General features: G+C 34.2%; 4 protein-coding genes across 8 annotated transcripts; 2 read left to right on the top strand and 2 right to left on the bottom strand.

Annotated features, from left to right (window-relative positions):
* The first annotated feature begins 30620 nt into the window (after positions 1-30620).
* Positions 30621-74710, top strand: LOC105153876 (uncharacterized). The gene is made up of 3 exons (XM_011068995.2): positions 30621-35329; positions 66289-66458; positions 70610-74710. The coding sequence occupies exons 1-3, from the start codon at positions 34366-34368 to the stop codon at positions 70943-70945; spliced, it is 1470 nt and encodes a 489-aa protein (XP_011067297.1). The 5' UTR covers positions 30621-34365; the 3' UTR covers positions 70946-74710.
* Positions 72078-133871, bottom strand: LOC147910629 (uncharacterized). Of its 5 annotated transcripts, XM_087402968.1 has the most exons (4): positions 127152-127212; positions 126798-126890; positions 82250-82312; positions 72078-78759 (listed from the first exon to the last, which is right to left on the bottom strand). In XM_087402968.1, the coding sequence occupies exons 1-4, from the start codon at positions 127173-127175 to the stop codon at positions 78715-78717; spliced, it is 225 nt and encodes a 74-aa protein (XP_087259094.1). In that variant the 5' UTR covers positions 127176-127212; the 3' UTR covers positions 72078-78714. The 5 variants fall into 5 exon arrangements, 3 of the variants coding, with proteins under 3 accessions (XP_087259094.1, XP_087259093.1, XP_087259092.1); XR_015544126.1 differs by lacking the exons at positions 126798-126890; positions 127152-127212 and adding exons at positions 133277-133322; positions 133737-133871 and having other exon boundaries at positions 72078-82312; XM_087402967.1 differs by having other exon boundaries at positions 126798-127210.
* Positions 97963-98618, bottom strand: LOC105153875 (uncharacterized). Its single transcript, XM_011068993.2, has 2 exons — positions 98503-98618; positions 97963-98427 (listed from the first exon to the last, which is right to left on the bottom strand). The coding sequence occupies exons 1-2, from the start codon at positions 98563-98565 to the stop codon at positions 98182-98184; spliced, it is 309 nt and encodes a 102-aa protein (XP_011067295.1). The 5' UTR covers positions 98566-98618; the 3' UTR covers positions 97963-98181.
* Positions 100633-101397, top strand: LOC147910630 (uncharacterized). The gene is made up of 2 exons (XM_087402797.1): positions 100633-100749; positions 100831-101397. The coding sequence occupies exons 1-2, from the start codon at positions 100687-100689 to the stop codon at positions 101074-101076; spliced, it is 309 nt and encodes a 102-aa protein (XP_087258923.1). The 5' UTR covers positions 100633-100686; the 3' UTR covers positions 101077-101397.
* Positions 133872-144179: the final 10308 nt, after the last annotated feature.

The raw sequence follows: 144179 nt of genomic DNA, 5'->3' as shown, positions 1-144179 counted from the left end.
TGCTGATATGGTTGTCGGACTTTCAACGCAATCAATTTGAAATATTAATAATCCCTCCAAATTTAAATCTTAAAAAACTGTAGTATTATTTTTTTCATGTAGAATTATCTCTTTTCAAGTTTTCCATTAGTTCACGAATATCTTATACATTTCAAGTCTTTGAAGAATCAGGTTTCGTTTAGTAATCATTACATATTTAACACTTGTATTTCATGTGTAGAACCCCTGCTCTATCCCTAGAATCGTTGGAATGAAGTAGAAAGGATTCTGTGAGACTCCCTAAGAGGACCCCCTATCACGCCTTTTATCCGTTACCAAAGAAATAACGGAGGTAGCACCCGACATCAGGCAACGAATGACCGGACGCAAAGAGTATGTGAGACATCATGTTTTCCCCGTATGTCGTCCAATATACTTCCTGTGCAATATACATCCTGTGCGTTCCTGTGCCCTTTCGCTTATTTCTAAAACGTCTTTGCGAGCCAACGAGTCTATAGTAATGTGTTGCCTTGTCGGACACCATTGATACGCGATTATCTCTTCAATCACACATTAAAATAGTAGAAAAAAATTAAACTAAAGGAAGATCATTAATTTAAGACTATCATTCTAATTTCATTTTAAAAGTTCTCGCAATAGAATTTTCATTAAAAATGTTTTATTTTACGAAAATAATGTGTCTCTTTGATAATTAACTAACAGATGTAAAAAAATATTAGAAACAAAAAAAAGAGAGTTGCAACGTTTTATGCAAATTCGTTTTGTATGAGAAGACTAAATACGAACGGCCTTTTCGAATTGAGATATTAAAAAGAAATGGAATACGAGGATCATGGTGTTGAAAGATAGTCATTGTTTGACCGCACGCGGCGCAAATGCGGCGCGTTCGTAATCCCAAACAAATTTGCGGATTACACTCCCAGCATGAATTATTTAATCCCAGCACGGTCTCATTGGTTTAGTTAGTGACCCGTGGGGTTTTACACAGGAGATCGCACACGCCCGCTCACCATGATCCCTACGTCTCTCTCCTCGCTCGCCCTTTTCGCCTTCTTGCATACGATTCTCCTTTATTTCCTTCCTTTTCGAAACCGGACACGCGTTCATCTATTTGACACTTCTTACAGTGGAAGAAAGTCTTTCCCACGAATAAATAACTCAGCGTGACAATTTTTAATTAACTTCGGAGTCATCAATAATGACTGAATGATTTGAATGCTCGATAGATAAATCAATTCCGATTTTCTGAATACGAGGAAAATTTAAAGCCGAAAAACCTTTCGAAGGATGTTAAATATATTACCTTGCAACGTATTTCGAAATTCAAATGCGTGAAATGAGGCTTCGTGAAACATCCGCCATTTCTGTAAATATTCGACCATTATTTTCGTTGGACGCAACGCCCTGCCTAGCCATTAAATTTTCGCTCCACATAATATGGCCGGCCGCCGATAAAATTCCGTGAGGAAGAAAGGCAGGGACATTATTTATGGCGCTAACGCTCGCGAATCAAGATGTAAGCGTGGGCAGTGCGATGGGATACCGTCGGTCGAAAGGTTGCGAGAAATGTCTTGCACAAAAGTGAATGTAAAATCTTTGTGAGAATAATCGACAAGAGTGATAAGAATTATTTCTGTATGATACAGTAATAATACATTCGCGCAAAGGAGACCTTACGTATTCTCGAACGACGTTAACGACGTTAATATTCAAGCTTCTAATATTCAAAGATATTTATTAATGAAATAAATAACTGCAATCATAGTCATGTAATTTAATAATTTAATAAAAATTTAATTCGCGCGATTAAAACGAAAAGGCCATTGATGTCATAATAATGTACAATATTTTATATAACTCAGGTAGTGAACACCATAATTCGTGCCATGATGGAGTTTTGTGATCGACTGTACAGCAATTCATAATTTCCGCGTCCCACGCCCTTATCTTGCGAAATTATCACGCGTATCTCGCGGCGCGTGCATAAATTATCTCGCGTGAGGTATAACGTCCCGGGGAGAATGCCTATCGAGTCGATGTCATAAAGGAGATGCCAATAACTTGCCCTCGTCGTCGCAACAGCGCGTGCGAAGGAGCGACGAATCGTGACATGGAAAAACGAAGAGTACAAGGAACCGTGACAGCGCGCTTGAAAAAGCAGAAACGAGCGAATCGTAGCGGTTAATTTCCAAAACAACACATGAACTTCAGATTGAGTCTTTTTTGCAAAGACTCGTAAAATGTGTATTCATGTGTATCTTCAGCGGGTCATTCTTCGTTTTATGATTCCCAATCAACGTGCAATAATCTTGAAAGGAAAATTAGGCGATATCGTCTAATTTTCTCTCACTTTTCTATTTTATCAAATATTTTATTCTTCAATTATTACTTTAAAGCACAATTTTTTAATTAAATATTTTATTTAAGTATTATTTTAATTATATATTTTATCATCTTTTTTAAATATTAATTGAAAGCAAAATATATCTTTTTTTTTTTAGGAGAAAAAGTTCCTTTTTCTATAACAGTTAATATACATTAAAGTCTATATTTTTTATAAGCATTTAATAATTAAAATTAAAGAAAAAGTCCAAAGTTTTTTTCTGTTAATTAAAAAATATTTTTTCTTACTAACATTATGAGATGAAATATTATTCTTTTAAATAATTATGAATTCCAATTTCTCTCTCAATTTCATTTTTAATACAGCTTTATTTTGGGATCAAATATATTACCGGAAATGTAAAACATTCAGATAAGATTTCGAGCTATCGCTAGATGAGATAAGTATGGATGATGAGTCTCTCTCGGCGACACAACATCTCGATGAATCCGAAGGTACCTCCTTCGTATAGCGGTCCGGTTCCTCATCGCACGCCGTCTAGACAGTCTAAATTTGAATATTTTTATGAATGAGTGGATGCGCCATAAATCCTTGCGTGAATACCGCGGGATCGGTCGTGTACACGTGGACACGTGAAAACACGAACGCAGCACGCACGATACGCGCGTGAGATACTAACGGAGTGATACATACACCTGAGAGAAAGATGGGGCAAAGAAAGAGAAAGAAAAATATAGGGAGAAAGAATTGGAGAAGAGAAAGAGAGAAAGTTGGTTCTCTAATCCTAGCCCGGGTTAAGCGGTGCGAAGGTGGATCTCTCCCCGTAAATTTCTCCCCGTGTGACTAATAGGCTTATTATTTTATATCGCCTCGCATTTGTTACAGATGCATGTTACAATGACACGACGCGAATACGTTTGATATTTTCCTACCTAATGCAATGTTTGCTTAATAGTGCGGAGAAGGGGATTACGCGTGTCGCGATAAATGTTATACGCGCGGTGTGGATCTGGATGCACGTTGTGCGTCGAACGGTTAGCGGCGTGAGTCCATGTCATTTCAGTCACGTGAGTATCCATTAGAGAATAATGTAAGATATCATACCGTAAATATCACTGATTAACATTATGCACGTAGCCTTTAATAAAAATCGCAATAATGCAACATTACATTATTCATAGACACCCGCAATTTTAAAGGAACTTTAAATGAACACAATTTTAAAGGAATTTTAAATTAGGAATAGGCTGAACCTCATCATTCATGACAGAGTGAAGGATTGGTCTAAATTATCAATTTTGTACGATCAAATTTTCTTTTGAAAATATTTTTACTGTGAGTGTAAAACACTTACGTGTGCTGTAACTCGTAGGTGGGCTCGCCTACAAACGTAAGTGTGTCACAAAAGAGGTGAGAAGAAGACAAATCGGCCAAACTGGATTTCCCATATCCCACAAGATTGCATCTTCCCACTGATCTCATTGTTCTCTGACAACCATGAAAAACACCGTGCTGCTCTACTCTCGTGCCAGCCAAATGTTCCTTCAATTTCCTCCTTTCTCAAACCGTGCAGTATATCGCAGCATCGTCATTTAAAAGATTTTACACATACAAGCTATTTTCCGTCGCGAAACAGCAATCATCTTTGTCACGAGAAATATAGTTTAGCTTCAATCTTATAAGCGTTTCACCGATCAACGGATGATTTAGAGACAAACAGCTTTTGGATTAGAAAACTAGTTTTATCGAAAGAATACACGTTACTGCATCGCATCGCAAAGTGTTGATCGTGTTCACAATGAGCAATCACCTTCAGTACTCAACGCTGCATTCTATTTTCCAAACGGTGTTCAAAAAATAAGAAAGACTGGGCTTGACCAAGAAGTGAAGCACGACAGAAATGTGCAGGACGGGACGAAGGAAGAAAGACGATTCGGATGGAGAGGATAGAAGAGCTCGAGAGTAGAGAAACACATGTCGTTCGCTGTACCCCGCGGTGCTGTGAGGTTCGATGCGTGAGATTCATATATTAAGCAGCGCGTACTGGCCGAAACTCTCCGAACCTGGAACGAGAATAGAGGAGGAACAGTCAGAGGAAAGACAAGACATGATAACAGAGACAAGGAGGAGGCAACGTGGCATAAGTGCTGGTGAAGAAGAAGCAACGCATCGAAGAAGAAGAAGAAGAAGAAGAAGAAGAAGAAGAAGAAGAAGAGAGCCCGAGATATGACGAACGGGACAAGAGAAAATGATGAAACGGGACAAAGAAGAACAGAGTGATGCGAAAGAAGGAAGTAGGAGAGAGTAGGGCAAGGGGATGCTGTAAAAAGAAGGTTGGTGCGCAAGAGGAAGAAGGAAGATCAGAAAAAAGAGAGAAAAACAGGACGCGGCTTCAGGCTTCATCGGGAAGGAGAACGGCTGCGGAGCGAACCAGAGACAGATGAACTAATGCTCGAAACCACGGGGGGCCCATGCTTTCGAGCGTCTAATGATTTAGCCGGTGCAACACGACGTGCCGGTGGTACTGACGCTGATGATGGTTGTGGTGAAGGTACCGGTGCTTATCCCGGTACCGTGCCGTCCGGAGTGTTTCTCGCGGACTCGATTTTTGGCCGAGCCGACATAAATTTTAGCTAGGCCGTACTTTATGTCGCTTTACTCATTATTGTGATTTCCGATGAAAGAACTGATCATCGTGTTACCATGTTATCATTTTCTCTGAATGAAAACTTCGTTCAGTCCTAGTTGTAATGACTAACGAAATTTCTGAATGCCGGAGATTTTCTGTTCTTAAGACGCAGCCGGTAAATAACGATTCGACATCGACTCTCAAGGTTCGGCAAAGGCGTGGTTAGGAAAAATCAATTCGTGGTGTTATAATGGCAGGATGACGCAGGCAAATCGATTTGATTATCATTTTCTTTTTTAATCGTAACAAACAATTCATAAGGAAATTTGCTACTCTCTTTCTCGTGCTGCTGCTATTTTTCTCGTGCAAGATTTTATTTTCAAAATGTTCATATTATGGAAAAACAGTTTAAAAATGAACGAGTGCTATCTGCATAATTAAGCTCATTAATGTCGCATTTTAAGCTTTATTCAAGCTTCTTTCGAAATTTTTTGTCTATAAATATGGAAATTTATCTGTTGCAAAAAAGGAGCATATTTGCGTACTGTATCATCTAATTAAAAAATTTCCAAAAAAAGAGCTATAAATCATTGTTTTCGTTTAAGAGTGTACAAAAAACACCAATATAATCCCTAAAAAAAAAATTTAAAATATTTAATATTTACACTTTACATATAAAAATGAATACTAAAAGTGTATATATATATATGTGTGTGTGTGTGTGTGTGTGTGTGTGTGTGTGTGTGTAACATTTGTGTGAATAATATCACATAATTATTTAACTTATTTTTATAATTTATTTGCTTTTATTATTACTTTTTATTGTTACAATATATCGTTTTACCATAAAAATATAATAACAAATATAGTAGGTAAATAAATTATACAAATGTGTTGTTAAATAAATATATAATATTTATTAACATAATTGTTTCATATGCATATAGAGTCTTGTTCATTTCTTTTATTTTTATATGGAAAGTATAAATATTTTTTTTGTAATTCCAAGAGGACTAGAAAATAAATCATACTAAATATAACCATAAATATAACACATTTTGAAGTTCCATTTCAATTTTTTATACAAATTTTTTACACTACTCTCTCTATTTTTATCTTAAGAGATCATATTTTTTTGTATTTTCGTATTATTGCTCGTACGTTTCTCGAGCACCAACGGACAATACTGTACTATCGATATTATTGAAAGCAGAGAAAGCCTTCCGATGTCATCCCTTAACTATTTATGATTTGCGTTTGATCTTCTTTCGTCTTCTGTTCGCAAAAAGAGCAGAGAGTAGAGTGAAGTTTCACTTCCACCATATTCTTACCATCTTCTTAGTCATAGTTAGTGGCCGTAGGGTCAACCATAAAATTTTACTACTAATAGTTTTTTTTGCGATTTCCGCCACTATGATTTACGTTCTCGCACATATCGCCGCTTGGGATAAAAAATGCGTAAGTAATTTTTCAATTTTTTTTCTTTTCTTCTTGATGATCTTCATGTTTAAATTCTTCGCACAGCTGTTTTTTTTTCATATAGTTATTTCTAAGAATTTCAACATTATTTTCTATTAGATATTTTACAATTTTGAATTCGTGGTTTTTTTCAATATTAAAAAGTTAATCAACCATGCATACAGCAATTATTTAAATTTCTTTTTTAACATTTAAGAAAATGTTAACGTATGAAAATACTACTTCGTCAACATTTCAAAAACGTCAACAAATTTTAATTTTTTCTAACAGTAATCTTTTATAGTAGGTACAATGTTAAAATAAACGAAACTTAAGAGTATCAATTTTAATTATCACATCGCATCAAGATATAACTTTAAAGAAATCGTGATATCTCAAAAGTTATATAGGAAAAATAAAAAATTTTTTGGAAATCTTTGTTTTTACATATTCATGTTCGGGCATAAAAATGCTATTTAAGAAAATGATCTTATTCAATATGAGGTATTATTCTCAGAGAAATTATATTGACACAATTTTAGTGAAATTTTCTGTCATGGAAATTTTTTATTTCCACGATATAAGTGACGATTTCACAATGATAGATTATTCCAACATGCTTGCTTTCTTTAACCAGCTGCTCATAATTGCACGCTGCGTTATATTTTTCTTCGATTTACCTCATGTCGAGTAGAATCATTCGCAAGAAAGTTGCGGGTATTCTTGTTGGTCACGCTTCCTTTAAAGTATTTATTGGAGTCATAAACGCCTGCAGTTTCGAGATAATTCGAATGGCACAGCTGTGCACATCATTGGTATATTTCTTAAGTAGCTAAGCAAAATAATCTTCAATAATCACTTCGTTTGTCTCACTTTTTTCACAACTATTTATTTATTGTATTTATAAAGAATGGAAATGTTATAAATAGGTTTTGTAAAAATTGCAGATAAACTAAATGATTATCAATCTTTTTCTTCTAAAGAATATATAAAAAAATCCACAATCTGATTATAAATATTAATTTGCATCATGGAATTTTGTTCCATCCGGGAAGTAATATTTTTCAAGAGAGATAAACTGGTTTATGGGACGTCTATAGTGTTCGAAAACTCATAGCAGGTATGCAACAATAAATGACGAAAGTCGTTTTCCATCGCTGGACGGACCATTAAAGATCATTTTTCAGCAATAGCCAATAATTTCGTGCAGATGATTTTTGACCAGCATCCTGGGTGGTATCGTTCTACCAACTCGAAGGACTGGTCTACATTTTCATCCTCCTTCCTCCTCTTCCCGATCGACAATGACAATTTCCGACGTTAGCAAATTCATTGTCCGTAGTCGTACCCTCTGCACTTCTTTTTACGAAAGGACACACGATGATGCTTCTCGACTCAGGTATCTGAGCGGTCCTTCTATATTCTTGACTTTTCTTCTCGTTACAGATGACTTCGCCGTCTTCGCTCGTGGATGTGGTTCAATCGAAAGGGCAACATCCAAAGGCCCACCTACTCGACATGGGCTCCCTCTTTTCCACGAGTTTGTCTCCTCATGTTTAGACCACACTAGGGGTTCCAGAAAATTACACCAAAAGCTGCTCAATTTCTCGTTTTAACAGCCGCATAATGGATTCTCGCGCGTCGCGTTCAGTGATCCGTGATCCCATCAATGGGATCGATACAGCCGGTCTCCCCTGATTTAGATATTTTCGATGCAAAAGGAAGATTTTGCTTATAGCGAGATCAATGAGTGTGACGGGAAAATATGACTCCGCTGTCAGCAACGCTAATGATGTAAGGATCGTTTAGCTTTCGACTAGAAAGCTATGAATGAAATATTATCGTATTGTTGTATGATTTGGCTTATGACACGATAATAGATCTATATAGCTTATAGCCTTTATATCATAAATATACATCAGTAATTTTACATATAAATCTAATTATTGCAAAATTATTGCGAATTGTCTATGTCTTTTTTGTGACGAAATAATGAATTTTTAGAATAAATAATTTTAACTTAACACGTTAAACGACCTAATTCGCTTGTTTCTTAAATGATATTTCTCCAATGATGCAAAACATTATTATGCATAGTTTATTACTTCAGACTATTACTTAAATATCGATTATATTTACAAAATTATAAATATTATTTTTTTATTAATTTAATGCATTACTTGAATTTGATAACGGCCTGGTCAGCATTGATCATTGATGACTGGCGCGGTTCCAGTGAAAGTTATCAATGGTGTGATGCGAATCGCATATTTCCGCGTCAGCTCTTTCGTTCAGGTAATACAAATTTAATTTATTAACACAGAAAAAATTTATATAATACAAAAAAATTTTACTGGTGTTCCTATTTTTACAATAAAAATTATTATTATTATTATTATATATATATCTTTTCTATATTTACGATAAACAATCAAATTGCATCTTGCAATTGTTTTAAATATTATTTTTACAAGAAAATGCAGCAATATTTTTTTCTTTGCAGAATTTGCAAAGAAAAAGAAGATAATAATAGAAAAACGTTAAGTCTTACTTATTTTCCTTCCGGGAACGACGGGATGACGCGGAATAGAGAGGGTGGCTTGTAATGGGAAGCTTGATTATAATAGAGGTATCATTCCCGCAGATGATACGCTCTTCCTCTTCTCTTGGATAATTGCAAATGGCGTCCTTTTATACCGCTAGGGCGGCTGATCAAAGCCGCGGATAAATAAAAGATAATCATCTAATTATTCCATTCAAATGGCCGGCTGCCGTATCGGAGGTACGATTGGCTCGACGATCATTAAGATCGCGGCGCGATCATATTTTCATTCTTCTCTCTTCCCTCGATTCGTACGAATCATTGTGATCGAATTCGTAGCGAACGTGACCCGTATTACGAACGTTGTAACAACTCTTCAATCGAATTCCTCATTTAATATCGTTTCGGCATCTTGTTTAATATGCGAGCTAATTTATGCTTCGTGCGAGAAAGACTCGATCATTAACATGAATTACAAATGTAAAAATATCTCACTATCTTGGATATTGTTTGTGCGATATTCTCTATATTTTCTAAATTCTTTAAAGTGAAATCTTATTCTAAAGAATGAAAATTAAAGCCAGTCTTTAAAAGAGGTTCAATTTTCTTAAGAGTGAGATTTTACTTTTCAGAATGAGCTTTCATTTTAAAAGTTTTAGAGAATAGAAAATATAATAGAAAGTAATAAATATTCTTAAGTACCATCTTCTCTTTTATAAGTATATAAAACAGAAGAAATAAACATAAATAAGAGAGAGAGAAAGAGAGAGAGAGAGAGAGAGAGAGAGAGAGAGAGAGAGAGAGAGAGAAAATATTAATAATGTCAAATAATCAATTTGAAAAAATTTGTAAGCTTTCTCGCATTTATTTCTTCTAAATACAAGTTGATTTTATACTTTCTTTTATATTGCTCTGTATAGTGATTCGATATCTATGATACCGAATAATATTAAAGCTAGACTATATTTTGTCGCGCGACAATACACGATGTTTCGCATCCAAAGTGACAGATGGATGACATTAGATCGTCGAGATATCTCGTTCGAAGCGCCAGAAGAATGACGTTGGTTCGCGAGGTAACTTGTCCATTGAATGCAAAAGGATTAGCAACACCCAAGGGATGGAGACGACGCTATGGGATGTTTTTTTGGGCAGCAAGTATTAACGTGTAGTGACAGACTTGTCAAAAAGAAGGCCGATACAAGCTTCATTAGCTTACAAGATGCTCCCATCGGTTCTCGATGGATGCGCGAATGTGATGCCTCGTGGTGTCCTTGAGACATCTTCGATCCCAAGATTTCCCCAGTGAATGCAAAACGACTGACATTTAAAATGTTGCAGTCGCAAGGCTCGTTCACAATAAAAACCACGGCGTGCAGACGCAACGATCACGGTCCCGTTGGCTACCTGCCAAAAAGGATCTTCCTGCCGTTCGCATTAGTTACGAATGAACCGAAGCAAGAAGGAGAACATGCAATCGAATGAAGGATCTTGGCGCGGCCAATCTTGCGGTAGTAACGCGATCTATAGATCCCGAACAGAGGTGTGACCGAGAAACTGGCACGGGTGAGACGGCGTGTCTCCTCGGTCCTAGATAAGAATCTGTCACCCCGGTGACTGGCTGGTATACTAATATCGGACGACAAGATATTTACTACCAGATAAAATGCCAGGAAGTTTGCCCAGTCATTCCCGATGCTGCGACACAATGGTGGTACCATCTCGTTCGCTGACATTCGCCGACTGAAGGAAACCGAAACATTTCGCACCGACAGTACTTGAATAATGACGCGATAGTTTAAGGAGGAACGCACGTCCGAGGCTCCGCTTCCTGTATACTCCTCAAGAGATTTGCAATTTAATGACTCACTGTGCGATTGTATCTTTTTGTGTAATGGTTAGGTGATGTCAGAGAGAAATCATCTATCTACTTCTCCCGAAACAAATTGCGCGCCACCAATGTAAGAATGAGCGATGCTAAGTTGAAACGATTATGAAATCTGAGAGCGCAATTTCCAAACGCAAAGATAAAAAAACAATTAGAAATTTAATTAAAGCTTTGTACGTGGATGATAGGTCATGCTGGAATGGTAACATCACAAGTGGCGAAAATATATTCGTTATAAAAAAAAAAAAACAATACATCAGATCTCGTAACATCGATCATCGAGAAAGATGGAAAGAATCTCGCGTAACCAGAAGTTTCTTTTTTATTCTTTTCAACTAACGATTAGCTATTAAAAACTAACGGCAGATCGCGTGTCGAAAGAGATGAAATAAGTGGTATACTAGATCTGGGACAAGACTGAGAAAAAAAAAGATTTACCGCGCACCTTCCTCGACGGAGGTCGTGAAACTATCTAAAAAAAAAAAAAAAAAAACTAAACGTCAATCCGATCTTCTCTTCCTGGAGCAGATTTCGTCGTCCGCGTCTATATCGAGATGGGTTCGACCAGGTGAGTGGGTGAGTGACTCCGGCATTGTCGTTCGGTAAGATATACGACTCCCGGTTCCCAGAAACAGTTTATATTCCGGGCGGTAGAATGGGAGAAGGATCGGAGAGATCGTTATAGGCTTACCTGGCCCCGGACCATCCTCGTCGTTTTCATCTCGGAAGCGTTCGTTTTCGGGATTCTACGTCGAAGGCACTCGGTCAGGGCCGCCGTCGGCCCACGAATACCTCAGATACCTCAGTAATCATTTTCGAAGACATACCGGCTCGCGGGCATACGGGTATATATTTCGCTTTGGGAATAATTCAATAGATAACCGCGATATAACTCGCGCGGGGAACCGGTTTCCTTCGAAACGCGTGAATAACTCTTCAACGATCGATTATAATTATACAGAGACAATTTCTTTCATTTTCGAGTGTAATATCGAATGTTGTGAACGTAGGCGAACCTATGTTATGCTGTTATGTTATCGAGATAATCGGTTTTTATCTCTTCGAGCGTAATAACCGGATCGATCTGATGTTTGTCGTTGGAGCAATTATCGTCGCTTGTTGTCTCGTCAGTACTTATTTCGTTTGTCTTTATGATACAGTTCGCTTTACGTCTCGTCTCATCTGAAACTCTATAGAGCGATATACTATCTCCCTTAAAAAGCGTTCTGTCCGATGTAATCGCACACAATATTCATATACAAAGATATATAAATTTATAAATACTATTATATTAAAACAATTTTTTTCAATTTAAATTGTATTATAAATTTTTATGGAGAATGAAAGATAAGAAATTATATTGCATATTATTAATTTAATAAGCATCAAGTCATTTTTTATCTGAGATTTAATTCGCGTTGATATCTTTGGTAATATATTCTTCCCAATTTTCGAAGATACATTTGTCTTTCCTACAATATTTCTTATATCTTTGTAGGTTTAGAGTGAAAGTTGGGAAACAATTTACTGCATACACACACACACACAGACGTACACTTATTTAACTTTTCAATTTATAACACTGCAGTACATGGCGATTAAAAATAGAGGCTCCTATTGTAAAAAATTTTTCTGTTGGAGACTAAATTCTTTATATCATTTTGTAAAAAAACTTTGACTTTTTCTTTTTACAACAGACTCACATAAAGAATCTTTCGTTTCGTCTCATTTTATATATAAAATAAAAAAAACTTGCATTTCAAGGTCATTTTATATACAAAAAAAATTTAATTTTAATTTGTTGTAAAACATATATTGTTTCACAAACTTCTTTATATGAGAACCATCGCTTTCAAAAAATTCGTCACATGTCGTTTTCTTTGAGCTTCTTGAGATATTAGAGGTACATCGTGAGTCTAACAAAGCTTGAGATGGAGCGATGAGAGCGAGAAAGATGGAGATGCAATTCTTTTGGGGGGGGATATTTTCAGGCCCTTTTTAAGGTGGGGATGTTCAGCTATAAATAACGATAAACAGGGACCTCTGTAAGTCAGGTAAACTTGATTCCCGCACGGATATTATCCGTATAAGTCTATACAGTCAGTAGATTGTGTATAAGAGATCTTCTCCTCCCTGTCCCTCTATTCGACAGGGATGAGACTGTTTGGATGCTGGTGGTTTTTCAGAGTCACGCCCTGGAAGAGGAAGAGGCCGCGGGTCGCGAGGGTGTTTAGGAAAATGGATCGCTTACAGGTGCGACATATTTAATCCGGAGACATCTTCATAATCTGTTAACCCCGACGGAAAATAACACACAGTAAATCCGTTGAAAGAAAATACTGCCACAGCTGCCGATCCAATTCGTCTTTCCATGCGTATAGAGCACATTCGTATAAAACGAATGCATTGTTGGCGGAGAAATAATCATTGAGAGTTTCGTTTATCGTTTCTCTCTGCGGAGCAAAGAATGACTCTGCATTACATTGAAGAATCTATTTTCTAAAATTTTTAGAATGAATTGTCACTCCAAAAAGAAATTTCATTCTTAAAGATTAAAAATTGAACCATTTTTTTCAAAGCTGGCTCAATTTTCACTCTTTAAAATGAGATTTCGTTCTAAATAATTTAGAATAAAATTTTTTTTAATCATTTCTCTACACATGTAAAGATATACATATGTAAAGATAATCAGCAAACACATAATAATTCTTCGTTATGACGAGAAATCGTCTCGTGAGATTCGATTTTGTGTCTAAAAGGGGAAGCTGGAATTTCGTAATAAAACTACTCCATCTCATGGTGAAAAACTCCGAGACTGCTCTTACCCGATAACAGTGCGAATGTATGAAACACATGCGCGTGGATTTTATCTGGAACGAGTGTATATCCGATACGGAGATGCTGAAATAGTTTTCATGTATCCACAGTAGGGCGCACTCGGGACCGCGCTTTGTCGAAGGTACGGTCTGTCGTTCAAGCAAAAGTGATTTTCTATAGCGCGCCATATCGATAACATCACGTTAATGCCATTCACTTGTTTGCCTCGAGAACCGATGCTGATCTTTCTAGGGGTTATTATTACGAAGCGACTCGCAACATTCGCGCTAAAGTTCGCATCAGAGTTTCGGTGAGAAGAAAAAAAGATTAGACGACGCAATTTAATATGACTAATGCTTTTGCCGCGAATAAATTCCTGCGGATACTGTTGATTCATAATTGGAGAATTGGAAATTCAATGGGTTGATCCTTGATGTATTCGATGAAACGATCGAGATATACACGATTATATGAGAATAAATAAAAAGCAAAGAACAATTATTTCTTTATTCAAAAAATATAAAAGCTAGCAATCATATTATTACATTACTTTTTAACTCACTTTCTTTGTCTTTCTCTATCAATATGTTTTTTACAACGTTCTATAAAAATTTTCTTCTATCTTGAAAGAAAATAATTTTGGAAAATTATGCAATTAGAAATGTACCACTAATTCTTTTACTTCATTAGCAGGAAATTGCGAACACCTAAAGGAAAAATTAAATGAAGCAGACGATTATTTATCAATTAATTTATTCAAGAGATACTTTAATTATTTAGCTTTTAATTACAAGAATTAACATTTATATATTATAAATTATAATAAACTGTAATTTTAAACAAAATTCTTGACATTTGACATTATCAATTTCAGACGCTATGTGGAGCGAAAACTGAATTGGTTTTGCTTTTTGTCTAAAATTATAATTCAGTTTATATTAATGTATATAAATATTAATTATTGTAGTTTAAAGCCAATATCCTTTGCAAATAAAAATTTCTATAATTGATAAATACTTTCAAATCAGCTTTATTTAATTTTTCTTTTATTGTAAAAAAATTCCTTATTTTCTTCTATATCAAAATCTATATCAAATAGAAACTATGTAATTAATAATATTTACCTTAAATGATGTGCATTATACGGTCAACTGTTATTGTGCAACACCATCGTGAGAAACGAGAGGTTACTTTGATAAAAATAAAGATTGAAGCATTGAATCAAATGTATAAGAGGAGAGTGATAGAAGCGTAAACGAAGCTTCTATAGAAGGCGAAAATTGAGACAATGAAACATAAAAAACAAGTGAACGTTTCTTTTCATAATTTTAATTGTCACTTTTTAGGAGTTTCGTTTACGCTTCTGTCACTCCTCACATTTGACCCCGATTTTTATTTTCACTAGGATATCACTACTCTATTATATTGCAACATCGTTCGCATTTCCTCTATTTAATCAAACTATTCTGCCTACTAGTACATTTTTTTATGTCTCACACACACACTTACACAGTTATCCTTATTTTTTTATAATTTTACTTATATTTTATCCTTTCTGTTTATATAGAAATTTTATTATAATGTGCTCAACATTGTTCAACACACAACAAATGATTGCTCAACACACAACAAATGATGAGTTCATGCTCGTTGATTGCAAACAGAAGACTGCAGGCCTGCTATTGTAGGTGTAAAGCACAAGGCTCTCCTAGGCCTCCTAGATTTGCATTGTTTGAAATGTCCCAAAATTTTTGTACTTATATGCATTCAAAAGAAAGAAAGCAAAGATTCTAAGTGCAAAAGATGCAAGTTACGAGAATAGATCTTCGCTTATATCAAACGTTTTAAATAAAAAAAAGAATTACTCTTAATTTTTTATTTATATTTAAATATGAAGATAGATAACTTGTTAACGCAAAGTTAATTAATAAATATATATTACTAAAAGAAATATTATACAAGTAGTATATATATATATATATATATATATATATATATATATAAAATGAAGAAGAAATAAGATTTAATAAATATCATTCAAGTAAAAGAAAAATGAAAAAATAAATAGCGAATTAAACACATTTCTTTTATCTTGTTACTTCATACAACTTATTAAACAATATAATATATTATAGGACCGTACATATGTGTGACAACACAAACTACATAAATCAATGCCTTAAACGGTCTAGTTGGATCTTAAATGCTTGTATGATTCTGTGTGAATTTATATACTACGTATGCAGTCCTTTGAAACATGCGCCGAAATGACAACTTATTAATTATTTTACACATTTGATTTCATAATTCCAAAGACAAGATAAATAACTATTAAAAATGCTGTGGAAAAATTTGCTATGCCTACAGTAAAAAAGAAGCCTGGCATTTCAAGGAATATTCGATAGAAATATTTCTTTCAGGCGAAAATTTCTTTTATAAATGTCACGGTTCTATAGTTGATATTTATTTGTCATTTCCAAAGCCATTTATAATAAAGCGTCGGTGGTCTTTTTTGTTCTCTATAAAAGTTTCAAAGAAGACATAATTTCGTTTGAATTTCGCTTCGTTTGTTCGATTCAGCCGACGTCAGTTTAATGTTTGGGGCACCCGGTATTACAGGCAGTCGACTTTTCCTAAGTGTGATTTTTCTGGAATTGATGGCGATACATTTATTCAGCTCGCAACATTGGTTATAACGAGCTACCTGTAGCCTTGACAAATTTGTTTGGGTCGTGTTTGTTACGCCTTTTCGTACGGATTTCCAATATAAAAGTATCTTTTGTACATGGGTATAATGTACAAAAGACTGGTCATTAGGAAAATTATTATTTTATTTATTTTATTTTGATTTCATTAAAAAAGATCGATAACAAATATACTCGATTACTTGATTCATATGCGACAAAATTATTGAAAATGTAAAGAAAGTAATATCTATGCCCAAGAATATTTGTTATCTAAACGCAACTCGCCGGTTCGCGTAAAGGAGATACGTCCGTCATGCTTAGCGCCGAGACATTACCAATGTTTCCAGATATTTCATTAGATCTGTCATTTCTCGGAAATTTTTTGGTAAAGTTATTTTTATTCGTAGAATGTTGGAAAATCGATATATTTTATTATAAGATATTTATAGTAATATTTAGAATAGTTTTTAGAATATCGAGATTATATAAAATATTTTAAGTGTGTGTGCGTGTGTGTGTGTAAAATATATTTGATATTATCTCTATTAAATCTTTAAATTTAAAATTAATAAACAAAGTAACAAAAACTGATATAGACTTGGAAGAAGAATCAATAAAATTTACATATAAATTAGATTAGATATATATTTATGGTAGAACGTGCGAAAATAAAACCAAATTTTTCATGTATGTTTAAATATCTGCATATGTTTGTATTGTTTCATAGCACGGAAAAATAACTTGCAAACAGAATTATGCACATAAACGCAATCGATGCTTGCGGTTAAATAATATTACAATATATTGGCAATTTCGATAATTAACATGAAGTTACTCCAACGTAAAGACCATGCTGTCCGCACTCTTCTCTCAATTAGCGAATACTTTTACGACGCGTGTATGTATTTCCAAGAACCCTCTGCCCCGTATGTATGATCTTTCCTTTTTCTTTTGGTCTTCTTTCCTTACAAGACGGCGAAGCTCATCGAAGTGACCATTTCGTGGACCACGAAGAGGACTGCAGTAAAACGCATTTTTTTCGAGAGATTTCACCTTCTCGCGCTTTTCTTCAGTTTTATTTTACGCTCATAAACATCTCGGTCTGATTTACTATTAGATCTCGCCAGACTACGTAATCGCCAATAAAAAATTTATTTAATGCCCCTTCGTTTCTTTTCAACAGTGTCTATTTATCTAAACGTCCATTTCAGACTGAACGCTGAGAATTGAAATGATACTGCATTATAACAGCTAGAAGACAGAATTTTATATATACGTATATATTTACACATATTTTATGACTATTCTGGTTAACATTTTTCATGTATCTATTAAGATGTAAAAATGTAAGGTGTATAATTACACATAATAGTGGCAGAATAAGAAAAACAATCAATCAAATTTTTGCTACAAGATAATTATGTTGTTATTTGGGGCAAAGTTTTGATTCATTCAAAAATTTGATCAACATGCTAAATGATCTGCGCATCTTCGAAAATGATGCGTCTTATATTTTCACATCAGTGTCTATTAACAAACAATAAGTCTATTTTTCAATTTCGAAAATCTGAGAGAGGGTTCTCTTATAGAGTTTTTTAATGGCACATACACAAAAATGAATAATGCCACGATCATGTTTCCGCCATGTGCTCAACATACGTTAGAAATAGAAGAACTGCAATAGAAGAACGATTTTTCTATAATGCAAATAATATTGTACCCGATGCTTAGCGAATGGTTTCTACAGGAAGTTATTTATATTTTCAGATGAAGTTTTGAGATTTTTTCATGCATAGCATAATGGTTTCTATCGGAAGTTATTTATTCTCAGTATTTTTTAGAATGATACGTTTTCTCGGATCATACTGCTCGAAATTATATTATTTCTTATTTTGAGTCACTAGTGGGAGATATAATATTATAAAAAAGATATTTAATATATAAAAGGCTCACATGAAGGTGGTTATCATATTGAACAAATTAGCAAATTATTAGAAAAATTGAAGAAACTACTGTAAGAAAAAGATCATGTCTAGTAATCTAATAGTTAATATTGAAATTTGCCAGTTTTATTGAATTTCTTTAGATAATTAATTCTTTATTTTTTAAAACTAAAACTAAAATAAATTAATTTAATATTATGTCATATTCATATAAATCAACATTATACTCCTATTTCTCTAAAATTTCTCCTATAAAATCATTCTCTAAAGATTTTATAGTATCTTTCACTATTATACTTTTTTTTCTAATAATTTGTTTTAATAATATATCTTAAATAAATACATTCGACACACACATCAAATAAAATCTTTTTCTGACGTTTAAAAATTCGTCCTTCAACAAGTTAAAATCATCATACAAAAATTGACGTAAAAATATATTTAATATAAATATAAAAACGGATTAAATCATGAAATTCTCAATACATTTTATTGTGCTCTTAAGTAAAAATCTATATTTTATTATTAGAAATATTTGCATTTTACGTTCATGAATTAAATCAGTGTACAACGGTTTTAATATGCATTAGTGCGTTTGAAGTGCAATTGAATTCGCTATAAGAACGAGCTCACGTCTAGTGATGCTAACAATTGGGGCCCTATCAAATAATATAGATGGAAGGGATATTCACATAGAAAAAAACTATGTCGCGTGTCGTCCGCGTGCGATTAGCGTCGCGCTAAATGGTTAGTGTGAGCATCTCTTTTATTTCTTTTTCAATGGAGACGCGTTTTAATTCTGATACCACTGATCCAAACATCTTATCAGTATATCCTTTCCAATCCCCAATGCTATTAGCATATTGTTCCGTCTGCAGTATTGCTCTGTACTCTCTATTCCTATTTCTTTTATTGTATATATTTCATCTTTTTAAATAACTAATCACTATTAGCTATGATTTTCAAATATGTTAATCTCTTAGAAAAATATTTTTTTTCTTATTGTCATCTTAACTATAGGTTTTTTTTGCTGAACTTTTGACACGGTTCATCTGTCTTCCTTTTTTCTCTACGAAGAAAAACAGAGAAAAGGGGTGTACTATGCAAGAAGTTCAACTAAATAGAATAGACCTTACAAAATATTAGATTACTATCTAATAAACATATATAATTGCAATTTAATATAAATGTAAAAACGCGCGTGCGCGTGTATATTTACGTATTACAGATATATTCGTTACTGGATAGTGCGTTAAATATTTGGTCTTTTGCAGTAAATACTTAACCAAATAAATCTCTGTCAAGAGTGTTATATAATTCTGTGAATTATAGTGCATTGGAAGAAAAAACATTAATAAATCAAGACTGATTTATTAACAAGATTGATTAATTGTAAAGTATTATATTTATATTTTGAATAGTATATTTTGAAAAATTGAGAAACGACCTTTTGTTTAGAAATTGTGCTTTCGCATTTCTATGCTTGCAATTCTTTTTATGCTCTAGTATAAATGATACTCCTACTCTTCTTTCAAATTTTTCCTAAAAGGACATTGTATGTTTACAGAACAAAATAAAATGATGCACGAAAGGGTCTCTAAGCATACCATACAGCATTTGTGCATGCGTGCGTGCGTATGTGCGTGCGTGCGTGTGTGCGTGTGCGTGTGTGCATGCGTGCGTGCGTGCGTGCGTGCGTATGTATGTGTGTGTGTGTGTGTGTGTGTGTGTGTGTGTATAATTCACATTTCTTATTATTAAACTTAGTTCATAAAAAATAGTTACAATGTAATTATAGCTTATTAACAACAATAAACATAAAAATTTTAAATTGAAATAAACTAAGATGATAAACAAAGTGAAATATAATTCCTTTTTTAGTATTATATTTGTATTTTAAATATAAATATATGCCCAGATTATACATAAATTCCAAGAAGCACTCTGCAAGAAAACCCTAAATAGGGAACATATCTATATTTTTTTTCTATATTTTTTTAAAATAAAATCCTGAATATATAATAATTGAAATTAATCCACATTACAGTAAATTATACAAATAAATTATAAAAATTAATTCTAGATGCCCTAAGCGGCACATTATTACCTGTTTTACTGTTCTTCACGTAGAGCTATGCAAAAATATCCCGTAACCCATAACGAATACTACCCATCGCTACCGGTCTTACGAAAGAGTGTGAAACTCACGCAGCAATAAAAGTGACAAAACACTTTTATTGGAAAATATTTACAACCCGTTATATTTTACAGTAAACGAGATAAAAAGAGCTTATAAATCATTTGTATCCATGCTTTTCATAAGAAAATTTTTTTATTCTGTCGGTCACATCAAAATCGGCCACACACATCGATACTTCCAGATTTATAAATTTGCGAATATCGAAATCTGTATCTTTTTTTTATCTTAATTACTATTATTAATTCAACTTCATTTTCAAAAAAGGTAATCATACAGACATTAACCATATTATTACTGTAAGGAATTTGCACACGAGAATATATTTATACAGAAATCTATCTTCATTCGCGCAACTTTTTTGTTGATTTAATCATTGCCCAGAAGACGATTTATAAGATTAAATCACATATTTCTATTTATAATATTACATTAGATACTTCTTTTTAATATATAAATGATTTCTTTATAAGACAATTTATTCAAAAACTATCAATATATTATATATATTGGTGAGTTTTCTCTAACATCGATGAAGAGTTAGAAAGTTTCAGAATACCAGCCAGGTGATCTCAAAAGTCTTTTTCTGACGGTTTCGACCCACTGCAATATAAAACTGCTATTATTCGATATGTCGCCGCCGGAAAATCCCTTGCAGCAGTCACGTTGAACTGCGATTGTTGTTGCTTTGGCGACAAGCTATGGAGACATCTACGACATTATGCGCAAGGCGAAACCATAAAGGGACGATTTTACGAATGTTGGGGATCTTCCTTGCGTCTCCTAGCCGTCGGTATCCACTTATTCTCACTGTTTTAAGACACGTCCGAGCGAAAGTAACATAGCACATAAAAAAGAACGCAAAAATACAACCTGTACGTGTTTATTTGTTGATCAGTAGAACAAACTGTTTCATTATGTTCATTTCCTGCAATTTTATTTCTATGGAAAAGAATTTTAGATATTTAATTCGATAATGTAACACAACTTATATGTTAATAAAATTATTAAAAAATTTAATTTTATTACAACATGAATATATAAATATCTTTTCTAATTATAAATAAATAATAAGACGGAAAATATAGTAACTTCTTTAGAAAAACTGTAAGAGTTCGAGTAAGAGTTAACTTTCGAAAATTTATATGTATATATTTATTCTTATGTTATTGTCTATAAAAACTTATTTTTATCAGAACATTTTTTTATTTTAATAAGTCTTATTCCAAATAACTAACAGATAAATTCCATGATTCTACTATTCAAGAAACTCAAATTTTCCGCATCTTACGAAGGCGTGTTGGCCTTCGCGATAAAGATTGCGGTAGAGAACGGTTTGCCTTGAACCGGGTCGGTCGATCGCAGAATCCAGGATTAAAGAGAAATACTCACGAACACGAGACACGACGTAATTCTTTAATTGCTCCTGCTAATTGGCCCCGAGTGGCGCCACGACGCCACGAAATATCGTCGATGACAATTATTCTGGAATCGGACAGTCCGTAAAAAAATATATTACTGATGTTTTTATTCCTCTTTTAATTGCGCGCGACTTTACTCTTCGCTTCTTCCGTCCAATCTTCTTCTCTCTTTTCTTGCGAGAATCGTCAATTCAAATTCGAATGGGACTTTCATGTTAATGGTGATGACAAAGAGAAACTTTTAATGACGCTGTGTAAATTTAAGTGCTTACCTAATTGTAAGCGTATTGGCATAGGCTGAATAATGCATGGAGATAGTTGTATATCTCGCAAATACTTTGCATTCTTAACAAAAAAAAGCATGTTATGCACAAAAAGTTTTATACCATATAGTATACGATAGATATACAAGAAATGTAAAGCATGCACATATGTGTATTTTGAAGAGCTCCACGGGATAGTAATATAAATACCTAGAAAAACGCATGTCTTACACATGCATGTCTTATACATGCATGTCTTACACATTTTAATGTTCCTTAGAACGTATAAGGAATCTGTGGTATTAATGAAATTACATAACTCACATTAATTATTACAAGCCATGTGAAATGTACGAAGATGCCCGTCGGCTGCGGAATTACGCATGTGTATTTATCGTTATGTATCATAAATTTTATAAAGCTTTACAATACTTCGTAATATTTACTTCTAAAAATTTGTGCTCTCATACGCTATAATTTTATAATTTCTATTGAAAGATTTTATCAAACATTTGTAAGTTTTGCAACTATTCTAATAAAATCTTTAAATAATTGCAAAACATATCTTGATTATTTTAAACTTTCGCAAAACATTTTATTCAAAATTTTATATTCATATAATGTCTTCCTTTCGAAAGATCCCATAATTATGCTTATTTTACCAAGGAAACATTCGCGATTTGTATTTTTCATAAAACACAGAACAAATATGTATTAAATATGTAAAATATTTGGATTATATATATATATATATATATATATATATATATATATATTTATTAAATATGCACGGAAAGAACAATTTTGCTAAAATATTAAAAAATTTAGTTAGATACAAATTTGAAAATAATTTTGCTGGACCATTAAAATAATTATATAGGAAACTTAACATGAGCAATGCTGTAAAAAAATGTTAACATTCTATCAATTAACTTAAATGTTTTATATATTAGGTGTTGGAATTAATTCGTAGCGTTTTTTAATGAAAGAATGTTATTTATTTCACATGAGCATTAAAAAATACATTAATGAAAGTACTTCCCATCACTTGTAAAACGCTACGAATTAATTCCAACACCTAATAATTACTTTGATAATTGAACAAAATTATTTTTAGATTTGTATTTAGCTGAATGTTTAGATATTTTGATAAACCAGTTTTTCCGTATATACTTGAAAAATTTGCTTTCTAAATCTGAATTATATAAATGCCACGTATGAAATTTTCGCGAAGTAAAACTTCTTCGAAGCGTATTTTGAAAGTAGGTACGTACGTTGCCGCTTGCAATGCGCGTAAGATTCTGTAATTAGCTTACGTATTATATTAAACCGTAGACTTGTAGGCGTCGAGTCTTACTTCGAGTCTTACTTCTCGGCGCGCAAATGATTTATGCACAAGAGATACGAACGACATATACGATTCCGCTGCGGCTGAGGGAGAGTACATCGACGACGAGGTCTCTCTAGCTCGTCTCTGACAGTTCAACGAGCAAGGAACATCTATAATGACAAACCGCTTGGTCTCTCGCGAGCGGACGGACACTGGGCGGTTCAGGGCCGTGGCCAATGTTATAAATGCACCGTCGAAAAAAAGCGGCACGAACCGCTTAGGGATCTATCGATAGATACGATATTCTCGACGCGCGCACGAACGTGACCGCGGCAAGATCGATTTGTATCGAGGGGGCTCGAGAGAGGGCGAGATGGATGGGCTGGGCCTCGAAATCTATTAGTCATCACCCACACGATACCGAGACTCTCTCTTTCTCTCTTTCTCTCTTGTCGGTGCGGACAGGTAACTCGAATCGATGGCATTGTACCTCGCCAATCGTGATGCATTTTTTCCGAATGGAACGTTGATAGGTTCATGGAGGATTGCGATCCATTGGGATTCAGAATGATAAACAAAATGAGAGAGCGCACGTATATCACGCGTGTAACAGATTCAATTATTCTAATCGCAATGAATTCCGATTGATAGCGTAATCGTAAAGATTGCTAATATAAGACTGGCCTAAATCTGTAATGAGTGATCCAATTTTTATGTTATCAGCGCGAGGACAAACACAAGATGACTAACATAATTTATATCACGATAGATTCTTCAGGATTAATAATAAAAGTTATATATTTTCTGTAAAAAAAATCAAAATGAGACATCAGAATGCGAAGCGCAAATGATACATATGATATGTTAATTATATCTCGTACAGAATTATTTTGTACAACTATAGTATATGGCAGTAATTAGAAAAGAATGACTACGCAGACATGGATCAGTTGCTGACTGACCTGCTGTATATACGCACACATGCGTACACATTAGCTTGATTACGTTATTTCGAAACGTAGGACGAACGCGATAGAGGGGCCTAAGCCGCTCTCGTGGAAGTTGCTCACTTCCCGCCACTCGGGAGCACTCCGAAGTCCATTCACTCAATTCATTTTCATCTCCGATTCATCTACCCTTGCTCCACTGTTCTCTCATTAGTGTTCTTTCCGGTGGCCCCGAGAATCAGAACGAGATTCTTCCTAAGAAAATTAGCGCTCGTTTCCGTCCGTAGGACTCAATTGCTCCTCGATGTAAAACGAATGTGAAGGCGGATAGTTTCCATGTTGTTGTCCTAATTCGTTTTCTGTCTGATTGAATACCTTTTGATGTATCGCACAGATAAGTGTATCACATAGATTTGCGTTTATTCAAAATATTACGATATCTTATTTTTATTCAAAGGAAAAAATCAAAGAAATAAAATTAAAAAATTAATTTACTTGTAGAAAGAGCTAATCGATTATTCGGATATAATTCCAGATTCACATAATGCCATCAAGTATTATATGAGCATAGTTGACTTTTGACGAATAAGATGTTAAATAATTAGAATTATAAAGGTTTCTAAATTTATATTTACTTCTATCATCTATCATCATTTATCTACATGTATACAAAATTTCATTAAAATTAGAATTTTCGGATTGACGAGTTTCCTTCGTAAATATCATTACTTTCAAACTTTTGATAATACAAATATCTTACATATTATTTAAAGAAAAATAATAAAAAAGCGTATATAAAGTAAAAAACGTATTAATTTCTTTTATAAAAGGCAGAATTTTTCAATATATCAATTGACTATTAAATGGATCGATAAAGCTATTATTGTTCGTACAAAACGGACGGTAATAAAGTGCTATCGATTTACCTATCGAAACGGAGAGTAATGAAGTATCATTGATCTTCATTAAACGTCATTCAAATTAGAACGTTCTCTGCATTGAGGACGCAGACTTAAGGAAGTGCACTTGCGCGCCTTTGTTGCGTAATCTTGTATGACGTTCACAATATCAACGATACAGTTCACTGTGTTTGAACAATGCTTCAATGAAACATCAACTGAAATTGAAATTAACAGACTGATACAATCGGTAAAAGTAACATTCGTATTCGCACACTAAAATAAACCGGCAAAAAGTGAAGATAAAAGGAAAAGGTTATTAGTGTTTCCAAACTTTTCGTAACAAATATTCGTTTAGAAGGTTTTGCCTTTTCGTTACGAAGTAGAAAGAATCTCCGATAAAAGAGTCCCATTGACGACAGGGGCGTGCACAGGATGAACCTGCGTGACCAATATGTCGAAAATGAGTTTAGGGCGTGGCACGATTCACCCTCTGCTTATGCTTAGAAACTCGTAATATTTCTCTCACAACACTCCCACAATTTTCCCGAAACGAGATGTCAATAATAATATTTATTATCAAAATATATATCTGTAATTGTTTTGCGGAACGATTAAATTGCGATTTAAGGAAAATCGGATAATTGAAAACAATCGCGAGAAAATAGCCTCGGAAGTTGATGACGCAACTGTAATTGATATTAACGGATGCACAAAATTGCTATCGGCAATAACATCTTGCGACGAGACATCACGCAGTTGAGAGACATTTGTTCAATACGGCAAATGTCGATACAACAGACGCCTTTCAATAATGTCTAATGATATAATATTTTCCAAAAAGGATCTCGGGAGGGTTCCTCGAGTATATACACATATTCACACCCGCACACTTTGCCGTCGTGTACTCGTAAGTATGTGGGGATACACAGGGAAGTTGCATTCGCTGCACAACGGGGGGTGTGCGGTCATTTTTTAGGGGTAAGCCCGTATTCATGGGGGTAAGTCGGCTAACGAATCGTTTTTCTTCGAGGGTCGAAGAGAGACATCGATGTATTAAGATAAAAAAGCACGTTCACGCGCGCGTCGAGACACTTATTGTGGATGATGCTATTACAACGCACTATCGTACGTAACCATAATGGTTAATTTTAATGCGTTTTCGAGCCGTCATCCGGGAAATTTATTACAATTTATTTCTGTCGGTTCGTACAGTCGCATTAGTAGATCCCAGATGAATTTTCGACTAATCGTCTGCCGGGTTGTCGTTAATGGAATGTATAATTTGATATAATTAATACGGCTTAAAAAATTAAATTACTTAAATGGCTGCTTTTCTTTTAGGAGAGCCATTCTGTCACAAGTGTCATTCTTTAGAGATATTCTTTGTTCTGCATTGTATGAAAAAGGATTCGTGTCGACTGTAACTCCTAAAAAGAAAGCAGCCTGTAGTTGATGACTACAGTTGTGCTGATTATTTTTGCTGTACGATATTTCAGCAGTTTCCATTTTCTCTGGGTCTACACGAATCTTCCATAGATTTTCTGAAAGGATGTTCATCGGAAGGATATTCGAGACGGTTCCGGAACGTCGTATATTACACGAAGATTTGATCAGAAGCTTCGTATGGTAAGATACCACCGTCCAACAATTTATCGAGAAATTGAGTGTATCGTTCGTCCTCGTTTCGATTATCTTCCTTTTTCTTTCGCAAATTTCATGTACCGCGAATCGTGATTTTTAACTTTGACGCATATTCGAGAAGAGCAATCGTACTTGCTATGACAAAACGGCGGTGATTTAATTTTCGGCTGACTAATATGTCGTAAAGCGCCGTGCAGTGACAACGGACGGAGCTGTAAATCCCATCGTAAAATTATGCTGGTCGCGACGTACGTGTGCAAAACTATAAATATTAATGCTTCCCAAAAATAGTTCTTCTCTTTGGCTCCGTTCCTCCTTTTTTTTATTTCTCTCCTTCTCGCTTCCTCGCAACGGCGCCGTAAATCAAGCCGCTAGAAGGAGGTTGTCAGCGAAAAATACGGCGGATAAAGGCGACTGGGGGTAAGAGTTTGTTTTAGATGCCAGAACCCCTTTCGCTCGGCGAGAAACATTGCTTTCAGTGGTCGCGATTTCCTTCGAGTACCGAGGATTCATATGATCTCCATCAGTCGTTTTCTATTACGCTTTCCCGTAAAATTCGCGTATAGATCAAGAAATATTTCTCGCGTGAAAAACATTCAATTCAATATGCAATAACCCTAAAAAAAAATCCTAAAAAAATTTCTAATATTATAAAATGTATCATTTCTAATAAAATATTTCATCATTTTATTAGAGCAATGATAATAAGAACTAGGCTTTAACTCTTACTTGTTGGATAATAAGAACATTTTTTTATTTTTCTGTAATCACAAATATTTTCAGAAAAGTATCGATTAATATTTAAAATTCAAAAAGAAGAAAGATAATGCATAAATATAATATAATATAACTAGCTTGTATAGCTTTAATATTTCGAATTTCGAAATGACCGGTGTCCAATGTTCGAGCGAAACAAATAAAATTTTTAATTTCATTATCATATTTCGAGGATTTTTCATATTTTACGTAGAACCTTTTCTCGTGACTTTTAGAAGGGATACGGACAGCCTGCAATATTTTTGTCGGCGATCGCTCTTAAAGATACCTATCGACCCTTATCTGCTCGTGCATCGCTCGTAGAAATCTTATCTCAGAGCCACTTCAGCCGCTCATCGCTCCGTCATCTCACGATGCCGGATTTTGCTTTGATCCCTTGCTTCGAACCACAGGACAATCAGGACAGGGGCCTGACACAAGCACGTGGAACTTAACTTCGAGAGAAATTAGCCGTGTAAATTATATATGCACACGTATCAAACTAGACATGAATGGTAAAACACAATCATTTTTAAGGCATCAATGTGTACATATATGTGAAATATGATAGAATAATTTTGAATTATAAAGCAACTATATATCAATTATCATAAAACTATTCAAAATTTATATAAAAAATTCATGTATAAATAGAAGAGTATAAACAAGTCGGCTTTCTTAATTAAACATTAATAAAAAAAAAAAAAAATTAAAATATTATATTAAAACAATTTCCCACTGCACGATCTTTAAACTTCAAGTTCTCATTTGTAAAAATAAAATTATCATTAATGATATAGTGACATTTAATAAATAGCAACGCCTTCCTACATGTGCAACTTTACACGCGCATGGAATGTGCTCATTCAGTACATAACGATTTATTAAATTTCTCATCAACCTGCGTGTGTGTCGGCAGGGGCAACCAGAGGTAAGATCCCACCGGTGCGGTTCACTGGCACAGAGTTTGTCATTTCACTAATGACTCTGAGACAAGATCTCGGATCCAGATCGCCGCTTCCCTTCTCTTTCCTCGCCTTCGGTAACGGCATAATCTATTTCTACCGTCCAATCTCGCCGCGGAATCTACAAACTTTTGCGTGTCGGATCGCATTCGTGGCGGCTGCTTTCAGTGCCTTTACAAGTGGCGTTTCAGAGAAGAAACATGCACTTTTAGTGAATCGTAACGGAATTTTAGTGGACCGTAAATCCCGCCGACATTCCTAATTATGTTGGTTTTCGCGCAGGATTTTCATACGACTACTAATCTATCTACCATATTTTGTTTTCACATATTGAGGAAGCTTTTATTAAGCTTCATCTAACAATTCGCGAAAACTTGATCGCGAAAAAAATCAAAATAAAGTTAAAATGATAAAGACGGTATATTAATTAACATTTTGTGTTAATTTTAACATTTTTGAATGTCTCAAAAAATCCACTATACATCTTTAAGTTAAAATTAATATTTTATTTTTAACAGTGTATAGTATATATTAAGACATAAAATTTATTCTCAAGTCGTTAGACAGAAATTTGTATTAGCTTTTAAACAAATTTGTTCTTATATCTGCATTGTTTTGATATCGATTTCGCGCCACCCATACTTATATTTATGTTCAAATGCAAGTGAGAAAAACGAAGAAAATGAAAAGACCAGTCAGAAAGCTAGGCGGGCAATATCCGCCTTCTCAAACCCTTTCGTACCATTGGCCATGACCATGCAATAAATCGAGCCATTCAGCTTAATGATTAATTAAATATAATGACTGCACCCCTCATCTCCTCCCGTCTCCGCCCCCGGTCATGACTGATGAACTGGCTAAGACAATATCTGTCTTGTGAGCCTTAAACCGAATGCAGACATAGATACATGACCACGCTCGGAACATTGTGATCACACGAGAAACCCTACGTATATGTATATGTCACACTGGATTATTCGTCGTTAATTTTTTTTAGAATGTAATGAAGCAATCAGTTTATGCAAACTGAAAATCGAAAGAAATTATGAAGCTCAGTAATGCATATGCTGTAAAATTTACAGCATATGTATTTACTGTGTAAATAATATGTCATGCTACACATAATGTTATTATATTTTTAATAAAGTTCTTTTAATAATTCTTCTTTAAAATAAAATATTTTTATTTTTATTTAATGAAATATGTATGAATAATGCAAATTAATATTTTTACATACGGGATACAAATATACATACAATGTACAAGTGTATACAAATTTAATTGTGCGTAAAAAATTCTTGTTGCATCAATTAATACATATATAAGTAGCAAGACAATGGACCGCTGTAGGTGTTTTTAAAATTTCTGTAAGATCGTATATGTATTGCACGAGAAAAGAAGACCTTCGGAGCACCTGGTGAGTTTATAAACTCGCTCACGCGTTATATACGCATAGATTTGTCTTCGCTCGATGTCTCGCGCTGTTAGTAAGCAACAGAAGGTGGATGGAAAGCATCATTCAGTCCGTGCCTCCTAAGTACACGAAAGAGCTGCGAGTCCACCTTTATGGTAGTTATTAATATCAAATAGTCAGCCACCGTGCCCATTACGGGCATAATGGGACACCATTTTTTGCCGCGACAATGAGGCACCCCGTTAAAATGCTCGATGTATTTGCATTATTTATGCGGATGATTAAGCTGCGTTAATATATTCAACGGCACGGCGTAGAACAGAATGATGTTAGACAAAGATCACGTATAAATAGCATATATATATATATATATATATATATATATATATAAACCGAAATGTAAAGGCTCGTGGAAGATTAGATCCGCATAAGTATATACGCTAATATAAAGCAAAATTGAACCCTGATCTGAAGTTGGAACTGTTGATCATTTTTCCTTTTCTGTGAGAGAGCATAAATCATCTCAGTTGCATATATCGAAGTTGCCATAGTGCTTTGAAGGATATGCATATGTTCTACTTCCTTATTTGATTAATTACTATTCCATGTGATGTAAAATATCATTAATCATTCGTTCGACACGATTCTTATTTACTAAAATGCAAAGGAGGTATTTGAATAAAAATGAAAACTATGCTTTTACTTCGTCTTCTTGGGTATTGATTTCCATATTGTTAAATATGTTTCGTAAATTTTACACAAATATAAGTGTAATGTTACGAAGAGATTAGAGAGCGTAAATATTTTAATAAAAGTAATGTGTTTAATTAGATGTGAGTGAATAGTGAGGGAATATTATCTCTTTTTATATATGCTATCTCAATCTCTGACTCATACTATCTTTTTCATTCTAAGATATTTTCATTCTAAGAGGTTGGTAAAAACGAATCAACCAAAAGTTTGACTGGACTTTTGTTATAATTTCTATAGTTATGATACGTGACTGACATGACTTTCTTTGTCATAGTTTTGTACCTGAATTTTTCCAATAGAATTTTTGTATTAAGTTGATAAATGCGATTTCAAAAGTATAAATATTCATGTTTTGAAACTATTTTCCTCCAGAAAAATTCTACAACATGTTCTACAATAAAGTTTACCTGCGATACATAAGAAAGAATTAAAAATAAAACAGTTTCCTACGGAATAAATCCTGAACAGATTTGCCTAACAAAATGAAAACTTACAAAAGAAATAATTTACGAAACCGCATTTATTTTTTAGACATTCAGTATACATAAAAAGATGTTAAAAAAGTCAATCTTTATTATGTTTATTATTTGTTTAAAATTATTATTTAAAATTATTATATCAGTTTCTTCTTCATATTTTTTTTATTTATAGACGAAGAGAGACTCTACTTATAGACTGAACATTTTTGTATTTATCATGTTGAACATGTGCAATATTGTAAAATTTTTTGTTAGTATAGAATTAATAATACTTAAAATGGGACAAGTTAAAAAAAATCTTATTTGAAATTATGTGTGATTCTGTTTTATGCAATCATCTAAAATAAAAGAATTACGCTTTTCATCCTGTATGAATGATTAATGTTCATATTGAAATGGCTATTAAAACAACTTAAATTATAATAACTTAATTAAAATAAAATAATATAAAACAAAAGTAGTAGTATTTTAAGAAAAATATAAATATTTCTATTTTCTTTTTCTGCAAGAAAAACAAGTTTTAAAAAAACTTTTAAATTAAATATATTGTAAAAAGAAATATCAATATAAAATTATCTATTTTATATTTTTTTTACAATATGTGAAATTAATCAAACAATCTGATTTTAGATGTCATGAACATCAGTTTAGAAAATAGTAAGAAAATTCTAAGAAAAATGCAATAATCTGGTTTCCACTGAATAACTTTATTTTTTATTCATTAATCATCTTAAAAATATTCGTAGCAAAACAGCTAAATTTTCAAAATAATACAGCGCCATATTTATTACCGACTGCGATAACTAACAATTTGCTAATTCATAAAACTGTTATAAATTTTGTCTAGAAATAAGTTATAATTAGCTTTATTTCTAATTAAAAAATTTTATTTAATTTTAGCAAATGAAATATCTTTATATCAGTCTAGCATAATTAGTATAAATTAACGATGGCGGTTTTTAAATTTCATTTTGTATTCAACTAATTGCATTTCACTATTAGTTTAAAAAAAAAAAGAATTAAACGAGTTAAAAACATTTATTTTGTTCTTATTTAACATTGCTGGCTAAATTATCAGCAAAAAGGGCTAAATAGTAGCAATCTACTACATAATCTTCGCATGATTAAATGTAAATTAGATTCAATTTCTGTCGAGATTTTTTTTCTTGCTCAATTCCTTTTGCGTTCGCATGGAACATTTATATTTGATTAGATTCGATAGCCGCTTTATACGAAAAACATATTCAAATATAAAAATATTCAACGATATTTAATGATACAATAATTATTAGAGTAAGAGTGAATTTCAGTGTAATAATTGTCAGTTTGACGAAAATGAAAAAAAAATGTGATGGATGATATCACTGAAAACGCGATGATTAAATTACATGTGCTCACGTGAAAATAAAATACAATACATACGTATTTAAAGTGAACAATAATATAATGACTAGAGAGAGAACAAATATATGTTGTTTCTGTCTACGTCTTGTGTGAACTTTCTTTGATAAATAAAAAAAATGGCGAATAGATCCATCCAGAACTACAGCTTTATGAATTTTAGCAGGTTCATGTATATAATTCTAATATTTAAAAGTTTAAAGAATATTTTTAAACTCTCTCAATATCATTATAAAATTTTTATACAATATTATTTTTTACAACAATGATAAACCATTATTATTGCAAATATAATTGTCGTCTTATCTTAATCAGATTTCATTCGTTCGTATATGTGGCATTTATTCTGAAGCCTCGATTGCGTCGTGAATTATTACGTATCTATCATCGACTATTGCACGATAATCTAACGTTTTAACAGATAAAAAAAAAAAAAAAATCTCGGAAATTGATGCATAAAGTCTCTATATAGTTAAATATTTCACATGATATTTATATATCAAAAGACAAGAGAGTAGTTCTTCGTACAACGTGCATAAAATCGCAGAATGTCACTGCGCGACGTTTTCAAACTACAGGGCGTGAACCGCGTGCAGAATCTCGACATGCGCCTTGGTAGGCGCAACGCCTATCCGCCCGTGGTAAATTAATGGGCTCCTCCTTATTCGGTGGCCTCCAATGAGTAGCGATGCCCTCAGCGCCAATGGTACGCTGGTACCGCCAGGATAAGTTCACCAGTAGTAGGGACCATGGTTTATACTCGCGCTGTCAAAACGGTTCAGTAGGGGTAGAAGGCGGTCTTAACCACGGTGGGGCGGCGAAACACCAGGTTGGACAATGCACGGTGGTTAGGCTACGGTAGGACGAGGAGGGAACGAGAAACGCGCGCGGCTCTCAGAGAAAGAAGGGGAATCTACCGGACTCCGAAATCAGACGCGCGTTGCCTCGGTGGGAGTCCTTTACTTTCAGTCCCGCTGTGAACGCAGCAAGGAGCACTACGTGTGTTTCACCCTCACCGCACCCGGGACGCCGTCGATTGTCATCGCGTTGTTGTTATCGCCACGTTGTCACTGGAAGATATTGTGTTTATTTCCCAAAAACGCGTAACACAGTTGCGCGCAAGTGACGGAAAATAGATGATTGATCGTTGACAATCGTCGCGTGTATTCCGCGAGTCATCTAAAAGTGTTGTAATTCACACGTGACAAATGTATCTTTACGCGGGTTCGTGATGTTATACGTGAAACGTGAGATCGCTCGTTAATCGGAACAGAATGGGTTTGACATGGAAATATGAATATGACGAGATATGGATTTTACGAAAGTTTAGAATAGGCAGCTTGGTAACACAAGTGATTCTAGAATGAAGTATACTACTGTGGCCTATATACTTTCTATGTCAAATACACGTTTTTGCACTCAATTATAGTTCAAAAATATCCTGGTCCATAGTTCTTAAAATAGGGATTCAAATCCAACGACGTCGAAGATGTATCATACATCTCCCTTGCCTGACGACACGACCTGGGTCATATCGTCGTAAACAAAGTTCTTGGTGCTATTTTTAAAGTCAACGCCAGTCACGATAATGAGTTTCCTGGAGGGTATGCCATCTCACCCGCATCATATCGTCAATCTGGGCATCAAGCTATCACCCGGAGGTGGCGGAACAACCGGTGGATTAACAGATCCCGGTGCGAACGTTCAGCCACCTCCGGGGGTCGAAGCACCGTCCCAGCAACATCATCACTTTCATCCTCAAAGTTACCCGCCGCATCATCCTCATACGGCTCCTCATATGGCTCCTCATATGGGCCATCATATGGGTCATCATCCTAGTTACGCGCGCGAGTTTATCCTTCGACGAGAACATGAAATAGCAACGGCGAGTCCTACCACTCCCGAAAGCGGTGGACTAGGCCTCTTTACGCCGCTGCATCATGATGGTACAGCTGCGACGATGCAGCAATTTCCTCATCATCCCAGTCAACATCCACTAGCCGCTACTCACTATCCTGGGCATTATCCTCAGGATACCAGACCGCTACCTTCTCATCATCAGTTTATCGGCTCGCCGCACATGACGCCGACCGCTATCCACCACCAGCAACATCCGGCTATGAACCATCCAAGTCATCACAGCGCCTTCTACAAATTTATTCCGAGGCCTAACGGCGCCGGCGGCGTCGGCGGCAGCCACGCGGGTACCATCGGCAGCGGCGGCCAACTCCGCGAAACTACTTGTATGTGGATAGACCAAGACCCAGCGTTACCAGAAAACGGAAGAAAATTCTGTGGCAAAATCTTTAATAACCTTACCGACATTGTGTCACATCTGACAGTGGACCACGTGGGCGGACCAGAGTGCACAACGCACGCGTGTTTCTGGCAGGGTTGCGCGCGTAACGGTAAGGCCTTCAAGGCCAAGTACAAACTCGTGAATCATATACGAGTGCATACCGGGGAAAAACCGTTCTCGTGTCCGTTTCAAAACTGCGGCAAAGTCTTCGCCAGGTCAGAGAATCTCAAGATACACAAGAGAACACACACTGGTAGGTACTGTTATTATCCTTTACTACTTTTTTCGCCTCTCGCATAAACTACAGTCCCTTTTTTCCTCAGCAGATTTTATTGACCTCGTTAACTCAGTTTTATTATCATATAGCTTTATGGCGCATACGACTTTTGTACAGTAGAAACTGACTGACGTCCGCAATGTTGATGTCGAATGTTGAGATATAATTAGTTTTACAGATTTTATCTGCACGAGACATAAAAAAAAACGCAGCATAAAACAGTTTTCGTTTTCGTTCTCTCGGATTCCGACCTCAAGAATTTTTCGGATCCCATCAGCGTGACGCGTTCACGATCTAGATGCGTAGGTTACTCTCACAGATTTGAATCGGAATCTCGGATGACCTTTCCACGAACCGATTCTTCTTGCCGTCTAGAGAGCTCCGTATTAGCTCCGTTTTCGAGATCTGCCACAAACCGCCAAATCGCATAAATTATATCCATGTAAGCTAGCTTCTTCTTCGTGGCATGAGTCACTTTCAAATCTCGCCAGAACTCGGCCGAGCGTGAGAATGATTAATACGGGAACCGACCGTTTATTACGTCGAAGAAGACTACACAGACAAAGAAGGGAGATTTTCTATGTCATTAGCTTAGTTTCGATTTCCGTCAAGCGAGATTGTGCGCGGAGCTTACTGTTAGAGTCGCATAAATAATCGTGTGAGGAAAATTAGTATCGCCATGTTTTCTACTCTTTATCCTGTGATCTTTTTATTCTTTTTTTCCGTTCGCTTGTCTCATCCACGAGATGCCCTCGGCGCCTTGAGTCGTTTCAATATAATCAACCGGCTGTTTATGATGACAAGAATTTTTCGGAGTGCAATTAAGAAATTACCAGGCCATATATCGTGTCGTTTTATGCCTACGGCGCGGTGGACATTGTATTTACATATTTATTCATCAGACGAGCGTCCCATTGGCCGATGCGACGGCTAAACGCTAGGCGTTAGCCGTGTTGTTGGACCTGCTGCTGTTAACGAATTCCTTTCTAAAGTTATTAATTCCGTTGTGTAGTTTATTTTCCAGTTTGTCTTTCTTTTATTATAATTATTTTACAGTGATTTAAGTAGGAAATAGACAAGAAATATCCAGTTGCTAATATCCATTTCAAGTTATATTCTTATTTTTTTTTATTCAAAAGATTGTAATACCGTCATAGAGAATATTTAAATTATTAAAATGCATAAATAAATCACAGAGGTTTATACTATTATTACTCATTTTTGTAGGATAAATGAGGAAAAAATTACATTGTCTTTGTTAATAGCCAATATATATAAAACATTTCATTATAATTACTAATTCTATATATGATAGTAATCTTATCTAAGATAACCTATTAAAAAATAAGAAATTATATATATCTATATGTTTTTTAATTGGTGTAAACAATTTTAATAATTACAGGCTGTAAACCGAAATAATATAATCTTTAAACGTGAATTTGTGTATTATTACTAAAAAATAGTGAATATTCGCTGATGATTACATCAGTTATAAGTGTAACACTGAAGTTACTGATTAAGAGTAACTACAGATATTATTCTGTTTTATATTCTAACCACTTTTTATCTATTTTTTGTGTATATATTAAATAAGACATAAATTCACAAATTAAACACAGGTATCTGTACAAATATCATAATATACAATAAAAAAATATATTTTAATAATATAATATAATAATAATTCAATAGTATTTTTTTTGTTGGTTACTTCTTTGATGTTTATTTAGATATAATTTATATATAAAACTTTAATTCAATCTATCTAACTTAATTTGTGCTCTTAATTAAAATTTAAAAAAATTATAAATAAAATAAATAAAATGTAATCATAAAATATCAGATACTGTCAGTCATAACTCTTGGCTAACTCAGAGAAATCTATCAACCCCTTCGCGTAATTTAGAAACACGTGCGGTAATATGTCGGATATGTATATTATTTTGCGCGCACCCACCCGCTCTTAATGACTTTTAATAATGAAATCGCACAGGGGGTATACGCATCCGGGATCCCACTAACAGTCGCAGGTGCCCGTATTTTCGTTCACACGATGCGAATTCATGCGCTCATCGTCATACCTACCCCGTATACTGGGAGCAGTATATCACGTGTGATTAAATTTCGTTTTCATTTATAACAAACGCCACCCTTCCGACGCCATTGTAGAATGTGAACTCTCTCTCCCGTGGCCCCTTCTCTCAACGGTACAGTTGACACTTTGGGACGCCCAGATCGACATTGTGCCACCCTCTGTCGCAGATTGGGATATATATATATATATATTGTTATAACAACTATTGTACTCTACTTGAAAGCTTAGGAGTTTATGCCAGAGTAAACATTCGATAAAATCAAGTTTTATTTGTATTTTTCTAAAGATTTATGTCTTGAAATAGTATCTTAAAATTTTAGATCTATATCTGTGAAATATTTCCGGAGCAGGAAGAAAACAATACTAAATGCCGAAAATTTTATACATGTATATACGTTTCATTTATTTTATATATTTTTTATTATATTTAAAAAATTATAAGTCAACGATTTCCATTTTTCATAAAGGTCTACTAAGAACTCTACGCCATATTTTTAATCTGATTGATTTCTAATTGTACTTTCTAGTGTAATAATAAAAAGAAATAAAAAATAAAATCACTAAAATAAAATAATCTCTAGAAATGACCATTGACAAATCAGCAAATTAATAAAAAAGATCTTATGAATAAAAAGAGATGCATAAGGATCTCTTATGATTGAATTAATAAAGTGTATTAATTCAAAAAAAATCGATTACGTATGCAATCCGTCATATATACAAAGTTTTTTTCTTAAAATAATAATAAAATAAATTCAAAACGAAATGCATTTATTTTGAAATTGTTTTGGAAATAACATCAAATAAATTATATTGCTGCAAAATGCAATATGTTTTATTGTGTATTTTTATAGACAGTAATAATATTTTTTTTTTTAATACAAATCAAACACAAAACTAACATCAATAACAAAAAATTATAAAATTTTACATATATGATTTTCAATGCAAACTATATAATCAAGTTTTTCTCGAAACTATACTTTTCAGAAACAATGACTGATAAATAAGATACATTTTACAATCAAATTATTACGAATTTAATTGCATATTCTTAAATACTCTGTCTATTTAATTATACAAAAGTTTTTTTGCATAAAATATTTAGTTTTATCTTATCGATGAAATAATAGCTTGCATCCATTTCGTAAAATTTTAATTCTTTAATTTTCAAAAACATGCCATGCTTGTTATTTCAATAAATTACATATTTTCTCTATGTAAAGATTTAATTATAAATGTAAACTAAAAAGAGTATTCGTGTTTTAGTAAAATACGAATACGAGATATTTGTTCAAACGTGATGGCACCAAGACATAAACGTGTATAAATCTTTATTCGAAACGATTAAAAACGTGAGAATGAATTCATTTCTATGTGCGTACACGACAACGACAACCCTCATGCGACTCCCTCGTCGAGATAAATTAGCTTTTTCAAGAAATGATCCTCGATCCATGCACGGCTTCACGCATTGTTTTCGCACATTGCTTGTGAATGCGCGTGTATACACGCATCACGCCTCTTTATTACGCCTCCTTTTTTCCCTGCTCTTCTCGCTTTTTCTATTTGAAATACATAAATGCGATTTGGCAGCACCATTCTGTCATTCTCATAAACGGTACCGTAAATATTTTTCTCTTGTGTATATTCCACACATATTCCTCTATTGTTTTGTTCGAACAAAGTGAAACGAATTTAAATGCACATAATTCGGAATTATCTGGAAAATTATTGACATTATGAAAAATAAAATGTAAATTGCATCCATGCATAAACAGCATATGACATATGTATTATGTAACAATAAATGTATGTAAACAACATATAAACAAAATTTTTTTTAAAAAGCTAAGATTTTTCTATTTCTTTTTTTTTCATTTACTTAATATAAATAGCTAACAAATAATTATATATTAATTATTGTTCGAATTGAGCGGAAATATGCATACGTGTCTTCTTCTTATAATAAAAAATAAATATTAATTGTCACGATTCAGTATTACAGAGGAATATACAATAGAGAAAAATAATTCAACATAACTTGAAACGAAAAGATGGATTCAATGCAGTACTAAAAATAATAAGAAAAGAGAAGCGTTTATTATAGATAAATAAATGAAAAAGCTGTATTCATACGAGAAAGACGCGAACGATTCAAAATAAGTAATGGTACATCACATACAATAAAATAATTAAATAAGTAATATAAGTTGCGAAAGTTTAGTATTCAATTGTTATCAATAACTAATATTTATTACATATATACTTGCAAAAAGGATATTAGGTACAAATAATTATATTTTTTCATTTATATCTGTTTCAATTATTATATTAATGGAGCATTAATTCGTAATTCATAATATTCTTCTTATAATTTCCCTTTCAATATTAATAATTATCAATTTTTGCTCCAAAAGAGAAAATATTTTAAACTATCTCATAATCAGCTTCAATTTATTCTCTACATATACATAAATATATTACTCTTGTATAACATTCAAAAATAATCATTTTAGCATATATAGAGAGCATTATATTATAATTATATTATCATAATGTGTCAATATCGTGTTTTAGCATCATAAAGATCCCAAGCGCAAATAGCTTACAAGTACAGGACTTGGTGACGTTGCATTTAACAATGATCGATGGAACGCAGCATCCATTAGCATAGAAATGATTTCGAGTCGCGGCATCAGAACGTCAATCTATCGTAACTGTACGACAATACGGCGAATTGAGGAAGACTGAAATATTGCCGTTTATTGTGGACACACATGAACGTGAAGAACGAATATAGAAAAAGTAAGCAACTGCAGTAACCGGTCACAATCTGTTCGCCGCGCGATTGGAAAATAAAGCGTGCGCTGTCAAATCATTCTCTTCCGTGGACTATCTGTTCTATTAATCCGCAGATGCGACCTGGTGGAACGGCGTCGGTCATTAGGATAAATCGATATGCATTTTAAAGCAGCTTATAGCTCTTCTCCCTTCTTTCCTGCGGCAGAGAATATGGCAAACAGGCGGAAGGGGAGAAGGTGGAAAAAAGTGCAAAGAATAGTGTGTTACGCGTGAAACTGATTTTGCGTGTGCGTGGAACGGGCAGCAACGATTGGTCAAATCAACAATGGATCCTATGGCTTGTATGCCATTGGTCAGGATTTTCGGAGGGTTAGATGGCAAAGAATAGGGGGATGATACGGGATGAGTCGTCCACGAAGGGACGTGGGGAATAAGCGTTAAGTAGGGGGCGAACCACCGTGTCGAGAAAGGGCCATACGTGCAGGCAAGTAAATGGCTACTTATTCAGGCTGCGACACAACTCGCTTATGAAAGAAAATACGCGAACCGGTTTCGCTAATCCCTTAATTGTCGCCAGTGATAAACAGAGCGACGAAAAGCTCGCTGGTCCTAATCGCCGATTTTTTTGGGGTGAACTTTTCGAATGTTTCGACTTTTTTTTTTAGTGCAAATGCGACGAGCCATTCTGCCATGAGCGCTCCTTTGAAATATTTTATTATCGACAAAATGTCGATGTATCTTACACAGTAAAAAATGTTTTATATTTATATCGTAAATGATTCACTCAAATTCTTGTTAAAATTTTGTGTTGAATTTTTAATATATTTGAGAGTTTAATTTAACATAATTCATGAGCAAGTGGATAAATGAGATAAAAATATTTTAAAACGTAAAACGTATTTAAAATAAATTAATAAAGTCTGTATTAATTTAACATATCATAAATGTTAATTTTACTGAGATAAAAAAATATTAAAATATGCTTCCACAATTTGCTTACAAATTGTATCATTATTACTTTTTTATATTCTTTTAATTCTTTTACATAATATTTATGTTATTTCCTAATATATTCATCTTGTGTTAAATTAACATAAAAATTTAAGTTGACCGTTTAGGATACATGAAATATTCAATTTAATTAAAATTAATTAATACAAATTTTCCAACTGTGTATAATTCTGTCTGCAATCTGTCTTTTTCAGCAGAAGCAAAATTTCATTCTCACATTTTTTTCTTAGTTTTGTTCAATTCAATTTGAAGGTATTAACATTTGAGTTATAAAAAATTGGTAATGTAATAGAGATATTGTAATAGATATTGTAATAGATAATCCTGAATTTTTTCATATCTTTTAAAAGTCTAAAACAGTAAAAAAAAACTTTCATTTTTTTTACAAACAAACAAAAAAAAAGATTCCAGACAGAGAAAATAAAAATATTGCAAATAGAACATCTCTTAATTTTTCTCGCTGTCTCAGAATCCTTGAATTCATGTGTACTGCTGACATGTAGACTTGAATGATGTTGTTATATCATTAATCATTGTGTGTGTTTTGCTCAAATATTTGTGAAAACATCAGGATTGTGCTTTTATTCCATACGCACGCGTATACCTTAGTGCGACGTATGATATCGTCGAGAACCGCTACTATTTTGCCGGAAGTCACGTCGTCTCTGAAATGGCTCCAGTGGAGTTACCAATCCCGAGAAGTTGCCGATCGTTGCTACGCCGTGAGTCTGTACCAGTGTACAGGCAATTACTTTCAGACGCGGAGAGGCCAGTATACTTCCATATTTTTGCGTCGTCGGGGCACGACATGGAGAGGGTGTAAAGCCTGGAAGACGCGACGTTGGAAGAGTGGAAGCTGGTGGATTCGCCTCACGGAATGCGAGAGTACGAAGGATGCGTCTCTCGACGAAGACGGTGGAAGGACGGAGAAGAGACGACGGGACAGTAAAACGAGAAGAGCCGGATCGGATAAAGAGACCACGAGAAATTATGAGAAGAGAAGTACGGGGCCACACGAGGAGCGTTGCCCGAAGCGCGAGACGATATTTGCTCAAGCAGAGGGCTGGAAATCGACGGCGATCGACAATGCTGATGTATGCCGAGTGTATTTGTACGTGTGATAACCAACGACGGTTCGGAAGTTTTCGACGAATGATGAATATAAGGTCGAACAAATTCGAATCGAAGCGGGGAACAGTGGAAATTTGTCGAGACGAACGCAAGCATCCATTCATCGCATCACACAAGTCAGTATTACATCTTGATAAAATCTAATAAATCTTAATAAATTCTAATATCTAAACTTCGAGATCGAATAAAGAACAGTAGAAATAGAAAATTGTCAATCCAATATCGAAATGTCTACAAAAGTCAAAGTGCGAAAAAGCAATATATATACAGAACTTTTTCTTATTGTACATTTATAACTGATAGCAAAAAGATTGAGAAATTTGAAAGAAGAGAACTTAAGCTAAAAAACACTTAATCTTAGAATACTTAATGTAACTTCACTAAGTTTTTAGGAAGAATTCTTTATACTGAAAGAAATATTTGTTACAAATAACTTACTAGTATAAATAATTTGCTGTTGTTGATATGTGACTTACAAACACTTCCTTATTTTTCAATTAAGAAATTGTTCTAATCAGAATTTTTAACATATCAATAAAATAAATAGTTATTCATATTAATCAATTCTCTCAGTGTAGAAAGTTTATTAAATTCTTAGGAAAAGACCTTAAGCTAAAGAAACTTAGCTTAAATTAAGTCTTTAATTAAGGTTTTTTAGCTTAAATTTTCCTTCTTAAGAACTTAATTAAGTTACCTTAAGAATTAAATCAAGGGAGCTTAATGACGGGTTAAGCGATGCTAGTATATCACTGCGTCTGACTTTGGATTTACTACAAAACCATCAAACTACAACCCCATCCTGCAAAACCAAGTTTGGAGGCATCTCTCTACACATAGATCTTAGTTCTATTCCGCCTTGAAACGACAATGTGATCAGTGCCGAAAAAACGGATTATACAATGGATTAAGCGTGAATTTCGCTTTGACCTCAATGAGATGTTATGGGATACCAACGAAAGCATGAATCAATTCATAACGCTGTGCTACGTGCACAAAATCAATAGACTGTAAACCTTTTTAAATGTGATTTCGCGAAGGAATCCATTCGGAATTTATGCATTTTGCGTAACAATACCAAGACAGATACTTCTAGGAACGATGACAGCGGCATTGCGCCGAGGTCAGACAGAGAAACGATGCGGGCGCGAGATTATCGTATCGACGACTTATCGGAATCTTTCTGTCGGGAAGATCGATCGGAACGACCAGCCAACGCACACCTCGATCAAATCGAGAAATTCGATTTAGAGATAACGCGCATCGTGAAATCGGACCACAATCCTCCAGACGGCTGCGGTTGACAGATATATACAATTCTGCGATATTTCGAGAATGCCCGACGAAGATCGATAGATCGTCCCATATCTCCAACGCCATCGCCAACGAAAGCTCAAAATAAAAAAAACGTCGGAAATTCGGTAAGATGTATCGATTTGAACTAAAAATCGTGCCATCCTTGTATCGGATTTCTCCACTATATAAAAAAATCTATAATATTAATGAACTCTTTGAATTAAAATCTAGGTTAATTTTTTGAGAAATTTCATTTACAATAGCAAAAGCTTTTTTCTTAAAAAACAGATGTTAATACTGCCAAAGTATTATTTTATGCTCAATCGTAGAAATATGTTTTTTCACGCATTGCACAGATGAATCACAAAGTATCGCCAGTACGGCAAATAACGCGGAAAAGTCCATGGACAAGTTCGTGGGTCGATAAGGGCGAGACAGTCCTTCGCGCCTGCACCTCGAAAAGCAGCCGCCAATAAAAAACCACCCCACGTTCCTGTTTATACCACGCGCTTTGTTACTTGACCGCCCACACCTTCATCGATCGCTCGACACGACGCGCTCGCTCATCTTTTGACAGCGTGAAATATAAGGCGAGAGGCGCGAAGACGAAACTCGGAATATTCCCGTTATTTTTATATCGAGGAACGAATCGCCATTGGAGATAGTAATTGAGTGGATCACGATAAATCGACGTTATCCGCCACGCGAGCACAATACGGAGGATTAATCGGTGAAAATTGAAACTATCTCTCATTTCTCACGTCAAGATAGTTGTATTATTAGAACAGCGGTTTACGTGGTATATAATAAGAATAGATTACACGATAACGTAGAATATTAAATATATTTGGGTAATACGAGACTATGCTGAAATATCATAAATGTTAAAAATATTATAAACTTGTTTTGCATATTAATATTTCATATATTTATAAATTTTAATTTATTATAATTATATAAGATCTGTAGATCTGATGACTTTCTTTTGCTGAAAGATCTTATTTATTCGTTCGCAAATTTTGATGTTCCTATAGAATACATTCTTCGAGACGAATCTTATATTTATTATGATATATACATATATATATATATATATATATATATATTGACAAACTTTTCTCAAATTCGCGACGAATTCAATATCTCATGAAACATTCATTGTTTTCAAATAAATCTAATCAAGTTAGGGGACAAACAGACCAAACAAAGTCCAGAACAAAGACATAAGAATGGACATGCACAAAGTGTTATTTATAAATATTGGAGATTGTCAACTAATCTTATATCAGGAATCACATCTATGTGAGTTTAATTCTTATTTCTCGTAAATATCCTTTATTAAAATCTAATACTTGCCAACACTGAAAGACAGTAATTAATTATTATACTTATTTTAAGTTTTATTAAAAGCACTATTGTTTTATCAAATAAGTAATTAATTACTGCCTTACAATATTAAATTTTTTGTAAGGGATGTAAATTGTGTAATGATTGTACATTATAGTGTTCTTATTGTCTCTTAATAAAAGTCTGAAGTCATTCCGATATGAATCTCTAATAATAAAATATCTGTATATTCTGCATCTTAAATATATCCTATTAAATAATAACTCTCTGAATTTAGACATCTCTGTGGTCATATCCTTTTATCAAAAGTAATTCAGCGTATTGAATCAGTAAGCCTGATTTACGAGCATTTTCTCTCTCACCTCAAGTTACAAGGGTTCGATGCCGAAACACTTATCTCACTCGCGAAACTGATTTAGACAGAAAGATTTGTTGCAAAAGTGGCGCGCGCCCGGTCGTCAGGCCGTCTTTTAGTCGTAGCCTCCGGCATTCTCTCACCTACGAAAGCTCTAACGATCTCGGCTATATGATCCAGCGAGGGTGCTGAAAGCGCGCCCTTAACCCGTCAATTTAGTTCGCAACGGTCTATAAAAATTGTATAACTCATTTCCTATGCGCGCGGTGAAGCTCAAAAAAATAAAAAGAGTAATCAAATAACGTGAGTATGCCAGCGGTTTGCATATATTACTGATAAAATTCGAACTGTTTTCAAAAGCAATGAAGATTCTAACTTAAGAATCTTGTATATAGATTCTTAAAATAATTGTAATAAATACAATAATTTTTATCTATTTATTTGTTATTACTACTATTATTATTATTAAGAACGAATAATTATGCAAAAAGTTTCTAAAGTAAAATAACGTGCATTAAATTGTCTTGTTTTAAAGCTGCCATAATTTATTAAACAATTTTTCAAAAATTAATTTTATATATTAATATTTCGTATATTAAAACAATTATTTGAAATATCAGTTTCTTCAATTTATTTATCTGTTAAATAACTTCTGTCTTTCTAAGTGTGTATAGACATATCAATTATTTGAAATAAACATGGGTTTATGCATTCTAACAGAGTATTAAACGTTGAGAGTTGAGAAGCGACGTGTTTACGCAGACAAAGTCTGTCTCTAGTTTGTCGAAAACGAGTGTTGATACGATTAATAGTGCACCTCGACTTTGACAGATAGTCAATAAAGATCGGAACAACAGAATCAGCTTGAAGAATGAAAATCGAACACCATCATTAAACATGAAACGCAACCTGTTGATTAATGGAAATTGATATTGTCAATATGGATATTCGGATGTAGATACATGTAGCTAATACACTGTTAAATTTTAACGTCAATTTATATCAAATTTGAGTTATTAAAATCATTTATTATAGGTCGCTACTGCTCGCACTTTATATGCCGTTAATTTACTGAAACAATAAATAAATAATTAAATAATTTAATTCAAAAAAATATAAATTAGACTCAAATTAACTCATTATTTACTATTATAAGTGCATGTTAATAGACGTTATTTATATAGAGAGATATTATTTACTTTAAAAGTAATCATAAAAATGGATTAATTTATATTTTAATGCACATAAAAATTAAAAATAACAAAATATTATTTAATTCAAAGGATCGGGTTACCATCACTCTTTTAATATCTAAAACTGAGAAAAATGTCTGGTTGGATCAATTCGAGTTTTGGTTGAAAATGGTCGACGGATACATAATTTTCTGCTTAAATCTACAAGAATTCTAATCGGGAGACACAATAGTGTCTCGGCGCTAAGTCAAGCGCAGCGATTAAAATAATAGGAATTCTGATTACAATCAAAATTATCTAGTTTTTCTATTTTTAATTAGACATTTTTCTTAGCGTAGTGGAGATATAGCACTAGTAAAAATCGAATGGCACGCGAGTGGCTTCCCCAAAAACACGACCGGTTAATTACCTCTCCTAAACGCACGCGTGCCTACTCTTTGGCGATAGACGCTAGTAATGGCTGGTCTCTTGATCACTCAGCTGAAAAAATAACGAGGCGCCGCGCTTCCTATCCTTTCCCTCAACTACGTACCGTTAGCGATGCATGCACAAAACAGCTCTCATCATTAATGTCTCGTGTGTATCTAAATTCAATAATAACATCGCTTATTTTGCAACACAAGAAAATTTGTAAATTAATTTTATTTTTTTGTACTCGCTTTTCACCCGAATGAAAAATCAATGTTGTTTTGAGATTTGATTCTTAATTTTTGTAGTTTTCATGAACAGAAAAAAATTTTGTGAATTTATTTATTATAAATTGGTCATTGTTGAATGGATATTTTAGATTAACTGATTAATACTAATTTATTTACATTTGTACTGACAATAATAACATATAATATATATTATATGTTCATGTACAATATGTTTCTCTGAAGAATTCAACGTGATAAACAGGTTTCTCGTTAACGTTGTAGTTTGATGGAAATCCTTTTGGAAATGTAATTGCCAACTAACATTAATGTCGCGGTTAACAGGCCTAGAATGTCGCAGTACCTCGTTCGCGATGAAATATTTGCGACACACATTCGCAGCAATTAAAAGCGTCTGCCTTCATCACAGACACCTCCCGGCGATATTAACGCTCATTAACGTACTGATTATTTTCTCGCGATGATAGTCATGTCCCTCAGGAATCGTTGTAAATCAATCATGCAACACACGATGCAAATAATAGTCAAGTAACTTCCTTATAATTAAACAATATATAATATTGCACATTTTGCGACAGAAGATGATTGATCAGTGATAAACTTCTTGTGTTTCCGATTAGAACTTTCCGATAAGAAACGTACAAATTTCATTACATCTACATATCACAAGTAATATACACTTTTAAATTCATAATGTCCAATTATACTAATTTTAAGTTACTTGTAATTATTTCTGCAGGTCTTACTCTCAAAATGTCGTCAATTTGATTAAACACTGAAATTACAAATTTAACTTAAAAAAAAATATTATATATTAAATTTGACTCGAATTTAATTTATTATTTAAATGCATACGTATTAATAAGTATATCACGTTGAAACTAACCAGAGAAATGGATTGATTTATATATTTTGACACACATAAAAGTTAAAAATAAAAAAATGATATTTAACTCAAGAGATTGGATTAGTTTCTTTATAACAGTGCAGAAACGACGCTGCATGGAATGTCGCAAGAAAGACATTTGAAGAGTTTACTCGAATTCCAGTGTACGTTCGTTTATACAAATGCAATCTACGATTGTATGTTACGAATAATTATAGAAGTTATCCTCGCATTGCCTTCGATGAATTCGATCGACGCGAATACGCGAATGTAGCGTATGTACCTATCTTTCCGGATAAATTACGGTCATGCATTCTGAAATCCTTTGAGGTGTTTCCTCACCAGGAACGTTCAGTTTCGCGCCGGTTGACGTAAATGCGTAGGTGCAAAAGCGGGATGAGATATCCCGCGTGCACGGGGCGCTAAAAGAAATCAAACATTTCTGGTTATCTTCCACCGGGGGATGAGCTGTTCGACAAGAAAATAACTCCGCTCCGCTCTTCTGTTCGGAATAAACGCTCCTTTTCGTTCTGTTCTTACTGCCACCCTCCTCCCCCGCCCGGCCCACCTCGTCCTCCCTTTCCGTTCTTCGACTGGATATAGATTGGAAGATACGGCTCGCGGACTGGGCAAACCGGCGCTGTTATAAAATAGTACGGGGGCATTAAGCGCACCGCTAAGCGACTGTATATTATTCTGTTTGTAGCCAGACGTCCGCAGGCTAATGTTGCCATTCTTGAAAAAGTCCGCTGCGCCCCGGCGTTTATTGGCGCCTCCGCTCGCACGTGATATTTTTTCGGCCGCGGGGCCGTCTAATCGGAATCGAATTTATCGTTTAACGCGAAGCGCTGAATGCTGCAGAATGTGTGTATATATTTGCCGGATGATTTAAATACTTCGCTCTCTCATGCGCACGTGGTATTCTCTGAGCGATTATACAGTCGTGATTTCGCTGATTTATTAAGCTTTCGGAAGATTGAGACATCCAGTACTCGGATCAATTTCAACAAACTGAACTTGATTGGACGAAGATGTTTTTTTTTTTTTAACAAATCGCGTTTAACTTTAGCTTGCATTTTGTAGTTTATTTCATCAAACCTTAATATCGAGGTAGAATCTCACAAAGACAAAAAGTCTATTTTTTATTATAATACATAATCTTCATATTCGTAGAAGAAACATTTTAATTAATCAAAACTTTATAAATTATTCTTTATCCTTATTCTTTTTCACTTCTATAATTAATACATAAAATTAAAAAAATGTTTTTAATAAACACATAGTTAGATTTTCTTTAATTTGTAACTTTGGAAGAGAGAGATTATTACATAACTTACAAATTTTTTCAAAATGCAAAGATGAAATTTTGCTTATTCTCAAATTTCATATTAACAGAATTTGATTTAAAAATATGTTATTGGAAATATTTGCAAATTTATTTATATAGACAGATGACATATATTTAAATTTAAGTTATAAACAAATTAGCTTCATGTTAATTAAAGAAAGTGGGAAGGAAGTGAGAAGTATATATCTATGTATTTGAAATACCCCGCATATTTAATTGTCTTAGGAATCTCCTGGATTCAATTCTCGACTTTATGTCGCAATAAGTGCCGGAGGGTCAAATCGCGTGGAGCGTCATTAAAGTCTGCTCGCGGCTCTACGATCCTCAACAGTAGAGAGCACCAGTAGAAAGCTCTTTATACGGGAGCTGGCATCTTACGATGCGCTTCTTGTTGCGCATCAATGCAAGCGGGTAACCGAAGACGGGGTAAATCACTCCGAGTTTTGCCGCTGGCTGCTGCCGTCATTGGTACGGTAGCCCCCGTCGAAATAATACTGGCCGCTCCTCCCTTGCGCCGCGTACGTTAAAGATGCCATCGTACAATGACGATCATCGAGAAAATATCGAGTGTCCGTAACATTATACTTTCGTGCATTTAAATGCCGGTGTTGGGGCGTGTGCGCGCGTATACTCAGCTTGTTGCGTGTCAACGAGTGGCGAGCGTATAAAACCGGCGATGTCTCGTGTAATCGTGAATGCTCCTTGTCCGCTATATGATCCCAAGTTCATCAGACGTTTACCGAATACATATAATATTATTATTGATAAAGTTAGACACGACGTGAATCTGCGTTACTATTAAAGATTTAAAGTCACTTCGACTATGATAAATTCTAACGTAATCGGTATCGTGCATAACATACATAGAAAATAAAACCAATTTGTTACCTATACTTTTGCGAAGAAACGAAACTGTTTTAGAATATTATTAGTAATCTGGATTAATCGCAAATCGCCGAATATGCCGAATATTAGTGATTTCAAATTCAAATAGCTAAATATTGATGGTTTCATCCTGTGGTTGTAGTTGTGTACACATAGTTTATCTTCGCGCATCCACGAAATCGGTTTTATAATGCATATGCAAGCACGTATACGAATAAGCATATATTCACTCGCCACTAATTAGCCGGTCCACGTTAACTAATTGGCTACTCACGCTTTCTCCATTTTCTGCAATTCTATCTTTCTTATTCTACAATCTTGTCTGTGTCGTTGCTTTCTCACTTTCTAATTGTAATGATAATTATCTTCCATTGTGTCCGTTTTAAAATTTTATTGCGCTAATTGATAATATATAAATAAATATATAATTTATATACATATATATATATATATAACTTCATAATATGAATATAGTTTAAGATACAGATAATTGTTGCAATGTCAAAAAAATATCTAATACAATTATTTAAGTAACTTGGCCAATTTTTTTCTCTAGAAAAAATATTATAAGACAATAAAATATAATAATAAATTTCAATTTGGTATTATCTACCAAAGAAATTTAACTGCAAAACTTTGAAGAATTATTTCATCCCTTAAATGAGTATGTTTTTTTAATGTTGAATAATGTATATTTAAAAAAAAAATATATATATATATATAATATATTGTAATTAAAATTGAATAAAATAAGATGGATTTGGAAGATCATTATTGTCATCACTGCCAATCTTCATCACTAACTCTTTTTGTAACTCTATATCGACTTACTCCAATCTATCTAAATGCTACCGAACGTCAAAATTTCGCAAAAACTGATGAGCACATGGCAAGATTTCTCCACGAATGATACGTCGACCGAGTCAGAGATCAAGTCGAATCTTCACGAAGAGCTCATTATCATGGCCCGTCACCCTCGTAATGGGTCGCGCAGGTCTACGACGTTTTTCCCACAGTTCTCTCCCGTCAAAACGCGCCGGAGGAACATTGGCGGACGTAGAAGAAGAAGACGAAGAAGGAGGAGAAGGCAGAGGGTCGGTCGGTTGTCTCCGTGGTCCGGTAGAAAAGGTCGAAAAAGGGAGGGGAAATAAATAAAAAAAAAAAGAGAGAAACGCGAAGGGAGGAAAAAAGGAGGAACGAGCAGAGGAGCGGAGAAAACAAAACGGAATTGTGGCCTAGCTGCGGTGGATGATTTAGGGGGCGAGGGTCGCGGGTCGAGACCGGGCTCTGGAATGCTGGACCTTCTTCTTCTTCTTCTCCTCTTCGATCCTCTTTTCTCTCGCGATCTCCTCGTCTCTTCCTCGCAACGTTCTCTCCCTCTCTCGCATTCACTCCCACTTTGTATCTCTCTGCCATTTCGTCCACGGTGAAATCGTCGTCGTCGAGGAGATACGGAAGGAGTAGGGGGAGGAGGAGGAAAAGATGATAAGAGACAAGGATAACAGATAGAACATTTACATAGGTCGTTAGTGCGGGCAGATGTAGGGACGCGTATACCTAACAGTGACCGCGTGCCCACCTTGTGCCTCCGGTTCCTGACCGTGAGACTCCAACTTCGTGGCGAGATCGACTTCCTATTGTTGCTCGAATTTGTCACCATTTCGTTTCGTTAACGGCCGTCGCGAATAAACGAGCTCGTAACTCACGCACGTAATAGAGAATCATCCGAGTTTTCGCCTCGCTAGCTTGATAGAGACAAGAAAAGACAAAGAAAGACAAAATTTTTATGGTATTTAATTCTTTCTATATCAGAGCATTACTATATGTATTGATATTCATGCTTATATTAATTTCACGTTGATTGTATGTAATCAACATCGGACTTGATTCACGGGCAATTTTTCTCTTTTCAAGAAATGGATGGAAGCCAAGATTCAGCCAATACATATCTGCTAATGCTGGCAATATGTGTGTGCAAGATTTATCGGCGGATATCCTGTCTCTTTCACGTTTGTCGCTCGCTCTAAAATTTTTACCGAACCTCACTTTTGTTATGTTCGTAGTATATTGAAAGACGTATTACTGCATAATATGACAATATTTATATACAATTTTATTCAATCATCAGAAATGTTTCTTTGTGGTACGGTTAAAGAAAAAATTTCTTTGATTTGAATATAATTTTTTGAAATCAATTAAAAAAATTTATTCGATTTCAAAAAGTGATATTATAAATCAAAGAAATTTTTTCTTTAATCGTACAGCAAAGAAATGTTTCTTTGAATCGAAGAAATCTTTTTCTGGATGGTTGCACAATGCTTAAAAATTTTGTTTCAATAGGTAAGACTCGTAAAAATTTGTCTTAATATTAAATAGATAAACCTTATAGTATTATTACTTATTTCGTTTATTATTAATTTCGTTATAAATAGGTGTGAATCATTTTTTATACAGTCGATGGGTATATAAACACTTCGAATTTCTCTTCTAATTTACCGACAAGATCGGGCAAACCTCCTGTCCCACGGACTCATGTCGGATTGACCTAAAGGGCCACGTCAAAAATCATACGGATACATGTCTCAGGTCGTTTTGACGTCGGGGCACACCAGCCCCATTTCTTTATTGTAATTTAATTTCGTAACCCGACGCCGTGTACCTTCGGCCAGGGAAATTATCAGGGGTCCGTGTGTGGCACGTTATAATTTTCTCATAAGAAGCTCTGACGAATTGAGTTTCGAACGTCCAAGAATGTCATAAGCGAACGTTTCGCTTGAAGAAGAGCTAAGAGTCAAGACCTTTTCACACCAAATGTACGCGAATAAAATTATTCGTCAGAAGCTTTCTCGTCTATGGGGATACAAGTTTCTCTTTTTGATGAAATTAATATTGCGCGAAAGTTTGTAGCTACATTACACAAGTAATAACTGTGTAAATTGCAACGATGATAAACGTCAAGTATTAAGCGTGTAATAATATAAATTTACATCCCACAATTTGTAGAAATACTATCACTATATCGCATTTTGATTGAACACGTAATTGCTTTATTACTCAGCAAGTTGCTCAGCAATTAAACAGAGTATAATATACAATCTGCTGTACGAATAATTTTTAGTATTTCGATGACTAATAAATAACAGATAATAGGCAATATTTTCTTCGAAAATCATGACAATTTAGTTGGATTTTCTACAGAGTATTTAATTACCACTTAATAGATGTTTTCAAGAATGTTATATGCACTCAAATACCAATAACTGATATTTATTCTAACGCATGTATGTCACAATACTCTATAGAATTAAGTTTTAATTTTCAAATACAAAAACAAACAGAACAATTAAAATATTAATTATAATGTTAATTATAACTAGACAAAGATAATTTGTGATCAAAATTTCTTTTAAATAGTGATCCTCACTAAGAAAAAGAAAAAAATCGTGGTTACGCATTCCAATATTAAAAGAATGAATATTAATTTCAATAATATACAGTGTATATTATATTTGGAATTTGTATATATTATGATTTTTAAATAACAGCCAACAATAAGAATGTGCGAACGTTGCATGTGAAAAAATATTCTGTATTATTCCATGTATATTCATATAAAGATTTAATACAACCTATCGATCTCCGCTATCGCAAAAAGGTGTTACCTAAGTTTTTACGCAAATCTAGCAAAATTATCTTTGCGAGACGTAAGTGCGAAAAGTCGTAATAAATAAAATCGCACTGTGAAACGACGTGTGTACACGCTAACGGCGTATCAGCGATAAAAAAGAGACCTGCGTCAGCGTCGCGTGGACGATTGTATAAATAAGAATTATATTGTATAAAATATGAAATTTCGCATGAGGGTGACGCGCGTTACAGAGAAATAAGTATGCCAAACCAAAAAGAGAGCATAGATACAAAAAGAGATACTGCGAAGTATTAAACGTGAGCGCACAAAGATCTAATTGCGTCCTTAAAACGAGTGCATAAAGTTGCGTTGCTGGAAAATCATGAGGTTGGTTTTGCGTTGATAATGCAATAACGAAAATAAAATATAAAATAAAAGAGGAAGGGTCAAGTATGTGTTGTGTATATTAGATGGGACGCCGTAAAAGTTGTTCTCTCGTCTCATCCTTTGCCCATTCTTCTCTCTTCCTCGCTCGCGTTGTTTCATCTTATCTCTTTTTTTTTCTGCATTCTCTACTTTTCATTTCTTTCGCGTCTCTCTCCTCTCGCTCATGGTGCATGTGTATACGTCTCGTCCGTATATACAGAAGAGAGGTAAGTTTCGCCAGTCCGCGTTATATTTACGAAGAGCCTCTACCTCTAATGGTTTCGATGCGCTCGGACGCAACGCGTACCTGTCCCGCGCGGAGTGCGTGTGCACGCACGCGTGTGTAGAGCGATTCCTCATGCGCGCGTGCGTGCGCACACGCGTGCACGTCCCGATCCCGCGATGCGTGATACAGCGCATAGGGAAGACGAGGGAGGATTCACACACACGCACATACACGCACATACACGGGCCGCACGGGCGTGAATTATGCCTCGCGCGAGATGTCAAATTGCTCGCCATATCATAAAATATACAACTCCGCGCGCTGTGGGAAACATTATGTTCTCTCCCGGTCCTCTTCGCTCCCCCCTGGCCATTCCACCTTCAACCACCCGGTTGTCCCCACCGTCCACCCTCCCACGAGTCCTCCTTCTCCCTCTTTCCATTCTCGTTCTCGTTTCTCACCCCCGCGCGGCCGTCATGATTCGCAAATAAATTCGCGCGGCGCACCGCAGTCGTATTAACGTCGAGACGGTTTCGGCGCTCGCTTCCGGAAATTCATTTTTCCGTCGGCGACATAATGTCACCTCAATGTAATGGTGAAATCGTAGCATATACGTATATGGAGAGAAAGAATGATTTTATTTAAGTATCTAAACATTCAGGTACATACAGATCTGAAAATAATTTTGTTGAACAATCAGAATAATTATCTTGGACGCTCAAGATGATTGTGGAATAGCAGACACGTAAAATTATTGTGCGATGATTGATACCAAATTGAGCAATATTGTAATATCAAGTACGCAGAAAGAACTATTTTTCTGAAATATTTAAAAACTTAGCTGCGATAGTGTTTAGCATAATTATTTTTAGATCTGTATCTAAATTTTTAGATATTTTGATAAAACTATTCTTTGTATATATCGTAATATATGACAACATAATTTAAATAAAAAAGAGCAACTTGCGAATCAGATACGATGATCTTTAGATTTTTGTGAGGATTTTTGTTTCATAATAAATGACTGCGATTACATCAAGAATATTTGAAGATAATTTTAATTCTGCTTTTCATAATTCTCTCGAGAAATGTATACAAATCGTATGTTTATTCAATTATCATATGCTTTTTACGAATGCGTATGACACTTCAACTTTAAAAATTATACTTTGAAAAGAGCAACGTCGTTATGTATCCGTCCAATAGCTAAAGCGTAATATACCTGCGACTCACTTTGACCTGATCTGATTTAGCGATCTTTCCGCCACGCCTCACGTCTAATCGCTAGACGAGAGAGAGAGAGAGAGAAAGAGAGAGAGAGAGAGAGAGAGAGAGAGAGATTTCGGTTCATTAATAAGCCTAAAACTGGCCCACACACGAGAGCAAGTCTTAAAGAGAGTGCTCCGTCGTGCCCAAGAGAGATCTCTCTTTCTTTCTCTCGCAGAACGTTCCGTCCCGCGAGAGGAAAGCTGAAGATGAAAGATCCATCGATGATACATAGTGTATCGACGCGAGAAACCGTCGAATCATCGACCGTCAATAAATACCGATCGATCCCGCGCCAGCGTCTATTAATGACTAAACGTCGGCTAACCAAATTAACCGTGACTAAAGTGCGTTTAACTCGGCATTCCTCGTACTCGCGTAACATTGTTTAAACCGCCCCGGTTACCGTACGATAAATCATGATCGTGTACGCGTGATTTCCTCAATGATTTTGCAACCTTATAATGGTATTCTTTAACACAAACTTATTGTGTTGATAAAAAGATTAGCGCTGCGTTAATCTTTGATACATTGGCTGATACAACGATTTATTCAATTTGCAACGTAGCTTCATGTCGAAACTAAATATACGACATTACATGCAACAACAGAAAAGAAAGAAAATCACTATCCCTTAATAGAAATATAATATTCTAAAAATATAGGAACTTTTGTTTTCTTTTATTTTTGTGTTGAATCTTCATTTGGATCGGAATTCATAGTCGTAACTAATTTTCGATCTTTAATTATTTGAGAGTATTAATTATAGATTCATATATTAGATTAATATTTTATAGATTTCTATTTTACAAATCTATTTATTTGAACAATATATTATTATTAATGATTTATATGCATAATCTCAGAGAGAAAGAGAGAGATAATAATTATTTAAAAAATATCTATCCAAAATATAATTATTTAACAATTTTTCTAGACTATAATCATTATATGATTGTAAATAGTTAGAAGAAATGATGACAACATGATAAATGCTCATAAAATGCTCCAAGAACATAAAGTGTTTATTGAAGTTTATTTGAATAATAATTAAAATCTATCATTCATTAATCTAAGATTGTCGAAATAACAAATAATTCATGATTCGATGTTTTATGAAAGAACATTAGGAGAGTCTAATCCTTGTAAAAATTAAATATAGATTAATAAATAATCAGAGATTTATGAAACTCTGCTTATTCGTCAAATCATGATCGACTAAGAATATTGGCCTTAGTCTCATCAATATTATTAGTACGCATTCGTTTAATAAACTCTAAACGGGAAAGAATTTTTCACGTGATCGAAGAAAGTTCTTTTTTTCTGCATGATATTTAATGAAATTCCTCCAAGATTACTTGCCGTTATTGCAGCAAGGTTAATGTATCTTCTTACTTCTCTTGTTCTTTCCCCAGTATTCTCCCTTTTCTCTGCTATCCCCTCGTCCTTATATTCTCTCAAGTATCCATCGCGCGAGGTTTCCCCACTTAATCCTGTCCGTACGTAAATCATGAACTTCCTTCTCGACGCCTGCAAGGATACTTGGCAGGACTACCCATGAAAAAAAGGGAGAAGGAGTAAGACATGAGAATGCAGACGAAAGCAAATCGAAACTTTTCTAGAAAGCTGCTTTCTTCATATGAAACTTTCCTCATATGAAGCTGGTCCGTGGTTTTTCCTTCTATGAATGAATAGGTGAAAGTTACACAAAACGATGTAACCGAAACACTTCATCGATTTACGCCCGCAAAAATCGATCCTTAAAGAGCGAAGTGTGCTCGAAAGAGGAAAAAGCGGTATATTAAATACGTGATACAAAGGAGCACGGGATATGGGAAAGAATGGTCCAAAGGCACGAATAGCCTGAAATACTATTGGACAAGAAAAAGAGGAGGCGAAGATAGAAGGGGCGGTACCTAAAAATAACAGTGTATATATAGTGCTACTCGAAACACAATTCGTGCCGATTCTCGAAACCCAAAAATGCTAATCCCAAACGTTTTCTTTGGACCAAACATCCTTTTTCTCTTTCCATCTTTTACTTTTCCCTCGAGACTCCCTCGCTTTCCTGTTTCGTCGGCTGTCATGAAAATATTACAAACCTAGACGATCTCTCAGCGATTCGAGACTGCCGCGAAAAGCGCCTTTAGGGTTCATCGACGGATTCGACGTGGAAAAGCTCCCAGATCGGACAATGGATCTCTAACAAGCCCTCTGTCGCGCATCTATACGTATATTCCTTCTTTTTCCTTCTACATACATTCCTTCCTTTTCCTTCCTGCCTTTTGCGGTGCCGTTTAGCACCGGTGCACAAAGCTACAACAATGCATCGCTGAGTTCTGTCCTATGCGTAAGCCCACCGGGGCCTATTTTGGTTTTCCTTTAAAAATCTCGAACCGTGTTGAAACACGCGGCGGGGCCGGCGTCTGTTTGCACGTTTCTCCGAAGAGTGCCACTGCGCAAAAGTTGACGAGACTTTCAGTAGCCCTCGAAATAAGGGATAAGGGCGCGCGTGTACTTTTCGCCTCAATGAGGATCTTTGATCCCTCTTAAGGGTCCTCGAACGATGGCGTTTGTAACTTGCGTTTAGAGAAACACGCAAGTCAGAATCTTGTCGATATGTTACTTTCAGTCAAGTGAAAGTAAAACACAGAAAATTATGTAACGTACAGTTATTATGTGATAGTTAAAGTGTGTCAGTTATAAATGTAAAAATTCCAATTTTTTTCAATAAGAACTTTTCAAAAAGATGTCTCGGAAGAATTAAAGATTTTTTTCTTTTAATGAAATCAAGCAGAGTTTGAATATGTATATCACATATTTTGTACTCAACACAAACTAAGTTTCTGTTCCATTGCCTCGTCGAGGAAATTAAAGGCATACTGAAATCTTAATTTCATAATCTAAACTGAAACAAGCAAAAGTTTTATGTTACGGTCAAATGATTTTCAGACACGTGTAAAACCAGAGACATTGTTACTACATAACGAAGACATACAATTACGAATTAGATAGGCGCAAAAGATACTCCATATTGTAATAACTATATATATGTACACAAGTTAACTTGAAAAACGCCACTTTCCGCGAATAAATGCGATGTACTTTGCATGCGAAAAATCTCTCCACATATCCAGGGTCGAATTGTCCAAAAAATATCTCACGATCCCCCCCCCCCTTTTTTTCATTTTCAAATTAGGTGTACGATAAAATACCAATTGTAATTCATCGATTTAACGAATAATGCCAAATAGTCACACTATAATTTTTGAAAATTATTTAAGAAGGAAGAAATTTCTGAAATGCCAGGATAATTAGCTGCATGAAACGGTCATCGGATTATCCGATATAATCTGGCAATCACCCACCGGTCGCGTCGCCCCAAAGCTCAGCTCACAAAAATACCGCAAAGAATTCTGTGAGAACTGTACCGATTGTCCTCGTACCGGTTTCCTTGGAAATGATAGGTCGGCCGGATACCGACCCTGGTAACTCTAGACGGACAACCGGGCAGACGGAGTCCGTGGCGCCCCTATCTTTTATGCCGGCAGTTTCTGAAAATCTCTGAGCTTGATCTCTCTACCCCGGATTACAACAGATGAGAGTGAAAGAGATAGAAAGGCAGAAAGAAGGAGAGAAGGAGAGAGGTGGTCAGATCGTGGAGGTCGCACGACGAGCGAGACGGTGAGGGAAGCTGGGAGAGAGATTGGTTGTCAGCGACAGCAGCAACCGCAGAGGCAGCAACACGTGTGTGCGCTGGACCTGGCGGCGTTTACATAAACACGTATAAACGTCGTGTAAACCTCGGCGCGACACCAGTCCCCCGCATTCTAGAGGTTGTACGTGTGCGGACGGTTCAACGTGCGTCCGTGAGAGGGTCCAGTGACGGTAGCATCCCCGGACTCAGATAACCGGCGAGGATATATACGACTCTAAACTGCACCTACGTGCGGGGACGTTCTTGGGCTACCGAATTTTCAAGGAGTCGCGACAGAATGTCAAGATAGCGACGGCAAGGATGCACGAGGAACCGGATCAAGGATGAGAAGTGTCCGGTTGACTGGTGATTCTCGGGAAGAACCGACAAATGTCATGCTAGAGAAACCGGACAGCTTCTGGTTGTTGGACGTTTAGTCACTAAATATATTTCTTGCCACTGACTAAGAGATAAATGTTTTTATTAGCAACTATATAAATACATTATACAGACAGAAAATGGAAAATGCAAATTTCTAACATTATATTCGCAAGAATCCGATACGTAAACAAATGTAGAACGGTGTGATAAATTCTGAGGCAGCTTAGATGGAAACGAGATCCTGCCTCGCATCGTCAGAATGTTATTTGGGTCAACTATTATCTTATCCTAACGCGATCTGGAGGTAGTGAGCCTAACATGCTTTCCAATAGACGTCGGAAGGTGGATATATCATGGAGGCTCTCGTGGGGCACGAGTGAAAAAGATAGCATTGGAGCAAGCGCGCGAATGAGAGAAAAAGAGAGACGACAGAGAAGAGAGGGAATGAGCAGATACTCGAATTACTTCAGCAAAGAAACATCTGCCGATGGCGCTCTCCCTTTCAAAGCCAACATGGCGGAATGATCGGCGCATCAACCGGTAGTTACGTTTACCCATGGATCTGCGGTTCTTTTTTTTTCCTATACTTCTCCCTTAGGCTGATTCCCTCTCCTCGTTCTTTGCTCTTCCTCGCGCGCGCGCGCGACCACCTTTGGCAAAAAAATCCAGTTGCGTTTTCGCAGGAAAACCCCAAACGTCTATCTGTCTACTTCGCTCCCTGTTTCGCCCTTCTTGCATTCGCAGCCAGGCCGCTCGTGCGGAAAGAGGAAACGCTTTTTCTTCGTTAATACAGATTCGGGCTCTTGTCCCGTTGTGATCATAGTATCGCAAACAAATCTGTGGATAACATAGCAGGTGCTACGCAAGCGTGTCGCCATCGGAACTCCTGGAGTGACACAAAACGACAGAAGCGATCAGAGATTGAATCGATGTTAGTTCTGCAATCTCGGAAGTGCAAATGGAACAATATTTTTGAACCTCTTCCAACCTGAATAAACGTAGCATCGGACGATGATTAACGTGCACAACGACTGATTTCATTTTCCGAAAGATCACCGATGAAATCACCCTCCCGTGGTGCATTTCGAGATTTTAATTCCTCTTGAATGTATATCCGTCCATCGTTCATTAAATCATTCGCACTTCAATTCGTTTTCTCATTTTCAATTCCTTCATAACGTGGAAAAAATCACCAATCTCCGAGTTCCTCTCTCTCGAATTGCTCGACGAAGAATGAACAGCAGATTGCGTGCCGTAAAAAAAGTCAGTCGATTCTATCCATCGCAGATTATTTGTGCAACATGAAGTGCCTTAAGCTCACGCGTAGATCCAATATCTAGAGATCCTAAACCGCGGTAAGATCAAGTCGCAGCGATTCTACCGTGACTTTTGTATCTCCTTAGTCGATCGCGATGACTGAAATCGATATACATTTAACAGAAAATCCCTCCAGGATTTCCTAATGCCGAACGTATAACAAGAAAATTATCCACTTGAGGGGCCTCTAAAAATGGAAACGGGAATGCGTAGAAGAGAAGGGAGGTTGAAAGGTTGCCGTAAAGGTGGAGAGGGTAGTTTTCTCTCGATCCGGTACGGTTCGCAACAATGTCCGGTGGTCCCAAGACTGGTGTCCTCCACGAATACAATGGCTGCGAAAAATCATCCATTATCCGCGCGAGATCCACGTATAGAAGGGAGATGACGAGAGAAAGATGGAAAGAAGATGGTGAGGTTGCAAGTTTGGGTCCATGGACAATGGCGTACGCCCATATATCACTCGACTGATTTTTCCGAAAAATGGAATCAATGAGTTTTTCTCGAAGGTGCAACGAAGAAAAGATGGGATTCCAGTCACCTTTTCGAACTAATGGAATACTTCCGATCGTGATTTCGACCATTATGGAAGACCAATATGGAAAATTTCTTATTCTCGCTTTTAATTCTTAGCGGAAGTTCGACCAATTGAATACTTTACAACTTTATGAGATTTAAGATGTTTAGAAACTTAGAAGTATCATTTAGAAACCAGTAATATTTGAAGAATAATAATTTCATTATTAAAAATATAAATAATATTATATTATTTTCTATTTAATATTTTCATAAAAACATAGAGAAGGAGACGGATAAAAAAATTATTAAAAAGAATAATTAATTAAAAAACAATAATATAGTAATGGCATCTTTAATTAATTATACAAAATTTGTGCAGTCCCTATAAGACTTATTTTGCATAATCGCTTAAAATTATACATGACATATGTGTGAATTTATTCTCTTAAAATCTATATATTAAAATCAATATTTTTATGATTCAGTAAATAAGAAATAAGTGCATCTTTTGTTTAGATGCTCTGTCCCCCAATAGATGAAGTACGGACTCACGATCTAAATCTAGCCATCGAACCTGCACATTCCTCCATGACGCCAGTGTATTACACATACATGTACAAGCTCGCGCGTGTATCGTTCTTCGATTTCAGCCATAGCCAAAACGATTATAATAACTATTTTATCCGGCGCGGATCTGGGCCATTGTGCCTCTCCATTCTGAAAGTCATAACACGATGCCTGTACTGCCCTTCAGGAACTGCCTCGACTGTGTTCCCTTTTTGGCTGTGCTATACCACGGTGTAACCTGGTGCACCATGAATTTCAAACATATACATACACACATACATACACATATATAGAGAGGTATGTATGACCAAGGATGCGAACACGACGACCGACACACAGTCAGACCCTTCTGTAACAACACGTGTCGTGCATATGTATGCATACCTCAAACATGCGAATGTATTGTGATTGTATATGCGGATACGAGTACTACATGCGTGTGCGTGACGACACATGACACGCACACGCAGACGATTATCTTCTAAATGTACGTACATAAGTACACTGAACGAAATGTGTGCACGAAACTTGCATTATCGTATACATATAGGCTGTCTTGAAATTATTCAACAAGATTTTCAGATCTGTATCTAAAAAAATCTTAAATTTTTAGATACTTTAGTGAAACCTTAGTATAATCTTAATGATAGATTCTTTATAAATCCGTTGCTAGTTTCTATCTGTAGAGTTTCAAGAAATTAAATTAAGCACTTTGATAAAAATTATTTAAATATCCAATTAAAATCACAAGTAAAACTTATTAAATTTTAATAAGATATTCATCGTCATTTCCCATCTAATCGCACATTGAAAAGAGAATATATATTTCACACACACATACAAAAAGTCCTTCAATCTTAATTATAATACGGAAATTATATCGATTTCTTGATATTTTAGCAAAAAAAAAGTGGCATAATGCGCTAAGATAATGTAAGGATCTGTTATTGAAGTTAAAGATTGCATTTTTAAGACACCCTATATTGAACCACTAGCGATCATGGTTTCGCGCTGACACCGGCGCACGCATATACACGTATGAATACGCACGTCTGTGTGCATATCGCGGCGGTGGCACACATCGACCACTGGCAATATTTCACGGCATATTGTTGCCATCTGCACACGCAACCCTGCGCGCACGACAGAATGCACGACGTAGGAGAGACGCGCGCTTTTATTTATCTGCTATTTATTTGCCAACGCGCGCGCTACCGAAGCGCGGTACCCCGACTCACGACCCTGCCGGGGACAGATTTGAAAAGTTATTAATCGTTCTGTTTTGGATAGGAGTGCCACGACACTCTAGCCCCCTCCCCGTCGCCAAACGAGCTCCTTTTATGCGAGCTGCTAACCAGACGACGACGATGGCGCACAGTGGCCGTGCGAGTGAACGTGCCCCTTTCGATCGACTCGAAAGGGTGCCTCGAGAAGGTGTGAATCGATAGGTGGAGACAAGTCACAAAAAATTGAAATCAAGTCAACTCGTTCGTAGAATGGAGGGAGACAGATTGAGACGTGAATATGTTTTGCACACATAGTGCACACATAGTGTCGCACTGAGAGAAATGATTTTGTTGTAGGAACAAATCAAGGGAAAACAAATATATTTGTTTAAAAAGCGATCGATTAGTTACTATTACAAATTAATTATTTTTCATTCGTATGTAACAAACAATCAATAGTATCACTTGCAAATAAAAGGCTCATTACATATATAGAAGTCGTAGACGGTTGCAGGGTCTCAAATCGTAAGAAATGATCAATTCTAGTCAAGTATTCTCCCTATATTTGGCTGTGATTGATCAGTTTCCTACAATTTAAAATTTCACGATCATCTACGATTTCTGTGTAAACGAGCCTAAAGTCTTTCCAAAAGATATATTAGATTCTATATAGTTTGCTTCTGTTATTAGTAATTGGTTGATGTATAGTATACTAACAACAATCACAACAAACCAAACTTATAAACATATTTACCAGTCACTTGTTAAAGGTATCGATGGCTTGTTAAATTAACAAAATCCTTTCTCTCAGTGCGTTTGCTCGCGCAAATCATAAAGGAGTCGAACGAAGTTCAAATATACAAAATATTACGAATCTTACAATTAGTTCGTGTGAACCTATTTTCCCGAATAAGTCGATTCATAAATATTTACATCGTTGCGAAAAAAAACGAAATATCTTGTATACCGTAAAATGTAATATGGTGAATACGCCTTTGCGATCGAGATAACGAAAATATCGTGAAATCCGACAATTGAAATCTTTCCGGTGGTGAATAAAAAAATAAAGTAGCAGCGTCGCGAGATAAGAGATGACGCCGAGTACGTGGGACCCATTATCTCCACAACTTCATAAATATTTAAGACGCTTGCTTGCGTATAATGCCACAAATGCTTGGGCCTGAACAAGTTAAATATAATCTGTAGTATCGTGATGATGTGTCCCTGCAATGATAATAAGTCTTATCATATGATTCACACGTAAAATGAATAATATCTTCCAAAAATTTAATGAGATAGAAACAAAAAACTGTTTATTCAACGATCAGATGCAGCTTCACGCTTCGTAAACAAATCGTCTTCAAAGCAAAGTAAGCGAGATTTGTGCCGTCGCTTTGAAAAGGAGAGTCTATTCATTTAGTAATCGTTTCTCCTTTATTTTGCTGAATTCGTCATTGGATGAAATGAAATAAAAGTAACGCAATATTTTAATATTAAACATCTCTTTAAAAAACGGAACAAATCAAATTTGAATGATGAAGGAGCATAAAAGCCAACGCAGGGTGACAATGCAATAATATATTACTTTACATACATAACGATAAACGTTTCGATCATATATCTGGCCTCACTATCGCAAATCAAAAACATATCAGCTGCTTTGATATGTTTTGATTTGCGATACTGAAGATGACCAGATATATGGTCACCTTCGAAACCTTTATCGTTATATGTGTAAAGTAATATATTATTGCATTGTCATCCTGCGTTGGCTTTTATGCTCCTTCATCATTCAAATTTTAATATTATTTTATATTATTATTTTAACATTTCTCAAATATTTTGAGCATCTTTTATTCAATTTTTAGAATTTTCTAAAAAAAAAAGAGGAAGAGAAATACACAAACTCGACCCTCGTTCGGAAAATCGTTCTCCTCAGTGCTCATTTCAATTTTTTATGTGTTTCAGTAACACATATTCCCAATTCTAGCCGCGATTCGTCCCCGCAACTCGTCCAAGGGTGAGAACGCGGGTGAGAGCCGCCATTTTTCCCATAAAAAATCCGCCAAGTTCACGCTTCCTGTTCGCGCGTCTCCGCTCTCTCCTCGAGAGCGCAGCGCCAGGAGGAAGCTCCGGAAAAGGGAGTAGAATACGGGGGTGTGGACCGACACGGTAAAATATATTCCAGTCAACTTCCGTTGGAAATAAATAAGAGTCACGCCACGCGATCTCGCTGCGCCCCGACAACGGCGGCCATTCGTGTGCAGGGGACCTTATCTTTCGATATCTCTCTCTTCCCCTCTCACTATCCCCCTAAGCTAAGAGAAGCCATCGAGAGGAGTTCCGCCGCCACTCATCAAGATATACAGGGATCAAGATGAGACTCTCTGTAACGCGTTTGCGTAATCGCTCTTTAATTACTAACACCTACGTAATTGTGAATTCCTTCTTCCTAATGCGTTCGTAACACGATGAGAGTCTGATTATTCGTGATTAACTTCAATTATACTTAATATTATTTTTGTGATATTATTTGCGAGAAATCTTGAAAATTTCAAGCCAATTATTTTGTTCTTCCTTTTTCTGTGTTTTATGTTACACAATAATCCTTTTGCGAAATATTACATGTTTAATTGGAATATTATTGATTCTATGTTGTTACAATTTCTTTTTTCAGGCGAGAAACCTTTTAGATGTGAGTTCAATGGCTGTGAGAGGAGGTTCGCGAATAGTAGCGATCGAAAGAAGCACAGCCATGTTCATACTTCAGACAAGCCTTACAATTGTCGAATGGCGGGATGTGACAAGTCCTATACCCATCCTAGTTCACTACGCAAACACATGAAGGTACGTCTTCTGCTCGAGTTAATGAAACTAGCATGGCAAATAGATGAGAATGCACTACTAGGAATTCAATCCTATCGATTACACATTCGGGTTACTTACGTTTCGTAAGTCGTACATTCAATATTTCGACTTTGGACATATATGACGAAATAACGTTACGAAAAATGAGAACGTTAACATAAAAATATGTATAATAAAAGTTTACGTTGCTAATGAGAATTTACAACTATACTCAATTATTTTGATAAATAGCAAGGTATCATGATATTTATATAAATATCAAAATATTCAATATATATATATATATATATATATATATATATATATATATGTGTGTGTGTACATATGTCGAAGTTTTTTGAAAAATCATTACAATTTTTTACAAATAATATATTATAGAAAAATAAATATTGTACAAGAGTAAAAAACAAACTGATAAGATAATACATGCTACAAGAAGATAAAAAAATTAAATAATTATTCAATTATTAACATGGATGAGAAGATAGCTTCTAAAAATTTTTTCTGTAGCAATTATTCCAATTTAAAAAAAATATAAAATAATCTCATTTTATGCAATATACACTACTGTTCAAAAATGCTTGAGAAAAAAAATCATACAAAAAGTTAAATATTTCAATAAAAACAAATCATAGAGAAGTTTTCAAAAATGCATTTTAAGAAGCAGAAATAAGATTATAAATTTGTTTTTCTTTAGTTTTATTTCTACAATATTATGTTCCTAAATTATATTTGAAATAACATTAAAAATTAAAAATTAATAATTTTTGAATATTTTTGTTTACTTTGTCATATTGTGATTTGATGAAACATTATTAGGCAAAAATTATTAATTAGAAGAAGTATTTTAACACATTAAACGCCACGCCACGCGAACTAAAGTAACAAAAGAACGAGAAGCAAAGTGGTGCTGAGACGATTAACGAATGTCAGTCACACAAAAGACATAGTATAATTTTGTTCTCTAAAACAAATCAATCAAATATTTTAAAAAGTTTTTTAAGACTGGCGTGACGTAAATAGAGGTATGACGATATTTTGCAATAATATTAAATATTTATTATGTTAAAATTCATTTTTAACATAAAATATTTTTTAACTTCGAAATTAAAAATTTAAAAAAAAAAAAAAGAAAAAACTTTTTGTTAAGTTTTGGTGAGATATGAAAAAATCACAAGTGTTCCCTTATGAACGATAATGTAAATCCGATAAAATTACGGAGATCAATAAATAATAATATATGGCACAAGAATCCTTTAAATTCAGTTGAAACCGTCCAATAATATGGAGTATTGTAATTATTCATTCAGTTTAAATCGTTAATTTAATAAAATGAATATCGTAACTGGATGTATATACAATACACAAATGATATATATACATATATATATATATATATACATATATATATTTTATATATATATATATATATATACACACACACATCCGATACACATCATTGATCCTTCGAACCTTGATAGATAAATAAATTAATATTACAATTAATAGGGGACATCTTTTATAACCGAAAATTGTTAAATTGGATTAACGCTAAATTAAACAATGAAAAGACAACATCGAAAATATGCGTTTTGATCGATAATCAATCGCGATTAATTTCAATCATATTATATGTATTATATATCAAAACTTAGATTTTTGTTTCTTGTGTGTATTTATTCGGATGTTGACTGCATAAATAATGAAACAAAACTGTGTGCCGTCCCTAAGACTACAGTGATTTTTTTCGCACGAACAATCACGGAATCTTAATAAGAAATTATCTCAGCACTCAGCTGAGATACGAAAAGACAGAAAGAGAGAGGTAGAATACTACGTGCAAAACTCAACTTCCGAGATACACGCGTGATAGGTCAGCTTCACCGGGAATGCTTTTGCTCTACGGTTTTCGCAGACGTGATTCGCGGAAGGCAGTCGTAGAGATTTGCTCACTGAATTATGAAAGAAGGACCAGAGAGATGGAAACGGATCTTTGATCCCCGTTTCTTTCGTTCTGAACTCTTCTTGTGCTACTATCTCCACTGATCCTTGTGATCTCCGTTTCGATCCCAACGATCGACTTCGAATTCTCCAATGTTATAAATCTCCAAAACGTATCATATAAATCAAAAATATGTTCTGTATATTATACGAAACATATAAAAGTTACCTTCTGAGAAAATAATAGGGTAACTTATATACGCTGCACCTATCAAAAAACTTAATTTATTAAATATTATTTACTATGTTTAAAGTAAACGAACTATATCAGTAAAAACTTTGTATTGTCTACTATTATAAAAAAAATTAGAAATCCGAAATATTTATATTTTTTTATTTTTTAATACGAAATATAAATATTTCGAATTTCGAATTTTTTTAAACCCTTGCATTTTTGCTATATATCCCATAAGGATGGGATATATGGCTATTCATAGGAGAAGGGGAGGGGATATGTATGGCTCATAAAAAATTTACAAATAATGCATATAAATAAGACGTAAAATGACACAATAACTTAAAATGCATTTATAAAGTTTATCAAGGAATGAGAAAATGATAAATATGTATATGAAATAATAAATAATAATTACAATCTTCCCAGATATATTATAAGTGTTATGACATGAGGTACATATTTCATGTAATGCGTTTATTGTATTTAATGCATTAAATTCAATCTGCGCACTTTGTATGCTTTGGACATTAATCCCGCCTGTTAAAAATGCCACATATCCCAAACAGGTGACATATACAAGACAACTAAACAAAGAATACAAGAGCAAAATACTTGTATTTTGTTATACATACTTTACTATTCCTCTACACTCATGTATCACGAAATAATCACTAAGTCTTTTGCACATTCAATAATTATTTTATGTAAATTATAATTTATTATGACGTTACTTAATACAATGACAAATCGATTCAACTCAATAATTTCATTAATATTAACAGTAAGAAATTGAAATCATAACACAATATTAATATAACATAAAGACATGTAGCAGAGCAATTGCGGGAAAATTATCCTCACTCCTTTTATTTTTTCTGACTTTTGCGGTGTAAATCTCAGAGCAGCGTATTTGCTGAAGTTACTCTAATAAATAAATTTTAACGCACTGAGAGAAAGGATTTTGTTAATTTAGCAAGCCACCAGTACCTTTAATCGGTAAATATGTGACAATAAATTTTGTTGTGTTTGCTGCTAGTTTGTGGTTGCTGTGTCTGCTATACTAATTATTAGTAACCAATTATTAATAACAGAAGCAAATTATATAGAATTTAACCTATCTTTTGGATAGACTTTAGGCTCACTCGTTTACATAGAATTCGTAGATGCTCGTGGAGTCTTAAGTCATAGGAAATCGATCAAGCATAGTCAAATGTAGAGAGAATACTTGATTAAAATTTCTTACGATTTGGGATCCTGCACTCGTCTACGATTTTTATATGAGTCTCTTATTTGCTAGCAATACTATTGATTATCTATTACATTGACGAATAAATTTGCGATCGTAATAAATCGATCAGTTCTTTAACAAATATTATATTTGCTTTCCCTTGATTTGTTCCTATAACAAAATCATTTCTCTCAGTGCGATTGTACAGTAGCACTTAAAATTGAAAGATTTGGTATATAAGTTATTATTCACAATGCCGGAGAAAAATGATTATTGATTCGAATTCAGATATGCACTGAAAAAAAAGAGATTGGTAATAGATATCAAATGTTGAATAAAATAATTTCAATCAAATATTTGATAATTCATAATCAAAAATCATTTTATTCTTCTAAATATTTAGTAAATATTATTATTAAATAGTTATATAGTTGATAATACTTCCTAAATATTTAGAAAAATAAAATTATTTTTAGTTATATTAACCGAATATTTGATTGGAATTATTTCACTTAACATTTGATAATTATTATCACTCTTTTTCAGTGTGTATAAACCCAATAATACACTAATTATACCTCAAAGCAACTTCATACAAATCTATAATAAATCATATAATACTTAAAATATATAAATCACATCTTTTTTACAATATAGTAATGACAAAACTCGTCATTACAGTCGTTGTCTAATGCGATATCCTTTTCGACATTCTCTTTTCAGGTACATGGAATGTCATTACCGGAGGGTAAAGTAGGAGGAGGATACGAAAGCGAGGGAGAAGAGAGCAGCAGCAGCGGGGGTAGCCTGTCGGTGACTGGTAACACGGAATCGCCCCAACCACCTCCGGTTGTTGTCCCAACAAGAACAACAACTAATCTTCCTCCTACGAATCGAACTCACGATCCGTCGACTCGTGGAGCGACGGAGGTGGCGGAGTGGTACGTTTGTCAGCCACCGGCAGTTGGGCCTCAACCAGGGCCCCTACCTGGGCCGCCGCCGCATCATCTTGGTCATCATTTCAATCCGTTGATACACCATCAAGCAGCCGCTTATTAGGAAATATCGAAAGGTCGAAGTGTGACCAAGAGAGTCTTTCTATAATCTCCGTTCCTATCCGCTGACCTCAGTCCAATGATGTGAAATAAGATTCCTTGCTGAGGACAAGTTTCATCAAAGAGAATACAAATGACAATCATCTGTCGATTTATCGAAGATAAATCCTTTGAAGAAATAATCAAGAATATGCCTACGACGAAATTCCGTACTCACCATATAAATGATGTAATCGGGCTTCATAGGCACATTATATAAAGAGATTCATGGACATTTAGAATGGGACAAAAATAACGCATTTGCTCTAAAAATATAGATATGGATTTAACATCATGTGGTATTTATAATAATTCTCATCACGTTAGTGATGTAAACACCAATATGATGTGAATTTAATACCATGATTTAAGTGATTTAACATGGTGTCAAATTCACACCCATATTTTTTAGAGTGTATGCATTGATGACATTATCGAGATAAATCTCATAAAAATTTAGAAAAAGTTTGAATGGAAAAATGTTTTGAATGATATAAGCCAAATTACATAATTTTTTCGATTGATCAATCGAAATATTTATGAACTAATAATAATTAAACCAAAAAAAAACATGTTTTACACCATGTAGCTACTTTTGCGAAAAAAGGCATCTTATGATCATCAGTATATTTCTGTTCTAGATAGTATTAAATAAAATAACTTCGTTATTTTTATATAATCTAAATTTATATAATCTTTTCATATTAATCAATTCTTCCTAATATTCTGCGTATAACTATTAATATAAATCTCATTTTTTAATTAATTTAAAATTAGAAAATGAGATACTGTTTAAAATATTAACTGTTTAAATTATTATATAAAACATACAATTATTATAACAATACTATATAATAAAAAAATATTACATTATAAAAATAATATTATAAGTATGCAGTTAATAAAATGTATGTTGCTTAATTTTTGAAAAGGTTTCAAAATTTAGAAAATATTAAAAAATATTAAGAATTATCAGAAAGTATAATAAAAAATTATTACAAGAATATTATGAAATATTTTCTTAACATTATTTTATCGTAATACAGTTATTTTATACGCAGAATATCAAGAGGATTTTATTTATGAAATGATAGTAATTTTCAATTTTTGGATTTAAAAATGTAAATTAAAAAATTATGCTTATCGTAAAATGTCCTTTGAAACAGAATACCTGTGGTTTCTATAATGTTTTTTTGATAGTGATTGTCGAAATGATTTTCGAAAATATTTCGTACAAAATTATATAGTTTATACTGCATAATGAAAAATATAAATTTGCTGATTCAGACTTTATACTGTAATATCACTGTTCATAGGTACATGTAGAGTAAAAATGAAGGTATCTGCGTGATATAATAGAAATTCGAGCTATCACTTGAATCCATTAGAAACACGATTGATTTAATAAAATAATATAGAATTCTTGCGACGTAATAATTTTAAGTTAATTTATACTCAACTTTAAACGAGTTGCGTAAAGATACACGATCTGTCTCGTCACTTTGATTCGCGAGATATCAATACGAAAGACGACCGTGTTTCTTAATGTTAACAAAACTCGTGATATTTGCTTGTACGGATATAAATCAGAATTTTGTTTGCTATGCACTGCTTGTGCCAAGCGAGAGAGAAAAATAATTACACGGCATAGGTTACCAACGATCCGCACTGGATCGATCTCCACATTCAAAAAGTCACTAGACATTGGAGAATGCAATACCTGCGATAATAATTTTATATAGCATTTCCAAACACAGATATTACTTTGGATTGCTATATAAAATCAAAATGAATGAGAAACAGATCCGAAATCTACAATGCTAATAAATTATCTTTGTTCTTTTTATTTGTATATAAACTTACGCAAAAATATTATCAGACATCAAGATTTATTTTGATCAAATAATAATTTTGATGAAATATCTCTTTTTGTTTATTTGTGTCATTTATTCTTCTTGTTCGTTTTGTTAACAACAATATGAAGTCGCCGACTTTCTGCCGATTCTGCAAAGAATACTAAGTTTGGTGATGACTTTCGGAGATTTGTGGAGACAAGAATATAAATGAGTAAAATTAGACAAATGGAAAACGGCAGGATTAATTTCATTTACACAAATATCCAATGATTAAATAATTAAATACAGCAATTCTAAATTGTTTTTGTATTCATTTTACGATTGATTTATCGCGATACATTTTCTTTGTGAATAAAACAATTAGTTTTTTCATTAATAGTAAATCATTATGAGTTGAGTTGCTATTTTGAAAGTTGCTATTTCGAAACACGAAAGACTGAAGATTAAAATATGTTTTGTCGCTGAATTCTGGTCATCTAATTATAAATTACTTTTAAGATTGCTATACTTGGATAAAGAACGATTCAAAAAAATTTTCCTGCACGTCATGTACAAAAAAAATTTTGCAGTATTGTACTTCTTTTCAATTTATTTGCTGTGATTATTTTTTATATTATATCTGTATGTATTATTTATATATATCAATTGTTCATTATCTCTTTTTAAATTTTATGGACAATTGCGATTATTATTATAAATTCTTCGTATATACTATATTATTTTAAAATATCAAAATTTATTTTATATTTACTTAATCGAATGTACCTTTTAAATATTATAAAATAATTTTATAATTTTTTTAATTATGGAAACATAACTAAATTTAAAAAAAATAAAAAATAAAATTGCTCATGATTTGAGCCTTTTTATTTTTTACTTTTTTGCATTGTAAATATTCGATCTTTATTCTATTTTATTTTATATAACTAAATTTCTTACGTTTTATATCCTAAATCACACATAAAATTCCTGAAGAAATTTATAAGTAAATTTCTTTAATATAATAAAATATTATTTGTGATATTTACGGTCTGATCAGTCTTCACAAATGTAGATACCATTTTACGTATTCGAATATATGAAATGCAAGATCTTTTTTGTTGTTTTCAATATAAATTTAATTTTCGGATAAATATAATCGGTGGAATGTGCTAGATGAAATAACAGATCAAACAGATATACAAGAATATACAAGCCACGCTCGTGCCTCAATTTATTAATCGCCAAGTAATTAATAAAACAAATTTTTTGTTTGTTCACAAAAAATTTCTCACAAAGGCTTCTCGTATACTCGAATCTAATGACAAAACATATTTGTAGTATTAGTTATGATGTAAGAATATCAGGTGTAACATTCCCGTGGATAATTGGATGACCAATCAGAAATTTGTTCCAAATTTTATGAGGCAATATAAAGTCGCTATGAGAAATCTACTACCAATCAATACCAGAGAAATTAGTCTCAAATTATATTCAGCAGCCATTATGAGCAATGGTATGGTTACACCTGGTATTCTTACATCATTGTATTAGCGAGAACAGAGAAAAGAAAATCGATTATTCGCGCTTTATTTTGGCAAGTGCGAGATATAAATATTTTGTAAGACTTGGCGAAACTTTGTACATAAAGTCAAATGTGACGATCGAACCTCGACGGCGTAGGTGTTCAATGTAAAATATTTACGATTTTTATTATGTGTGATATCCTGTAAATTTCGAAGCGTAGATAAGCAAGTGTAACATTATTGTAATAATTATTTTCGTTATATAAATGCTTATTATATCGACGGAGAAAAGAATATCAATATTTGTCGAACATAATTGTATCATATTATATTTGTTTTGCAAATCTGAAATATATTGACAAGACAGTATATTAAGATGCAATTTTACTTATTTCAGATATTGAATAATCCTACATGCGTACGTACTTTTTAAAAGCTCTTTGTACATAATTGGTATCTTTCTTTTTATAATAATTTATAAATAAATAAAATTATTTTTACATTATATTGATTTATACACAAGATATCACGGAATTATTATCAATACATGATATCGATATAACAATATTTGAGAAATCAGTTTCATTACACCCAGTAAAAATTTCATTAAAAACATAAAATAATTACGTACACAAAATCTATATAAATAATCAATTTCTTTAATAAACAAATGAAGTTTTTACTTTTAATTTGATACGTATCCTCTTCTCTGTGTCCTTTCGTATGATACGATGGCAGACAGAGAATACGAATCGCGTATGCGTCGGGTCTTCCAAGATTCCTAGACAAGATTATAAAAATCGTTTCTTCAGTGAATTATAGATATTGTATAGTGGATATAAGATTCTTATTAAACTGGCCCCGAATTTAAGGAGCTTCTCGTGGGGCGTATTGAACGGATAAAAAAAGTGAATAAGAAAGGGGACATATATACAGGAAGGGTTTCGGTTGGCGCCACGACAAGTATGTCTAGGCACCTACGCGAGAAAGAGAGCGAAGAGAAAAAGTGGAGAAGATAGCATCGGCATCGGGACGACCGTGGCGTTTTATTGCTCGATAAGCAGATGAATTCGTCAGATAATTTCCAGGCCCGATGCAGATGATTTTATTAGCTAAACCCATACGAGACCCCGGAATTCTTCAGGTCGAGGATTGAGATGACACAGGACTCCGGGAAGATCACCAGAGATAAGACGAGATACTGAGGGAGGTCCGACCAGGTGTCCTCGCGTGAATTCATATGATCGATGATTTTCGGATATGCTAATCTTTGCGCACGTTCGTTTTCTTATCCCAATTTGTGATGTACAAGCGAATTTATGATAAACGGATACGCACCGTAGATGCGCGACGCCGAGATGGTGGAAACGCAAGTGATGAAGCAGGAAGGTAGATACGAAAAATATATAATTCCTGTTCTCGGTAGGTGCTTTTGTCTTGCTGCCCCCGTCTGTCTTTTTTTTCTACCTACCCTCATAAAAGCGAGATTCGTATTAAAAAGGCACGACATATAATTAATGTCTGACAGTCACGGAAGATGCGGAGCGACGCCGGCATCCTATATCTTCTCTCATATACACGTGCCAATTTATAAAGAACATGCATTCCTTTGCTCACATACGCGTGTTCACGTATTATAGGCATGTATACGCGTCGCGTGCCACGACGAACCGCGCGACTTGCGCACGTGCGTACTAAAGTACGCATTCGCTAAAAAGCGCTTACATTAAATTCTTTAAATTAATAGCTGAATAATTAAACGCACGAAATGCGTGACGTCTTTCAGTCGGTATTACAATCCCTTCCCTCTTACTATATGAGCTGTTAGAACTCTTCTTTCATGTTCTTTATGTATCTTCCAGCTATAATAGTCTACGAACACAAAAGACAAGAAAGAATTATATGACCTGTTAATCCACACAAGTTCTTGTTGTACACGATATCTAATGATTTTATGAGATTTTATGAGATTTTTTGAGATTTGATTCATAAAATGATTCTGTATTAAACTGTACTAAACTGTTTCTGAATAATTACATAATGAGTACAGTGTGTAATGATTCCAGATTCTCGAAAATGTAACGATACACCGACTTCATCATTTACGCTCTCGCAATCGAAGGCGTGAAAATCAGTTAGATTAGAAAGAATCCATCGAGTCGTAGCTTGTGAATACTATTGTTGACGCACTTCCGCAGAAGCGGTGTAAAACGATGTAAGAGGATTAAAAGGCTCAACCGATTGGCTCCCATTACCGGTCCTGTCCGGGTTGTAAATCCTTCATAAAGCCATTGATAAATCACGCGCAACTTCGTGCTGGCGCACGACTCGCCTTAACGATCGTTTCGCGAGTCTGCGTGCTTGCGGAAACTTTAGCAACGAGTCGAATTTTAAATTCGAACCACGATAGTGTAATCGAGTCGCGCAATCAAAGTCTCATGTCAATGGTCGAGTGATTAATCAAAAATTCCGATGACAATTTCAGTAAAATTTAATATTATAAATTCTAGTTAATTATTTGTTAAAGAAGAATTTCTAGTAGTATTCAAATGCGCGCGTTTGTCGGAAAATTACCGACAAACGTTCCGATGGCACACAGAATATAGATTCTGTATGTTATTGATAAATTATGCGTACGCGTAATTTATCAGTAGCGTACAGCATTAGAGATAGTTATAAAAAAATAGATTTATTTCTACTACAGTGCCGTTTTATTTTAAAAAACAATTAATCGTTTAAATTCTTACTCATGGATCAATAAAAAAAATTGCATTTTTCTGTCTATCGATTGCATATTTCTGTGTATTAATTATATCAAAAGAAGTTAAATAAAAGATATAAATTATTTGACAAATTAGAGCTTGTATCGATTCAAATTTTATAATGTTTAACAGATAAAGCATAATAATTTGTCTATGTTGTACACAAACTTTAATAAATTTTACATCAAGATTATGTACCGTTATCTAATGGATATTAATTAGCAGTTTTTTATTACTTTTAATTTTCATCGCATCATTCGTTTATCCGATGCATAATAATTTATTAATACATCATGTGTATTAATAAAAGCTTTCTAACATCATATATATACGCACATAGATACATAACTTCTATTAATTATTAATTAGATAGCATTAATAGAGAAATTAAATGTTTTTACATCAAAATGTAAATTGGTTTTTCTAAAATTTCGTTTTGAAAAATATTTGTTACAATGTTATATTATGAGAATAATTTTTGATATAACAATGTAAGATTTTTAACATGCATAATAATTCAGTAATTAGATATAATATCTAATTAAAAATACCTATGTTATTACATACAATCAACATCCCACCCAAAATTCAATGTTTTATTTATCTTACAATTGTTCATGATTCGCAACAAAAATATCTATGAAAAATTAAAGCAAATGATCTCGATATCTTAACAAACGTGAAAATATTAGTGTCATCACTATCCGCAAGCAGATCGTTGTCAAAGGGTTGAAGGCTACTCTACTGTGAAGTAGCAGAAGTGTGTCGCGCGTTCTGGAGCTGGATTGTTGGTGAGCCTCTGTTCAATGAATAATGCTCAGCCACACTAGTATACTTAACTGTGCGTTAAGTATACTAGACGTCATAAATGCTTTTCACAGAATCATTTCACAAGACAAAATTATTTTCCATCTATATAGATAAAAGATTTTCTATACATATTTGTACATTATTCATAACAAAGAAGTATGCAAGCGGTAATTAATAGCTAACATTTTACTGTATTTTAAATATCAAATTAAAAATAAATAACTTATGTTTAATAACTTTCTTCATATCCAGATAAATTTATAAAATATTTTTTTAATTTGTTGTATCTCATTCAGATTAAATTTAAGACTGAATTTAAATCTGAGACGCGTGATGTATTTTATCAATATCAAAAATCTTTACTATAGTTATATACCGGTATAAAGTTTCCATGACTTTCGAAGTATAGTTTATATTTTGCTAGCTGTCAAATAATTTAACGATACAGAATAAAAAGAATATCTGTTACATATATTAACACTTTATATATAATCTCAGTTTATCATTATTATATTGATTTACTTTTTCTCTCTACAAAAATCAAATAGGCACATAGGTTTCATGTATTAGTATACCTAGACGTAATGCTCTGGATTAAAAAATGCCCATTTGGTAAATGTTAAGATGTACACGATGCGTAGTGTACACATAGAATAGCTACGTGTGCCAGTATGATCTACGAGGGTTATTACAACAGCAACGACGCGAGTGCTCACCAAGGATACCATCGATTCTTCTCTACTCTTTGGCCCCTGCCACGATATAATATCCCGGCCCTGACCGTCGTTGGTGCTGGAGTCCTTACCGGAGTAAACACACAAGTCGCGGCCGACTGCTGCATTCCGACTGTAACAGGGCGTCGCAAGTTCTTAAGTGTTTTTTTGTTTTCTTCCCGGCCACGAGAATACATCTCGGCGACGTTGAAGCGCGTAATGTCGACGAGCGAGATTAATAGAACTTCGAACGAGTTCTCGCGCGATAAAAAGAGGCGCGCGCTCCAAGATTAATTACGTATATGTAACAATTCGTCTCACTTGTAAAAACTAGTTCACGCAAAGGCTTAACAAAATATTCGGGACGTAAAATCTGCGAGTCCCAAGATACGGGCGCGTCACACGTCGCGCTCGTCATCACCGATAATTGAAGTTGCTCCGCAAACCTGCTGAGAGTACTTTTCGTTATCCGTGAGCGTGAAGTATTATCACGAAGGAGGATAAATGGAGAGAGTCCGCGAGAGTGGAAGAGGCGCGAAAGAGGAGGGCCAAGCGAGCGTTTACCCGTCCGCTCCGATCCGGTGAATGAGAGGCAGCAGGAGAGCAGGAGAGAGAAAGAGAGAAAGGACGAAACGAGAATCGAATGAGAACGAGAGCCGGAGAGCGCAATTTGTAGTCGCTCTCATTTGTCACCGCGTCTTCCCCCACTGTACCCCCTTCGTCCTTAGTCACCTACCATCTTGCCCGGCTTCTCTGAGAGAGAAAGAGAGAGATGCCATTTCTCTTCCTTCCACACATTATATCCATCCACTACTTCCACTGTTACCACCACTAGGTAGATAGGTAACTCCCTCGTCCTTCGGTTTTACCTTCTCCACCCTCTCTGTGTCGCTTGCACGCTCCTTCTATCGTTTCTCTCACACCCCCGACTCTATCTTGGATTCTCGTAGGACAATTCTTACCAGATAACAGACAGATAAAGCATACGTAAATCGGTCGCAACGTAGATGCGTTAGTAATAACGCGTGCGTAGGACTGATTAAAGAAAATAAATTGCAGCAAAATCAATGTAGTAAAATAAATCAATGCATAGAATGATCTATGTAGAACTGCGTTTAGAATTTAAATATACAGTGAGAGCAAAAAGTATTAGTACAAGGAAATTTATAAAAAATCTTATTTTTTTAAAATAAACATTAATTAGCCATTTATACAATGAATATATTCTGTTTTAACATAAACAAACGAGCTTCGCATGTATTCTTGATTCTAAAAACTAAATACCTCGACTGTACAAATATTATTTGAGCATCAAAACAATAGGGTTTTTAATTTTCGCTTATTTTTCAGATGATATATTTTCTATAATACACATCTTTTTAGTATGTATAATTTTAAGAAACACACAGTCTATTTTATTCTTTATGAATAAATTGTTAATTACCCAGCAAGAAATGATTGTCAATTAAACGTCGAATTAATGTTGAAATCGACTCAATTTGATGACTCATTTCTCGCTGGATAATATTTACTTTTTAAAAATAAAGTTGTTTAAGAAAATATTTTCTCTGTACAAATATTCTTTGCACTATATATAATACACTCACTGTATATAATCTTTTCCTCAAAATTTGTATATTAAAAAATCATTTCTTGTAAAGAAAATTTCAAGTTATCGTAAAGCGCTTAATTCTGTTCTTTCTGTCTGTAAAAAGGAAAAGAATAAAAAAAAGAAATAGAATAAAGAAAAACAAATCTGATTCAATCGCGCGAGACAAATACGATGACTGCACGATCACCGTAATAATTTCGTAAAACGTCATCCGTTCGTTTAGAAATCATCTTCTTCGATACCCCAAGGGATCTGGATTCAGCGAATGGCGCATTTCGGTATATTAACACGTAACACATCAAGCAACCGTCACACGAGCGCACCTGCGCCGTTAGAGGGGTATACACGCGTGCATTTTATTATTTATACCCTGTAAAAGTCGCGTTTTCTTCTCTTTTTTCGATCCTCGACGCGCGAGTCGAAATGGAAACCGAATTCACGTGGCCCGGTTATAAATGTCTGCGTAAATTCGAGGCTGGTTAGAGATCGTAAAATAGCGTGATATGGCCGAGATATGGGTCCCGGTGGCGTGGCACAGAAAATCATAAAGTCAATCCGTACGTCCCGCGGAAGGTCGATGAGATCATAGTCTTCTAGGTTGATTGCTTGCTAACTCTCGAGTTTGTCTTTCATTCACTTTCCGGCTACGCCTACGGTATTAGCTTTACTTTGTCGCGTCTGGGTGTCTCGCTTATTAATTGTGGCATATTCACAGTCATGTATTATATTAACATCGCGATATATTTCGAAGAAATTCTTGCTGTCGACGAAAAATAAGATTCTTCCGGCCTTCTTAGATGTTTTATTAAAAATTTATTTATCACTATTATTTGTTTACATGTATCTTACACAAAATATATCACTGTATTACTACTCTCTAAATTTGAATCAGTGAATAGTCGTTAATTATCCAGTGGCACACATAGCACTGAATAATCAGTAAAGTTCAACTAAAAAAGGAAGAATGTTTGAATATTATATAACTATTATGAAATATTGATATTTGCACGTTAATTTCAATCTTCCAATACTATATTCATTAAATTTATTTACTAAAACAAGATTAGTTACATTATAATAAAGATTAGCTAGGTTAGGGATTTCACATTCATCCACTGATTCAGATTTAATTTAATGAAACTTTTCTTATTCTTTCCTAATTCGATTTTATTTTCTATCGTCAATAAACACATCGACATTATGTATATATTAAATCAAAGAAAATTTAATTTGTGAAGTTACAAGGATATACAGGATAATATTTTCGTTTGCAATTTTAGTTATACATATTAAAACGTGCAGTTTCAGAGATTTCAAATGAGAATCTTCTCATCAGATATATTTTACGTAAAAACGAAAAAACTATGCTGACCTTTATTGATAGTGGAAAGCAAGTGACTTAGACGTCTGGATCGACCTGTCCAACACAACTACATACAAAAACGATACTGACGTTTCAATGTGTGGCTGCCACAACAGGACGTCTGCTCTTATTATTATAAATTATTTATTTGCATTTCCAAATGATCCTTGAAGAATCACGGTATTATGCTAATGCAGAGATTAACATATAGGGAGGCCTGGCGCGATATTTCAACTCGCCTCACCATTTAGACTGTGGGAGTCTAGCCACGGTATTTGATCTCTCCACACGACTCGAAAGAAAGGCGCGGGCCAAGGATATTTTATCATTTCTTCTGTTACAAAAAGGTACCTACGAGACTCTAAGAAATTCCTACGAAGAGAGAACAATGCTCTCACGTTGAAATATTTAGCAATTAATCGTTTTTGTACAGAAAAATAATCGTTCCTTACTTCGATGCGTATTAATACGTCCAATTAAAATATAAAAACAAACATGCTGTCCATTCTTAGAAGATAATTTTATTATAGTCAATATAGAGCAACTTTCCTTATTCTTAATGCAACTTAACATGTGTCATTTCTTATATTCTTTTTGAAATAAAAAAGAATAAAAAAAGTTTTTATAAAGTATATTAAAAATTCATACCTTTGTATCAGCATCTGGATCCGTCGTTTCGTGACGTAAGGGCCGAAGGATAAAGTCTCTAATCTGTAAAAAAGATTGATAATATATTATAAAGATCGAATTAGGGATTAGCACTAATGATGTGCAAGAATTATCATACTTATTAGAGGACAATAAAAACACGGCCCTCTTTTATCTAAAATTCGATAAGCAGCGAACATTCTAACCTTTCGCTAATTTATTGCAACGTAGGCCAGTGGGTCGAAGATTTTTCGCGCAGCACTTTCGCGAGAGGGCTGTCGGCCCGGAGCGCTCATAAATGACTTAACCAAACGTAATTAACGATGGCCTATCATTATGTAGTAGCGGGACCACACCCTCGTCACATTATATGTTTATAAATCAGCCCGGAACGGCGACTAAAAACACGACGAAAATCGAGTGTTGGGAGGCGCCTCCTCACCACCGATCGTCCCAGAGCAGGTAGAGGAATTCTTATGCTAATGATTTTATGATCGTGGAAATGAATGCTCGTCATATTTTTTTAATCGCCTGGGTTTCCACGTACGCGAGTCCGCGGGAGAGGCAGAGGCCGAGACTCGGAAATCGTTCCTTGTCTCCCACTGCCTACTTTATATCCACTCGTTTTTTATCCCTGTTGTTACAGTCTTACGGCTGTGCCCGTCTTATATGCGCTGTCATAATCGTAAAGTAACTCCAAAAAGGACGACTTTCAGCGTTTCCAAAGATTAAACAAAAATGTTGACACAGACAAGCTTAAACTCAATAATTGAATGTAGAATACGTTAAATGAGAGCATTAAGCGGATGTCGCTTAACGTGAATACAAACAAGCACGTGGCAATTGAAATGTAAAATAATAAATATGAATGATTAAAGCCGTATAAACAAGAGTAACAAATACAGTGAATCATCATCCGAGAATTTAATTCTGCTTTCTTATTGGATTGGCCTAAAAAATTCATCCAATCGTTCCGTTTCGATTATGATTATTATTCTAAAAATTTAAAAGTTTATTTTATGAGATGTTTGACATATATTGAAATAAAGAAGTGACATCAGAATTTTTTTGATAAAAAAATTCATAATGTAAGAATACTAGATGTAACATTCTCATGCGCAGTTCAAAGATTTCAAAGTCTTGTGACCGATCAGAAAGTGACATAAAATCTTGAAAACCAATATAAAGTGATCATTAAAAATTTGCCACCAACCGGAAATTGGCCCCAAAACAATTCAGCCGCCTGCATTATACGCAATATTACACCTGGACCCAAACTCTGTGCCTTTTAACGATGTATCCGTATCGATATATTTACCGTTGCGCTGCAACTTTTTTTCGCTAAAAAAAAAGTGCGCGATAAATGTAACGATACCGACACGGCGTATTAAGAAGTACAGAATATGAGCCCTGATCTTCTCATATGAAAAAATCAAGATGCCATCAGATTCGCTCGAAAGTCATGATAAACATCAAATATTCTATCCTATATTTTATATGGAAAAAGTTATTTTATTTATGATAATCGGTCCTTTAAAAACTCTAATCTTCATCAAATTAGCGACAGTCGATCGCGCTTAAAAATTTGATGTAAGACGTTTCAGTCGTATGTACAGTGCAAAGAAGATGTCAAAATAAGTGCAGCGAAACATACGGTGGGATAAGTATTATGAGGTAACAATTACATTGTGCTGCGGCGCGAACCGCGTATGCAAATGAAAGATCGCCGTAGACAGTGCCCACAAAGGTGCTCGAACGAGTAGCGACTCTCACACTCGCGCATTCCGGGCAGGTGTACTAACAGCTGAGTCCAACCACCCACCCACACGCATACATATACACACGCACATACATACCTAGGATAACCTGACACCTTGATGGATACTATCATGTCCCTTTCTTGCGCTGCATTGCATTGCATTGCGCAAGGTGCGTCTGTTACGATTGCCCTCTCTAGCGAAACTCACGATGCAACACTTGAGAGTGCATTGCATAAAGCGATGTAACGATATAAAAAGACGCTTTATAGGTACGGATCAATTAGAATATCTTGCAATTTCTCCCCCCTCCCCCCCATACGAATAGGAAATAACTAAGCGATATAAATATTAAAACTGATGTTCAAAGATTGCGGATATTATCAGCTTTAATGATGGCAATGAAGATATTATGACTGTTTCAGCAAATATTAATTAACTCTACCTGACTCTAACTGATTTTCTGTCTTCTTTTTCGCAAAGTAATATTTGAAAGTAATAAAAAAATCAACTTAACAGTAGTCTATCTAATAATATTATAATATATATACAAATATTTTACATTAATTACATATAAGTATACAATTACATATAATATATGATTCAACTTCTTTGCGCAAAGAGTATTACAGAGAGTAAGAACAAGATAAAGCCTCGACATTTACAAAAGTCATCTTAGTTTATCGTGCAATAATTCATCAATAACTCTCTATGTATAACTGAGATTATTAGTAATAAATTTTGAAAAACAGAACATCGTGAGAAAAGCGAAAGTCCGGAGGTCCAGATATTTCGTTCAAGAAATTTGAAAATAATATAAAGAAAAGAATTCATACGCTTCCAACTTGGAGCAAACGCCAGTGACGAAACCGCGTTGTTATTCAAAGATAGTAGCAGTCGTTAAGTATCTGAAATACAACTTCCTTCCGTCGTTTGAACGGGAATCGCGCGTCCGACTTGGTTCTTTTCTTTTACGTATCGCCAAAACCGTGGATTATTCTCGTACAAGCGCGCGAACTGACGTAAAGGGTGTCAGCCCGATAACGAAATAAAATTCCTGAGCAGGTGGTTGACTCGCGGGGCCAACAGGTTAAGAGTGCGCGCTCCTCGGAATGACTCGTACCGCACATGCTTCTCGTCGGTCATTTTTACGTGCTATATGGGTCAAAATTAGCATTTCCCCGCAGTTAATTGCGTACGAGCGGCTTCCCAGCAATCGGCGCTCTCTTTCTCTCTTTCTCTCAATCTCTCTTTATCTCTCTCTTCCTCACCTCCCGAGTTGCAGCGGCGCGTGTCAGTTCCGCGATGCGCCTTGCTTAACTCGAGTATGAAAATATAGCGCACGGAAATTACTGGGCGCGTAGGAGTATCCACTATAGAAGAGCAACTCGAACACAACGCGATCGATATCTTGACGTTGTGTGCGTTGGACGTTGCGAGAGCACACTCTGGCCGATTCCGGCCAAGAGAGAGGCTCTATATCGATGACGAATCTTGATGGACTTTGACGGTGATTAGGGCTAGATTACCGATCAGTTTGAAGAGCAATTTCTGCGACGTCGTTTAACTTTAATCATAGTTCGATCATCTATGTCTCTAGAAATAATATCTTCACTGTTAATTAGCTTCTATCCTAGTTTAATCGAATAACATAGTTTTCTCTCTCCAGAAATAGATTTCAGAAAAAATTAAAAAAGAATCTCAGACAACACATAGTCCAAAATCGAAGTAATAAGATGTCTTTAAGGGGATGCTAGAGCGATTATCACGAATTACAGTGCAATCAAAATTTTCAAACTCGCTTTATGGATCGCAAAATTTTTTTTTTACAGAATTAAAATACGCGCAAATAAAAAGTCCGAGTGTGTCGATTACACAAAAAAATTGGATAAAAATAAAAAAAATTAATTTACTTTTGACTGATATAACTGACATTAAAGTTTGCTTGATATAAAAGTAATATAGTTCATATGAATAATAAGTATTCAATGGACCTCGGATTATTTGAACTAACGACACTGAATTTGTAAAACTAAGAAAATCTAAAAAAAAATTAGTTCAAAACGCAATTCACATGTATGCTTAGCGAAGAATGGAAATTCAGAATGGTAAACAGAGCAGTAATTGTGTCTAGCAGTAATGCTCGATCTTGCAAGAGATGGCGCTGCAATATGTTAGACAAGGACAGATGTATGTGTTTGAGCAAGACAGAATGATATGCAATAAATAAATGAAAGATATCAATATTATCGACATTTTTATAATGTCTTTAAGACACACATTAGACGTCTTATATCCCGATTTTGGACTTTACGTTGTCTAGAATTCTATCTAAGTCTAAAGTTGATATAATATTGGAAGAATAATTGACGTAATTCTTTCTTGATTTTAGCAAATTCACGGCTACTGTTAGGGAGATCAGTGTCAAACTTCCACACAGGAGGCAGGAAAAAAGCATGGCGGTGGTTTTCGCCGATTGGACGACGCTCGGGGAGCAAGGAGTGCAGGAGAGTTTCGAGCTGCGAAAACGAGGCAAAAGAATGAAGTAGGGACGATCGCGCCCGCGGGGATGAAACAACAATCTAATCGCGGACGCCATTTTGTTTCTGCCTACCGGAGCAGTAGTTGATATATGATCCCATTGGCTACCAAGCTGTTTGGTTCTCAGCTCTGTACCGGACGGCAGGCACGACCTCAACCTTATGGTGCCCGCTATATAAGCCGTACGCCCTAACGTTCTCTTCGGGTTGCCCTGGCAATTAAAATTCTTTTCCTCCCGCCATGGTTGCTCTCGCTGCTTCCCCGTCTCCGTACTCGTCTCCTTTTCGATCTCCTCGTTCTCGACCTCCACGTCTGCTCCACCGTCAGCTTCCCCCTTTCTTCTCCCTCGTGTCTTCGTCGTCTCTCCCGGTGCTCGACACGATACGCGCCGGCAATTAAAAGTGCCCGCTCGCCCCGGACGTTTACACGATCCTTAACTCCTGGTAGCGCAAGGGTTAAGGGAACTAACGTGCTCGCTTAAGTAGCTGGTCAAGAGAAACGGGTAATTATGCGAAATGTCGGCGTTTCCGAGCGCTGCGCTGCGGTGCGAGTCGCATTATCGCGGAGTCGAGAGGTCTTGTCGATTCTACCGGCGCGGTGCAGCTTCGTTAACGATGCAGGGAGGAGGGGTCGGGGAGGTCGGGATGTGCGATAGCTTGTATTAAGCTAACGTCGCCATTACAACGTATTAAAATCCGCGCACGATATTCTCAAGCTGTCGCTTTGCCGCACGCCGATTCACAGGAATCGAATAAGGATCCAATAATAACGTTAATTTCTTTAAGCATTTATAATCGCGGACAGCGAGCTGCGATCACAATGGCCTCGGGAACCATTATTCCGGATATTTTCATTAATGCGAAAAAATTTGAAGAAAATCGCAAACGGAATTAAATCTGAATAAAAATACATATAAAAGAATAATTTCTGAAAACAAAATTACTAAACCCTAATACATATGTTTTTTAATACTAAATAAATATTTACTTACAATATAACTATTTACTCAATAAAAATAATAGTCGAATTAATGGTTTTTATATTAAATAAATATATGTTTACAATTAGTGAATATCTACTTAAAACAAGTATTATTTATTTAAAACTTTTTAAACAAGTATTTCTTAAAACGTAGTATTTTTTCCAGTGTACTACTTACGTTATATTTTTCTTAATTTTTCTTAATTTTTTTAAATCAAATCAATCTCATTATAATTTATTATTTAATCAAATCTGATAATGTGTGTGTGTGTGTGTGTGTGTGTGTGTTGTTCTATTCTTAATAACTTCTTTAAAATTGATTATCGCGATGTAATTAAAAAAAACTGAAATCGCGGCAATCGTGAAACTTTCGTGAATTAAAATTCTAGACAGAAATTACTCTTTTGCAATCTGTTAAATCGTATGCAAATTTTTACTATTTCTTTTTCGTTATCATTTGGTGGGATCATACTGCGTGTGAGTATCGTAAATTTACAAAACACCTCGTCCTTAGTTCCGATTAAACCTCCAACACCAATTGGCGTTCGCGAGATACATTTAAATTCGACCTACATCTTACCCGCGTGACACTCGTCTGGCTCTTTTATCAGCCATGGTTCAATTACCATGGTAAGTAACTCGCACGCGGTTACTTTCGAGCAGGTGAATCCGCTTTACTGGGTCGATTTATTCATTTACATTTACCTCGCGCGCTTACACCTGTTTCTTGCGCCAACACGCAGTGATCAACGCTTCAACTAACGTATTCATTATTTGTATATCTTCCGCTCGTATTCCTATAAAGATTTTTATGGAAATAAAAAAAATATTTATCTTTAGAGAGGACAAAGGATTTATTTTTAAAATCTTACTTTTAATTTTTCTTTAGTGTCTAAAATTTTTAGAATGAATCTCACTTTGAAGAGTAAAATCTCACTCTTAAAAATTAAAAATTGAGCCATTCTTTGATAAAACTGACTCAATTTTAATTCTTTAAAGTGAGATTCTATTCCGAAAAATTGAGAGAGTAAGATTTGTTATAAATTATTGTTATATAAATTATTGTATTCCTTGTGTCTCAAAATGATACTGGCCAGCGCCACTAGTGATTTTCATTCAAGATTTACGAAAATATTTATTATGCTAGCAATAAGAACTAATTATAAATCGTTTACAGATAAATTTCTGCATTTTTCAAAATTACATCAATAAAGCCTATCAGCTAAATAAAGTATTTTAATAATTAATATTCTTTCAAGTTGCGATTATTTATTAAAAAAAATTCACTTGATCACATAGTCTTTTCGGTTCGGTCAGGTTCAAGGACAAATGTAAACCGATGATAGAGATTTGTCACTACATTATCGTAAAAATATCGTGCTTTTTGGTGACACACGAGGTTTGGTGGCGCCTAAGGTTGGGCATTCCGGTCAAAAACGCAAAGAACTAATTGCCATACCTTCATCCTCGCGACCACCGCATTCCCGGAATGTTCGGTCGTGGCGATATGCGACCGATTACAAATGCATAAAATATTTTCGCAATCGTTTTCAGCATTCTCCAGTCATAACTCGAGACAGACTTTTTATCAACTTTGACAAATTGTCCCGTCCCATCATTTTTATTTATCTCTTTTTTCCTACTTTATCTCTTCTATCCACAATGAACTTTGGTATCACAAGAAACGACGTATAGAATTTGCTACCACTTGTTAAAATAATTAAAAAAAAATCTTTTTAAAGAAACAATTTATGTAGGCTAACTATATGTATGTCAAACGATCTGTTCATTCGAATTAATAATTTAGACTTTAAAGTAAAACATTTTTTTTACATATATAGCATTAATTCTATATATACAAAACAACTGCAAGTTGTATATAATTTATAAAATCAATATTAAATTCAGAAAACAGCACAGCTAAAAACTTTACTAATTCAGCAAATCTATACAGTCGCAATATACAGACACTGAGTTTTCTATATATTAAAGTAGCAAAGTCGACAGCTGAATTAGTGATTTGTTAAACCATCAAATCTTCTTAATTATTAAATTCGCAGTAAGTTACAGCTTTATTGTACCACCTAATCTATTTTTTCCATGTTAATTAATTATTTGTTTAGTTAATTAGTTTAACTAATTATTTAGAAGAACGCATATATTGTTCCTCCTTCACAAGATTTTCATCGTACGTTATCAACAAACGCGATTCTGCTATTAAAACGTGGACGGAATTAATTACGGAACCGTATCGGATTAACACAGATTGCCGACTGCGCCGTGCATTACCGCGCGCCGCGACAAGACAAAGAGAAGTTACTAATTTCGAACAAGTCTATATTTGGGGTCCCTCGCGTGTGCGCCTCGCCATCGCCGTCGCTCCCTCCGCCGGGATCCCGGTGTGCTCGTCCTTTTAATATCGTCGTCGGGCCCCGGACACCATAATATGCGAGGTCCGTATACGCGGGACCAGGTCCCGGGCCCCAGTGCTTGTCGGCCGTGGTATAGGATATAGGTACTGGGGCCTTAACCGTCGCTCCGGTCGCTAAGGCTAAGCGTGTATACATGTTCGGTGCATAAATAAGGAGCGCAGCTCGGGAGGCATTAAATCACGCGCGAGGATCGCGTGTGTGCGGACGGGATGGGGCAAGAGGTGGAAAGTACGGGGAGAGGAAAACGAACAGAAAGGAAAGGAGTAGAAAGAACGAGGAAAGGAGAAACCGGAGGCGGGATAAGGATGAGGGAGGAGCGCGGGTGCGACGCGCGGATAACCCGAACCACCGGATCCATCCGTGCAGGATGCATCCTCACGGATTCGCGGCGCTACGTCCGCGCACGGGCACGCACCCCCGCCGAGCCAATATGCCCCTTGCCATCAACCACTTGCCGTTGCCCACCTTCTTGAGTAGTCCCGCGATTATGCTGAGAGGTAACCGTACGGACACGTAGCGGCCACGACCATGTCTTGGAGTCCGGTTTCGGGGATATACGCAAAGTGATGCACCGCAGGTATCGCAATTAAATCGTTACGCGATCGAATCCTGTCGCGAATCCTGTTGCGTTGACTTCCGATAACTTCCGATGGCTTATGCTCTTTCTTCACTTTCCTTAGCAGGCTCATTTTAGCAGGTCGATATAAATGACAGATGAAGAAATGAGTCTCCCCATTATTTAAAGAATACGTTTCAAAATGATGACATCAATGAAGACAATTAAAAAAGTTCAGCATATACTAATCTTTTGCGTGATTATTTTGTGATGTTAAAATGTTAAAATTTTTTTTCTTTACGCAGACATAAAAGAATTGAGATAAAGTAATTAGAAATTTAACGCACTGAACGATTCTGTAAACTTTCTTGTATATTTCCGAAAATGAATAAAAAGGCTAACGCTGGTACTTCATAGTTTATCTGCTTATACATGTGTAAAAGATATCTTAAGTCGTGTGTTTACACTCCTAGTTTCTCATCATACCACATAAATAATTTGCGTAATATGAACATCGTACAGGTACAGGAATTTTTAAAGAATACTCAACGATGACGAGGGTTGGAAAATTTCGAGTACTACGCAGTAGTGACGAGATCAAGACAGACTGGTAGGTACATGGTTGGTACATTAGGGGTAAGGAAGTTCTCGAAGTAAACGCAGAACCGGCACAGAACTCAATCCGCGAGCGCCGTCCGAATCCCGTAACGAGACGGCCGCGCAAAGTGGAGAAGAAAAAAAAACGGAGGTAGACCCGAACGGTATCCAAAAACGCCTCGTGCAATCTATCACGCGCAAAGAGCGCAGCAAGAAGCGAAGTTAGGAATGTTAATGTGGGCAGCAGGAGCAGGCAGTCGGTGCGCATGCGCCACCCCCCGCGGAGCCAATCACCGCCCGAGAAATGGTAGCTGCGCCCGAGTCAGCTCCTCGCGAGCACCATAAGCCCGGGAAGATGGAAGAAGAATCGCACAGCTCCTCTTCGCGTTCTCTCTTCTCCTCCTTCTCTTCTGTCCTTCAGTCTCCTTCTCCTTCCATTTCGACATTGGATAAAACGCGGAGGAGGGAGGCGTGGAAACGAGGCAACACCGAGAAAGAGCGAGAGTAATGAGAGAGGAGAGAGGAGAGCCCGACTGTGGAAGCCCGGACGCCGATGAGGACCTGTAGAAGGAGGAAGAGGCTGATTGCGTCCGGGGCGCGTAAATCTTGTTGATGGAAATTGTTCGCGGACCTTCAGTTTGTTCGGCGATTACATCCTGCGGTGAACGCGTTCGCCGGTAGCGGGGCCTCCTCTCTCTCTCTTTCTCTCTCTCCCACTCTGTTTTTCCTACTCCTATCCTCTCTTTCTCTCGTTCCCGTTCCCTATGCCTATCCGTCCTCCGGAGGACCTTTTTCTTCACGGACGCCGAGATTAATGAGCGCACCGCTCGGTACTTTTAATTCCGAAGAGCGAGTGCAAATAAGTACCGCCATCCGTCTTGCCCGCCAATTACCACCGGGCAGAGAGAGCCCTGTGCACTCTCTTTGTCTTTCTCTTTCTCTCTCTTTGTCTCTTGTACTCTCATTTTAGTTTCCTCCGCCGCCGTATCTCTTTCTCTTTCTCTTTCTCTTTCTGTTTCTTCTGCACTGACTATCCGCGTCTTTACGCAACGAGTACTCGTCGCATTTGGTATTTGTGCCGAAGAGATTTCTAGTCACGTAAGTTCGAAAGGATCTCGCGAGGGGCTGATGGATACCTGGAGTACGTCAGTAACTGGTAGCACGTAATGAAGACGCCGTCCTGCGCCGCGCCGGCGACTTTTTTCCTTAGCCTCGTTCCTTTATCCTCTTTTCTTCTTCGGATTTTAATTCGCACATCACGCGCATTAACTTCAATGTATGTTACTCACGGTGCGTATATTCCGATTTGCGTCTCGCCGAGTAACGAATGCGTTGAATTTGCGAACGTGTAGCGCGCGCGTGAATGTTTCTCTTCGGGGACGAGGAGTACGGATAACGGGGAGAAAAGATTCTCACGCGATGCCCTTACGCGAGTAGTGGAGCACGTACGAACTTCGTTAACTCTCAAGTTTATTAACTCTCACGCTATGGCGTAGGGATATAACGTATAGCTTTATTCGCCCAAACGACAAGAATATCTTTTAAATATAAAAACACTACCTGTCGAACCTATCTCGCGAACGATTCTTCTGATGGAGAATGCTATTCATCGACAAAAAAATGGCAAACGGAATTTGATAAAAGATCCCTCACTAATCATATAAAAAAGTGGTTCCATAGTCAAATTAACTGAAACTATGATATTTGGTAATTTATGAGATGCTGATTATATTAAGAAAAAGATACTTAAAAAGTTTATTTGTGGGATATATCTTTATTTCACTGAAATAAATTCCTATTTAAACACAACGAAATAAAATTTAATTTATTTCTAGCAAATAAGTATAAACCATGTATTTTATTTGTTTATAGTTAATGAGATATATATATATTTCATAGAAATATATATTTCATTATACAGTCAAATTTTTTTGTAATCAATAAATATTGAAGGAAACACATATAATATTAAATTAGTGATATTTAATTAATAAGAAACGTCACATACGCTATCTGAAAATAATTTTACAAGAATCTTAAACATAACTACCCAATTGTTTTGATGGTCCAGCAAAATTATTTGTAGATCTGTATCTAGCTAATTTTTTAAATTCTTCATAAAAATTGCTCTTTCAGTGATCTTTTCGGATCAATTAGACCTAAAAAAAACAATTTTCAAATGGTGCTACAACAAAATTCACTTTTGATGGTTGTACCTAGGAGACTCTTGATCAGCATCTCTATAAAACTACAAAATATTAGTTTCAGTCAATTTGACTAGAACCATTTTTTTCCGCAATTAGTGATCCTTTTTACTCAAATATTTGGATTCAAGACTTATCGCCGAGGAGAATAATCAACGAGACTGCATTCGCTGCGCGATATTCAGAGACAATGTTTTATATATATATATATATATATATATATATATATATATATATATATATATGCGTTCTGATTTAATCTCGAAGTTTATTGCAATTCCAAACTTGATTTCCGAGTAACCGTCACGCAGCCGATGAACAAATGATACGTTACACCCACGTTCGAAACTGTCTATAGATGCGAACGCACGCAGTCTCATACCGCACGAGGATCCCAAATTAGAGGAATGTCTGATTTACATCTCGAGATATCTCGGATGAAGCTATAAATAATTTCGGTGGTGGAATGTTAATGCGACCCTAGGCCAGAAAGGACTGAGCGAATAGTCCGCGGACCTCCAGTCCACGCTCGACGTCCAGTCAAATTGGAAACACTACTACCATCACTAATCCTGTTGTTCCCCTTCACAAAAACAGCGACGAAAACAGTTCACGTTAATCTCACGTAGAACGATCGAATACATATTAATAGTCTGAATCACACGCGACCGGTTGTCGCGTTGGTAAACACAATTTAATTGATTCATTGCCTTTTTCAAAGAAAGATTAAAAGGATCGTTTCATCGTGAGTAATTATGTGAATAATGATGCTCTTAAATATATCTTTTTGTAACGTAACGTTTAATGAACAGCGAATTACTTGAATATCGCTAGAAATCGCCCTTCCTGAGAATTCCGTTGTGCGACCTATACACGATGTATCTTATACCGCGGCGATAGGTGAAGATAGCGAGAGAGATGTACGGGATACGCGAAGGCTGAGACAGGGACAGAATGAAGTGTTGGGGTCACACGAGGGTACGGGGAGGAGACATGGCGTAGAGCAGGACGGAGGGAGAGTCGAGCTGTCAGAGGCAGAGACGTTCTGGGATGGCCCCCATCCTAGTCCTCGCTCTCGTCGTCCTCCTCGTCTGTAATCGTGGGGGCGGTAACGTAGTCCTGTGCCCGACAGGATCACATCGCCACGCCGCTACTGTACCTATATACCTACGTACGTACAGCACAACGCGTGGCGTTGCCCTGCCTGGCAGGCAAGTAACGCGGACTGCCAATCTCGGCCGCCTAACGCAAAATCAAGTCGGAGATTGTCCCATTGTATAACCTGGCGCTCCTCACTCGCCCGCCTTCGAGAAGCTTGTGAGATAACTGTCGACCTCGTGCGCAGTTACACGCTTCCATCCCGAAGGCGTGGAAGTGAAATGGATGATATCGCATAATAAATTATTACGACGTGCGATAATTGGTACTAGATTGAGCAATATTGTATCAAATACAATAAAAAAAAGCTATTGTTCTAAAGTACCTAAAAATCTAGCTAGATACAGAGCTGAAAATAATTTTGTTAAATAATTATATAAGACACTCAAGCTGGTTGCTAGAACGTCAACACTTTTTGCAGCATTATCCATTATGCTTTAGCGTCCCACATAATTATTGTGATAGTCCAACAAAATTATTTTCAGATTTGTCTTATTTTCAGATCTAACTAAATTTTCAGATACTTCAGAAAAATCGTTCTTTCCGTAAAAAAAAGAGTGATGATAAACAAATGAAAGGAAAAGCAAAAAAAATGGAATGTATAAAATCTAATATATGTTATAAAATGTATAACTGATTTATTATATACATAACACATCGAGTTGCCTATGTCGTGAGATAGACTGGCGATTAAAGCGATTAATCCGACAAGTAGTTAATTTTGCTGTATGACTTAGTCATCGCGTCCCCCAAGAACATCCACATGTAACAACTTTCTTCATGGAGTATGACATATACGCTATGAAACCCTGGATGAAACAGAATACGGGACGCAATCGATCACAACATTAGAGATATCGTCGAGAGTAACTTGATCTGCGGGGTAAGATAAATAATAAGCCGACAATGTATGGTGAGAGGGTCAAGAAATACTTGGCATCTAGTATCTTCTCTATTATTTATAAGAAATTCCTTTTTAAGAAGCCCGATATAACTGTAAATAATATTATAATGACAGTTATAGAAAAATGCTATTTATATTATATATAATACATAATTCATTTAAAAGCACAGGAAGTAAAGTATTTTTATACCCTTAATTTGTGATTTAATCGAACCACTTCACGATTAATATAAGAATAAATTTTTATAGGATAAATTTATTTATATTATCAATTTAAATTTACAATACATAGAGCCATTCATGTGATTTAAGTGAAGATAAATCAATATTGTCCTCTCAGAATTCATATGGGATTCGCGTTTAATTCGGCCATATTTTTCGACGACGTGTGCAGAGTTAAATCATACGGGATCAAAATGAAAGGTAACCAATCCGCGTCAAAACACAGCGATTCTTGCGCCGCAATTTTGCACTCATTCGATCGATCGATCGCACTTTTCCTCGCTCGCAATCTCAACGCGAAATTAATAGGTCTCCTCCATGTGGAACGAGCACTTTGTGAAATCCCTTGGGATTTCAGAACGGGTAATATTCCAAATTACAAGATAAGGAAAAAGGAAGGGACAAAGCGCGGACGCGAAAAAGAAGAAGAAGAAGTCGGATACGCTGTATCTCCCCGAGTTCGGAGTCCGTCGAGACGAAGCCCGCTATAATTTCAGCATCGATCATTCGCGAAGCGCCGGTCTCCCGCGCAAAAGCGTCGACGAGTCACAGCAAAACCTACACGCGAGGCATTGCAAAAAGAGTTACCGTACCAAGAACACGGAATACTTTATTCATTTGAACAGGGGTTGGCACAGGGGAAGGGCTCGAGGGGTGTGTCGGGGCGCAGTCATGTTTCGACGATAGAGTATATAGAGAGATGCCAATAAATATGTCCCCATCGGACATGCAATATGTATGCCGATGTCTGCCAATCCGCGGATAAGATTCGCGGACCCAATTCACCACGACTTGTCTCCGTTTCTTCCACTTCATCTTTTTCTTCGTCTTCTTCTCGTTCCCAAGGCCCGACGTCGTCGACGCTGCAAAAAAGGCCCCGGCTTACGCGCGAGCGATCTGATGGACGTATTGAGACGAGATGTACCGCCACGACGATGATAATCGATACTATGCAGGGTTCTTAAGTCGAATCTTGGTGGTCAGATGTTTACACGGAGGTTCTGCGTTATCCCGTGTCACTTGACGCATGTCCGCGGTACTATACTGACAGCACAGGATCTTTTTATCAATTTTAATCCCTAATACATACAATAATTCCAGTCCTCCATTACACACAATGGCCAAATTAATTTTCATCACTTTAATAAATATACAAAAATTATTAAGTGATTCTTTAACATATTTAGAAAATATAGTAAGATTGCATATTTTAAATAATTGTAAATAAACGTTATAATTACGTGAGGCCTTTAGTTTAAAAAAAAAAGAAATGTACACGAATGACTCAAGTGTGCGTGTATTAGTATTAAGGATTAAAATATAGACAAAAATTTATATTATATAAAATTATCATGTTGTCAGAATGCGCGCGCGCGACTTTGATCTAGTCTATTTTTTCATACAACTATAAGAACTTTTTGAGACGATTGACATAGTATATTTGCAAGTAGAATTAATTTTATCGTAATTAATTAATAAAGCAGATATTCCAACACAAATTATTCCAGCAATAACATTATTAATAATGTTACAGCAATAATGCTGCAAGCTTCTGTACTCTATATATATATATATTATAATATATATATATAAAAGTATGTAGAAAACAGTTTTTAAAAAATTTAATTTATTTTTTTTATTTATTTCATTTATTTTTAAAAAATTTTAATCATACGTCAATTTAGAAAGAAATGATCAAGTGTAAATGTAGAACTAAATTAGCGGCTTGTGAAATTGTATACGTTAAGCGAAAGAGTCTGACTTACAAAGACAAAGCAACATTTAAATGTTGCGGGAGAGAGAGACTAGTATATCAAAGTTGAGTCCCTTTTTGTCATGGGTGAAAGGAAGACGATCGACTCTCATCGGGTGGTCGCTGATCGCGACGGATAGACGTCCGATCTGGCAGCAAAACATTCGCTGATCTGGCGTATTAACGATCTCATCAATAAAGCTTTCCTTCGTATCCACACAGACGGTCCTGAGGCCCCAGAAACATGACGCGAATCGATGAACTCCTCCCAGTATCATACAAAAAAAATCGCCAATTTGTTGAATGCATTGGCCATAATTCTACGAGAAAAACCAGCATTTCGTATGCGTCGGGCCCGAAGGACTGAGTATACACGTTGGTACAAATGTCGTGTACAAATGTCGAATCAGACAAGACCCTCTTTTTCAGCTGACATCCATTGGAATTGGTATACGTCACGTGTATCAACCGCGAGAGAATAAAAGAAACTTTTTGTAGATTTCTTTCCGACAAAAAGTCATTCAGAAAAATCCTCACTGCAATAATCACTGCTAATATCCATATTATCATAATTTTAACTTCTAGATGTCCGTTTTTACCAATGTAGATTTATTTCGGTTTACTTACTTAACGAATACTATAGCGAATATTTGTAATTAGTTTTTAAACAAAAAGTTTGAGAAATTATAATTATCTATATTTAAGTGTTTGATATAATACATCTTTCTTTAATTTATATTCGTGGACAATTTAGATACTAAGTGACAATTTATCTTATTGAGTAATATAATTGTAGTTATATAATTTCCTAATAAAGTCTTGACATTTTATAGTTTCCATCTGGTTGAATTTTCCAATTCAAATTTGTTGTAGTTTCCATTCTGGATTAAATTTTGGAATTCAAATGGAATTGAGTCCATGATGTCGCGTCTTTTTCTACCTCCAGGTGCTGCTGTGGTGGTGGTGGTGGTAGTGGTGGTGCTGGTGGTGCTGGTGGTGGTTGTTTTACAGCACCGGGATTTACAACAACACTTCTTACATTTCCTTGTCTTTGTTTTACACAAGAAGGATTCCTTCGCACAGAACAGAGAACATCGTTATTTTTCGGGAAATCATCGATAAATGATCATATTTGAATTAAGACTTACGGATTCCTGGAACATGGCACACACCACGATCGTCAAGATCAAGAACACCACTGATAGTCTCATATTGCAATCTTGTGCTGCTAATGTTTGCACTGTGAATATTCGCGTCGTAGTAGCGATATTTATACTGTGCCGCTGAATAACAATTTATTCGTTAAGCATTGACAATGAATATGGTATACATCTGTTTTGCCATTTGTCATAGCTCACTGTCAAGTATATTCCGTATAACGAGAATAATAACAAAGTATCAATATGTTCCGCATTCTTTTAGGCATATGTCTCTGATATGAAACAATTGTTATACTCACAAGTCGCATTAAGTTGAATGCAAATACTGCTGTATACTGCTGTACCATATTTTTTTATGTACTTATAATAGTTTTAAATCGTCTATATATATATATATATATATGTGTGTGTGTGTGTGTGTGTGTGTGTGTGTGTGTGTGTGTGTGTGTGTGTGTGTGTGTGTGTGTGTGTGTGTATGTATATATATATATACATATATATATATACACACATATACACACACACACACACACACAGTATTTTATTTAATTTATCATGGTGTCCAATAAATCTGACTAGTCAATTCAAGGATAATTCCAGAACATTCCAGGTAAAAATTTTGGCTTTACCAGGATTTATCCCATCGATTAATTTTCATTATTTAATTAATTTTCATCGATTTGCACATTATTATATGCTTTATATTTAAGTTAGGATTCTATACCATAAGAATGAATTAAAACGCTAATGTGGAACAATATTATTTATTGTTTTATAAATAACATCAAACATTCCGTCAACACAAACAATTTGTTTACTACCTATGTTCTATTTTATATTAAATTCAAGTTTCTCATTTTCTATTCGTGACTTATTATATCTTAAGGCGTAAATTAGGTGTTAAGTATCTAAAAGTACCTAAATCTAAAAGTACTTCACAAAACACAACGGATCTCCCACTAAATAAAAATCGCAAATAAAATATTCAGAATTATAAGAAAATTATTAAATTTTATTAAAATTTTAATTAAATTAATAACAATTTTAAACATTAAAAAATCAATGTCAGGTGTGACATATCTGACCTAGCTCACGCCGGATTAAAAGAAGATTTATATCCAAACATTTTTCTTCTTATTTTTTTCTTTTTTCGCTCTGATTTTTTTATAAAGAATGATAAATTCCAGATCCGGAAATTTCAGAAGTTTTCTAAGAATTTTCCAAAATATATAAAATTCCAGTATAATTCCAAGATCCAAGGATATTCAAGGACCGTGTTGGACACCATGTTTATGCACAAATTTCAGTATTCTACAATGCCGATAATAATTTAATCTCCCAAGTGAGAATTCAGACGATATTCAATTTTGGCGAAGTACTGATCTTGTACCGAAAAATGAGTTTCCTATTTCAATACTGGATCAGTATTTAAAAAACAATGATATGATACTAGTCCAATGTGTTGATCAATATTGAATAGTAGTATTGATCCAGTACATTTTCATTACATTTTCGGTGTTTCTATACTAAAATTATCCAAATTCAATGTATCAAATATCCGTATTGAGACAGTACATCGTCAATATATTTGTATCGGTATTTAATAATCATTCCGTATTGTAATAGTACTATATTATAAGTCTTGATCCATTGCTATCATCCCAATATTCCTTTAGTATCATATCTTGTGTGTACTGATATATAAAAATTAGACCAGTAGTAAAATTAGACCTCGCCGATAGTCAATTCCTACTAGGGCTTTTATTATATTTATATATATTTAAAAAAAAGTAGAAATTTAAAAATATAACCTAACAAATGTCTGTTCGTCTTTTTTTAAAATTTTAAAAGTCAGTATTTTTCCCTGTAATACCGGAATACATTTGAATATGCTTATCCGACGTTGTTCCGCATGCATGCATGCATATAACAATTACATCATATTAGCGACATATGCCTAAAAGAATGCGGAACATATGATGATTGATATGTTATCATTATTCTCATTATACGAAATATATTTAACAATGAACTATGACAAATGGCAAAACAGGTGTGTACCATATTCGTTGTCAATGCTTAACAAATAAATTGTTATTCAGCGGCACAGTATAAATGTGCTACTCGACGCAAGCATTCACAGTGCAAGATTATCAGCAGCAAGATTGCAATATGAGACTATCAGTGGTGTTCTTGATCTTGACGATTGTGGTGTGTGTCATGTTCCAGGAATCCGTAAGTCTTAATTTATTTATTAAACATGACATTTATCGACGAATTTCCGAAAAATAACGACGTTCTCTATTCTGTACAAAGGAATCCTTCTTTTTGAAAAGGACAAGGAAATGTAAGAAGTGTTGTTGTAAACGCCGCTGCCGTAAAACAACAACCACCACCACCACCACCACCACCACCACCACCACAGCAGCAACTGGTAGAAAAAGACGCGACATCATGGACTCAATTCCATTTGAATTCCAAAATTTAATCCAGAATGGAAACTACAATAAATTTGAATTGGAAAATTCAACTACAGATAAACCAGAATGGAAACTGTCATGATAAAATGTCATCAAGACTTTATTAGAAAATTATATAACTGTAATTGCACTATTCAATAAGATAAACTGTTACTTAGAGTAATATTTAAATTGTGCACGTAAGCAAATCTAAATTGAATAGCAATAAAGATCAAACGCTTAAATATGGATAATAAAAATATATTAAATATAATTTCTCAAACCTTTCGTTAAAAAACTAATTACAAATATTCGTACACCGTTAAAAAAAATGTGTCAAATTTTACATAAATCGCACGTCCCAAATGTTCATGCCAATTTTTGAGTTAATTTAACACAAGATGAATATGTTGGATTATACATAAATATTATATAAGAGAATAAATACAAGAGGTAATATCATCACGATTTGTAAACAAACCGTGAAAGCATTTTTTTTCAGAAAATTAATATTTATGATATGTTAAATTAACCCACATTTTATTCATTCATCAATTTACGTTTTAAGACACTATTTTTATGTTATTTTATTTATTCATACACTTTAAATTTTTTAGAGTAAAATTTCACTCCACAAAAAGTAATAATTGCGTCAGTTCGATAAGAATGAATTTTACTTCATTCCTTAAGGAATAAATTTCCTAAAAGGGAAAAAAATCTTTAATGATTAATATCTCGCTTCGTGAGGCAGAGCAATGCATTTTTTCTACCAGATTCCTTTATTTTGTGCAAAAACGTACCAAATGAGCCTAATTTCGTCAAGATTTGATATAGGAGGGCTAAACTTAACTAAATTTACTTTCAATCTCTCTTCTCAGAGAGTGAAATATTCTCTACAGATATTGAAATTTGACTCTCGTTTGAAGTGATTCTTCACTCTCTAAGAGTGATTCTTCTTCTCTCTAAAAATGAAAATTTTACTCCTACCAAAATTTGGGAGTAAAATTTCAAAAATTTAGAGTGCGAATTCTGTCATTTTGATACTAAGAAATGTTAAATATCAATTTAATACCAAATCTTTAAATAACGTAATCACATTATGTTGAATTATTCGAATATGTTAAAAAATTTAACACAAATTGTTAACAAGAACATGAGTGGACGTTTCCAACACAAATACACAATTTTTTTACTGTGTACATGTTTAGATCTTCACATTGATGCGCTCGAACTGGTTAATTGACGCTAGACAGATGCATACTTGCTTTTACCGTTCTGTTAACCGTATCAATTCTACGCGCTCGGCTACGCAAACAAACCACGTATTTTCGGATGTTGACTCAGTGTGGAAATGTACATCGAAGAAATATTTGCCTTGATTCCATATATCTACTCGATGTATCTTAAATGCAGGACTTCTTCATAATAAGGATTTTCTTCATACTATTTTTTTCAGATTTGATTAATTAGAAAAGTAAAATCGTTTGTAATTATTGTCTTCTACATTACTATAAATGATAAGATTTTTAGATCAGAGTGATTACTCCAAACTGCTTCTATTTACTTTTATACTTTTATTCAAAATACTCGAGCGATCTCGAGCGATCTTGTATCAGTAATTCACAGATGTAAAAAGATGAGTAATTATAATTCTAAATGATCATAACATCCGATTCCGTTTACATCTAATAAGACACTGAATAACCATCCTACAATATTTAATGTTTATGCATAATCCACGTCGGCATACAAGTGCCTCGATTAATGGGTCTTAGATTTATTTGCTGCACAGGGGAGCGATTTTATTTCTATTCTCAGCTCGAGCTCGCGCGATTTAAGTGCAGATTTCCGGTGAGTCGCGCGAGATAACGTCATGCGAGAAGAAGTTCCGCTTCACGATCGCCCAACGAAAAGGAAACATAAAGAGGGGCTTTTCTTCCCGCGCGCGCTCATATATCATGGTCTCGTAATAATATCTAGTCACTTCCGATCGCAAGCACCGACGTGTAACACCGTCACATACCACGTGCGTCGTGATAACTCTTTTCTAGAATGCTATCGCGGTTATTTATTGTTTATGACATTTTGGATTTTGCTTCAAAAATATTTCAAAGTTAGGAATAACCCTTGATATATCTAACAAAAATCTACATTATAAAATATATTAGATGATTTCGTCTTTAACATTATACTTATTATATTGTGAAATTAATTATATAGTATATTCTCAAGTATTATATCAGTAATAAAGACAATGTTATATATATATATATAGATATATCAAAATATAATATTTAAAAAATATAACATTTGAAAAATTATACATCCGCAAATATTTTTGAATTCTCTAATATTATAACTATTATACAACCATACGAAATAAGCAGCTCATTATGCGCTTTCATAAAAACACGTTTGATCGCACGTGCTCAAGGCGTGCTAAAGTATTCATATATTGATGCGTGCATTCATAGTGTAACGCGTGGCGAGTACATTTTGCGTGGGGTATCGAAAATCCATGAACTGAATTACAGTGTGAGTTCCGTTATACGACGAGGGGCTCCGTTTTTGTTTATGGGTGGTGAATTCATTCACCAATGCAGTCTAACGTACTACCACACAAAAAAATGGAAAGATGGAAGGACCAAACGAATGGAAGGATCTCAAATGTTTGCATTATTTAATTTTTGTATTCTTTTGCAATTTCTGTGAAAATTTTTCTAAGAACAAAACATGAATTCTGAAAAAATTGTAATATATCACTCATATAAAAATTCTATTGCTTACTTTATGTTTGTACAATTTCATTAATAAGATATTGAAATTTAGAGACGAGTTCTTCACTTTAAATTATTTTGAAACTTATCATAATTTACTTTGCGACATTACAATCAATGTTACGAGCAATATTTAAGAGCGACTCTCTCGATTAAGCCGTCATTTTACGATACTATCACGATACGATACTTTTGTAGAAGAATTAAGGAACTTTACGTTCGGTGAAAGTATCGATTAAGATTGTACACTGGACTATTTTGGCAGGATAAAGAGGGACAAGGCAAGTTAACTGACGCTCGTTACCGCTAAACTATTCTTAAACTAAACGGTTTATCACCTTAGCCTTGCTGGTAAGAACTGTACAATTACCGAGTCGCTTTACCAGCTATATTCGTGCGAGAACTAAAATATGGTAAATCGTAAACTCTTGCCGTTTAAAACAAGGATCTCCTATGCACAAAGACAATCTATTATCAAATTAATTTGTGGTCTGCACATTCCTCCCCTCTATCATCCAAGTAACTGTAACTTTTATTGCCTCGCAGCTCTGCGATCGTTCAGAAGTAGCTTCATTTGAGATAAAATGTTGCTGAGTCAATACATATAGAGACTCTGAAAATATCAGAAACGTATTGATATAACGTGTGTCGTATCAATATACATTTCACAAAAAGAATCATGTCAATGCGGAATATTAAGTAAAATTGTGATAAACTCCTCTGAGTAACTCCTGCTTCGTCAATATAGATTCGAGAGTGTGAATGAAAATAAACCAAGTGATGTAGCATCGGTTATATTTCTTCACGAGCGATAGCGGATGAATTCATGCGCGAAGTTGTGCGGAACGATCGGCCCACCGTATGATCATCGTATATATGGGGCGGAGAAACGAGGGATGAACGTGTCAGAAGCAGTCCCTAGGGTCTAATTATGAGTTTGTACAGAGGGTCGGTTAGTCGACTCCGCCGCGTAAGGAAAGGGCCCTATTGACTCATTGACCGAAATATCTTCATTGAGTATCTAGAATGAATTAATAGCACGTACATGCCAAGTGTAGCATAATGAACGGATACGTCTGACATTGTCAATCTGGCAAAATCTAAATAATTATACCGACTAGGCTCGCTTTCTTATGACACATACATGCCCACATATACAACGTGAAGACTGGAGCACGGACTTTTGCATAAAGCATCAAAAAAACAACCAATCAGAGTCTTTTATTTCATGAAAAGGAAGAAAATAAAGGATTTTATCTATGATGCAGCCCCAATAGAAGAAATTAGGAATAAGGAATAATGATTCCAACACCTATCAGAAACCGTGACTGCTTAATTTGTCCGTTTTCTTATGTTATGTATTGTGCAAGATATTGTCCCATCTTGATGCTGAGAGGTAGAAAAATAAAGAATTCAAAAGAACCATCGGTTTCAGAAAGTTTTTAAACGCTATCAAATACGGCCGCGCTCGACGTCAGAATCAAGATTGAGCGATCGCGTTGCCGGATCGCGCAACCATAAATAATCCCACAGAAATCGTGGTGTCATTAAGATCTCGTCGCGCGTCGATGCTCGCACGGTGTAAGGTGCGTGTCTCGAAGAAACCGGGAAGAGCGACGGCGAGGGATGAACGTTGGGGCCGGGGTGTGATGAGCGGAGGTGGGGTCACGAGTCGACGGAAAGTTCGCCCCGGCAATATTTCGCGGCGTGGTCGGACAAAAGGGGACACAATGCCGAGGGCAGGATCGATTCTCCTCGCTCGAGAGAAGAGGATCGCGGACGGGAGGACCAGGCTACGCTGGTTACGTTGCACGAGAGACGCCGAGTAGACCGGCCCACATTGTTGCCGAAACGATGCTCACCGTTGGGCTTGGGGAAACAACGAGCCACCGGACTCCCGAGAAGCGTAATTAATCACTTTTTGTTGTGCAAGGTGAAGAGAAAGAGAGAGAGTCGGAAGGGGGGGAGAGAGAGAGAGAGAGAGAGAGAGAGAGAGAGAGAGAGATTTCCCCACCGCGCGTTGGGAAGCTTTTGAGGATCGACACCGCGAGTCGATGGCCTGGCACTGTAATTTCCGAATAAATCGATGTAAAATCACTCGAAATGAAGAAAAAATATTGTAAACGTTAAATCTCAGTCTTAGAATAACTATGTTCCAAAAATTCTATTATAATATTTGATAAATTGTAATATACTTATAATCTTATTATCTTAATGAATATGTGTGTGTTTGAAATTCAGATTAAATTATTCGATTAAAAGATATAATAAATACATATCGTATTCAACTTTAAACAGCACCTTTCTATTAAAAAGTTGCAAAAATTTTGGTTTAAAACTTTTATAATTGAGATTAACTAAATTAATGAATTTCAACCAATGTCAGATACGTTTCTTAACATTTCAATTCAAAATAAAAATTTTGCTTGCATATATTTCAATTAGCATATACCTGTATCTTGAATTATGCTGTGTACATTGTTAAGTTTCTTGTACATTGTAGTTTACCTGTTGTAATCTAACTACTAGCAGGTTTGTAACAGCAGTTTTGTTGATGTTTGCCATTTGCTTTGTATATATATATTATATATATGCATGCATTGCAATGAAGAATTATAAAGAATTATAACATATGGAATAGCCATATAAATAAATATTGTAATTAACAATATTATATTTCCTAAAATCGCTCGTACAATGTCACGAACGTCATCAAAAAGATTTCTGACACTCGACCTTTACGAATCGCGAATAATCGTAGTGAAATATTATTCGCATGCGTTTCTCTCTCGTCGCTTCCCTTCTGTCCCACGTTCCCACGACAAAGATCAGCGACCGACAGTCGCGCGGTTCCCTCGAGAGGCCCGAGAAGCTTTTCGGCTATGATCCGGTAATTACCAATGGAGCTAGAGGTCGTTGGGGCTGTTAACGTTCGGCGGCTAATGGTATGCACGCCGGCAATAAAAAGCCTGGAACAACGGACAGAAATCAAGGGAAAAGAAAATAGACGGGTGAGGAGAACGGGTGGTAGAGGCGGCGGCGACGGAGGCCAGAGGGGAGAAGTCGGCGAACGCACGATGAGGAGAGGCTCATATGCTTGCACACATACGGCGGCTAACACCGGCGAAACAGGGCTCCGAAACGACTTTACGGGAATTACACCCGCGAAATCGGGGAGATATGGAGCCGCGAAATGCGATGTGGTCATCCGTCACTCCCGCGGCTTGCGATGTCCGCGCCTGCCTGGTCGACCGACTGCCTGCCGGTTCGCCCGGGTCTTCTCATCTCCTCACGCACAGGTGTTGGGTTCCTTCGCGAGAGCGGTAGAACTCAGTAACACTGTCTCGTGGATGCATTGCCACTTGATAATGGACTCGCCAATGAACACTCTCATGTAAAGATTAACTCCCTTGTACGTGCTACAATACGCATGCTTCTCAATTTTACAGGGATCTAAAGGATGAAAACTGTATAATATCAGCGAAGTCAATTACTAAATGTATAAAACAGTGAATAACTTTATTAAGTTTATTAAGGCAATAAAAATGTAAAGATTGTAAAAATTTTTTATTTATAGGAGATTTATAATATAAGAGATTAGTAACCAGCTTGAACATCCTACATAATTGTTTTATAACTCAATAAAATTATTTTCACATTTGTATTTAGCTAAATTTTTAGATACTTCAGTGCAAAATTGTTCCTTCCGCGTTGATGCTTATTAGATGTAAAAGAGAATAGTGAATAATAGGACAAATTCAAAATCTAGTACAATTTATTCGAGAGTGATTGGGGAAAATGATCAGAACAAAATTACGCAGGTGGAAGGAAATGGCATTGCTCGCATTGCTCGAGGTTTGATTTATGAAGCGATGACGCTTTAAATGGATGTCCCAAGCGTGGATCGTAACGCGATCTGACCACACACAACGCATGTTCCCGACCGATATCACTCGCAATATCTCTCTCTTACGGTGTATAAAGGCCGAAATTAATGTTATTCCTAATGTCACGTAGGATTTATACATCGAAATTATAACATATAGAGCGACCGAATGCGAGAATGTCGCAACGCATTTACGTACAATGTTCGCGTGTGAAATAGTACGCACCTTCCAGCAAGAAGGGAAGAGGAAAAGGGATTTACGTCTTTTTATAATACTGTGTGATGGCAGCGTTCTTTTTTAACTCTCACGAGAGAATGCTCTCAAGGAAGGACAACGACGAATATATCCCCGGAATTCCATTCTACATTAGCACGCATAACTCGGTGTTTCAGGCAAAAACTCATTAAGATGACCCCCACAGAGTCCTCCTAGACAAAACTGACAATCCTGATGATTCTGATCCTGGCAGACAGGTTGGAGCCTTCCTTACAGCGAATTCCTGGAAGAGAATCCTCCATCCTCCGCTCACCTGGACAGGTGCACGGTTTCTGCCCTACGGCAAAAGCTGGCTAGCCATACGGTGTGTCAGGGACGTATCCCTTGAATTATTGCATTTCTCCAGATCCAGCTTGGCAGTTGCCTAATGATACCCTTTTTTCTGAATGACACAATCTTCATACGAGTTATCGTGCAAGTCTTTGCCTTTCTATGATTCTCATTGTTTCTTAGATTTCATTTATGCAACAATAGCATTGTATGTAACATATGTTTTTTTGTCGTATTTTTTTCTTATTACAATACGTCTCAAATAAATGTTTTCATAAAACAAAAAACCAACTACAATGTTACAGATTGAAACTGAGAGAACGAGTATTTGACATAGGTATAATATTTTTTTGGTTTATCATATTTGATTTTTTCATTTTTAGTTTACTGTCGGATAAAGTTATCCAGGAAATAACTGCATTTCTCTACATCTAATATATATTTAATATATATCTGGTATATATATATATATATATATATATCTAATATTGATTACTAATAAATATACACAGAGAAAGGTTTTTTCGATTCGAAGAAATGTTTTTTTGTTATGCGGTTAAAGCAAAAATATTTTTGATTTACGTTATTTCTTTGATTTGAATATAATTTCTTTAAATCAAATAAATTTTTTAAATTAATTTCAAAAAATAATATTTAAATCAAAGAAATAACGTTTGAATCAAAGAAAATTTTTCTTCAATCGTATAGCAAAGAAACATTTCTTTGAGTTAAAAAAAACCTTTCTCTAGATGCAATAAAAAAGAGATAAACTGACAGAACTTCAAGAGTAGAAAAATCGACTGTAATGGTCTGTAAATGATTTTTCATTGTTTTGATAATGTTTTTATATTGTACAAACGCAACATAATCTATAATTTATTATTACACGGAAAGAACGATTTTGCTAAAATATCTAAAAATTTAGTCAAATACAGATCGGAAAAATAATTTTTTTGGACCAATCAAAATGATTACGTAAGCTGCTTAAATAAAATGTTAAAATTTTTTACAGCATTGTTATCAACGCTTAAGCATTCTATATAATTATTTTAATGATCCAACAAAATCATTTTCAAATCTGTATCTATGTAAATAAATATTTAAGTACTTAATATTCTCCCCGTATATGTGTACATATATATACATATGTAAGCTTCTTCAAAAAAGTAATTTAATTTCAGAATAAGACACGGAAGACGATCAACGAAAGATGTTAGAAATCGTCACCCCTTAAGATGAAAAATGTCGGTCGGTTGAATGATAAACGATCGCAAGCTCATAACTGAATGATACACTCAAGAACTCATTGTCCGAAATTTTCGGATGATTCCCTTCCATTGTCAGCTGCGCGGCTTCGTATTGTTGTGACGGTGCCGCGTGATGAAATAACCGAAAAAATCTTTCGCGCTCTGAGGAAAGAACGAAAGGATGGTTGTAAGTGAGCATCACGTATATCCACCCATACACAGAATTTCGCCATGCGGTCTGGAAAATTATATGCGATCAATTTGCGTGAATAGCTTACAAAGTCAGACAATAATAGCTCGAAGCAGGTTTCCTCTATTTTAATCTTTGAATCGATTCGCTGAACTATGCCCTTTCTTTCATGCTAAAAGTAAAGCAAGGTAAATGAAAATGTTCGCAGCTAAGCCATGCGATACCGAAATCCTTTTCAGCAAAAGGAAGAAATCAAGAAATCATAGATGGAATATAACACGCGTAATACACAGTATATATAAAAAAAACAATCACAGTACAATAAAAAAAAATCAAACTATTATATTAAATAAATCATATAAAAATAATGACGAAAAGAAACAGAGACATAAAAAGAGCGAATTTAATAAATTCAAGAAATTGCGTATTTGTTCGCGATTCCGTGTATAGTCCTGCAGGGATATCGTGAGAATACGCCGATAGATCTGTAAATAGATACCGTTAAACATCGTCTCGATTCGTGTACATTACCAATCATCGCTCGCGTAGAACGACCGGCAACTGAACGCACATTCGGAAGTAGAAGGCGCGATCCTAGACCAGCGGCGCGTCCCGCTCGCATCCGACACCGTTCGCCCTCCTTCCTGCCGCGGTCGTCGTCATTGTTTCATTGTGTTATAAACGCATTGCGTGCGCTTAGTGCGTGGAGCGAGGGTGTATCGATTGCCCCGCCCCCTGCTGCGTAGCCATGACGACACACCCTATCCTATCTAACCCCTAGTCTAACCCCCGTACTTCTCTCTCTCTCTCTCTCTCTCTCTCTCTCTCTCTCTCTCTCTCTCTCTCTCCTCCCCCCCTCTCTCTCTCTCTCCCCTTCAACCCCTCGCGCGTCAACATGGGTTCTCCTCCTTTCTCTCCGTCATCGGAGCTCGAAAAGCCCCGAGTCGCGTTCTCGAGAAGGAGGACGAGTTGACAGTGGACAAGGAAGATCCTGTTGTCGACCCGACAAAACAAGCGACCTGTCACGACCTTCTCGCACATTGAAAAACACGTCATCTTTTATACGATTATGTGGATCATGCTCACGATCTCGAGCATACTTTTCATGTTGTACATCTTCATGTTTTCTAAAAGTGCTGTGTTTAGTTTCTTTAAAACTCTGCACCGCAGAAAGAATCCAATATTATTCATCTGATACATTTGTAGGCACAAAGAGATTATATGTATTTTAAAGTTTCCATACGCGAGAAAGATATGTTGATTTAGAAAATATTGTATGAACATGTTTTTTATTGTGTATGTATTGATTTTCTAGATTTTTGCTTTTTGTTGTACAATTATTATTAATGTTAATGTTAATGTTCACACTGTTACTATTAATAATGCATTGAAACAATCGCAATGCATTCGCATATATGTATATTCAAGCTAAATTGAAAAAAATTCTTTGGAAAATAATTTGATTTAACAGGTGTGAATCGTTACCAAATTTAATTCTAAAAAATCTCTAATAAAGAATATGCAATAATTGCCATATTTCTACAAAAAAAAATCAAACAAATTAATCGAACTATTCAAATTTTTAAAGTAGAACTGTGTATCATGTCCATTTCTAGCAAAATACCATATAATACTAAAATATAGATTAATTTTAATCCCAGTTGAATTTACTTTTTATCTTTCTCTAGTTCTAAGAATTAGAAAAAGATGAAGAAAAAATTAAACCGAAATTAAAGTTAATTTACATTGGTATAAATGGACATCAGACAGTTTAGAAACTAATGATCGATTCGTTTGATTGATTTTATCGAGTCAGATATTAAGAATGCAAAAATATTCATTGCAAACAGAAAATAAATAACTTTTGCGTTTCGTTAAATCTAAGTTCTAATAGAGCGAACAGTTTATTATATCTTGAATAGTTTAAGCAATTTAAGAATCGATCTTAAAACTACTCGTACTGTAGTCTATTCAAAATTGATATTAAATAATCCAGAATATCAAATACATGTTTAAAATATGCGGAAGTTCAAAATTTAGTAGTTATTAAATAATCTATACTTATAGATTATTATGTGTTATATAATTTATAAATAAAAACAACGAAAAATAAAAACTATAATGAACCAGCTTAGAGCGCAAAACTTTATCGACAAAAGAGAGGATTATGAGAATGGCGTGTCTTCTCCGGGAAAACAACAATTCCCGGAAAGTCATGGAGAGAGACCGAGTTGAGAAATTTTTAGGGCCTGGTAGATCCCGAGAGAGAGTTCCCTAAGCCCAGTTTGCGGGTCCCGGTCGAAAGCACAATACGTCTCATTATGTTATCCGCGCATCTCTCGACACAGCCATTTATCATTCCTTCGCCCGTATACCAATATATCGATCTCCTTCTTACATGCGTAAAACTCGAGCCCGTGTGTCGGCGGCAGCCTATCCGTGCTACATGGTTCTCGCACGAGTCTTTGTCTATGATGGAAGAGAGACTCTCTCGCGCGTTGGAGGAACGTGAGAGAAACGAGACGCGGCCCGTAGAAATGGAAAATGATCATCTTGCCGATCGTGCGAACGATATTGAAGCGATTTACGGATAGCGGATCGCTATCCGGAGTTCGGAGCTCCGCCGCGTGGGCCACGTCGTTCGTAATGGACCGCAGCTTTAAACAAACCCATGTCCCAAGACTTGAAGAGCGATGTAAATTATTTACGAGAGGAGTTATCGCACGTGTGTATTTGCAGGCAGTTACAAATATGTAGTGTCTCAGCGCTCATGTGATTATGCGTCATGACAGTACATCTATAATAAAAGGGCGAGAATCGCACGACGAGAGATTGATATAAAATACATCTTTCGAGTCGTTGTAATAGAAATCGAACTTATTATGGAGATAATAAAGGAAACACATAACACTTTCGTGTTATGCGTCGCAGTTCAAAAACGAACATTCTTAGACATTCCTAAATTAATGATAATTGGATTTTAAGATACGAGGACACTCATGTTTGTGTAAAATATATATAATTGGTATACAAATATTCCGCTTTATTGGTCCAGGGTACACGTCAACGATCAGGTAATGTCACTCGGCGAACGGAATGGGGAATAATTAGAGCCGACAGAGAGAAACGTACAGATAATTCGATGTAATGTAATCCAGGCGACAGCAAGGACGATCGAAACAGTTCGTTCGCGCCACTTATTATTCATGGAATCGCGCTCGCTAATGTGCCTGGTTGTCTGCTGCGTGTCCCCGTACACGTGCACACGCGTACAGACGCACGCACGCATACAGACGCACGCAGTGGTTAAGCTCGCTGCACGCGGTTACACGCATGTGGGTGGTACACGGGTATGTGCGCAAATGAGCGCCAGTGGAAGATCGCTCGACGTCGGTTCACGAATATATGTATGGGAAAGAAAAATCATCCATCACGTTCGAGGCCATCCGGAGTTGGCAGTGGTGGACGGACGATGTTTTGGGCATCGTTTCTCTATGGACGCGCGCGTCATAAAATTGATGAGCGTCTTTGACTAATTTATTACGCTGAAAAAAACGTACTGAAATTCATAATGATCGGGGTGAGACTTACTATTTTTTTTTTTAGCCCCGTCGACGCGTACGTTTCTACCTATCGTTCCCGAGCGCGGTTACAGGTCCGATTATAAATTTTATGAATGATCGTAGAGCGTATTTTTTAGATTACTAATAAGGATAATGGGCCAACAGTCTTTTATAAAAACGTGTAACTAATATTGACTCGTGTACATAAATGTCTTAAATTTTTAACAAAAATGGAGGATCCAGAATCTCTCAGTTACGAGCAATTGAATATTACAATCTTTAAGAGCTTTGATGTGAACAATGTTAAAACAAATCTTAATCGTATTTTCTACTAAAAAAATATCGACTTTAAATTGATTAGATAATTTGCAGACTTTAACATCAAAAATTAAAACATTTTTATATTTATATAATTTAATTTACTAATTAAGTTATTATATTACTAATATTGTAAAATTAATTCTTCTTCGAACTTTTTCGATAATACCTATACATGCAATAAATTTTGCAATGATATTTGACAATGCTTATCAGTTCCCAAATTCTTTTTTTCAATCTTAACAATAACGTTGTATGTGATTGTGTGTAAGTATTCTTCAAAATTTCAAAGTACAACTGAAATGCAAGGTGGGAATGCGGGCGTATGTTTACCAGAGATTTCATCTCTTTCCAACTACGACGCTTAATTAATAAACTTGCGATCTTATCGAGCATAACAAGACACACATCCTCCCTTCTGCATCATGCCTGCTACTTCGTAGTTCGTATCTTCTTCTCTTTCCCGTTACCTCGGCGTCCGCGACATTTTTCTCTTTTCTTCCCGAATGGAAGACGCGATTTTTGAATCGGGCAAACGCAAGTGCTCGCAAGCGTGAAAAATGATGCAATTTTCGCGGCACGCCTCCTATAGCGCGCCTGAATCTCGCGTATAAAGGTGCCTATTAGGTATATCCACTTGGTCCCAAGGTGTACGAGGCATCACGTTGATCGTGCGCGAATCTACTGGGTGCTCCCGCAATTCGAAATGCCGCTAAATTTGTTCCGCCGCGTTTGAAATAAAACGAAAAACGAAGAAACTCGCTCGATATTGCTTTTTATCGAGATTTGTTCACGTCATATCGCGAACGTTTCGCTCCTAATGATCCATTTATATCGGCGTGTTACAGAAAAATCTACAAGGGCAAGTATGCTTTTTAGCATGGTACTTTTTTTTACTAACAATAACATTGGTGCGCAAAAAGTGAAAAATATGAATAAAAGGTTAGGTTAACGATCAACCCTGAATCCTTTTAGATTCTTTCGCGACATATAAAGACTAATAACTATATGTTCAAAAATATCCCGAATTTATCAAAGAATTGTTGAAACGTGCTGTCTGCATATTCTACAATAATTACGTAACATATATTAACTTATAACGTGTAATAATAATTTCATTTGTTCAGCATTAAGGAAAATAATTTATATTTTCAGTCTTGTTCGTAGCAGCGTAAAGAGATTCATTATACACATGTAGAAAATATAACAAATCACTATATGTAATATATGTATATATATATATATATACAATGCAGGTATGTATACACGCATCCACCGCAGGGTCCTCTGCCATATACTAACAGTGGGACTTTATGAAAGAGACAGATGGAGGTGAGGGCGCGTTCGAACATCTGCCGGTGATGTACCCCTTGATATCGATCAATTACATCGTCGCGTATACTGGTCGGTCGAACGATAAGACAATGTCTTCACACGTGGCCTTTACACATCAACCTCATACTTTTTAAATAATAGCATGTGATTCGTTATATTCGCATGATTAAGGAAAAAAGAATTACTCTCTTAATGTTCAATAATTTTGATAAAAATAATATCGCTCGAAGAATATACAAGTATATTCAAGATTTTTTAAAAATAATATTGTAGAATATGATAAAAATATATAAAGATGATAATCCTATATTCGGATAACGGAGATGATAAAATTTTATCTGAAAATAAATAACATGCTTTTGTTTCTCAAATATCTTATGTTGATTATTGAATAAAGAACAAATATACGTGAGATAAAGAACTAAAATCGAGTTTCTTCTGATAAAAAAATTCCGGTTTTTCTTCGACGCTAAAGATAGACGATCTACGAGGCGAAGGATCGAGAAATCACATGGATCGCGAGAGGCTCCACCTAAGAGAGAATCGTACTCGTCGAGTAGGCTCCTCACCTCTTCTGCTATTGGTCGATATGTGGCCCGCCATTGTTTCATTCACGCCTGTTGCACGTTTCTCGTTTATATCGTTCGGTCTCTTCTAGCTTTTACATTTCTACGAGAAACCACAGTATTCAAATCCAAAAATACACTGGTGTTCAATTAACGAGGGGATCGAAACGATCTCTTGCAGTGCAATCGCGTCAATGTGAGACTAAAGCATTTCCTTTGTGTATATTCGTCTTTTCCAATGAATCTGCATTTACAATTGTTTATATGTAACTGATAACATTATTTTACATCTATAAACAAACATTATTTTTATAATGTAATCAATATAATATTATATAATAAGATAATAAATGATACATGATTCTATTCTGATATCTTTTAATTTAAATATTGATATATTATAGAATATTCACGTATTCTCAATAATATAATATTATAATATAAAAGAGAAAATAATTTTTAAACACATATATCACAAAACTATTCGACAATATAAACTGTATCTGAGAAAATAATAACTTATTTATACCGAATATAAACAAATAAAACAATATTATTCATATAGGCAGAATTATTATTGTACAGATTTTCATTTTTAATTACAAATTTATTATGAAAAGATATTCCTTTATCTCTCAAAAATTGCGTAAGAAATCATCCAAATACATAACTAGAAAACCGATGATACAAATATATAATAATTTACAATCTGCATAATATTAAAAATATATTAAGAAATTTAAAAAGAAATGTAAACAATTCTCAGGCAATTTCAGAGATGGAAAAATATTTGGGGTGGTTGAAAAAATACATTTATAAGAAAGAGGTTTTGAGAGAGAATTAAAAAAGAAATTCCTCTTAATCTTACAAAAGCTAAATCGAAGAATAAAGGATGCCCTTTCTACCAGTTTTAAGATGGTTGCAATCAAACGAAACTATTCAGCAAACCGCTTGTGCATAAAAGACTAATAACGATTTAGTAACTGATGTGTAAAACAGAGCCACCCACCTTCTGCAAAAATACCAAGGAAATGCAGCCAAGCATTGTACATATCTTGTGATGACTGTTTCAAATCAATTTTTCATGATTGTACAAAAGTGAAATATAGGAATAACATACAACGAATCCTTAGAAGAAAGAAGAAAGAGATTTTCTCTTTATATGTATACATATAAAGAAACATATGTATACATATAAAGAACCATGACATATAGAAAAATTTAAGCAGTAAAGAAATCAATCTTTTGCATTTACTTACTCGCTTACATTTCTCTACTATGATTAACCGACTCATTACTTATATTTCTGTTTTATATTTTTTCTGTGTACCTTTTTACAGGCTTAAGGCTTTAACATAAACAAAGAAGTAAATTTATTTTTATTAAAATTTTATATTTTTACAATCTGAGAATAATCAGCTAATAAGTATATCACATAATTTCATCATGATGTCATCTTTAAACAAATAATTTTTTTAAAAGCATGAAAATACTTTTTTCATAGTCCTAAAAAAGTTCATTATTTATATATTATTAGTAATATCGCAAATTTAAATATTCTAACTGATCCGTTACTTTTATAAACTTTTCAAAACAGAGATTTTTTTTCACTTGCCACTATATAAAATTATTATAAAATAAAACCAGTACAGCTTACATTTGAATATATTTCGTAAGATTGTACGGTCAGTCTTGGCAAATCGCCTGGGAAATCACCAAGGCTAAAAGCATTCTATCGTGTCAAAAGGAATCAGCAGTTCTACAACGAATTGGCGACAAAGTCGCCGTCACGGACGTGAACATTCGGAAAAATCTGTTAATCTGCATGAGCAAGAAACAACAATTTCTCAATGCCAGAAAAGAATTGGAAGGACGGAAAGTTCTGTAAAGCCGGTAACCTAAAAAGGTCACGAGAAAGATTCCAAAACGAATAGCATTTACGGATGAACGAGTCTGACCAGTCGGCATAAAGTATAAGACGATAGAAATATAGTGAATTCTTTAATCCTCTAAAAGGTTTTTCGAACTTACGATAAATGACGATTACTTAATAAATTTTCTGAAAATCTGCGATAAACGATGAATCTCGAAAAAAAATTTTTTAATAAAACATATCAAGACGAAGCATTTAGATAAGCGAATGAATGCGAATGTTTTTCACATTGAACATAAGAATTTTATTTCATGTGAGTGCCAACGTAAACAATTTTTATCGTACTATATTAAATCAGATAATACTTTTTATAATACTTTCTTTTTAACGGGAAACATATATGATTATTATAATATTTATAATAATAAAATAATAATTATGGTGTATTGTATATGCAAATTGATATTTATATTATTATTATACAAATTAATGCGTAACATTTCGATAGAAGTGAAAACTAAATATCATGTATAATTACACAACGAAGTAACAACAGAAAAATATGCGCGCAATTAAAACACCTGTTTCAAAGTAAGAGAAGCCTTATAATAGTTTCAATAGTAATCATAAGAACAAATGCATTCGTTCGACAAATGTATATCTCCCGAAGCAAAAAAAAAGAACGAGGCTAACAAGTTTTTGCATCATGTCTGAAACAGCGGTAGATAGATGCCCTTTTGCGGCCCTTTGCGTTTACACTGACTCAACTGAAACTATAACAGTGAATATACTCATAAATGATCTATAATTCTTAAATGGTATCAATAAATTCTTCAAAATTATTTAGTCCAAAGAACCAAATGGATAACTAGATTATTTCAATACAGATCAATGTCCAGCATGATGGAGAGAAATAAATTTTCCCTTAATTTAAATTCCTATATACAAACGATTTGGGTGTAAAATCACGACTTTAAAATAAAAGAAAAATAAGCTACTCGCTTACAATTTTGTCCGAGCTCACCTGTCATCGGACAAACAATGGAAGACAACCGAAACGAGAGAATGAGATGATGCAAGATAGTCGAGGAGAAAAAGAGACAGCGTGTAAATAAGTGTAAAAAGGGGCAAGAAGAGAGAGGAAAACGGGATGATCGGGGGTCCACGAGAGATGGGGTTCCCTCCCCAACCTAGTGGCATCCTCTACCTCCGTCGCGGGACTATAATTTGGTCCTTGGAATTGCCACGCCCACGCATATACATCACCCTACTATCGAGATCTCGTGAGTCAGATAAGGCTTGTCACTTTGTCGGCGTACGTATATATACGTGCACGCACACACGCGTGCGGAACGCGCGGAATAGTGGAGATGAGAATCCGGATAACAACTTTGACCGGGAAAGTAGGAGAACCTGCGGACGAGGCTGCAGCCGCAGTTGATCCGAGTCAACTACACCATGTCGAGTTGAAATCGAATTCCATATTGGTCTGGTACTCGCTCGCTCGCTCGCGCGCGCGCATACACACGCACACTATCCTTTCTCTATATTGTACGCGTAATTAAACGCGTAATTATTGTACGCGACTCTTCGTCGCGAGGGATAAGATGGGATAGGATAAATGCAGACTTGAAGTTATAAGATACAGTTATGGATATTTGTGAAACAATACAGAGCCATGATCACAACATAAAATACCATAGTATTGTATATAAGTTATTCTAGAATTTATATTTAATTTAATTTAATTTAATAGATTTTTAGAAAAAGGTTTTGACCGAAAGAAATCTTATAGTCAAACGATTGAACTAGAAAATTTGTTAGCTATATATGTTATCGCCAAAAATTGGAAAGAAATAACACGAACACGTAATCGGATCCTTAATTATGATCATTTCAAACCTTCTTTCGGAAATTTCGTGTATCAGTGTCGTGACAAGGAATCTCGACGCTTTTGACACGCGTTACATCCGTATAGCGGAATATCAACCTGTCAGGGATGTTGCAGGGTGTGAAACCCTGAGTGAGTAGGTATATACGCGTATACCCGCTCGGTTATACGCGTATATACAACGCATAATATACCAGGTGACCCTCCTCAAACCGAACCACGCCTAGTTAGCCACCATTGTGCACTCTGAGAGTTTATGAACTGGAAACGAATAATCGCGCTCTTGACAACTTGATCGTTATGTGATTCTGGTAAATCCTACCTTCTTCGAGGAAAGTTTATCTCTTTCGGAGGCTGTGCTTGTAATATATTCTACCCAAGTTATCTTACATGAATGTAAATATACTGTAATTGATTACTCATTTGGATGTTTATGTAAACACACACACATATATATATATATATATACATATACATATTATACATTATTTGTTTTCAAAATATTCTTTTTAAAAGTAAACTTTTCGAATAAAAAATTGAACAAAAAGTAAGCCTTTAACAGACTAATCCCTAAAGGATTTTGTTTTTCACTCAATATTCAGTAGCATAAAAATAACGATGTACAGTGCGATTGGCACTCATACTCATAATATTGAAGAATGATCATTGTTTCTCCAACTGGTTACTCGATCTTATTTATGACGTTTCGCGATTTAATAATGCCATTGAATCTCCTGAATTATACACGATGTAATCCTACGTGTCAGGCGCCGCGATCAAATGAGAAAAGTTGTGCTGACCCACCGCAATTTTAATCCGTCGTCGAGTCACGTGCTGTCAAAGTCCCTCCATCGCCCCACCCCATCAGCGGTTGCGCGTGGAAGATCAACGTATTATCTTGCGCCAACAACGCGCGACAGCTTTTTACTATCGCGCGTTATTCGCCGCGTTCTGCAAACGTGAATTTCTCGTATATATACGAGTGGCGAAAAGAGAAAGAGAAAGAGAGAGTGTCCTAAGTAAATAAAATCGCGCAAATCCTGTATCCCTCGTGCAAACGTATCGGGGGCTAAACTGCTCGTTTGCGTCGTCATATTTAATTTCAAAAGTTATCCCGGCACACGTGCGCCGTTGATCTCACTCACGTCGTGTCGTACATTAATATTGCAAGTTCGATCCCCGAAAGAAAAAAAATGAAAAGAAAATTCCATTCTAACGTCAATATTAGATATTTTTTGAAATTATTATTACCGCGTTAAAGCAACGGAATAATAAATGAGATGTGATGTAAGTATATCCGGTGTGATCATTTAATTGCGAAAAATACTTAAATGTAACTTTTTAAAAGGAAATTATGGGTGGTATTAGTAGTCTGTTTTTATTTTAAGATCATCTTAAGTGTATTAGTCTCTGCTAATACTGCTCTCTGATTGTAAGTCCGAATCTACAATAGGTGTTTTAAGCCTTAAGCCGTAGGAAAATGATCAATAATAATCAAATGCAAAGAGAATAATTGATTATGATTCGCCCATTTCTTATGGTTAAGATTTAAAAATCTATTGTAGATCCAGGCTAAGTCTATTAGTCTCTGCTAACACTGCTCTCTCAGTTTATAATATCTTAAGACTGTACTACCTAAACCAGTTCTAAAAAATTCTTATAAAATCTGACCATGAATATCACTATGTTAAAAATACATACTTCTTAATTTTACTACAGGTAAAACGCATTCAAGCATGGTATTGACTATTGCTATTACAAAGGAAAAAAAAATATAGCAAGTAATGTAATCGGTGCAAATGGTATTTATGAATTAAGTTCCTGATGTACATGAAAAGCTTCTATCATGACTTTATTCAGGAACTTCATTTACGAATCTTCTAATATTACGAAATTCTAGTTTGACAAGATTCTACTCTACAAGGTATTTGCATATGAGTTTCGCATATAATTTTAAAAATATTTTAAAATCCAGTATTTTTTTAGTATTTACAATATACGTAATGTAAATTAGTATATAAATCTAATTAAGTAATAAATAATAAATCTCAAATGTTCGTAATATTTTCAGAGATTCAGTACCTTTAGAGCTCAGTATATTATATCCACAATATGATTATAAATTAGGTATAAGTACATGCCGTCACGCATATTTTTATTTCAAGATTGGTGACTTATAGAGGAATCTACAATCTCAAGATTTACAAGTAAAGCGGTATCGAAGATTTAGCTTACAAGTGAAAAATCATGTGGGAAAACATATTTTGCGTTCTGTCGCGCGTAATTCAACCGTGAGTAAACCTGCGGTCTTTCCTAAAATTGTTCGTTCGGCGGAGAATCGTCGGACGTCGTTAAGTTCCTTTGACCTATGTTTGCGCGCGATCTCCTCTCCCCCTCCTCCTGCTGAGAGGAAAAATAAAATGAGAAAACAGGGCGATAAATAACGACGCTAAGTATCTAGGTGCGTCCGTGTAGTTACCTTCGCGCAATTATTATTCGCCCGCTGCGGCGAGACGAGAACGAGCGCGGGCGTTGTAAAACGCGTGCAAAGACGACTCATACCTTCTTGTCCACTCGACCATCCTTGTTGCTCGAAGAATGCAACGCGGTGTTTTTCCAACAAGAAGACGGTCGAAGGATAAAGTTTTCGTATCCCGAAGTATAATACAATCGTGTCGAAGATGGAGCGGTACGGATATATGCCTGAAAGGTTCCCGTCCATTAAACACGAATCTGCCAAGCAAAGAGATAACAAATTCGGCACGAGGATCACGTTCCAAATCGTTTTTAAATTTCAGAAAATCATAATCCGAGATAGGAATAAAAATACCTAAGGTATATCTGACGCCAATTAAATGCTTTGTCGCACCGCACCGCAGGGAATTTCAATAATAATGGATTGTCGAAACGCATCAAAGATTTTTGGTTGAACGGAACTGACCGACCGAGCGATAATTTTTAACAGTCTTACGACAAATCTGTACAAAGTGACGCCATTCGTGAAACGTCAAATAACTACGACTCCGTCCGTCACGTAATACGTCTCTGACGATTGCAAAGTGAAATTCGACGAAGGGGCACAATTGAACGATGAAGCCACTCGACCCACTTTCTTAAATAAGATCATTCGTTCTCCTTGATGCTCGCAATATTTTAAATTGGACAGTGCTCGAGCGAACGCATCGTACATGTCGATGTAATATCGGATGCTGCTGCTTTTTGCTGCAAAATAATCGACTGAGACCATAAGGTAATTTTATGGCTAGCAAATTTTTTTCTGAGATTTGACGGCCAGCTATTATTTATCGCAATTTCTTAACTGTCATCGTTAAATATTCTACCAATTTCTGTTGAGAAGAGAACTCGCTGCAAATCTCTCAAATCTACATTCTGACTGTTTATGAAAAATTGCTTATTCAAAATTTGTTTATTAATTTTCTGCAGCAAAAAAAAAAATAAACTCAAAATTCGTTAGAGTATCTGTAATTAACAAAACTAATGACATAGTAATAAATGAAGTAATTAATAATATATAATGCAGGAATATACGCTGCATTCGATCGAAATAACGTTCGTTGTAATGATAAAGCGATGCATCGAAAACACATATTGTATAATCAATTATCGACACGTCCGAGGAGAACTAAAGTCTTTAAATAATTCATCCGAGACTTCGAGAATGAATCGAAGGCCGCTTGGGATCAGATGCAAATCAGATTCATTAGCGTTAAGCCGGACCGGGGGCGGATGGTAGAGTCGCCTGTACAACCCCTCAACGTAAACACTGCCAACGGCACTGCGTCAACCTTCGTTCCGTGAAGGGTTGTTATTGCGCGGTTATATCAACCCCTACTGGCATTCATCTCTTTCACGAAGTACATTTGCACTTCGTGCAAATGCTTCTTGCATTTTGGTTTACTCATGCGGAAATATTTAAAAATTGTTCTCATTCCACAGAAATTAAATTAGAATTCATTTTTGCGCATTCAGTACATTATCATATAAATAATTATTAGAAAAATTATAAATATTACATTATACAATAAATGTATGTATAATGTAAACATGTAAAAAGTTAATTATTAAAAATTTTCTATTGATACATATTAAAGTTCAAAATGAACAAAATTATTTGCCATTTCGAATATATATTAAAATTATATTATGAATTATTATGTCATTTATTTAGAACAAGTATAAATTATATCATTATTTAGAGTAAATAATAAGTCTTAATATAATGAAGAAATGAGATAGAATGGAGAATCGATTATTATATTACTAGTATATATATCTCGTATTGTATATTCTCGATTCATATTTGCTCCATTCTATATGTAATCAGAGAGAAGAGCGTTAATTTATAGAAGTTGCATTCAATGACTTTAAACAATGATTCAAATACCTTTACATAAAGTTCACGTAAGAGACATAAAGCAAAAAGGAGTAATGAATATCAGTAAATAACAGTATGAAAAATAGCACGTTACATACAATGGATAGTCATGTCTGGTATAAAATATGCTTAAGCGGCACGAAGCGATTAGTCTCCAGTAAGAGACTAATCGCAAGTTCTTTCGAAATATCAGTTCTAAATAAGCTCTTGCGCTCTTTAAACAATAAAAATAAAATAAAATATACCTATACATCTACATATTTCAAAAGTAAGTGATATTTTATGAAAGTTATGCGAATTGCACCTGTTTCTTTCGCGTTCAAAGGTGTTTCTCATTTTAGATTTTTACTATTGCGAATAAGAGACGTATTTCTAGGTTTATTGAAAGGGCTAGATAATCGTGGCATAAAGCCCCAAAACACATCAAAAATCACATCGGTACTGTCAAGATGGTCGAAATCAATGATCACGCATAAATACTTCTGGATTGGGATCAAGTTCGGCACTTTTCCCTGGGGCGGGCCACGGGAACACGGAGATATACCCTCGAGATTACAAGGATTACGCGGAGATTGAATCACTTCCCAGCCACCCCGCACGAATGCCTAAATGTGTCTCCAGCAAGCTGTCCCTTAATCATTGTGTCTTTACCAGAGGTCGTTATCGCGCTTCCGATCCGAAGTTATACGTGTCCCGAATTGCATATCATCAGAAAGCGCTCGTTACCACGCGCCAGACCGGTTATTATTCATGCATTATAAACTTTTATCGATTCAATAAAAATAAGTTTGTCTTATGTGTTTTTAATCGTTTTAATGCTAATTTATCTAAAAAGATTGACAACAATGATGTCAAAATGTACAAAATGTGATTAATTACATTTAGGCCGGTATTCATAGTCAATTCTTATACATAAGATAAAATACAGTCTTAAGATGTCATGAATCAATCAGAATTAGCATCTTAAGACACTACTTAAGATGGTCTTAAAATAATAACGGACTATGAACTACTCCTGCTCTTAGATTTCTTTCTTTTGGCATCTACCGAATTTATAATTTCGTTCTAATTATTTCTGCAACATGAGAGAATTTAAATTCGATGCAACAATATTAGCAGCATTTTCTCTTCCACAAAAGAAATAAATATAACAAAAAATCGTAGTATATTCGTAAAGGTAGAGCAATCGCTAGAAATAAAAAGAGATTCAAGAGAAGGCGAGTGGCCAAAGTTTTTCCCCTTACACCCCCATCGACGAACGATCGCGTCAATTATGTGAAACGCGCGTAATGAAAGCACCGTCGTGAAAACCAGTTGAAAACAAACTCTGAAAGGATCTTGGCAACCCCTAATCAAGTCCCGTTTAATAAAACCGGGTCCGTGGATCCCCGAGTCTTGCACCCCCAGTGTCGTGGAAGGAGGGGAGGGGAGGGCAGAGGAGACGGGGGGAAGGAAGGGGGAAGGAGGTGGCGGGCTCGGCTAATCTGACTTTGATTAAACTTTTAGCGACATCGAAAAGGGTGCCGAGCCGATAGAAACGCGTGTACGGGGCGGCCGGCGTGTAAGTCGATTTTTATTACGTTCCGTCGCATACATTACGCGCGACGTACGGTTAATGGGTTTATCGACGCCGCGGGATTACGACAATAAAGTTTTCTGATGCGCCGAAAACCACATCCCTCGATCCGTCACGTTCATCACGGTCTTTCGCCGCGTTTGTTTGTGCATTAACGAATCTCTCTCTTCGCGTTTAATATTTAATAATATTACACGTCGAGGCGGGACGATCTTTGTAATTGTCGTTTGCAAAAAATTATTTATTGCCAGTCGACGTTCAAATTTTAATAACGTAAAGGTTGCAGTGTATAGATATACTTTTGTATAACGCGTTGGATCTGAGCACAAAAATTGTTGTAACACTTACTTTGATTTAAGTGTCGTGTCTTCAAGAGATGGCAATAAAGTCATACGCCAAAGCTTGTACGTTACTTACATCTATAACTTGAGTCTCTAAGTGTTACAATTTTTATGCTCAGACTCCAAGTCCCGAAATAGATGTAGTAAGTCTTAAGGAATCAATCAATTAGCCCGAATCTACAACAGGTGTTTTAAACCTTAAGCCGTTAGAAATTGATCAACTACAATCGAATGCAAAAAGAATAACTGATTGTGATACGTCTATTTTTTATGGCTTAAGGCTTAAAAATCTATTGCAGATCTGGGTTTACAGTCGAATATGAAAATAAAAAAGCGAATAAGAAACAAAAAGACAAGATATAAAAAATAGCAAAAAGCAGAAAACAGAAAATTAAAAGCATATTTTAGAATAGGCTTTAAAGGATTAACATCTATAGTGTTTCGAGACTAACGCATAAGAGAATCAACCAATTAGAATTTTTCATTTGAAAAAGACTGATTGATTAATTCTCTTATGGGCTTTCTACAATAAGCTGTTATCTAAGTATTAAATCTTAATCATAATAAATTAACCATAAATAGAAAGAAAAGATTCTAAATGCAAAAAAAATACGAAGACGATCGACCTACGCTGGTTAAATAGTTCATATGTTAAATTGCAATCTCAGATAAATCGTCCATTATAAATATAATCATAACATACATATTGTTAATTCATGATTAGCATCAATCCTTCCTCTTTACGCGATCAATTAAACACGGCATTCTAATTCATACAAGGGTAAACCTTACTACGCCATTGCCAATGTTGTCATTTTCTAAACACGTGAAAAGTATCACTCACTGAAGTAAATACGCGTTGTTATCCAGCATGAACTTCTACGAGAGTAGAACTCGAACCGGCTATAACTGTTGTTACAATTTTCGAAGATAATTGCATGATTTGAAACACTATTAAACGCAAAGCGATTCAACAAACATAAATACAATACATCGTGTCCTAGTGAGAAAATCACCAATCAAGCAAACGACTAGTAACGCTCTCTGCCGTTACAACGACGAAATCGAAACTGAAACTGAGACTGAAATTAGTCAATAACGCGATGTGCAGCATTACCGACGACGATATTGAAACTGCAGGTGATAAACACTACTGTTGGTAAAGTCGGAACAATTCGATCTCGAGTGAGGATCAGAGACTTGCTTCGCGAGATTGAAACAAGCAGATTTACTATTTCAGCAAAGTGATAATATTTGAGCCACTTGTCTTATCGCATTAAAGTACACTGATTACAATAAGAAATGATAAATTGCTCACTTCGTTTTGCTCGTCATCTCTTTCTCCTTCTCCTCCTCCTCCTTCTGCTGCTCCTTTTTCCTCCACTGCTCTTCCTGTTACTCCCTTACTGCTCTTTCATGGTATACACAATATGATCACTCATCAAAACACGGTTTTAGATTAACACGAACACGATAATCGAACGCGACGTACAAGATTCTACGTAACAAAAGAATGACGCGAAGCGCGATCACGTTGAGCTACGACTCTCTCGTGAACGTTGCACAAATTACTTCTGCATACGGACTTAGAACAGAAGTATTAGCAAACGTCGTTATGCGATTGACAAAGATATTAAGTCGTACTGAAACGCGAAATTACAATGCTACTTACGATTGAAACGCGTTGCGATGCCATCCGACGCGGAATCAATCCGTTCCAAGTCTGCAGCGAGAGAAAGATTCAAAAGCAGTGTTGCCAACTTCGCTCCGGTACAGTGCAGTCAATAAAATTGAGACGGTTAACAAAATAATTATTCAAAGAAACGCACTCGAAATGTATAGTATTGCATGTATATATATATCATATATATATATATCATATATATATCTTGTTTATTGTATTAAATTTCTTCACATTTTACACATGCAATACTATAAAATTTCGAGTGCGTTTCTTTGAATAATTATTATTTTATTAACCGTCTCTCAATTTTATCAACCGCACTGTATTAATATAATAAACGATATATATATATATACATATATATATATATATATACATAGACATATACATATATATATATATATACATATACAAATATATATATATATACATATACATATATATATATATCGTTTATTATATTAAATTCCTTTACATTTATATTTATATTTATATATATATATGTATATATTTCAAAAAATTAGATTGGTGTTACACACCAACATCCACATTGTTCAGATCCTCGTTTAACAAATGATCAATATAAAATACAAGAGATAGCTGTACGATGTACAATTGTTTTATAACTCTATTTTTGTATTATTCATTTTGAATATTTGCGGTAATAAAATAGCTGCACTCATTGGCTGCGTTTAGCAAAAGAACTGATCAATAAGCACATTCTTTAATCGTTGACATAACTGGGTGTGAACCATCCACAAAATTATTTTAACTCTCTGAAACTCAATTTTCTTTTATTTTGTAGAACAAAAATACAATGTTTATAAAAAAATCTTTGATTTTTCAATTCCCAAAATAGCCTACATTTAATATGCAAAATAAATACTCTTTATCCAAAATCAACTTACAAACTAATTTTATTTTAAGTATTATATCTAAATAACAATTCTGTAAATTTTTAACTTTTGCTGTTAAATTTTTTAAAAGTTACAATTTTTTCAAAGATTTTATTCGTTTCTTCTCTATTCATTGAATTTTTTTACAAAAATTGTAATGAAATCTTAAACAAAAATTATTTGAATGTATTCTATAGACCTTGAAATTAACTCATAATTTTTTTCATACGATTGGATTTTTTTAATAAGAATGTCAGTTGTTTAAATATTGCTCTGAGTGTGAGCCATTCAGGGTATCAAAAAGCGATAAAAAAACGAAGGGATCATATAATTTATTCTCTTATCTTTAGTTCTCTTTGGATCTATCATAAGACTCAATCATTAAAGAATCACTAAAGTCAAGAAGTATTAAAAATTTCCAGCTCTTTAATGTTATATATGGCACATCGTATGGTTAGGTTCAGTTAGGGAAAGTGTGTGGTGGCTCTTAAACCACACAGAAAAACATAAGGAAGTAAGATGTATGGTTATTGCAATACTCTTTTCTATTGTAATTGGCCATTTCACTTATTGCTTACTCTCTCTCTACCTTACTTTTACCGTAATTAATTACATTTTTCTATGTGTTTTTGGCTTGAGCATTCATTGATCAATTCTCTTTGCTGAATACAGGCCATTATTGTGTTTAAGGAACTCATTAAATAAAAAATAAATCAAAATGACGTATTTTTACGTCAAAATAATAATTTTTTTATTACAAAATTTAACTGTTTATCGACTTTAAGCATCAAAATAAAGTTAGTTTGATGTCATTTTGAAATCACCATGCTATCATTAGCATAGAGAGGTTCAAAAAGACAGGTGGCTGAAATGTTTCACGTGTCGTCACGAAATGCGATTACAAACATGACGAGACACCGAACCAATCATCCCTTTATCACGATTACGACAATGGACGTTTGTCGACCTGTATTTAATTAACGCTTGTAAGGACGGATTATCGCGTTTGAATCGCAACTTATTGAAGCCAATATTTTACATGGTCTGTTCGTTGAAACGGAAAAGATAAGAATCACATGTTTATACTGCTTCATTGCGATATCATGGGAATGATAAGTATTTATTTAACGATGCTTGGATGTGAGTGGAATTATATATTTTGCATTTTGCGCGTGATTTCCCGTATAGCAAACGAAGTTACATTCATACCACAATAAACTTATAATAGTCAAGCATACATTTACTATGAGATTATGAAAAAGATCACAGTGATATTACATTATTATTTTAATCTGTACATGTCATAGCAATGTCATAATTTTTATCATAGTTCCATAATGTCCATAAGTCACAGTAATATTACTAACTTGTGATAAAGCGAATATTCGCACATCACCATAACTTTATTGTAATACCTTATGGAAAAATACTATTATTTCAGATTTTTCATTAATCCATTAGTATTTTTCAACAAATTATTGTTATTTTTTTGCTACTCTAAGTAAAAATCAAAACATAAGAAAAATATAAGGGAAAAGAGAAACTGAAACATAAGTGAAATTTTTAGGAGGCGAAAAATGAAACAACAAAATGTAAAAGAGACAATGGTTTTTCGTTTTATATATATATATATATATAATATGCACACAAATTTTATATATATATATATATATATATATATAATGTGTGTGTGTGTGTGTGTGTGTGTGTGTGTGTGTGTGTGTGTGTGTGTGTGTGTGTGTGTGTGTGTGTACATACAGTAAAGAAGTAAGTGCAAAAAATATTCGTACAGAGAAAATATTTTTTAAAAAATTTTATAATATTATCCAGCGAAAAATGAGTCACCAAATTTTGATGTCAAATCAATATCAATACAATGATTTCAACACCAATTCAATGTTGATTCGACGTTTAATTGACGTTTATTTCTTGTCAGGTAATTAACAATTTATTCGTAAAGAATAAAACAGACTGTATGTTTCTTAAAATATCAAATATATATATATCAAAAAGATGTGTATTAATTATAGAAAATATATCATCTGAAAAATAAGCGAAAATTAAAAATTTTATTGTTTGGATGCTTAAAAAGTATTCATACAGTCGAGAAATTAAGCTTCTAAAATTAGAAATACATAAGAAGTTAAATTTCTTTGTTTAGTTAGAACAAAATATTCATTGTATAAAATTGCTATTTCATGTTTATTGTTTATAAATAAAACTTTTTTATAAAAAATTTCCTTGTACGAATACTTTTTGCTCTCACTGTATATATATATATATATATATATATATAAAATTTGAATGCATATTATATATGTCTCTTTTACATTTTGTTGTTTCATTTTTCGCCTTCTAAAAATTTCACTTATGTTTCAGTTACTTTTCCCTTATATTTTTCTTATGTTTTGATTTTTACTTTACTTAGGGTAGCAAAAAAATAACAATAATTTGTTGAAAAATACTAATGGATTAATGAAAAATCTGAAATAATAGTATTTTTCCATAAGGTATCACAATAAAGTTATGGTGATGTACGAATATCCACTTTACGAATATCACAAATTAGTAATATTACTGTGTTAGTAATATTACTTATCATTATGAAACTATGATAAAAATTATACACGTCGCTATGACATTGCTATGACATGTACAGATTAAAATAATAATGTAATATCACTGTGATCTTTTTCATAATCTAAATTTAAAAAAATCTCTATGAGGAATGTTTTCAATATTTTGATTTTATAAATCTCAAATATTATGAAATTAGATCAAATTTCTTAATATAAATTTTATACAATATAAACAACAAAACAAATATAAATCAAAAATTACTAAATCGATTACTATCCCATAACATTTAAGGCCCACGTATGTATCCTTAACGATTCGAACGATTCATTGCTGAATCTCATCTCAAAATATGCAGAGAGATAAGAAATTCAGATAAATGATGTAAGATCCAAAAGGGAGATAATTTTCCCTTACCTTAATAAATATTGTATAACGTTTATATTTTAAATTATTACAATCATTTTCTGTATAATTTATTATTTCAAAATTAAGTATTTTAAAAGATGCAAAATTCCGAACGCGATTTTTAAAAATAATTTAAGATAAAATTCTTTTATTTCTTGACACAATAAACCTATATTGGATCTTACATCATGTTACCATTTTGACTGGTATAAAATCCAATTACTACATATGGATAAGTTATAAAAGTTTAGGCTAAAGTAGGTGCATTTAGTGCAATTTAGGTAAATGATAGTAACAATTAATAATCATAAAATATTTTTTATAAAAAAGCGAGATGGACAAATGCGCTACATTAAAATATCTGTTATTTCATTAGTAACAAGTATACAAATAATAAGTGTGAAGCAATATAAAGAATATCTTTGAAAACAGTATATTATATACATATATGTGTATGTATATTATTTTTCTCTGCACCAACTTAAATAAAATTTAATCCTGAATGAATATTTGAAAATAGGATAGATAGAAAGAATACTAAAACTATACTTATTGTACTGTAACAAACACTGTTCTATATTATAATATCTGTAGACAAAAAAAAACAATTTCATTTACTCTAATTACTTTTTATATACATATGTTCTTTATATTTTTTAATTTACTGTATTTCATTTATTTAAAAAATACGAATACTTTATTAATTCTTGTTTTTACTTCCAAGTGCGTTAAGACGTAATAGGTGTTTGATAATTCTGTTGACAACGCTCCTAGGTACAGCGGACTAAACTGAGTCGAAAAATCTTGTATCATTTTGCAATTTTTGCAATAATTAACAAGATATTAATAATCGTTCAATATTGGTTTTCAATAAATTTTTACTCAAATATCATTAACTTTACAGAAAAACAACAAGAAACAAAAATTGTTAATTTTCTCCTTATAAAGTTCTAAAATTTTTTTCAGAATTTTTTAATATCGTATTTCCTCACATGTTGGTAAAAATACTTGCCAATGAAAAAATACAATCCTAAAAAGTTGATAAAAAATTCTGAAAAAAATCTTAGAGCTCTATGAGAAGAAAACAAACAATTTTTGCTGTTTTTCTGTAAAATCGATAGTACGATCAATAGATCATCGCAATAGTAACAAGATATTAATTATTAAATAGTGCCGAAATTGAAGATCAATATTCGCCACTATTTAATAATTAATATTTTTAATAGTTATTTAATAATTAATATTATATCTTGTTACTATTGCGATGATCTATTGATCGTACTATCAGTTTTACAGAAAAACAGCAAAAATTGTTTGTTTTCTTCTCATAGAACATTTTTTATCAATTTTTTAGTATTGCGTTTTTTCATTGGCAAGTATTTTTATCAACATGTGAGGAAATACGGTATTAAAAAATTCTGAAAAAAATTTTAGAACTTTATAAGGAGAAAATTAACAATTTTTGCCGAAATTGAAGATCAATATTCGCCACAATTTAATAATTAATATCTTGTTACTATTGCGAAAATTGCAAAATGGTAGAGGACTTTTCGATTCAGTTTAGTCCGTTCTACTTACCCACGAGCGTTATCAGTACAATTATCAAACATTCTGTATATATTTTAATATAAAACATCTTTAAAAAACCGATTGCATAGAATCAACCTTTATTATATTTTTTAAATTGAATTATTTGGTATCGAATTGAATTACATACAACTGAGATTAAATTACTTATTATATATACATATATATATATATATGTATATTTTATATATGTATATGTATATATATATATATATATATATACATATAAATATATAAAATATAATCGCGTATGAATTTAGAAACAAAATTTGAGCCTTTAACATTAATTTTCTTGAATGAAATAGTTCTACTTTATTGTTTCAGTTAAATTAATGAGAGATTGGATAAGAGCAATGGCGACTTTTACGAAAGATTAAAAATAACTTAAACTGAGTGTTAATATGATATTATAAATTTTACAGTATTTGTACAATAAAATAAGAAGAAGCATCCAGGATTAAATTTATCCTAATCTGTTCTACCTTATCCACTTTAAGGTAATGGATGCATGGAATGCTACATATACATTTTTAAAAAATATACAGGTATATTTTTATTAAATTGATGCATATATGCATCTGTAGATATATTAATAAAATCACCACGCATCCGTTACCTCAACGAAAACATCAATTCATCACTCACCAATTTGATGCGCAACAGCGGAGTTTGATCTGCATCGTCGATGATTCTGTAACAAAACGAATATAAAATCTAAATTAAAACAAAGCAAAAAAAATCAATTAATAAAATGTAATTCTCTTGAAAATAATCACATAATTTTCGAAATATTTTTACAAGCATCGAATTTTTTAATTTACCATTCACTTACATATTTATAAAAATAATTATATACTCGAAAAAATGTTAATTAAATATAATGGACATTACATATATAATTATATATAAACATTTTTTTATACATAAAACATTTTTTCCTGGGCATTTTCTAAAAAAATCTCAAAAATACATAGATATTTATAAAATTTCAAAATAATTTTAAGATAATTCTTTTTTTCTAATTATTATTTTTAAATCAGTGTAAAATAAAGCGAATAAATAGAAAAAAGATATTGATTTTACAATAGCAAAAAAAGATATTTACCGCAAGGTTGCTCCGCCGGTGCCCGATGCCTCTCCCAGACCTCCTCCTCCTCTCAGAGTTGGGGTTGACACATCCTCTCGCACTGGACACTCGCGAAAAACACTCGCGAATAATGGACTATAATCGCACGCGGATTATAACTTGTACGGCACTCCCGAACAAACGCGCGACGCGACGAACCGGCTGCGGTTCGTTCATTTTCAAATAAATCGGCGACGAGGGTACGTTAGCTTCCCCGTTGGATTTGTACACGAAGAGAACGATTTCAATCAATATCTAAAAATTTATCTAGATATATCATTCAGATCAGAAAATTTTTAGATTTGAGAAAAACCGTTCTTTTCGTATAAATATCCTCTGGATACTGAGCCCTCCCATCACGTCAAGGTGTACCCGTGAGAGGGAAGATAATCTGAAAAATATAATATATAACTATTATATAGATAAAAGGGTTGAATCTTTTATTTATAGATGATGTCTGTAAAATATGAATAGAGTCAATGAAATGGCTAATTAATAAAAAAGAGAAATGTTTCTTTTATCGATAATAATAGTTTCAAAGAATTACGTTCAATTTTTAAACGGATCGTATAACGGAAGGTGCACAAAAACAAAAAAAGAATTAAATTATTAAACTATATTAATTTATTTGCATGAGAGTATTATTCATATTAACGTAGCTTCTTTATGACTCGTTTGATACTGTTCGTACAGACAAATGCGGTCGTGTGGCGTGCCACTCTTCCTCACATTTCTTTTTGAAACATGTAATAATCGCAAAAAATGCTAGATACGTAATAAGAAATGTTGTATTTTATAAATATTCACGTAATACGATTACTAGAATGATTAATTATTCATAAAATACAACGTTTCGTATTATATTTAGCATTCTTCGCGATAAGATTTTAAAAAGTAATGTGAAAGAATCGCACGCGACACGGCCGCATTTGTCTGTACGACACTACCTATTTCTAAGAATCTCAGTAAGGGACGCGCAGTAATTACGCCTAAACGTAAACATGACGCGCCGCTCCGTGCCACCCCGTACCATCCTCAACACAAGGTCGCGCCAACCGTCTAATTGCCGAAATAAAACGAATATTACGAATATTACGAATAAGTAAAATAATATATTCTTCCCATTTCTTCGATTAATAAAACGATTATTTCTAGTTTTAACGGCGCGAATCGCTTAATGCGATATCATAATTATATTGCGATATACCGAGGAACATATTTGACGATTATTTTCGACAATTTTTCGTATTAATTACAATGTAATGCTGACAAAAGGCAAGAAGTAAAAAGAGATTTTTATTAGCGTGGTCTTCCTTACATAATTGCTCACGTGAAATAATTTTAACATATTATATCTCAATTTTAGAATAATAGCATGCATCTAACAATAAGAATCTCATTTTTATTGTTAGTTATCGTACAACCGCGAACGCACGAAATATTTAAAATATTCATGAACTGCGTATGTGAGTAATGAATCTTAGAAATAAAGGGAAAAAGTGCATACAACCTATAATCCTTTTCAATCCTTAATACATTCCTTAGTTTTAGGCAGCCTTAATGTAATTCGCGTTCGTAGATATTGCTGTTAATTAATGCGACACGCGGAGCGACTCGAAAACACGTGCGTCTCCCACCGAGATCGCCTAGCGAATGCCGAAGTGACGATCGACCACCGCACCTTGCCCCCCATCGCCTTCGCTCCGCGTCCCACCGCTTTTCGTCGCCAGTGACCCCCTTCCCCTACCGAGCTTTTCGCCAGATGTTTTTAGATTACACTCAACTATCGCGTATGAAAAATATTCAACGATTTATTCAATTATATTTTTCATATTTTACATCATTTTGACAAACGAATATCGCCGTACATTTCGCGTTTTGCTTTGTGGCATCTCGGGCACAATCCTATATTATTTGCATGGTTCTCTTAAACGAATTAGTAATTATTCGCGTAAGGCTATTCCAACATTATGTCTGAATTTTCATTGTTCTTTTTAATAATTCATTCTTAAATAAAAATTGATTATCTATTCTATATACACACGTTCTTTATATATAAAGATAAACGCAAAAAATCTTAATAGCGTGAAACAATTTGTGCTAAATACAATTTGGTTAAAAGTACTAAATATCTTGTTAATCGTTATTTAATTTTTCAATTAATAAATTAATTTAAGACACTCTACTTTTACTGCAAATTATTCTGTGTTTCAGAAATTCTTTAAACGTGCGTATAATAAAATATAAAATAGGTTCCGGAAACTTATTAAAAATATTAAATAAGAAATGTAGTTATTTAAAATAATAAATACTAAATTTCTCTTTTAAGTTTTTAATTTGAAATATACTTTAATTTTCATCGCTTTTACAGTAGTATGTAAAAATTATTAAACGATTTTTACGTATATTTTGGCAACTTTAAAAAGAATTTGTAAAGTTGTATATTTATAACAAATTCTACATTGTTGTAACTAAATACAATTAACAAAATGAGAAAAATGTACTTTTTCAAAAATGTATAACTCTGAAACATAAATATTTAAACGAAAAATTTAAACGTTAATGTTTTTTTTTAACTAAATTAAGTTAGAATTAATGGCTTATAAATTTTTAATTTAAAAGAAGTTAATAAATTAATGAACTTAAAAATTAATGCATTTAAAATTAATTAAATTAATATTTAAATGAAAAATATATTCAGGATTGTCAAGTCATTAGTTAAAACGTTAAAAGTTAAAAGAAAGTTAAAAAGTTAATAACTTTTAATTTAGATAATTTTAAATGCATTAATTTTTAAGTTCATTTAAATTAAAATTTAAAAGTAACTTAAATGAACTTAAAAATTAATGCATTTAAAATTATCTAAATTAAAAGTTATTAACTTTTTAACTTTCTTTTAACTTTTAACGTTTTAACTAATGACTTGACAATCCTGAATATATTTTTCATTTAAATATTAATTTAATTAATTTTAAATGCATTAATTTTTAAGTTCATTTAAGTTACTTTTAAACTTTAATTTATTAACTTCTTTTAAATTAAAAATTTATAAGCCATTAATTCTAACTTAATTTAGTTAAAAAAAAACATTAACGTTTAAATTTTTTCGTTTCAATATTTTTTTTCGATTTATACATTTTTGAAAATACTTTTTCTCATTTTGTTAATTGTATTTATTCAACAATGTAGAATTTGGTTCTAATATACAACTTTCATTCTTTTTAAAGTTTGCCAAAATTACGTAAAATCGTTTATAAGTTTTACATACTACTGTAAAAGCGAGCAAATTAAAGTCTATTTCATTAAAAACTTAAAAGATAAATTTAGTATTTATTATTTTAAATAACATACATTTCTTATTTAATATTTTTAATAAGTTTCCGGAACCTATTTTATATTTTATTATACGCACGGTTAAGAATTTCTGAAACAAGATAATTTGCAGTAAGTAGATGTCTTAAATTAATTTATTCTGAAAAATTAAATAACGATGAACAGTATTTAGTACTTTTACCCAAATGGTCTTTAGCACAAATTTTCACGCTATTAAGATTTTTGCGTTATCTTTATCTATAAGAACGTGTGTATATCGAATAGATACTCATTTTTATTTCAGAAGAATTAATTAAAAAGAACAATGAAAAGGTCAGACATAATGTTGGAATAGCCGTACGCGTAATTACGAATTCGGTTAAGAGAACCATGCAAATAATATAGGATTGTGCCCGAGATGCCACAAAGCAAAACGCGAAATGTACGGCGATATTCGTTTGTCAAAATGATGTAAAATATGAAAAATATAATTGAATAAATCGTTGAATATTTTTCATACGCGATAGTTGAGTGTAATCTAAAAACATCTGGCGAAAAGCTCGGTAGGGGAAGGGGGTCACTGGCGACGAAAAGCGGTGGGACGCGGAGCGAAGGCGATGGGGGGCAAGGTGCGGTGGTCGATCGTCACTTCGGCATTCGCTAGGCGATCTCGGTGGGAGACGCACGTGTTTTCGAGTCGCTCCGCGTGTCGCATTAATTAACAGCAATATCTACGAACGCGAATTACATTAAGGCTGCCTAAAACTAAGGAATGTATTAAGGATTGAAAAGGATTATAGGTTGTATGCACTTTTTCCCTTTATTTCTAAAGTTCATGAATATTTTAAATATTTCGTGCGTTCGCGGTTGTACGATAACTAACAATAAAAATGAGATTCTTATTGTTAGATGCATGCTATTATTCTAAAATTGAGATATAATATGTTAAAATTATTTCACGTGAGCAATTATGTAAGGAAGACCACGCTAATAAAAATCTCTTTTTACTTCTTGCCTTTTGTCAGCATTACATTGTAATTAATACGAAAAATTGTCGAAAATAATCGTCAAATATGTTCCTCGGTATATCGCAATATAATTATGATATCGCATTAAGCGATTCGCGCCGTTAAAACTAGAAATAATCGTTTTATTAATCGAAGAACATTAAAAATGGGAAGAATATATTATTTTACTTATTCGTAATATTCGTAATATTCGTTTTATTTCGGCAATTAGACGGTTGGCGCGACCTTGTGTTGAGGATGGTACGGGGTGGCACGGAGCGGCGCGTCATGTTTACGTTTAGGCGTAATTACTGCGCGTCCCTTCGTACAGACAAATGCGGCCGTGTCGCGTGCGATTCTTTCACATTACTTTTTAAAATCTTATCGCGAAGAATGCTAAATATAATACGAAACGTTGTATTTTATGAATAATTAATCATTCTAGTAATCGTATTACGTGAATATTTATAAAATACAACATTTCTTATTACGTATCTAGCATTTTTTGCGATTATTACATGTTTCAAAAAGAAATGTGAGGAAGAGTGGCACGCCACACGACCGCATTTGTCTGTACGAACAGTATCAAACGAGTCATAAAGAAGCTACGTTAATATGAATAATACTCTCATGCAAATAACGCAATTCCTGCTTTCAGAATTAATATAGTTTAATAATTTAATTCTTTTTTTGTTTTTGTGCACCTTCCGTTATACGATCCGTTTAAAAATTGAACGTAATTCTTTGAAACTATTATTATCGATAAAAGAAACATTTCTCTTTTTTATTAATTAGCCATTTCATTGACTCTATTCATATTTTACAATTCAACCCTTTTATCTATATAATAGTTATATATTATATTTTTCAGATTATCTTCCCTCTCACGGGTACACCTTGACGTGATGGGAGGGCTCAGTATCCAGAGGATATTTATACGAAAAGAACGGTTTTTCTCAAATCTAAAAATTTTCTGATCTGAATGATATATCTAGATAAATTTTTAGATATTGATTGAAATCGTTCTCTTCGTGTACAAATCCAACGGGGAAGCTAACGTACCCTCGTCGCCGATTTATTTGAAAATGAACGAACCGCAGCCGGTTCGTCGCGTCGCGCGTTTGTTCGGGAGTGCCGTTCAAGTAATCGGACTCAAGTTATAATCCGCGTGCGATTATAGTCCATTATTCGCGAGTGTTTTTCGCGAGTGTCCAGTGCGAGAGGATGTGTCAACCCCAACTCTGAGAGGAGGAGGAGGTCTGGGAGAGGCATCGGGCACCGGCGGAGCAACCTTGCGGTAAATATCTTTTGTGCTATTGTAAAATTTTATTTTACACTGATTTAAAAATAATAATTAGAAAAAAAGAATTATCTTAAAATTATTTTGAAATTTTATAAATATCTATGTATTTTTGAGATTTTTTTAGAAAATGCCCAGGAAAAAATGTTTTATGTATAAAAAAATGTTTATATATAATTATATATGTAATGTCCATTATATTTAATTAACATTTTTTCGAGTATATAATTATTTTTATAAATATGTAAGTGAATGGTAAATTAAAAAATTCGATGCTTGTAAAAATATTTCGAAAATTATGTGATTATTTTCAAGAGAATTACATTTACTAAATATTTTTTTTAATATTAATTGATTTTTTTTGCTTTGTTTTAATTTAGATTTTATATTCTTTTTGTTACAGAATCATCGACGATGCAGATCAAACTCCGCTGTTGCGCATCAAATTGGTGAGTGATGAATTGATGTTTTCGTTGAGGTAACGGATGCGTGGTGATTTTATTAATATATCTACAGATGCATATATAATAAAAATATACCTGTATATTTTTTAAAAATGTATATGTAGCATTCCATGCATCCATTACCTTAAAGTGGATAAGGTAGAACAGATTAGGATAAATTTAATCCTGGATGCTTCTTCTTATTTTATTGTACAAATACTGTAAAATTTATAATATCATATTAACACTCAGTTTAAGTTATTTTTAATCTTTCGTAAAAGTCGCCATTGCTCTTATCCAATCTCTCATTAATTTAATTGAAACAATAAAGTAGAACTATTTCATTCAAGAAAATTAATGTTAAAGGCTCAAATTTTGTTTCTAAATTCATATGTTAACGCGATTATATTTTATATATTTATATGTATATATATATATATATATATATACATATACATATATAAAATATACATATATATATATATATGTATATATAATAAGTAATTTAATCTCAGTTGTATGTAATTCAATTCGATACCAAATAATTCAATTTAAAAAATATAATAAAGGTTGATTCTATGCAATAAATATATACAGAATGTTTGATAATTGTACTGATAACGCTCGTGGGTAAGTAGAACGGACTAAACTGAATCGAAAAGTCCTCTACCATTTTGCAATTTTCGCAATAGTAACAAGATATTAATTATTAAATTGTGGCGAATATTGATCTTCAATTTCGGCAAAAATTGTTAATTTTCTCCTTATAAAGTTCTAAAATTTTTTTCAGAATTTTTTAATACTGTATTTCCTCACATGTTGGTAAAAATACTTGCCAATGAAAAAATGCAATACTAAAAAATTGATAAAAAATTCTAAAAAAAATCTTAGAGTTCTATGAGAAGAAAACAAACAATTTTTGCTGTTTTTCTGTAAAACTGATAGTACGATCAATAGATCATCGCAATAGTAACAAGATATAATATTAATTATTAAATAACTATTAAAAATATTAATTATTAAATAGTGGCGAATATTGATCTTCAATTTCGGCACTATTTAATAATTAATATCTTGTTACTATTATCGTACTATCGATTTTACAGAAAAACAGCAAAAATTGTTTGTTTTCTTCTCATAGAGCTCTAAGATTTTTTTCAGAATTTTTTATCAACTTTTTAGGATTGTATTTTTTCATTGGCAAGTATTTTTACCAACATGTGAGGAAATACGATATTAAAAAATTCTGAAAAAAATTTTAGAACTTTATAAGGAGAAAATTAACAATTTTTGTTTCTTGTTGTTTTTCTGTAAAGTTAATGATATTTGAGTAAAAATTTATTGAAAACCAATATTGAACGATTATTAATATCTTGTTAATTATTGCAAAAATTGCAAAATGATACAAGATTTTTCGACTCAGTTTAGTCCGCTGTACCTAGGAGCGTTGTCAACAGAATTATCAAACACCTATTACGTCTTAACGCACTTGGAAGTAAAAACAAGAATTAATAAAGTATTCGTATTTTTTAAATAAATGAAATACAGTAAATTAAAAAATATAAAGAACATATGTATATAAAAAGTAATTAGAGTAAATGAAATTGTTTTTTTTTGTCTACAGATATTATAATATAGAACAGTGTTTGTTACAGTACAATAAGTATAGTTTTAGTATTCTTTCTATCTATCCTATTTTCAAATATTCATTCAGGATTAAATTTTATTTAAGTTGGTGCAGAGAAAAATAATATACATACACATATATGTATATAATATACTGTTTTCAAAGATATTCTTTATATTGCTTCACACTTATTATTTGTATACTTGTTACTAATGAAATAACAGATATTTTAATGTAGCGCATTTGTCCTATAATTTGTTAATCTCGCTTTTTTATAAAAAATATTTTATGATTATTAATTGTTACTATCATTTACCTAAATTGCACTAAATGCACCTACTTTAGCCTAAACTTTTATAACTTATCCATATGTAGTAATTGGATTTTATACCAGTCAAAATGGTAACATGATGTAAGATCCAATATAGGTTTATTGTGTCAAGAAATAAAAGAATTTTATCTTAAAAATCGCGTTCGGAATTTTGCATCTTTTAAAATACTTAATTTTGAAATAATAAATTATACAGAAAATGATTGTAATAATTTAAAATATAAACGTTATACAATATTTATTAAGGTAAGGGAAAATTATCTCCCTTTTGGATCTTACATCATTTATCTGAATTTCTTATCTCTCTGCATATTTTGAGATGAGATTCAGCAATGAATCGTTCGAATCGTTAAGGATACATACGTGGGCCTTAAATGTTATGGGATAGTAATCGATTTAGTAATTTTTGATTTATATTTAATTTGAAGTTTTGTTGTTTATATTGTATAAAATTTATATTAAGAAATTTGATCTAATTTCATAATATTTGAGATTTATAAAATCAAAATATTGAAAACATTCCTCATAGAGATTTTTTTAAATTTAGATTATGAAAAAGATCACAGTGATATTACATTATTATTTTAATCTGTACATGTCATAGCAATGTCATAGCGACGTGTATAATTTTAAGTAATATTATTAACACAGTAATATTACTAATTTGTGATATTCGTAAAGTGGATATTCGTACATCACCATAACTTTATTGTGATACCTTATGGAAAAATACTATTATTTCAGATTTTTCATTAATCCATTAGTATTTTTCAACAAATTATTGTTATTTTTTTGCTACCCTAAGTAAAGTAAAAATCAAAACATAAGAAAAATATAAGGGAAAAGTAACTGAAACATAAGTGAAATTTTTAGAAGGCGAAAAATGAAACAACAAAATGTAAAAGAGACAATGGTTTTTCGTTTTATATATATAATATGCATTCAAATTTTATATATATATATATATATATATATACAGTGAGAGCAAAAAGTATTCGTACAAGGAAATTTTTTATAAAAAAGTTTTATTTATAAACAATAAACATGAAATAGCAATTTTATACAATGAATATTTTGTTCTAACTAAACAAAGAAATTTAACTTCTTATGTATTTCTAATTTTAGAAGCTTAATTTCTCGACTGTATGAATACTTTTTAAGCATCCAAACAATAAAATTTTTAATTTTCGCTTATTTTTCAGATGATATATTTTCTATAATTAATACACATCTTTTTGATATATATATATTTGATATTTTAAGAAACATACAGTCTGTTTTATTCTTTACGAATAAATTGTTAATTACCTGACAAGAAATAAACGTCAATTAAACGTCGAATCAACATTGAATTGGTGTTGAAATCATTGTATTGATATTGATTTGACATCAAAATTTGGTGACTCATTTTTCGCTGGATAATATTTACTTTTTAAAAATAAAATTTTTTAAAAAATATTTTCTCTGTACGAATATTTTTTGCACTTACTTCTTTACTGTATGTACACACACACACACACACACACACACACACACACACACACACACACACACACACACACACACACACATTATATATATATATATATATATATATAAAATTTGTGTGCATATTATATATATATATATATAAAACGAAAAACCATTGTCTCTTTTACATTTTGTTGTTTCATTTTTCGCCTCCTAAAAATTTCACTTATGTTTCAGTTTCTCTTTTCCCTTATATTTTTCTTATGTTTTGATTTTTACTTAGAGTAGCAAAAAAATAACAATAATTTGTTGAAAAATACTAATGGATTAATGAAAAATCTGAAATAATAGTATTTTTCCATAAGGTATTACAATAAAGTTATGGTGATGTGCGAATATTCGCTTTATCACAAGTTAGTAATATTACTGTGACTTATGGACATTATGGAACTATGATAAAAATTATACACGTCGCTATGACATTGCTATGACATGTACAGATTAAAATAATAATGTAATATCACTGTGATCTTTTTCATAATCTCATAGTAAATGTATGCTTGACTATTATAAGTTTATTGTGGTATGAATGTAACTTCGTTTGCTATACGGGAAATCACGCGCAAAATGCAAAATATATAATTCCACTCACATCCAAAATAAATACTTATCATTCCCATGATATCGCAATGAAGCAATATAAACATGTGATTCTTATCTTTTCCGTTTCAACGAACAGACCATGTAAAATATTGGCTTCAATAAGTTGCTATTGCGATTCAAACGCGATAATCCGTCCTTACAAGCGTTAATTAAATACAGGTCGACAAACGTCCATTGTCGTAATCGTGATAAAGGGATGATTGGTTCGGTGTCTCGTCATGTTTGTAATCGCATTTCGTGACGACACGTGAAACATTTCAGCCACCTGT

Source organism: Acromyrmex echinatior, chromosome 2 (genome assembly GCF_024713525.1).
Source record: "Acromyrmex echinatior isolate Ae372 chromosome 2, ASM2471352v2, whole genome shotgun sequence".
Lineage (NCBI taxonomy): Eukaryota > Metazoa > Arthropoda > Insecta > Hymenoptera > Formicidae > Acromyrmex > Acromyrmex echinatior.
This window is presented reverse-complemented; position numbering and strand designations above follow the sequence as displayed.

Excerpts from the sequence above, each read along its gene's own strand:
- LOC105153876 (XM_011068995.2), top strand. The coding sequence starts at position 34,366 with ATGAGTTTCCTGGAGGGTATGCCATCTCACCCGCATCATATCGTCAAT. Across the intron at positions 35,330-66,288 it reads ACACAAGAGAACACACACTG|GCGAGAAACCTTTTAGATGT; the intron begins GTAGGTACTGTT and ends TTCTTTTTTCAG. Across the intron at positions 66,459-70,609 it reads CACTACGCAAACACATGAAG|GTACATGGAATGTCATTACC; the intron begins GTACGTCTTCTG and ends TTCTCTTTTCAG.
- LOC105153875 (XM_011068993.2), bottom strand. The coding sequence starts at position 98,565 with ATGAGACTATCAGTGGTGTTCTTGATCTTGACGATCGTGGTGTGTGCC. Across the intron at positions 98,428-98,502 it reads GTGCCATGTTCCAGGAATCC|GAATCCTTCTTGTGTAAAAC; the intron begins GTAAGTCTTAAT and ends TTCTGTGCGAAG.
- LOC147910630 (XM_087402797.1), top strand. The coding sequence starts at position 100,687 with ATGAGACTATCAGTGGTGTTCTTGATCTTGACGATTGTGGTGTGTGTC. Across the intron at positions 100,750-100,830 it reads GTGTCATGTTCCAGGAATCC|GAATCCTTCTTTTTGAAAAG; the intron begins GTAAGTCTTAAT and ends TTCTGTACAAAG.
- LOC147910629 (XM_087402966.1), bottom strand. The coding sequence starts at position 126,352 with ATGCTGGATAACAACGCGTATTTACTTCA. Across the intron at positions 82,313-126,323 it reads AACAACGCGTATTTACTTCA|ATTAGAGACTTTATCCTTCG; the intron begins GTGAGTGATACT and ends TCTTTTTTACAG. Across the intron at positions 78,760-82,249 it reads ATCCAGATGCTGATACAAAG|TCGGAATGCAGCAGTCGGCC; the intron begins GTATGAATTTTT and ends GCCCTGTTACAG.